A 142625-nucleotide genomic window follows, 5' to 3' on the forward strand; every position below is an offset into this window, starting at 1 on the left:
ATATATATATATATATATATATATATATATATATATATGAGAGCGAGAGAGAAACTTTTTGTTTTTGTTCTCATCTTTGCTCACCCACATACAGCTTTTACTGACCTCCCTTTGCATTTCACAGCCTCAGGAATGCTGGTGTAGTTATTGTAAACTGTGTGCATGTAGGCATGCAGGGAGAATGATCCGCCAATGGTAAAATCTCCATCCATTGAGAATGCAGGTAGACGAGTGCTACCCTGCAGCTTACATGTCACAGATGAAGCCTCAGTACGAGGACGAGCTCCAGTAAGCCTAGTCCTTTGATTCAGACAATCTAGACACACAGCCAAGTCAGCAGCTGATTTTAACTGAAAAAAATGCACTGCCAATATCAGACCAATTATAAGACCTGCTACCTTCATCCCTGCCTGATGTCAGGTGTTTACATATGAGTGGTTTTTACACTCATTTATATAGGTATTTTGACAAAGTTTTTTTTTTTTTTTTCAAAAGGACATACCCTTATGTAATAGCCTTCGAATAAGTCTTTAATATAATTTCTACTGCTTATGTCCTACCTTATGTCCCCAGATTTTTTTCTTTATTTAAAAGTAACTATGTTAAATAGTATGTATGGTATTTTGTATGGTACTTTATTTTTAATAACCAAAAGGCTGTTTGGTTATTACTTTTTGCATTTTGTAAAATGAAAAGTAAAGTCTAACAACACAAACTTAATGATATAGAAACACAAGTCTTAGTTTTTGTCTACTAATTTTCAGGATCATTAAATGAAAAGAAAACCCCCAAAACAAACAAAACAAACCTTAACTTTGGGGTTTCCAAGCAACCTGTAATATGAAAACAAAACAATTTACATCATCCTGCATAATATCCTCAATGAATTCCTTCACCTTCCAATTTAGAGTGGCAGTACAGTTTTTGCTTGATGGGTACATCTGCATTACTGAGCAAAAGTGTTTAAATGTGATTTCTGATTTTCTGATATTCCTCGGGGTTATGTCAGTCAAGATCATCAAGAAAATCCAGAGCCTTTAGGAAACATCCCAGGGGTCTAGCAACCAAGGAGTTAATAAACTCAGTGACCTCGCCCACAATGATGGGTAAGTCGTCCCCAGTGTTGGGCTAGTTAGTTTGGAAAAAGTAATTAATTACAGTTACTAGTTACTTCTTCAAAAAAGTAACTGAGTTAGTAACTGAGTTACAAGATTCTAAAAGTAATGAATTACTTGAAACATAATTATTGTGTTACTTTAAAAAAGAAAAGTTTAACGCTCTGGGGTCCAGGGTATAATTGGCCATTTTCAACTACTTTTGATTTTACCTCTACATTTCACCTTTAAAAACTGTTGATTTGCCTTGTTTGGTATCATGCTTTTCAGCACAATCTCACGTGTCTGAATTTACAGTTATGTTTTCATTTTGACATACTGTATTAACACAATTGATCTAAAATCAGACAAAAATAAAATAAAATCCAAGTAGAAAAAGTTATATTTTCTACTGTAACAACCACAAACATGTTTAATTAATCATATTTCATAACTTTAAATGCAAATATAAATTGTCAAGTTTAAAATCATATGCACAAGTTTTGCAAACAACAAAGTTATTTGCAGCTATTTACCTTTTAACCCTTTTTTTAAATAACCATTTCAAACTATTTACATAACAATCAGGTGTTCCGCATTCAATATGATACAACACAAATTATTTGTGCCACTCCAAATATTTCTGTCCACTATAAAGGAGAACATCACAAGCCTGATACCTGCAGGGCTGAAAGCAGTAGGTGTATCACTCCTGTTCTCTACCTGGAGACAGCAGTCACCTCATTTTTTCTGACACACAACACAAAACTATCCACAACATTACACACTAACTACACGAGACAACACATTAACTACACACTCCAAACACGTTAAACCTCACAAATCTTTCACATCTCAAAACTCGCTCTCTCTCGCTTTTTCTGCTGTCTTTCTTTCTCTCTCTCTCTCTCTCTCTCTCGCCGTCACTCCTAAAACGTCCCCCTCTTCCTAAACAACCAAATGTCATGTTGCCATATCATTTTAGATTGGTTGACATGGTGCATTTTTCCACCAACATGAAAGGACAGGGTTTTTTTTGTTTTTGGTCATAAGCAGAGAGTGCTTGCTAGCGCTGTCCTTAGACAGTAAATGTGACGAAACTATTGACGAAAAAACGCGTATATATTGTTTATCATGACTCTGGTTTTATGTGGCCTATCAACACAATTTAAAAACTGGTATATATCACATTGTTGCTTTGTCATCTTGAAGTGGTCATGTGATTGGCTTACCACGACTACTTTATTCTTCCAAAGTCAAACAGCAGCACTCATGCGATTGTTTTGCACCCTTAGCTCCAGGTGTTGTGCCAAAAAGTGGTCATCCGGCAGAAAGTGATTGCCGTACGCGGGAGCTGCTTAAAGCTGTAGCGCCCAGATTACTTACGTAGTCAGCTACTTCCATGCAACTGATATAAGATGCAGGAAGCGGAACACAGCTTCAACCGTCTGTTTGTTGAAAAATAGTAACACGACCGCACCGTATTTTCTTGTTAGTAATGGTAACAGTGTTGTAACAATAGAAATAGAAATTAGTTAGATTACTAGTTACTGAAAAAAGTACGCCGTTATTCCCATCACTGGTCGTCCTCCTCGTCCGCATACTCTGCTTTCTCAACAGAATGCATGCTAGTGGGACTCAGAAAGTTCTTTGAAGTATTCCTTTCGCCACCTGTCTATAACCTCAGTTGAATGTCAGCAACACCCCACATCGACTGTACATGTTCAGAGTGGAGCACCAGTTTCCCTGCTTGAGCCACCTGATGGTTTGCCAGAATTATTCAAGGCAGTCTGAAAGTCTTGTTCTATACCCTCACTGAACCCATCCAACACCCGAGTTGTTCCTTCAACGACTGCCCGAGCCACACTCCACAGCTACCCCTAAACTCCCACAGGCTAACCAAGCCCAATAGAACTCCTTCTTGCGCTGGCTGGCTCCCTTCCTCTCTGGTAACCACCATCTAACTCAGGGATTAGGGGTTAGCACCACAACAGGCACCAAGCACCTTGCAGCTCTTTGGAGCTGCCTCAGCAATGGAGGTGCAGAACATGGACCATTTGGGTCCCTAGCGTCCCTTGGACCTGCCAGGCTGTCCCAGTGCACCCAGATTATTTGTTTAGGTGCACCAGGCTTGTAGTGCATGCTCCCCCATCACCTGATCCAACTCAGACCAGAGTCCAGCCCTTCTTTAGGAGACTGATTCAGTGGTCCCAGTAGCCAGCTTCGATAGCCAGAAATGGGACAGCCAGGGCCTCTTCCCTGACTGCCGCTGGACACAGCCCCTACACCGCCTTCTGCTGTTTATGGCCCTACAGTAGAGTGAGTTATGCCGTTTCTTTGAGCTGCAGGACCACCTCTGTGACTTGCCAACTTATGATGCTGGATGTTACGGTACACATGGTCCAGTGTACCGTAACCGTAGTACCGTAGTGTTCCCTATTTCCCCCTTGAAGGATATTTAACAAGTTGGTGAAATTGGGGAGTACAGATTTCAAACATGTGTAGCCGAGTGGTAAATTAATAATAATATTTTTCACTTCAGTTAACCAAATATCCATTTAAGGTTCAAAAAGGGGTCTTAAAATGTTGTTTCTTTGTTTCCACGTATGGTAAGACAAGAATGTTATTGGGTAATTTAATGTTATTGCTTGCGCTATTTCTTTGGTTATCTGCATGTTGTGTGCACTTGAAGCTGTTAATTTTATAGGTTTGTGTAGTTGCATATTGTGGTCACCGTGGGGGGGGGGAGTGCTTAAGGGTTAACTGCAGTTTTCCAAAAAAACCAAGAAATGGATCTTGGGACTTCCTGTTTACTTTTCTTTTTGTTGTGGATGTGGAACGGGAATGTTGTGAAGGAGTTAAATTGTTGGTAAGGAATTGTTAAATATGCACATAACTCATTGAAACATATTGGTATAATTGTAGTGCAGTGGCAAAACGTCAGTATTTTAAGAAGATGATGTATTTCTTAAATGTATGATGCAAAGGACCTCTATGTGCAGCGTGGAGCGGCCATTTTCTCCATGCAAGGGATAAGTTGCGAGATCGTCTGTGTGCTCCAGTATTCCGAGTGAGCTGAGATTTCTGTGGAATGTAAGTGTTTATAAAAATGTGTGTAACACTTCCACATTTTTTAAAGGAGCCTTGTGTGATTTAGCTCTTTGTATTTTGTTCTGCACAGACAGAGGCCACTGCCGTATTTTTGTGTTTTGTATTTCATTTCATTTCTTTTATTCCTCGTATTGTATTGGCGCATCTTTGTTTAATCGGTTATTCTGTTACTTTGCCACGTTACCTCTCGTGCTGTCGATGTTCAGTACAAGTCCATATGGCCGCTGTTTGACAAAAGTAAAGGTCAAAGGACATTTTTTTTGGTTTATTCAGTCATCATTGACAATAAAACTGCACATTAAGAACCCCAGTAATTGTGTCCTGTGTGGCTACCCATTTCCCAGGCTACACATGTCTTATTAAAGTCCCCAGGAACAATATGGACATGTGCACTCTCTACTGTTTACTGATAATAAGTTAGATGTGGTTGAGTGCTGCGCTAACGTTAGCATTGAGGAGGAATGTAAACAATGGTAATTATGGCTATTGTTAGTTCGCGGGGTAGAGAAAAGGGGTGCGCTAAATGGACATCACCTCCAAGTCCAGTGAACAGGGACCGTCTTTTAGTCTACTGTTATGGCACCAGTCCTGAAGCACATAAGCATAGAGCCCACCAACCCTTCCCTTACTGGAGTCTTGGTTGTGGTCCTGATGGTGTAATGTCTGGCCCAGTACCTCTACTGAGGCATTAGGAATGTTTGGATGGAGCCAAGATTCAGTTACAATCAGTAGACAACACTCCTGGACAAAGCAGTTGTAGTAAATCTCTGACTGTAGCTCTTCCGTTTTGTTTGCTGGGGATCTGGCATTGCTGAGGAAGATGAATGGAAGTGGGCTGTTTGTGTTGTTGTTTTTGCAGCTGGAGATAATAGCCAGCTTTGCATGCCAGCTTTTGTTTATTCTCCCTGCACCATCTGTGCTGTTTGTTTTTTCCCAAAATAACCCATGGTGCACTCACAATCTTGGGTAAGATACTGTCAGATCTATCCAAATTAAAATCCCAGTTCAGGCTGAGGCTGATATCTATTAGTTCTTGTAACTATTAGTTCCTGTAACTAACAGACATCACCTGAAAGTTATCAGTGCATTGCAGGACAACATAACACAATGGCATAAATAACACAAAAAGGCTTACAGAGCAATTCAGTACATGGAGGATGCCATCATTATCACCCTTCACAGAGGGTTGAGTCATGCTCTTTGCTCTTTGTGAACTACAGCTCAGTGTTCAACACCATAATCCCATCCTTATCAACAAACTGGACCATCTTTACATCCCCCCTGCCACCCACTCCTCAATCAAAGATTTCCTCACCAACTGGACCGATCAGTCAGACTCATCCCCTACCTCTCCACCAAACTCACTCAGCAGTGGATCCCTGCAGGCCTGCATTCTTAGGCCTGTACTGTACACCCAGTATATTGCTGTACACCAGGGGTAAGCAACCTTTCTGATGACGAGTGCCATCTAAAATTTCCTCAGAAGTCAATGTGCCATATGATTGCATTAGCAATAAATTTAATAATGTTAATATTAACAGTTACACACTATATAGAACCACTTTATAGAATTATATTTGTTTGCAGATGTTGACAGCTATCAGCGAATAGTTATCAGCTATTTTGAAACCAAAAAAAGACACTTTTTATCCATAACAAGAACTCCATAACAGCAAATGAACTGTACAACAGAAAATTCAAATGCTATTTATGGTCTCCTCACAACAATGATAAGAAAAATAAACTGGGCCAATATAGCATGTTTGCTAATACAGAGATACACATGTTAATGTGATCTCTGGTCTCCCACTCAGATACAAAGGTCTCCGAGTGTCCAGCATTCAGACGGCTACCTGACGACACTCTTCGAAAACCTGCTCACACAGATATGTAGAGCCAAATACTGGCAATAAGGCCTCTGCAATGTTCGAAAGACAGTTAAACTTGTCAGGCAGTAATGTCCAGCAGGTGAAAATGCAAGCTCCATGAACACTCACAGCTGTGGATTCCAGCTGCTTCAATGTCGCATTAACTGGCTTTAACTCAGCCAGTTAAAGCAAGACAAATCTAGCTGCTCATTAAAGCTTTCTGGTTTGATCAGAAAATAAAACATCAAGGTTCATACACCTGAAAGTCCCAAAAATGCATTGTGAATTCTGTCTCGAGTCTACAGATTTATCCATGTATTTCCGTGGTGCTGATGCTGTGCTGAGCGGACAGCTCCTGAAGCTTTTGAAGTGTCGAAATGTGGAAAGTATTTCTTTGTGCCCCCCTCTCCCTGTTAATGCCCTACCTGGCCCCCTGGCAAAACTTCGCTAGAGCTGCCCCTGCACAGTTACCAACTGTCAGCTACTTAGAAAACCATCCTGGTGGTATTTGTCTCTCAGAAACAGTTCATAACTTCCCTTCAACTCATTCATGTCACCTAAAAGATAAACCTGTTTTTCCATCACCTGTTCAGCTCTGATGATTCAGTAAGGACATCTCCTGGTTTCATCTTCATGTTTCCCTCTCACCAAACCGACATCATGACCAGCAGCTTTTACAGCTGTGGCTCCAGCAAACATCAGCTAATACTAGAAATTAATATTAAATAAATTCTAACAACAGCTGAACAAGCTTAAACGTGCTGCTGTTGTTTAGCGCGACATCCGGCGGTTTCCTCTTTCTGGTGCAAAGTGGGCGATAAACAAACAAGAGAGAAAAGCCGATCAGCTTCATGATTGAATTAGCAACAGGAGAGAGGGGGGTAGAGAATGAGAGAAGAAGAGACAGCTGTGCAGCGTAACGACAGAATAACTCCAGCTTTGTGTCTTTTTCCATCCTAGCTGAAGTCCGGGACAAACTGTGTTCTTTTTCAGCTCAATACAAAACGCGTAATATTTTCTCTGAATGCGGGACGATTCCGTTTTTTACGGGACGGTTGGCAACTCTACTAATTAACCTTATAAAATAAAGTTCAACATCAGTAACATCATAGCACCCACCCAGCTGTATAGAAACTCCGTCATCCTAGCTAGTATGCAGTACGAGTTATTGTAACTGACTGTCAAAAGTCAGCAGAACGAAAATAAACTACACCTAAACTTGGTTTATATCTGACCCAGATAGACTGCAGGTCATAACTTCTTACCTGAAGTTCAGTTCACCTGACACTCGGACCGGTGGCTGCCTCGGGTCTCTCGTCTTGCCTCCACTTTCTCTCATCCACCTGCTGGCCTCCACCACTTGCTAATGTTACTGAATCTGTGGAAGCGCCGCCATAGCCACCACCAAACAACTGAGTTATTTTTTACACACCCGACAGCATCTGGCCAATCCACCACCTTTCATTGTTTAGACCGTTACAAAACAGAAAATACATTTTAAAAAAAAATCATTGGCCCACCGAGCAAATGCCCAGTATGCCTGATGGCCAGTCCAGCTATGGTCATGCCATCAGTTAACCCTTCGAGTGCCAGCTGCGGCACGCGTGCCTAGGGTTGCCGACCCCTGCTGTACACCAATCCACCCAACCAACCTCATTGTAACCACTGTGGTTGGGCTCACTTCTGATGGAGATGAGACAGTGTACAGAGTGGAAATAGAGAATTTGTCATGCTGGTGCTCCAAAGAAAACTTGAAGCTGAATGTTCATAAAACAAAAGAACTCATCATGGATTTCACGAGTCTCCTCTCATAAATAGGTGGAATCTGTCTCCACATTTAGGTTTCTGGGCACGCACATCTCGAATAATCTCGCCTTGACCAGCAACACTAATGAAGGCCCATCAGGCAAGTGTCCTGAAAAGGAATGACCTGAACCAGTGGCTGTCGTTGGCCTTTTTACCACTCCTCAGTTGACAGCATCAGATCCTCCCGTCCCTAAAATTGCCAATCTAGTCTTCAAATTTCTGTAAATTTAACAAAAAATGTATGTTGAGGGGGTAGGGACAAATAAGTAAATACTTCTACCTACTCCTTTTCAAACAAATAATGGAATAATATATTGTAATGATTGTGAAGGCTCATGTTTGAAATGTTTGAAATAAAAATGAACTGAACTGAACTGAACTGAATGTTTCAGTACACCATTCAATTTACTTTATTTATAATAGTTTTTCTTGTTTGTTTGTTTTATGTTCTTGCTGGTATTTTCACCACGTCTACTGACCATGCATGAAATTAATGAAAGTTTGAAATATTTTTACCAGATGCTGCAGATTAAATCCTAATATTTTGGATTTTGTTGCTGTTATTAAGTATTGAAAATATTGCTTTGGTAACTTGTCAGAACAAGAATTTTTGAACAGCAGTTGAAAACTGCTATAGAATGACTGCTATATAGCTGACAGAGCTCACTCAGCTCACATTAAATTTACATTTGCAGTCTTGGACTTGATGCTTGATACAAATGGAAATGTTAGATTAAAACCAATGAAAAATAATTCAGAGCTATATAGTGTTATTGTGAAATGTGATTTTAAATTTATTTATTTACTTAACACTGAGTTACATATTCATACATTAACATGTACAACAACAATAAAAAATGTACAATTATTTAAAAAAGTTTTCTCAGTAACAAAAGTAAACAACTCTGCTATGTGCCTGAAAGTGTGCAATTTACTTTTTGTATTTTTATTGTGAGCTAAATAAGACAAAAATGATCAGTAAGGACAGACAAACAAAAAAAAAGACAAGCAAATTCATCAAATATATTATTATAGTGTAGTCTCATAAGAGCATTATGTGGATTATTGAAATGGTAAATGAAATAATTTGATAGTCATGAAAATTTTTTCAACTATATAAAGAAATAAAAATGCTCTCAAATCACAGCCCAGAAGCCTACAGCAGAGCTCACTACCAACCAAATAGTACATATTAAAACTTGAATAAAGTTGTTCATTTACTTGTTCATTTACTTGTTATATTTCTTGTTATATTAAAAGCCCTAATCTTGTGTGATGCAAAAAAAAAGACATAGCAAAGACATAGTAATGTGGGATGAAATTTTCCAGTTATCTTTTCATGTGTTTTTTAATAATTAATATGTATTCCTTAAAAAAATTGTTTCCTGATGTGATGCAATAAAAAAAAAAAATAATGTCATTAATTGGCTCATAGTAGGAGAGATTGGGCACAGTGGATGGAGGTCCAGGCCAACCCAGAGGTCCCACCACAGCCCCAACCCATTTAGTGACATACCCTGGAACCTAGAGTGTTCCAGAGTAGGACAATCAGGAACACTCAACAACAACAACAACAATAATAATAATAATGATAATAATAATAATAATAACAAACAATAATGAAAATATTGCTGATGAATACCATGTACGAGTAACTGTTAGGAAAAAATACCAGAACTTTGTGTGTGTGTGTGTGTATGTGTGTCGATGTGTGCACATGCATATGCACAGTTAGGCAGTTATGTGTAGTTATGTGTTATGTGTAGTCAGTATCCAGAAACTGATTTAGAAAGACATATAAAATATCCAATTTCGACTTGGAATTGCAACAATAATCATTTCCAAAAAAGCTGATATACTATGATTAATTTTTGCACATTAAATATTTCTTGGTGTTCTTCTCAGGCTTAAACAATATGATAAAACATTTTGGAGCAAATATACACATTATTAGTCCAAAGCTGGAGGCCAGAATGGCAAAAATCTCCACAACCACAGTGAACTTCCCAGGAGAGCTGACATATGCTGGGATAAAGGTGATCCACACTGCACAAAATATTAGCATGCTGAAGGTGATAAGCTTGGCTTCATTGAAATTATCAGGTAATTTGCGAGCTAAAACAGCTAAAACAAAGCAAAAGGAAGCAAGTAGGCCTATGTAACCAAGCACAGCCCAGAAGCCTACAGCAGAGCCTAATGCACATTCCAGGATGATTTTCTCCTTGTATGCGGTTAAATTTTTTATTGGGACTGGAGGGCTCACTACCAACCAAATCGTACATATTAAAACTTGAATAAAGGTGAAAGACATAACAGTCATTCTTTGCTGTAGAGGACCAAACCATTTCATCACATTACTACCTGGAAGCCTGGCTTTAAAAGCCATTAAAACCACTATAGTTTTTCCAAGTACACAGGAGATACAGAGTACAAAGGTAATCCCAAATGCAGTGTGGCGCAGCATGCAGGACCACTCAGATGGTGCTCCAATGAAAGTTATTGAACATAAGAAACACAGAGTCAGTGAGATGAGCAGCAGGAAGCTCAGCTCAGAGTTGTTGGCTCGGACAATTGGAGATGTCCTGTGACGTAAGAATATAGCAGTCGTGATAATAGTCAGACAAGCACCAAGAACTGAGAATGTAGCCAGGATGATTCCTAGGATGTCTTGAAAAGAAAGAAACTCTATGGGTTTAGGGATACAAGTGTCTCTCTTTGCATTAGGCTGGAATTCCATGTGGCAGGGTAAACAATCAGCAGAATCTGAATGGGAGAAAAAAAGGAGTTAAGGTGCTTCTTGTAATTGTGGCTTTATAGATTACAAATTTATTTTTGTAATGTATTCAATGTTGAAGATTTGCATCATAAAGACATTTTACATGCACAGACAAGCATTTTACTTTACCTGTAGTATTACTAATCTCTCCCTCAGGACATGCGGTACAGTCATAGCAGCAAATGGGTTTTCCTTTTTGCAGCACTTTACGAGTTCCTGGAGGACAACTGCCACTGCACACTGACACTGGCACCTGTATAATATAAAAAGGCAGCGTAACATATGTAAATGTTTGCTATAAAACTGAAAAGATTACATTAATTTGTCCTTTGACTTTTTACTTCCGTGCTGCCCTCCATCCAGATGATGTTTCTGTTAATCTGGAACTCCTGGCCCTCTGGCAGTGACGCATCATACAGCCCTACAGTCACTATGTCAGTTATGCCAGCCATAGTTTTCTGCCAGTTAACCAGCTCATAAATAGCCACAGGATCCCCATTAGTATCGAATGACACATCATATCCATTTCGGGAAAAATTTACTTTCTTCAGCTCAGTTAGAATCTGTAAGGATGAATTGAGACATAGAGGGAGTGGAAAAAATAAAACAATATTCGAACAACTAAAGGTAATGTTTCACTTAAGGTTTCTTAGAGACAGTGAAACATGTTGGCAATGACTGATTCATTTTTACTGACCTTCTTGGACTGTAATTTGGTTAGTTTGTCACACTGAGCTGTGACATTTCTTCCCTGACATAATGCATTATGAATGGCATGTGCAATTGCATACACAGCCTTGTACACCATGTTACTAATTCTAAGCTGAGATGTATCAGTGTACGGGGTTTGGAGAGTCTTTATATCTTCAGTTCCATTACATACTTTCTTTCCTGCAGAATCACCTAAAAATAAAAAAAGGCACCAAAATGACAGACAACTGAATTCATGCATTTAACATCATATATTTGAACATATCACTCAACAAACAAAGAGTCACATTTGAGAAAAGGGGCCACGGTAATAGTGTCGGCTGACTGCCTAAACTTGACCTAAAGGTTAAACATATAGATTGTGATTTTTTTGCAGTAACGGACCTTTTTGATTATGTTGGATTTGAAATTGCTTAGATTATAAAAAAGAACATGTCTGGACTTTTTAAGACCAGACATTTTACAAGAAACTCTAACAACCAAGAAAAACAAAAAATGTTTCTCACTTTCTTTTTTTGTGCAGTTGAAGGAATCCTCCCAGAACTCAGTAAGCAATGGTGATACAGCCACTTGAGCAAAAGAGAGATTCAACAGGAAGTTTCTGAAACCTGGGATTACAGATTTCTGAATTCCAAATCCAATGGTCCCAGTAAGAAAACTGTACTTCCTTAATCCCGGGTTGGTCACCCATGACTCACTGCCTATCCACTGTCGAGGTGGGAAAGGCTCACGTGATAACTCCTCAAACAGGATCTTCATGTCTCCTGAAGATGCAAATGCCACAACAACTACAGCCTTTGACCTTTAGAGACAAAATAATTTTTTTGACTGTCTCATAACATCATGAAAGATTACATTAAATAAATGAAACTAAATTCCACATGTCATATAGAAACCTGCGGATAACATCTGCTACTTTCTGAATCCTGCTATGTGGGTGGGTCCGATAGAAAGACAAAGAGTATTCCACACAGATCCCCTCTCTCTGTGCTGCTTCTAGAAAAGATGCTATGCCGTTATTTCCATAATCTGAATCTGACCGAACAGCACCTATCCAAGTCCAGTCAAAGTGCTTTATCAACTTGGCTAGAGCAGCAGCTTGAAACTGGTCACTGGGGATTGTTCTGAAAAAACTTGGGTACTGCTGCTTGTTAGACAAGCATGTACATGTGGCAGAGGGGCTCACCTAAAACAAAAGAAGACAATGTAATCCTATAAGAACTGCATATGTGCATGCATATTTTAAACACCTAGTTTGACAAAAACTTTAAGTATTTACTTGAGGAATGTTAAATGGACTGATGATTCGTGACATGCTGATGGATGGCGTAGACCCAGACTCACCAACAACAGCCATCACCATACCTGACTGGGAGCAGTTTTTGCCAGTGTGAAACACAAGGTCCAAGCTATTCAAAAACTGAAATGCCAAATGCACTGTCATGGAAACTGATGCACATGAGTCATAGATCTGATACCCAAGCCTGATTCCGGGCAGCAGTTCTGTATTGTTGTTAATCTCTTCTATGGCAAAGACCATTGCATGTGACAACTGCAGCTCATCGGCATTTATGCTGCAGGCAGACAGTCAACTCACTGTTAAAATTGTAGGCTACATAGATTTTGTTAAGATGAAATTTCATACAGATAACACACAGTAAGAAAGATTACCATTACAATACATGAAAAATGTTCATTAATTTTTCCATACTGACCTCCCTTTGCATCTTACTGGCTCAGGCATGATGGTATAATCATGGCTCACTGTTTGCGTGTAGGAGTGAAGAGAGAAAGCACCCCCAATAATGAAGTCCCCATCCATTGAGAATGCAGGTAGATGAGTGCTACCCTGCAACTTACATTTCACAGATGAAGCTTCAGTACCAGCCCAAGCACCTGTAACGCTACTCCTTTGATTCAGACTATCCAGAGACACACCCAAGGCAAAAACTGAGTTCAGCTGAAACAAACACAGAGCAGATACCAGACCAATTAAAAGAACTGAGACTGCCATCTCTCCCTGATGTCAGGTATGTGTGTAAGTGGTATTTATATAGGGTTTTAGAGAAAGGGCTCTGCTCTACGCCTTCAAGAGGACATGATCTTACGCACTAAGAAATATTAAAAGAAGCTACAATTGTAAAGTCTCACTCTGCTACTACCACCTAGTGGACAACATGATTAAATAAAATATGAGCACTTCATCTTTTACTGTCAGCTGAAGACATTTGAACTATAGCCTAATCACAAAAACACATTTTAAAATACTAACAACTTAAAAAAAGGCTAATACTAATATATACACCAAAAATGAAAAACATAACCATGACTGTTTCTATTAGGGCTGGGTATCGTCACTGATTTCTAGAATCGATTAAATTCCGATTCCCAATGTCCCGAATCGATTCGATCCACGATTCGATTTAATTCGATTCAATTCGATTTGAATTTGGGAAATTTTGACAGTCAGAAATATTATAATTCAGATCAGTACATTTACATATTTTTGTATCTATAAAAAGGAAGCTGACACACGCAACACTTTAACAAAGGTGTAAGCATCACAGCAGATGCCTTTGTGTCAAAGTAGCTGAAGATAAAATACAGAAAAACATGAAGGCGATTTTCCTGGCCTGGGATTTTATAAAAATATTCTGCAGTACATCAAAAACAAAAGAAAACCATTATTCAACATATGAACATTACCTCTGAAGTTACAGCGGTTTTATTAGAGACACGGCTAAGCGTTTTGCATTTTGCATAATTTTAAAAAGTTTAAATTTGTTCAGTATTGAACGGCAGAAATTAGGTTTTCTTTTCGGAAGTATATAAAACGAAAAAAAAAAACCGTCGGCTGACAGCGCTGTAAACAAGGTAGACTTGTGCGTAACAAGCAAGCGAATGATGCAGAAAACAGTACAGAGAGAGAGGGGGAGAGAGAGAGGGAGAGAGAGAGCGAGCGCGAGAGAGCTGTGCATCGTCGAAGCAAAACAGTAAAAGTAAGAGTGAATACATGACGATGTTTATGTGACGCGTAGTTTGGATCTTCTTTTGCTGCTGGTTCGGTCAATATTGTTTGGAGAGACATCAAACTAACAGCTTTAGAATCAGCGCATAAAGGGCGTAAACACAAAGCGCGGACCCGCCGACAGATCAGAATCAGCGAGCTGTCGGCTTTCAGCCCCGACTGTGAGAAAGGCGACATCTAACTGATTCTGATCCGCGGGTTGCGCTGTGTGTTTACGTCTTTGTGCAGAATCCGTGTTCCTGCTCTCATTTACTGTCTTAGCTGTTTGGTGGTTGTTGAAATTTTGTGAGATTTCACCTGAGATTCTGGCATTTCGGGCAAAATAAATTTATATTAAAAAATCGATTCAGGATTTTAATGAATCGATTTTACGTTATCCAAGCCAGAATCGATTTTAATCGATAAATCGATTATAAAAACCCACCCCTAGTTTCTATTATATTCTCTGCTGTTTTCCTCTTCTGGTTAAAAATACCTTTTCTCTTCAGTGTCAGCCAGTACTTGCCGAGATAGAATTGCTCTTACTTTAACTGGAATCACAATGACAATTTAAGGTGCTCTGATCAGCGTTGTTGTTGCTATATAAAAAAAGTAAAGTAAAAACATGGAAGCAAACATCAGCAAGAATGGGTGACTGAACTGGAGATTTAGGTTCCACGGGCATGTATAAGGGCCAGTACTCCTTAGATTCCTCTGAGTGGTCACTGACTTCGGAGCCAGCTGTACAGAATAAGCTTAACATACAATCAACAAGATACATGTCTACGTTAGCCAATGTGCAAGCAGCAGGCCCGGCTAATGTATGCATCGCCTCAATGTAGGGATGCACCGATACCGATACCGGGTATCGGCCTCGATACCACATTTTCTAAAGTACTCGTACTCGTTAAAAGTCCCCCGATACCGGGGACCGATACCACGGTCTGAGACCTGTCTATGTTTGAGCGGCATGTAAGGCACAGGCGCCGAGTAGTGGTGGGATTTCCGGCTCTTTTTAGAGAACCGGCTCTTTCGGTTCGGCTCACTAAAAAGAGCCGGCTCTTTCGGCTCCAAACCAGCTCTTCAGGTTGTTTTGTTGCTTTAATTAATTTATTATTAACAATAATATAAAATTATGCACAATAGGAATTACTAATGTAAAAAATAAGTAGTTTTATTTATATATGTTTATATATAAATATATGCGGTGGCCCCTAGAGACAAAACACATACGAGCTCCAAAACACATTTCTAGCATGAACTGAACTTCCAAAACAGAGCTACCTAGATCACTTAAATTACACAATTGAAAGCATGAAAGCATATGTGTATTGTTTGTGTATTTATACACAAGCATTCATATATAGTCAAATAATTTAAAAAAAAAAAGTTTATTTACCTGTTACTACCACACACCAAATCCAGTCGTTGGTACTTGCTGGCTTGTGTAGCCACTAGGTAACAAAAGCTCAACACTGACACTAGCATCCTGGAGCACTTCTGTTGTCTTTTGTACGTGTTTTGAGTTTTTATGTGCTTCTGAGCTTTTACGTGTTTTGGAGTTTGTACGTGCTTCGGAGTTTTTACGTGTTTTGGAGTTTGTATGTGTTTTTACATGTTTTGGAGTTTGTACGTGCTTTGTCTGTAGGGGCCACCGTAAATATACTTTTATTTATTCACTTCACATAAAATGTAATAAATAAATTATATAATACAAAAATCAACTATTCACATTTCAACTTTTAACTATTTAAATTTTCAGCTTTTTCCTTTTACAAATTTAAAGTGAAACAACACAAAACACTGCAAACCACAACACAATTAAATATAAATTATAATATGAAAACAAAAAGAAGATGCACATTCTCTGTCATATGGGCCTGCATGAATAAGCTTTCTGAATCCTTTATCATCTGCAACTGAAAATAGTTGTGGATGATCACTATACCTTTCTAATGTGATGTTGTTGTCCCTGGCTCTCTTTCTCTGTCTCTCCCTCCTGCACTGTTCCTGTGCTACTGAGTGTAACTACTGCCCCTCCCCCCTCTGCCCAGCGCAAAGCACAAGGCTCGCATGCGGAGTGAAGCGGAAAAAAAGTGCGAGAGAGAGGGTGAGAGAAAGGTGGGGAAAAAAACCACGGCTCATGATAAGGAGCCGGCTCGCATCATTCACATCAGTAAACCGGCTCTAAGAGCCATTTCGTTCGCGACCAACCCATCACTAGCGCCGAGTGCCCGCCCCCAGGCCCCGGCTGCAGCTCAGAGCTGAGAGAAGGGAAGGCGAGACAAGTCAGCCGTGTGGAACTATTTCAAAGTGAACGAAGACGCGAAAACAAAGGCGGACTGCAAATTGTGCTCAGCGAAATTGTCCAGAGGAGGCTCAAAAGGTAGCGCATTAACACAAGCAATTTAATCGAGCACCAAAATCCCAACATGACAACGAGTACAAAGAGTTTACCCACGCTTATTTACCCATGCTTATTAGCACAGAGGAGCATAGCTGATGCTATAGCAGTGGGACGGGAAATAGTTGGGCATTTTAAACATTCCGCCTTAGCCTACTCCTTCCTCGAGGACATTCAGGGACAGCTCAACCAGCCAATAAAGAGACTGCAGCAGGACGTACAGACGCGCTGGAACAGCACGTATTACATGCTCCAGTCCCTCATTGAGCAAAAGCGAGTGCTGGGCGTGTATGTGTCCGAGCACAAACTCCCTGACTATCTCACCGCTCACCAATGGGCTCTTATGGAGACGACTGTTGCCATCCTCGCCCCCTTTGAGGAACTAACTAAAAAAGTGAGCAGCTACGACGCACTAGCCTCTGATGTCATCCCAGCTGTGACTGTGCTTGTGAGACTTCTAAACAGAGAAACAGACGAGTAAATACCTCTCAGCCCCATGTAGCAGTGTGGAAAGTGAAAGGCCTTTCAGCTCAGTGTCACACATTATAGATGAAAACAGAAACAGTGTGACTGCTGATAATGCAGAAAAGCTAATTTTCTTTAAAAAAAACCCTGCCACTCACTTTTTCTCTCCATTAAGTGAGTCGGCGAGTACTGAAATGCAAGTACTCGTACTCGTTTCCAAAAAAGTGGTATCGGTGCATCCCTACCTCAATGTGATATTTTAAGCTGAAGAAGAAAATTCTTTCTTCCACAATGTGCATAAGACTTTATGTCAGTCAACTGTTCAGTCTTGTTATTTTTTTAATACTCAAATTTCCCATCAAGAGGGCCAATGTGCATTTATCATCTTTCCAATTGAGTTGATTGGTTTAGCTGCTCATCACTACCAGACTGCCCATTTGCACATGTGCGAATGTAACTCTACTTGGACAAACTGCCCGAAATGTGTTGACAGAAATATTTCAGGGATTTTGAGTCATTCTGCACTCCAGATGCATTAATTGCATTATTTATTTATTTTTAATTATCACTGATTAATCTGTGTTAACGTGTTAATTTTGACAGCACTTTTATGGCCTTTATTGGGGGTTTTTTTTTTGTTTTGTTTTTTTACAAAAATAGCAACTATGTCTTCTCTACAAAAATGCCGCGGGGGCAGCAGCAGAAAAAAAATTTAAGTTAGTAATGCCGAATTTATTGATTCTACTACTTGCTTTACTTCTCTACTTTACTTGCACTAAATCTTGCATAGTCTGGAAGTTGTCCAGAAGTTGACATTGTCATTAGGGTATTCTTTATCTAATGAGCTAATATGTACCTAGAAAGTGGATGCCCTGTCATAAAATATGCATGTGGGTGGTGCTATACTACAATGAAAAAGAAACCAGAGGAGATATAAAATGAGGTAAGCATTCATTAAGATAAGAAAAGTGGTGTAAAGAGAAAGAGTCAATATGGGGCCATTTTTTGACACATTGAAGTTCTTGTATTTCTTTGTGATCATGATTTACTTCTCATCCCACTTTTTCATCTCAGAGTCTCTTTTCTCAACCTGCAAGTTAAGGAGACAGTTTTATCTTAATGGAATGCACAAACCTGGAGATGTGATTTTGGGGGGGCTGTTTGAAGTTCACTATACCTCTGTTTTCCCTGCGCTAACGTTTACCTCGGAGCCAAACATGTTGAGTTGCCAAGGGTAAGTACTATAGTCATACATTAAATGCACCGATTCATGAAAGCAAACATTGGAGCAGATTTTTATACTTTATGTTAATTTTCAATATTGAGTTTTTGGGGTTTTTTTGTTTTGTTTTTTACAAGGTTTGACCCTCCTGGATTCAGGCATGCCATGACAATGGCCTTTGCTATTGATGAAATCAACAAAAACTCAAATCTGCTACCTAATGTGACTCTTGGATACAGTCTTTATGACAACTGTGCCACACTTGTAATTGGATTCAGTGCTGCATTATCATTAGTCAGTGGTCAGGAAGAAAAGTTTCTGCTTCACGAGAACTGTTTGGGGACCCCTCCAGTTGTAGGGATCGTGGGTGATTCCTTCTCAACATTTTCTATTGCAACCTCTGATGTAATAGGTTTATTTAAAATGCCAATTGTAAGTTTCCTGTCCTGTATTTTACATGTGCTTTTGCCATGCTGTATAAACGTTAATGTTTCTCACTAGGGTGAGAAATGACAAAATGAAAAAAATAGGAAATATACATTTTATATTAGTTCCAGCTTCTCAGCAGCAATCTGTTTTGATTTCAATTGTGTTTTTTGATAGGTGAGCTATTTTGCAACATGCTCTTGTCTAAGTGACCGTCATAAGTTTCCGTCTTTCTTTAGAACCATTCCAAGTGATGCCTTTCAGGTAAAACTTTCTTCTACAAAGAGCAAATGTATTTTACAGCAAGTGCATTGATGTAAGTTACCCCGAACTAAACAACGCAGTTTTTTATTTATTCATTTATTTTTTCAATTTTTCATTTTTTTCTGGATTACATACTGTGCAAATTGATTAGAAAGAAAAACTGTGATTATGTAATTATATTGTTTGCACTGAAATATAATTCAAGCCTTAACTAAGAATTTCTCTGGTCTTTATGTAGGTTCATGCAATGATTCGAATTCTAAAACACTTTGGGTGGACGTGGGCTGGTCTGCTGGTAAGTGATGATGATTATGGAGTCCATGTAGCGAGATCATTTCGACAAGCGTTGGCTCAGTCTGGTGGAAGTTGTCTAGCCTACTCAGAGATTTTGCCCTGGGGTGAAAACTCAGCTGAACTAAGGAGGATTGTTGAGGTGATGAAGAAGTCCACAGCACGTGTGGTAATTGTCTTTGCACATCAAATCCACATGATTCAACTAATGGAGGAGGTATATCTAAATCAAATTGTATTCATCAGCCGCCTCTTGCTTATTAATTAGAGATGTAAATTATATTACAGACATTATATTCATGCAAATGGCATGCTGTGTGGTCAAATGTTTATGGATGTTGGAGGTATTTCCATTCTTTGTTGTGATCAGTGATGGGGTCATTAATCAAAAAAAGTAATTTATTACACATATTTTCCAGCTCACTTTTCTTAAAGTAATGTAGTATGCTACTTAATTACTCTCAGGAGAAAGTAATTCTTTTTACTACTTGCTACATTACTTTTGCGTTTCTCTGTTTTTTCTCTGTTTCATAATTAGCATTTTAGGCTACAGCCCCACACACCAGCACAACTCCTTATCCAAATTAGGACACACATATAATCTTTCTCTTTGTATTTAGGGTAGGAAAACAAAGCCCACAACACAAAGCAAAGATGAAAACAGCACAAAGAGACTTCAAAGTTATTGCCACAGAGACTCTACTTTAGAAACATGAACAGATAGAATAGGAGGCTACAGCCTGCTCGTGACTGGTTTTGTTACCTTTTGAAGTTCAAGGTCTGGTTGCTGGGCTGGGGTCATCATTCCCTCAGTTTTAACATCATGCTTGATTTTTGGCTAGTTTAGCATTAGCATGCTATCTTTACAGATGCTTGTAAAGATCTGAAGTTGTGTTAGCAGGATGAGGCAGTTGTTTTTGCTCAGGTTGAAGTTTGCACTTTACCGTCATGCTCATGTCCTTTTGGGCAAAAAAATAAAAGTAATGTCCATAGTGGATATGAAATTACTTTCATTAAACTGTGCCACTATCTTCCTCCTCCGTCACATGAACCGAAATCAGCTGGTTGTTGCACATGTGCAAAAAAGAACCAATAAGCATAATGCATAGCAAGTAAACCAACATTTCCCACCACTACTGGGATCTCAATTTCCATCCTTGTATGTAATGATTTCAAGATTTGTAATGATTCAATCCTAGACTATGTACAGATTCTTTTTGTTCCTTATATTTCTAAATAGGTGATAAAGCAGAATGTAACAGGGCTGCAGTGGATGGCTAGTGAAGCCTGGACAACAGCAGCTGTACTCCAAACAACCCGACACATGCCATATCTGAGTGGCACTCTGGGCATTGCCATCCGTCGAGGAGAAATACCAGGGCTCAGGGATTTTCTAATGAAAATGCATCCTGACATTTATGACAGCAATAACAATGGAAATAGCATGGTAAGATTGTAACTTTAAAATATACTTGTACTCACAAAATTTAAAAAAAATGAAAATATCTTTTTTAAGACTGTTTGAAATATTTTTCAGGTAAGACAGTTTTGGGAATACACCTTTCAGTGTAGATTTGCTCCACCTCCATCAGGTTGGTTACAAGGTGGGGGAGCACTCTGCACTGGACAAGAAGAACTAGCAAATGTGGAGACTGAGTTTTTGGATGTTTCTAACCTCAGGCCTGAGTATAATATTTACAAGGCTGTGTATGCTCTTGCATATGCCCTTGATGACATGCTACGCTGTGCACCTGGGAGGGGGCCTTTCAGTGGGCACAGCTGTGCTACTTTGCAAAAATTAGAGCCATGGCAGGTGTGGTATTGGTTAACACACTAACATTTATTTTTATTGTTGTAAAATTCAGCTCCTACACTCATGTGAAAAAGAATGTTTAAATGGGACGTTATACAGTACTGTGAAAAACTAAGTACACTCTTTCAATTCGATTGAGTTCAGTTGAGTTTCATCTATATAGCGCCAAATCACAACAACAGTTGCATCAAGGCCCTTTATATTATAAGGTAGACCCTACAATAATACATACAGAGAAAAACCCAACAATCATATGACCCCATATGAGCAAGCACTTTGGTGACAGTGGGAAGGAAAAACTCCCTTTTAATAGGAAGAAACCTCAGGCAGAACCAGGCTCAGCAAGGGGCGGCCATCTGCCGCAACCGGTTGGGTAGAGAGAAGGAAGACAGGACAAAAGACATGGTGTGGAAGACAGCCAGAGATTAATAACAAGTATGATTCAATGGAGAAAGGTCTACTAACACATAGTGAGTGAGAAATGTGACTGAAGAAGAAACACTCATTGCATTATGGTAATTCCCCACCAGCCTAGACCACTACAGGAGGATTCGGGTTCACCTGATCCATCCCTCTATATGCTTTAGCAAAAAGAACAGTTTTAAGCCTAATTTTAAAAGTAGCGATTGTGTCTGTCTATCTCCTGAATCCAATTCGGAAGCATGGTTCCACAGAAGATGGATCTGAAAGCTGAAGGCTCTGCCTCCCATCCCACTTTTAAATACGCTGGGAACCACAAGTAAGCCCTCTCTCTTTTGATTCAATAGCTTGGAGAACCACCTTTAGTAGCATTAACTTGGAGCAATCAATTTCGGTATGATTTATCAATGTCTCACATTTTTGCAGAAGACTGGCTCTTTTTTTTAACAACATTGCTTTAGTTATTTTGATTTTGTGGGTATGTTTATGTACAGCACTTCATCCATTGCAACACTTTAGTTTTCTTCAAATTGTACTGTCACAAACTTACACATTTAACATGATAATTTAATCTTGTAGAATCTGTAATGTAGATCTTGGGTTTTTGGAAATTCTGTAAGCAGTGCATAGTCCGACTTTCAGGCAACCTTGCTGGGACGCACTCTCCTGGGAAGAATTTGGCATTGTGTTAACACACGTAAATGCTCTAGTACACCAAACTTCTGAATCTCCTATTTTTATAGAGGTGGTCACACTTGCTGATGATCAGTTAATAAAGTACATGTGAGTAGCAATACCTTTCTGCTACTTGCCCTTTTAATTCCTATGGAAATAGTAAGAGTGTTCCTGTGAACTTCTTTTTCACATGAGTAATTGGTGTTAAAGACAGATTTTGGAAACACAAGATTTTATTAACATTGTCGTTAGAACATAGTTATTTTACATGTGTGAGATGAGCAAATTTATTTGCAAAATAAAAATGAATAACTGCACATTTGACTAGACATTGTGGTGACTAAAGATTGTTTTTTATTTCAATTGACTGAAATTAAAAATGTTGCAAATTCTGTTATTCCACAAGTTGCAATGCCAAACTAAACTATCCTTAGTTGCTGTAATAAAATCAGTTGAGAATTAAGAATGATCAGTTGAGTCTATAATCAAGTCTCCTTTTCACATCCCTTTCAATGATAATCTCTTGATCTTATTTTTTTTAGTTGATGCATTATTTGGAAAAAGTTCACTTCACTACTCCATTTGGAGATGAAGTGTCATTTGATGAAAATGGTGATGCCTTGCCAATATATGATATCATGAATTGGCAATGGCTACCTGATGGAAGTACGAAGATTCAGAATGTGGGCGTGGTTAAGAAGACAGCCTTGAAAGGTGAAGAACTCAGACTTGATGAAGACAAAATCTTCTGGAACTCTGACTCTAAACAGGTTACTTCTGTTTAATGTTGTTTTTAAATAGTTCTGTGCGACACAGTACAATACAATAATGTTGTGTACAATATATGTGGTATAACTAACCTTGCAGCCAGTGCAGTCAGTGTGCAGTGTAAGCTGTCCCCCAGGTACTCGCATGGCTAGAAAAAATGGGCAACCTGCGTGCTGTTTCGACTGTGTGCGTTGTTCTGAAAGAAAGTTCAGCAATGACACAGGTTAGTATCATAAAATTTTTCTGATATAAGCAGTTGGTTCACTAGGGTGAACGCTGAAAATACAAAAAAATGTATCTTCCACTTTATACTAGATTCTTTGGAGTGCACCAGTTGTCCCGAAGACTTCTGGTCAAGCCCTCAACGTGATCACTGTGTTCCTAAGAACACAGAGTTCCTCTCCTACCATGAACCTCTGGGTATTTGCTTGACAACTGCTTCATTGTTGGGTACATTTATCTGTGCTGTGGTCTTGGGGATCTTCACTCATTATCGCAGCACACCTATCGTCCGTGCCAACAACTCAGAATTGAGCTTCCTGCTTTTAGTATCACTGAAACTATGCTTCCTGTGTTCACTGTTATTCATCGGACGACCAAGGCTATGGACATGTCAACTGAGACATGCAGCATTTGGGATCAGCTTTGTGCTTTGTGTCTCATGCATCCTGGTGAAAACAATGGTTGTTGTGGCAGTGTTTAAAGCCTCAAAGCCAGGAGGGGGAACCAATCTTAAGTGGTTTGGTGCTGTACAGCAGAGAGGGACAGTATTAGTTCTTACTTCAATCCAAGCAGCTATATGTACTGCTTGGCTGATATCCTCCTCACCAGTTCCTTATAAAAACACTCAGTACTACAATGACAAAATAGTTTTTGAGTGTGTAGTTGGGTCTACAATTGGCTTTGCAGTGCTACTGGGTTACATTGGTGTACTGGCTATCCTTAGCTTTCTGCTAGCATTTCTAGCCAGGAATCTTCCAGACAACTTCAACGAGGCCAAACTCATCACTTTCAGCATGCTGATCTTCTGTGCCGTGTGGGTGGCCTTTGTTCCTGCTTATGTCAATTCTCCAGGTAAATATGCAGATGCAGTAGAGGTATTTGCCATTTTGGCCTCAAGTTTTGGCCTATTGGTGGCACTGTTTGGACCAAAATGTTACATAATCCTGCTGAAACCAGAGAGAAACACAAAAAAGGAAATAATCGGTCGTGGCACGGCAAAGTCATAAGGTATCAGTTTTCAGCAGTCTTAACTAAAATGAATGCACTCTTTTTAAGTGCATAGGTATTAGCATTACTGTTGCTTTGTATTTGCATTCTTGCTTTTTTTTAACCATAGTATATACTGGATTGCTTCCTCCCTGAAGAAGAACCAGTATATTGAAATGTTGGCTTTGTAGAAGGGTTTCAAGAATTAAATTATTACATTAATGATTAAATGACTGTTGTAATTGTTGTTGTACTTGTGATTCTTTGTATTACTATTATTTATTGTTATTTGCCTGACTGCATTTGCGAGGGTTTGAAATATATGAAAAAAAATCATTTGTCTATGCTGATTTTCTTTCTAAGGAAAAAAAAATGTATGAATGTACTATTGCTGTGTGATTTATTACTATTACTGAAGGCTACTCACAATACCAATACCAACTAGACTTTTAAATCTTAATATAAAATGAGTAACAGTAGGGTGGACATTACGTAAGGCTGCACTTACAGCGATCTCGTATAGAAAACTATTCCATACATATAAAACAGGTCCGCGGCTCCAAACCGTAGTAAAGGGACCTCTGGCTAATACGTCGGGTTCTGTGTCGGACTCGTAGCTGGGAACTAGCTTTACTTTGTTGTCTGGGTCAACTTTGCTAGCGAGAGACAGAGAGAGGCATTGAAAGGCTGCTCCAACAGAACTTATTGTTTCGGAGGAAAACACAAACACAGTGTACAGTCCAGTCTTGGCAGCTTGCTTACAACTGAGCTCATCAGGCACTCTTTTTGGCTGCTGTGGTTATTATTATATTTACATGCTTCCAGCTCCCGTTTCTGATCGGTGACAACTCATACTTTTTGACTCTCCTTTTTCTCCCTCCCTCGCGCTCACAGACACATAACGTGTATAGCAGTATATTCTCCCTGCGGAACGGAATACACTGCCCATGAGGCTACATTCTTTAGGGCTTTAGGGCTATTAAAGGGCTATTAAATACATTTTTGAGTAATAATTAAAAAAAATATTTCTTCACTTCATTATGCGGACGCAAGTAGAGGTGACATAGGCCACGAGATTGAGACACAGGAATTAGGGCTTCTTAATGCATATTTTGTTTGGGTTTCCACCGGTGTGGAATTACCAAAAATAGAGAGGGCATAGCCTAACATATGAAACAGGAAAAGGGGGCCATGTAATCCATGGAATTGTTTTTTTTTTTCTATTTCAGTTGTGTTCTGTTCAACTTTCATTGGGATTTGTGTGGTTTTGCAACCTGTCTGGATTGACTACGAGAAGGCCTATGACTCAATGCACCACAACTGGATCCTGGAATGCCTAGAACTGTACAAGATCAAAAGGACCATGAGAGCCTTCATCAGGAACTCAATTGGGACGTGGCGTCTAAAACTAGAGGCCAATTTCACCATCAAGTGCGGGATCTATGCAGAACAGCTCTGTCCCCACTGCTGTTCTGCATAGGCCTAAACCCACCTCCGTGAGATCACTAACAAGACTGGATACTGATACCAATTATGGAGTGGAACAATTATCAGCCACAGGACGGCTACAAGTATCTGCCCACAGGCAAATGGAAACCACTCAGAACTGCTAGAAAAATTGCAACCACTAAGTACCTGTAGAGGGTCAGGCCTTCCCCGAGGAGTCAGTTGAACGGTAAGAACAACATCCGGGCTATCAACACCTACACCCTGCCCATGATCAGGTACCCTGCTGGGATAGTAAGCTGGCCAAAGGAGGAGATAGAAGCCACTGACCCCAAATCCCCAAATACCCCAAATCCAGCACTCTGAGGCTGTATGCTAAGTGGAAGGAAGGAGGCCGGGGACTCGTGTAACAGGCAGGGAAAATAATCACAGACCCCTCACAAGCAGACTTTTTGATCTGCTGCCCTCTGGCAGACGGTATAGAAGCCTGCAGACCAGGACCACCCGACACAGGAACAGTTTCTTTCCCCTCGACATCTCCCTCCTAAACAGTTGAACTGTCACACTGCTTCACACTGCTGGTGTGCAACTGCACTGTATGCACACTCCGTGTTATTCATTTCTATTTGATTGATTTCCGTACGGCCGCCACTGAGGCAGGTGAATTTAACCTGCAGGGAAATTTCCTGCAGTCTTTAAACGGTGCTTTGAAGGATCAGCTTGCTTCCCAGGATGGGACCGCTTCCTTTTAGGTGCTTACCTCTCTCTCTCTCTCTATCGACAATCATTTGTGTGTGTAAGAGAGAGAGAGACCCTAGCGCATGTTCCTTCGTGGGCGCAAAAAGGGAAACACAGTCGCCCAACAATAGTCTCGGGGATACCGGTGGGCGGTTCACAGATGGAAACAGAATCCTGGCTTCAACTCACAGTCACCTTAGAAATAAATCAGACCACACTTGTTTAGCAAGCCTTAATAGATTCTGGTTCAGAGCAGAACCTCATAGATCTGAGTTTTGCAAATTGGGTTGGTATTCCGCTGGTGCATTTACAGACCTGCATTCCAGCTTGCGCATTAAATTATCAGGTATTCACTCTAATTTCCCACATTACCAAAACTATCACATTAACCCTGTCGAGGCAGGCATTGCCGATTTGCAACAGTTAAAAACTAACAACCTGATTACCCCACATACATATTTTATGAGTTTTTTTTACTCAGAAGTACCACTGCAGGACTTGGTTGTGTATTAGCAACAAAAAGTTTAATTTGAGCCTGAGAGGGTTAATGACTTCAGGCAATCACTAGGAGAGCAGCTCTTTTTATGCACTTCCTTCCCCAGATTACCCTTACCCTCGATTTTCTGTGGTTGAAACTACATAGTCCTCACCTTGATTGGGACGGGTAGAAAGTGGAGTCTATTTTGTCACTCCAACTGCTTAAAGTCAGCCTGTGCACCTGGTCCTGATGAGGTTGCCCCGTGAGCGAGAATTCACCCAATATCGCTGGCGTCCCCTCTCTGTATCAAGATCAAGGTATTTAATAAAAGTAAGCTGCAGCCCTTGCCGCCCCAAAGGCCATACTACATGCATGATTAACTTACTTCCCGGGTGCACCACTAGCAGGTTGTATAATCCATCCAAACCTGAACGTTTAGCTATGGAGAAATACATCCGGAAGTCTCTAGCGTCGGGCATCATACGGCCATCCTCTTCCCCAGTGGGAGAAGGTTTCTTTTTTGTTGTGAAGACAGTTGGAAGACTGCTCTTAATTGATTGTTCTGTTTTTGTGTCTTTATTCTTATTTCTACACACACCGTTGCTTTTCTGGGATATATGTTGTCTGGGTGACAGGTGAAGACTGACACCATAAAAGTCAAAGCTGTCACAGAATGGCCAGTGCCTAGTGTTAGGTTTTGTATTGTTGATTGTCATTTATGCTTAGAAATATTTAACCATATATGCTTAGAGGTGTATAATTAATTGTGTAGTGATAGGATGTGTGATCTTTAGCAGGCTGCAAAGGCTTGGTGCGCATTCCACACCTACATCCTGGGAGCATGGGAAGAGGTCGTACCTTGTTTTATTGTTTTATGGTAGGATAAACGTAGCTATATCAGTTTTAGTCTGAGTGCCTTTTGTTTAGATGAACTGCTGGACTTTCCAGACCAGTAGGTTTAGGGAAGTCTTTATGGGGTCACACTCTGACCCCACACACACACACACACACACACACACACACACACACAAAGTATTCTTTGTTCAGATGTTTACCTATGTAAGATGTTATATGTTAATGACCCTATGCATATTCATGTAACCACAATAAAAGGAGTGCTATGGGGAACCTGGCTGAGAGTCTGACGGGGGTCAAGTGGTGGAACGACACTTGGCTCCAGGCAGGTCTCCCTCATGCATGAGTAACATGAAGAACTTTGCCTACTTTGGGTCTTGCTTTGCTGTGTAATTATATTGTCTTCAACGTTCCAGCGAATAGGTTTAAGCTACAAACCTATCATTAATTGGTCCTTCGAGAGCCGGAGCCCTGGAGTCGACATTCACCAAGGGGAGAAGAGACACGCTGAAAGACTGACGTCAGCCAGGAAGTTCCTGTAGTAAAGTCCCGAGACGTGAGAATTCGTCATCGGGCAGGTGGATTAGCTGTCTGTTTTCTCTCCTTGATGAATGACGATCGGCGGGATTCGAGGCTGATATTACACGCTAAGCAACACCAAGTAAGTTTAAGTCTTTGCCACTGTGTGAGGCAAAGCACGCAGCCACTGTGTGAGGCTGAGTTTTAAAGTCTTTATCACTGTGTGCGATAAAGTGTGTAGTCACTGTGTGCGACTATTCTTTGCCACTGTGTGAGGCAAAGCACGCATCCACTGTGTGAGGTTGCGTTGGAGGTCTTTGCCACTGTGTGCGGCAAAGCACGCATCCACTGTGTGAGGTTGCGTTGGAGGTCTTTGCCACTGTGTGCGGCAAAGCACGCATCCACTGTGTGAGGTTGCGTTGGAAGTCTTTATCACTGTGTGCGATAAAGCGCGTGATCACTGCTATGTAAGTCTTTGCCACTGTGTGAGGCAAAGCGCGCAGCCACTGTGTGAGACTGCGTTGAGACGATAGGCCTAATTTTTGTTGTTTGTGTGTGAGGATATTTGTTGTTGTTGTTGTGTTCGTGGTGTTTGTGTGAGTGAGTGTGGAGTAGAACACGTGGTCTGTGACGCCAGCTGTTGTTGTTATCGTGGGTTCCCAAAGCAACCAAGAGTGCGTCAGAGGGTGAAGAGAAGTGTATGATGGACTAAGCTCTTGGCAGCGTAAAGTATTTTGAATATTGGCACAAAAAATGATTTTGAGTGTAAACTGCTTGCTGGAAAATGTTAGAAGTTTTCAGAAAACACACCAGCCTTGAAGAGCGTGTGGAGAAGGCCAGCCCACATCAGCAGCACTTAAGATATGCTCTGGTGAATGGCTTTCCCCCACCCCTTTGCTGACACAAAATGTTTATTCTTTAGCTTGCCCTGATCGACAACAGCCTGTGCTCCAGACCATAGATTTAATTGAAGTGGATAATTGTTAATCTGCATTAAGCTTAGGGTTGCTCAAATTCAGTACAATGACATATGAGATGAAGTAAAATAGGCAAATATTTAAACTGATGACGTGCATAGAGGCACTTGACCTGTGTGAAAGACTGTTGTCTTATTATGAGCCATTGTTGAGATATAGAGCACACCTATGAAAACAACTAATATGCTGAACCCTGTATGAAACATCTAAAGGTACATGATGGAGAAGCTGAATTGAATATGAAAGTGCAAGTCTTTGCCACTGTGGGGCAAAGCACACAACCACTGTGTGAGGTTGCGTTGTGGTCTCTTCTGAGCTGATGATCAAGCTACACATTATCAGATCAGGAGCTGGCTGAGAACTCTTCAAAGAGAGGGAAACAGAACTATGATAACTATGATAACTGGAGTGTGCAGAGTTTCCGTGAGCAGTTTTCCTACATCTTGACTCATGTGTGTAGAGTGTTCATAGCATCAGCATCATGTTTTTGTTTATTTGTTTTGTCGGGTTGAAAATAATTAAATAAACTTGTGATCATACTTATGGATCACCATGGCACATGCCATTGGCCAAATGATTTATTTACGCAGATGAAAAAAGTGAGTGTGAATGTGTCTGACGTCACAGTGTTTTTGTGCACTGTGTAAAAGTAATTGCCTCTGATTGTGAGAGCGGTGATTCTGCAGGTCACCAGCTATTGTAAAGAAGAAAAAAAAAAGAGTGAAAAAGAGACAAAATTTACATTGTAGATGAAAAATAATCATAGAAAAAAGGTTTTGTGTTGCTCAGCCAAGAGCAACTACAATCTCATTTTCTGCTTTTAAGAAAGGACTGTTCACAAAAACAGAGAGAGAGAGAGAGAGATGTGTGTTGATTAAGCAGTGATAATAATAATGAAAATGTCTTAGTTTGTCACTTTCAGATGAAAAGCAGACCTGAATCAATTTTCCACGTGCAGCGGTCGGAAGAAAGTTATAGTTTAACATCATTGGAAACGTTCAGGCCAAGTTTTTGGCTAACTTATTTACAGCTCCATGTGTCCCTCAATCTCACAAGCGAGCTCTCACTCCTCCCTGAAGACAAGGAATGCAGCTCCAAAGAGCAATAACATGGCAGATAAAGAGACAGCAGCAAAGTCCTGGGCAAAGAGTCCCAGCAAGCAGCAGCAGTGTGGACAAACAGCATCAGAGAAGAAGAGCAAACCCATCATCCTGAATGATTGGATGAATGGCACTGTGTTTCCAACAAGCTGCAACTTCACTGTGCATGTGACAAGAACATTTGAGGAGAACTGAGGAGACTGTTGGAGTTTGACATTTGCCACCTTTGGAGAAAATGGCAAGAAGAGACACTGAAACACAGGACAAAGCTGAAGGAGGACTGCCTGCTATTGGACTGTTGAAGTGGGAGAGGACAACAGAGTGAGAGGAGTGGTGAGAACACATAGGAATTTTGTTGTTTAATCTGGGAAATCAAAATTTGGGTTAGCAAACCTGGGGAAAAGAAAACTGACTGCTTAAGTGGGAAATTGTGAAGGAGTCTAAAACACTACAAAAAGAAACATACAAAAATCACACACACAAGCAGAACATGCATTAACCCTACTAACACAAACACAAGAGAGCTCATGAAGATTAGACAACATCTTAAGCATGTGAGTCTGTTTATCATCTTGTCCAAGTCACTTAGTGTGATGTAAAGATCAATGGACTCATAGCACATTAGTTAAGAAATGATTAAATAATAGCAGAGAAGTGTGTAGGAAAGGCAGCTTTAAGAACACGCTCTGCTGGATATGCAGCTCCACAGACATGCATTAAACCTGCCTAATAACACAAACACCCATGCAATGAAGATCAGCTTGTTATCTCTCATCAGTGTTAAAATAGTGTGAATTTAACAGACACTTGTTATCAAATGCTGAATTTATCCAATGTTGACAACTAACTCTCTAGGTTGCAGGACAACAGTTTAACTTTTGTGGAAAAAAAAGATTCTGGTTTGACCAGCCAGTGATCAGACAATAAATTTAGTTGTTAATATAGTAAATTGGGAGATGCTTTCTGCTTGATTGATGCAGCACAAATAATTTACTGTATGAGGGAAATTCTATTTTTGTGATTACATTTTGAACATGGATTTCTGTTGTCCTGTCATCTTAGTGAGTTAATAGCTGATATGCAAATTAGTTGATCGTTCTTAGATTAATGAAAAGTGACTGAATCTTAGCACGAGTGAATGAGATGTGTTGGAGTTTGTTAGAGTGGAGACTCTAAAACACTGAGTTTCCTGTTTTGATGTGCGAGTGAATCCTGTACCTAGATACACAACTCTGAATACGTCAGAACAAACTTCTTTTGTGAAATAGCTGATGACATGTCTCACGTTTTATGATGACGGGAAAAAAGAAATACTGGATAATATGGATCTGTGGCCCAAATGAGTGAAAGGCACAGACTTGGGGATTAAACTCATATCTAATAACATATTAGGGTTATGTTGTGTGTTGTGCAGCTGATGGTTGGTTCGGAGTGAATCTAGCTGATGATTTTTCTTTTGTTGTGAAGTTGAGCCTGCCAATTAGTATGATGGTATGATAAATCATGCTAATGGTATGATTTACCCTCCTGAGATGAGGAGCTTGTGTCATGACTTAACAAGGCCTTTTTATTTTGTTACTTTCACAGTGCACTGAAAGTTTTGTTCGATAATCTTTGTTTGAGCAGATCTGCACGATTAGAACAGAAAGCGCTGTACGACACGTCGTCGAGAAAATTGTTACAAGTGAGTTTCTCCACATTAAAATGGGCTCCGGAGAAAGCCACTTATCTTGGACAATTAGAAAATGAGAGTCCCTGCCTAAAAAGGATTCAGCGAGGTAATCCGAGCTAAAGTTCTTCTTTTTCTTTTTAAAATGACGTCATTTTGCTGAGGGTGGAAATCTAAATGCGACGATCGATTCCACTATTAGCAAAGAAAGAAAGAATGAATGTATGAATGAATGAGTGAAAGAGAAAAAAAACTGATTGGTAAAAGCTGACAAAAGCTGACAAGGCTTGACCACTACTCAAGGTTAACCTCCACCTAGACAGGACAAAGGGGTGGATGAATCTATGTGTGTTTCCTTTTTGAAGGAGCAGAAAGATGCCAGCAACATTCGAGGTTGCGTGACGATTTAACCTTTTAAATGCCACTTTCTGTGTCTGTGCATCTACCAGGGGTGTTGTTCACTACCTTGTGTTGCTCACAGAGAAAACTGTGAGAAAGAGTGTATACATCTGCGCAGCGCTAACATTTGCATTTTCTTTTCTACAGCATTACAGTTCTTCATGTGAATTGATCATGTGATTTATACCAGGACAGCTGGTTGATGTTTTTTCCTACTACAGGATTTCTGGGTTTATGTGTGAAGAAAACTGTGTTTACAGGTTATGAGTGGTGATGCTGTTACACTGTGTTTTTGGGAAAATGTGAAGGTTACTTTGACAATGTGAATAACATGTGAGAAATTTCCTGTGTTGAAAAATAGTGTCACTTCTTTCCACAGCTATGGATGGTTAACTTTATGGTCTTTTTATAGCACCCCTGGAACCTGTCGACCTGCGTCTGACCACCGGGATGGTCAATGTGTATTGCTAATGTTTGTTTTTCTAAGAGTACATGTAGAGGATTCGGCAGAAACGGACAAGTGACATAAGAAAAACAAATAAGTTTTTTGAGCTCCTAGTGATACATGAGTGGAGTGACTTTGCTTAAGGGAAGTCACCGATTACATTAATGTTAACTGAGTACATGGGATGATCCATGTCTGAGGCAAATTATGGTAATAATTGTAGTTTACTGATTTGAGAAAACCTGCACATGACACTTGTCTTGCTGATGTTGAATGCTTTATTACTCTTCTGATACAATTGTTTATAGGTGTGAAGTTTGATTTCACTTCCAGATCTTGTTTTCCAGGCCATGATGGTGTGTAAGCAGGCTCCTGGCGGAGCCAGGTGTTAAGCAAACTTAATATGCAAAACACGCTAACATCTTTTATTGCAGGGTTACGGAGCTACTCTGGAGGAGACACCCTGATGTTGCCTGGGACATGATCTAGCTAACCTTTTTCTTTAAGACAGGAATCTAGGTTTGATGAGTTGACTCATGGGAGTGTCCATGCGTCAAGAGGAGGGGTCCAGGATTAACATGAAACAATGTTTTCTGTTATTGTTGCAGTGATTTGTGTGATTAACAGTTCATTTATGGGTATTTTAACCTATGAAAGTGGAACATCCATGTTCAGATGAGGCTTTGATGGCCTATAAGTGAAGTTCACTGAACTAAAGAATGTGGTTTGATGATTGTTGACATGCTCTCCAAATAGAAGTTTTTCCTCCTAGCAAGGAAATACAGGTGTAGCAGTCAGAGTATTGCTGGAAGGGATCTCCTGAGAAATCTCCAGAGGCCCAGTGAGAAACAAGAACCATTCCAGGCATAGCTGACAGCCCAGGCAGTGGTTGAGGTCAAAGGTCGAGCTGTTTGGGCCCATCATGAGATCAGACTTTGGAGCCACAGCAAGGAACTGAAGCTGCGTTGGAATGAGCGCTGTGCCAAGGGGGCTTTCCAGAGGCCAACAGAGGAGATTGTGGACAACAGACGGGCACCTGAAGGATGAGGGGAGCGTGCCAAGCTCCATCGACAGCGCAGAGGGAGTCTAAGGATGGCATCATGATTCTGTGAAAAGCACAGGAACCAGAAGCTATGGTGGTGATGGCAGCAGTTTCCTATGAACATCACCTAATGCTGTGCCACTGTACTGTGCATATGATGACACTCTGAAGACTGCTGGGATCATAACAGCAGTAAGATAACTGGACCCAGCACCCTTTCCACAGATGGGTTTTTCTGCAGAGCATGGACAATGGAGGAGTCATAAGTATCCCCCTCGCAGGACGAAGGCCTGAAGTGAGGTGATGGGGGTTGGTAGAGGCCATAAAACTAGAGTGCTGAAGAGGTCTGCAGCTTTGGAGATAACTGAGACCCATGTTGACAAACAACAAAGCCAACTGGTATGTTTGAATGTTTATTCTACATACTTTTGGACTCTGGTCCTATGGACAGTGATGGAAACAACTGGAAGAGACATTCATGTCGCCCTGCCGAACTAAAACCACTCTGCACAGATGATGGGTGATCACCGCAGAGCTGGGATGTTTTTGAAAAGGTTAATTTCTCTTTTGGCTATTAACAATTCATTTGTTTGCTCGTAGGATGCGGTTTGCCATTGGATGAGATCGATGAGGAATGGGATAACCGCTAATACATTTGTTAAACTGTGTACTTTTACAGTAATTTAGGGTGACTGACATATGCTGTGTATAAGAATGTTTGCATTTACACTGTCAGACATGAGGTGATCATAACTGGGAACTTTTCTAGCATAAAGGTCAAAAAGGGGGGAATGTTAGGTTTTGTATTGTTGATTGTCATTTATGCTTAGAAATATTTAACCATATATGCTTAGAGGTGTATAATTAATTGTGTAGTGATAGGATGTGTGATCTTTAGCAGGCTGCAAAGGCTTGGTGCGCATTCCACACCTACATCCTGGGAGCATGGGAAGAGGTCGTACCTTGTTTTATTGTTTTATGGTAGGATAAACGTAGCTATATCAGTTTTAGTCTGAGTGCCTTTTGTTTAGATGAACTGCTGGACTTTCCAGACCAGTAGGTTTAGGGAAGTCTTTATGGGGTCACACTCTGACCCCACACACACACACACACACTGTGTGTGTGTGTGTGTGTGTGTGTGTGTGTGTGTGTGCGCAAAGGTGGTTTATGAGGACATTTCACAAGAATACACGCCACACTGTCCGGACATTTGGAATTATGAGGACAGGGCCGATGTCCTCACAATTCATGGAATGAAAACTCGATGTGAGGGTGCTTAAATAGGTGTCAAAAGCCTAAATTCAAAATTTCAGCGAAATCGAAAAAAAGTCCTTACTATTCACAATTACCCAACTTTTGTGTATAATCTGTGTATCAACACAGCTCCCCTGTAGACCGGTTTGGGTACTGCACCTGGTCATGAATATTCACACAACGTGTATTTTTTAAGGCTTCTGATTGGCTAACAGCCGGAAGGTCCCTATAATTACGGTTTTTGTCAGATAGTGTGTGTTACATAAAACAATTCTGTGTTCTGATTGGCTGGCAGGCAGAAGGTCCTTATAATTACGTTTTTTTTTTTTAAAAGATTGTGTGTTACATAACAAAGTTCTGTATTCTGACTGGCTGACAGTTGGAAGGTACCCATTGTTGTAGTTTTTATTAAAAATAGTGTTTCAAAACATGACCATAGATAAATCCTTAAAACTCTGTTAAATTTAAAACTCCACTTTCAGTGATACTGAGATGACTAAACTACTTAATCTAGCACTTAATATATACTGTAGTTATGCTTTATTAACTCTTGACTGTGTGATGGTTAATTTTTTAAGCATTTCTTTTTTCATATTTTGCTCTAGGAATCCTTTATATTATATATATTATATGTATTATTATATATTATAATAGAGGAGAGGAGAAAAGTGCGACCGCCTTCGTCAAGAGCAGTTTTCCTATTTTATTGTGAAGGTCCTGTGTTTCCATGTTCATTCTGTTCAGTTTTGCTCCCCCTGTCTCGTTATGGTTATTCGTGTTACTGTGTTCCTTGTGTGTTCTCACTTCCTTCTTATCCTTCTGTGTATTTAGGTCAGTGTCTCCCTCAGTCCTGTGTTGCTTCCTCCCTCCTTACTATGTGCGTGTCCCTGTGTCCTTCCTCATGTATTTAGGGCTCCCATTATAGTTCATGTTATTTTTCCCAGTTTCGGTTTTGTATGACTTTTTTGTGCTCAGTAATAAAGCTGTATTTTAAGTTCACATTTCACCCTAGTGAGTTTGCGTTTGGGTCCTATCCTGCATGAAATCAGCTGCTTTATGACACCATCTGTCATGGCTGGGCAACACTCGTTGCCTTGTTGTTGTTCGTGTGTAATTTACGTTGAGTACGCTAACCACGTTATTAAATTAATGCACGTAAGGTGAACTAGCAAACACCGTCATATTTACATGCGGCTGTCTTCTTGTTTGATGGCAGATACTCCCTTCACCCTGGCCAAAGGCTAAAATGACCAAAGAAAAAGAGGGAAACAGCTAAACATGAGAGGTTTTTGGATAAAGTTTGTGTTTTTTTCCATTGTTTAAGCACTGCTTCCAGCCAAGAGTAATGCCATAAATCCCCTATAGCTGCAGAAACGGCTAACATTCTTATCTTTTTACAAAAAAACAGCTAAACATGAGAGGTTTTTGGACAAAGTGTGTGTTCTCCATTCTTTAAGCACCGGTTCAAGCACCGTTTAAGCACCGGCACCGTTTCAAAAGTACCGGTTTGGTACTGGTATCGGATAAAACCTAAATGATACCCATCCCTAATCATCAGTGCATCAGGAAGATAAACACAAGTGATTAGGTGCTTAGTAAATAGTTCAAGCAGCTGAAACCTCAGGAGGAGGAGGTGGAGCAGGAAGCATCATGGAAGGACAAACCCTTGTAGGATGAAGCACTAATCAGGGCTCCAAGTGCAAGACCAGTAGAGGCTGGTGTTTACCACACCAGGCAGGAACCTAGATCCAGTCTGTGCAAAGATGCCTGCCATATATGATCTCTCACCTTCTCAACAAAATCCAAAGGGTTCTGGATGTGGTGTTTGGAGCTGCATATAAATGGGTTGTGGACAGAAGACAGAAATGTTGAGATGTTATAGGTGACCAAATTGATCATCCAAACAATTGTTCTTAAACATACACCCTGGCCTCATCAGTTCTCATGGCCACTGATCAATGGTCATGACAAATTGGATACTAATGATCATGGAACTGACCTCACAGCCCATTGTTGATGCTAGTTTCTGTCATTATGTAAATGTACTGTTTATAAGGTTGGGGAAACCTGCAGTAGGCTGAGACTGAAGAATTCACCAGTTGGGGATGAAACATTTCTAAAAATCACTAAAAATAGTATGTCCAGATGAACAGATTCAGCATTCTGGTACTCTTTAAAGAATGTAAAAGTAAGGTTTGAGATTAGCCTATAATTAGATAAGTCAGCTGGGTAAAGTGATGACTTTTCTCTTGTTTATAGTCCCCTCATGCTTCAAGAGGACCACCGTCCTGAAGAAACCTAATGTGAGCTGACTCAGTGACTGTCACCCAAGAGCACTTACGCCCATTGTTATGAAGTGCTTTGAGCATATAGTCAAAGTTCACATCACATCTTCAATGCCATCTCGACCAGTTTCAGTTTACCTACAGGCCAGAAAGATCCACAGATGATGCAATAGCATTAGCTCAGCATATTGCCCTCTCCCACCTGGATCATAAAACACATGCAGTGGTGTGAAAAAGTATTTGCCCCCTTCCTAATTTCTTAGTTTTTTTTATTTTATTTTTTTGCATATTTATCACACTCACATGTTTCAGATCATCAAACACGTTTTCATATTACACAAAGATAATATGAGTAAATACAAAATTTACTAAGGGAAATAAGCTATCCATACCTACCCGGTCCAGTGTGAAATAGTAACTGCCCCCTCTTGTTAAATCATCAATTAACAGTTTTTGTAAAGCTGAGTTCAGTTTCACTGGCCACACCCATACCTGATTATTACAGACCTGCTGAATGAAGAAATCACTTAAAGAGAACCTGTCTGACAAAGTGAAGAAGGCTAAAAGATCTCAAAAAGCCAAAGAGCTTCACAATCTACAAAAACAATATGAGAAACAAAGTCATTGACATCTATCCATCTGGGAAGGGTTACAAAGACATTTCCATCGCTTTGGCACTGCAGAGAGTCATTATCCACAAATGGAGAAGACTTAAAACAGTGCTGAACCTTCCCAGGAGCAGCCTGCCTACCAAAATTACTCTAAGAGCGCACTGCCGACTCATCAAGGAGGTCACAAGAGAACAGCCAGAACAGCATCTAAAGAACTGCAGACCTCACTTGTCTCAGTTAAGATCAGAGTTCATTATTCAACAATAAGAAAAGGTCTGGGCAAAAATGGCATCCATGGGAGAGGTCCAAGGAAAAAACTACCATTGACCAAAAAGAACACAAGGGCTCCTCTCATATGTGCCAAAAAACATCTTAATGATCCTGAAGACTTTTGGGAAAATATTCTGTTGACTGACAAGACAAAAGATGAACATTTTGGAAGCTTTGAATCCCGTTACATCTTTTATCAAACTAACACAACATTTCATAAAAAGAACATATAGCAACAGTCACACATGGTGGTGTTATGTGATGGTCTGGAACTGCTTTGCTTCATGACACCTTGCTGTAATTGATGGAACCATGACTTCTGCTCTCTACCAGAAAATCCTGAAGGAGAATGGCCGGCAATCAGTTCATGTCCTGAAGTGGACATGAACTGAACATGAACTCATGAAGTTGGGTACTTGGGTTATACAAAAGGACAATGATCTGAAACACATCAGTAAGTCCACCTTTGACTGGTTAAAAACCCTCAAAAGGAAACCAAAATAAAGGTTTTGGATGGGCAGGTGACACTACCATCATTCGTTGCATTTCTGATGGAGACGAGTCTGCTTACAGAGCAGAGGTGAGAGCCCTGACATGGTGTCAGGAAAACAACCTACTGCTACCTACCCTGTCACTTGGTGTTCGCTCGCTCTGTAGTAGAGTATCACTTCCTGTTCCTGCTCAAACACAGTGGTGTTTCTGAGTAGCTTATTTGCTTAGCAGTTTAATTAACAACTTTTAAATACATTCTTTTTTCAGAGTATAATCTTCACGTGCTTCATCCGAAGCACACTTTCTGTGTACTCACTACCTAATTTATAGCCAAAGTTTTCACTCACTGTCTCTGTACTGTTTTGCTAGCTTAGCTTAGCTCGTAGCCGACTCGTTAGCACCATGGCTACTTCACCTGTCCCTCCTGCACTTTCTTGCTCATTGTGTCAGATGTTTAGTTACTCCTCGGCCTCCTTTAGCAGTAATGATATCTGTAACAAATGTAGCATATTTGCAGCTCTGGAGGCCAGGATTACTGAATTGGAGACTCGGCTTTGCACCCTTCATTCACCCTTAGCTAGCCAGGCCCCTGTAGCTGGTGCAGCCGAAGATAGCGTAGGCCCCGCTAGCTGTTCCCCGGCAGATCCCAAGCAGCTGGGGAAAGAGGGCGGCTGGGTGACGGTGAGGAGGAAGCATAGTCCTAAACAGAAGCCCCAGGTACACCACCAACCCGTTCATGTGTCTAACCGTTTTTCCCCACTCTGCGACACACCCGCTGGGGGTCAAACTCTGGTAATTGGTGATTCTGTTCTCAGACATGTGAAGCTAGAGACACCGGCAACCATAGTCAATTGTCTTCCAGGGGCCAGAGCAGGCGACATTGAAGGAAATTTAAAACTGCTGGCTAAGGGTAAACGTAAATTCAGTAAAATCATAATTCACGTCGGCAGTAATGACACCCGGTTACGCCAATCGGAGGTCACTAAAATCAATATTGAATCGGTGTGCAACTTTGCCAAAACAATGTCGGACTCTGTAGTTTTCTCTGGTCCCCTCCCCAATCAGACCAGGAGTGACATATTTAGCCGCATGTTCTCCTTAAATTGCTGGCTGTCTGAGTGGTGTCCCAGAAACGATGTGGGCTTCATAGATAATTGGCAAACCTTCTGGAGGAAACCTGGTCTTGTTAGGAGAGACGGCATCCATCCCACTTTGGATGGAGCAGCTCTCATTTCTAGAAATATGGACAAATTTATTAAACCCCTCAAAATATGACTATCCAGAGTTGGGACCAGGAAGCAGAGTTGCAGTCTTACACGCCTCTCTGCAGCTTCTCTCCTCCTGCTACCCCCCCAAAAACCCATCTTCATAAAGACTGTGTCTGCTTCCAAAAAGAAAAAAAACAAACTAAAAACCAGCAACAAACAACTTAAACATAAACAATTACAAAGAAAGAACAATACAGTATCCACATCTGAACCAAAGAGTAAAACAGTGAAATGTGGATTATTAAATATTAGGTCTCTCTCCTCCAAGTCTCTGTTAGTACATGACTTAATAATTGATCAACAAATTGATTTACTCTGCCTTACAGAAACCTGATTGCAGCAGGATGATTATGTTAATTTAAATGAATCAACACCCCCCGAGTCATTCTAACTACCAGAAATCTCGAAGCACAGGTTGAGGGGGCGGTGTGGCAGCAATTTTTCACACCAGTCTATTAATTAATGAAAGACCAAGACAGACTTTTAATTCATTTGAAAGCCTGATGCTTAACATTGTCCACCCCAGCTGTGAAACTCAGAAACCAGTCTTACTTGTTATCATCTATTGTCCACCCGGCCTTACACAGCAGGGTGAACATGGTTGAAACGCAGACAGACCAGCGACCAGCACACGAGAAGACACGACTTAAATATACACAGAAGAACATCGGGAGATTACACACAGGTGGGGAACATAGCTAGAAGTAATTGACGAGACGAGACAAGGGACAGAAACAAAAAAAAAAAAAAAAAAAAAAAAAAAAGACAAGGAGCATAAGTCCAGAAACACATGAAAACGATTCAAAACAAAGCTAAACCAGATCAAACATGAGTCCACAAAAAAGTTCAGGGGGGTCGACAGCACATGAGCCAAATCCAGAACAGTTCAGGGGGGCGGCCGTGTGGACAGCAGCGGCGGCGGCAACGCAGGCGAAACAAGTCAGGAGGAAGGCAGTGGCGGCAACAGAGCAGGTCCGGAGGCCAACGGCAGTGTAGCAACCGCAGCACCAGACGAGGAGGGACCAGACGAGGAGGGACCAGACGAGGAGGGACCAGACGAGGAGGGACCAGACGAGGAGGGACCAGACGAGGAGGGACCAGACGGCAGCGTGGCAGCCACGGAACCAGACGGCAGCGTGGCAGCTGCAGGTGGTGACGCTGCAGGCGATGGTGTGTAAGTTGCAGGTGGTGGCTGAACGGACTCCCTAGAGCCGTCAGCGGACACGAGGATATGCTGGCTGGGTCCTCCGGGACCCCCAGCTAACGAGACGTGATGCCGGACGGGCTCCTCGGACCGTGCAGCTGACGAGGCGTGACGCTGACTAGGCTCTCCTGAACCCCCAGCTGACGAGACGTGACACTGGCGGGGCTCTCCAGAACCCCCAGCCGTGCTACTGGCTGAGCTAGCGGCAACACAGGAGACTGAATGGCAGACTGAACTCAGGGCAGCTGGGCAGCAGACTGAACTGAGGGCGACTGAAGTAATGGTTGAGATGATAATGGTGGTGGAGTTGGCAACTGAGCTAAAGGCAGCAGGGCTGCAGACCGAGCTGCAGGCAGCGGGGCTGCAGACTTGAGCTGCAGGCGGGGCTGCAGACTGAGTGGGGGAGGGTGAAGATGAAGTTTGTGGAGAATGAAATCCTGAATGAGCGGGTGCAGTTAGTCCAATAGCCAGGGGTGGCCGGAAATGAGCTGCTGTAGCCTGGCTTCCACAGCGCAGAGCAGCTCACTCTCCCTCATGCTCTAGCCATAGGTTGACCAACCTGGAAGCAGAGTCGATTATGACCTCCTGAAGTTCCTTGGGTGGGGCAAATGCCGATGGATCCATAATGTGGCTGGTCAGTAATGTCACAGCGAACGGGATGAGACATGTGGAGGAATTAAATGAGGATCCAAGCGCAGGTACTCGTAGATGCGAAGGAGATTTATTGAAAAAATAAAGCACAAGGTGGAAATGGCAAAACGGAAACAAAACTAATCTATACTGGGACAAACTAAACTACTGAACAGCAAACATGAACACGAACATGAAGGAAGGTGAGCAGTTGAACCTGAAGTTGGACAGCAGGGTGAACACGGTTGAAACACAGACAGACCAGCGACCAGCACACGAGAAGACACGACTTAAATACACACAGGTGGGGAACACAACTGGAAGTAATTGACGAGACGAGACAAGGGAAGCTAAACTGAATACACTCACATAAGACACGGACCTTCACAATAAAACAGGAAACAAGAAACAACTACACAAAGATGCAGACTAGACACTAAACTAAACCTACAGGAGGGCACCAGAACAAATCTACACTAAACATGAGACACAAAACCTAAGAACTAATCCCTTAACAAGAATAAACAAAAACATAGAATTCTACTAATAATCAACAAAGCACAAGAATCAGAATACAATCCAAAATTAAACCAAAACACAAGAACTCAAAATGCTGGGTCAAAATGACCCAGAACCGTGACACCTTACTTTTTTTCATGTTTGTCAAATAAAGGATGGTTAAAATTCTTTGAGCCTTTAAAAAACACACCTGATTTGTCTGCTAGATGTGGATGTGATTGTTAGCTTCAAGCCACGGCACATCTTGGAGCCACTTTTCTGAAAAAAGTCTTTTCTCTGGCTCTGGTTGGTGTTTCTTAGCTAGTGGTGGCACACCAAAGAAGCTGCTTAATGTCTGTTGTTTTTTTGGACATTTAGCTGGTGACAAGCAACACATGTAAGATTAAATGAGACAGTCAAGTACGCAAAGTGTCACTACGCATTCCTAATTTTTGTCACGCATTCGTACCTGCGTACCAGTTATGTGCACCCCTGTCTATAACACACAGCCAAACAACTACTCACTCAATAACTACTATCAAATTATCATATCTATTCAACCTAACATACATGTTTTGCATTTAATCTGTCAAGTTTGTTGTTATAACTAATAACTAATGCAGGAAAATGGCATGTTTCTTTAAGGTTTTGTTCTGCTTGTTCTATATTGTAAACAGAGCCAATTTTACACTGTATAATTTCCATAGGATTTATTAGTTTCAGATTTTTTTAGTCATATCATATGATCTCATTTATTCTGTACTGCTAAACAAAACAATGTTTGGTTTCTCAAACTGTCCATAATTGCTAGTGATAAATTCATTGGTTTCAGGATGCACCTTCTGTATCTTCAAACAAAAGATCAGAACAAAAATATAATAATTAAATACATTTTTCCGAAGAAAGCCACATCTTGATACATGCTGGTTTAACATAAGGATCTAAAATATGTCACACTATGTTGTTGGTTGAATCTCAGATTTGTTTAACATATGCAGATGCAAGTGTAAAACCATTGCTTCAGTGGTGGACCTCGGCTGGTGGTGTGTGAGGAAACATGTATTCCCTTGTAGTGTACCTTTGCCTCAAATAAATAACTAAATACTTTTTAAAAGAGGAATTTCCTATAAACAAACAAATGCAATAAAACTCAGTCCTTCGTCACTGTAAATGTTTCACTGAAATTCCATAAAAAAGTCAGAACTCTCATCACCTGACCACTTTTTAGCCAATGAGCTGTTTTTCACCCCTCCCCCTCACTTCGTGACTTCGAGTTGAGGAGTACCGACACCGACGCTGGTGTGGAGAAGCCAACAGGTAACTTTAAACTTTAAACTTTCGAATTTTGCCAGCTTTGTAGCCCAGCAACTGGTCAGATTTAGTTTTGTTGAGATTTTTCTTTGGTGTATATTCCTTGATTGAGTTTTGTATTTCAATGTAATTCTCATGCTAAAGCTAGCTTTTTTGATGACACGCGGTTGTGTATTTAATTAGTCAAGGTTAAATACCTAGTCTAACACACACCTTTTTAGTTAAACTGTAACATTTGAAATTACTGAGATGTTAATATTTATTCATCAATCCCACTGTCTCCAGATTTTAAGCAACGCTGAAATATAGGTGACACGCTATTAATGAGACATTTCAGATAACCGAGGTAGCTAACATTTAACTCTCTGGAGTGCAGATTATATGACCAATTTACGGTGTATCAGCAACATGCGTATATAACAGTTTTTAAAAATGTGTTGATAGGCCAAGTAAAACCAGAGTTATGATACACAATTTACGCTTTTTCCTGAAAACTGTTGTCAAGTTTAGTGCAGGAAAATATAAAAACGGTATTTTCTTAAAAAACAAAACATAGATACATTATTGCCTCTCAATTCAATTTTATTTATATAGCGCCAAATCACAACAAAAGTCGCCTCAAGGCGCTTCATAGATACAGAGAAAAACCCAACAATCTCATTTCCTATTGTGGTGGATAAATGAACATGAGCCGATAAAACAATTAAATCAAAAGTAGTCAAAAACAGCCGATTATACCATTGACTCCAGAGGGTTAAAGACACCTCCTGTGAAAGATCAGTTTTCATTATCAACTATTTTCCTGAAATATTAAATAAATTGTACTATTTTTTTTTTTTCTTTTTCTGAGACAGTGTATTGCAATGAGGCCCCCGAGAGCAAAAATTAAACCAAAAGATGAAGCAGTAAAATTTTCATCTTTGGGGCAGGACAAAGATGGATTTGAAGTGAAATTCATAAATTCAGTAAAAGGTGAGGTACTAGGATACTTGTTGAGGATTTTTGGCGCAGTCATAAGTTTAACCATTGTAGTAGACCCATGTTGACATTTTCTATTTTCTTTGTAAGGTCGAGGAGTGTTTAGTAGGTGCAACTATAACAAAGGAGACTTCCTTCTGGAATATCGCGGAGACGTTGTAACCAAGAAGGAATATGAAAACAGAACAAGATTGTACCATGACACCTTAAAGGTTTTTCTTTTTGAATTCAGGTACAATGGACAACAATTGTGGTATGTAAATTAAAATAATTCATTTTTCAGCCTACTTGTTGCAAAAGTTGTGACGACCACATTAAGACAAACTGCTAGCTTGTTACAAATCCATATAATTAAAAATGTAATCAAATTGTTCAGCCTTTTTATAAACCTTGTGTAATTTTGTGTCTTACATGTTTTGTTATCTCAGCATTGATGCAGCCAGAGAGGATGGCTCATTGGGCAGACTGGTGAATGACGATCACGTGAGCCCAAACAGCAAAATGAGGACAATCACAGTAAATGGAAAGCCTCATCTCTGTTTATTTGCCATAAAAGACATCAAGCCGGGGGAAGAAATAACATACAACTACGGTGACTCTGACTGGCCATGGAGAGTAAAGGTACATATTATATTTACATTTACCGTAGTGTAGTGTAGTATTGTATAGTCTCAACTTATCTGTGTTGAATGGATGTTAATGTACTTTTGTGTTTGCTTGCACAAGGTTTCAGAGCACCCTGACCGTTCTCAAGCTGATGTGCCCATGGCATCGTCCTCCTTTGAAGTTGATGAGCAGCTGACTAATTTTCTGGTGTTGTTATTATTGCAACAAGAACACAGCCGAGTTGTTTGGATGTTGATAGTGAGGGTGTTAGACACAAGTCCTATAGTGTTGGTTAATGTAAGATACCTACATTATGAGGACTGTGTGTGTTTTGGATGCGTAAGTCTATTGAAAGATGGGCTCTCAAGTCTGTGTGTAACAGAGACCCTGCAGTGTATGAAGCTTTCAGGTACATTATTATGAGGACTGTGTGTGGATACTGCCGAGAGTCATGTTGGTTCACACTGGAGAATTAATTTTCACTCAATATTACTTCATTACATTTACCTCATTTATGTCAATAACCAGTGTACCTTCATAACTGTATTGTATAGTCTCAACGTATCTGTGTTGAATGGATGTTAATGTACTTTTGTGTTTGCTTGCACAAGGTTTCAGAGCACCCTGACCGTCCTCAAGCTGCTGTGCCCATGGCATCGTCCTCCTTTGAAGTTGATGAGCAGGTGACTAATTTTCTGGTGTTGTTATTATTGTAACAAGAACACAGCCGAGTTGTTTGGATGTTGATAGTGAGGGTGTTAGACACAAGTCCTATAGTGTTGGTTAATGTAAGATGCCTACATTATGAGGACTGTGTGTGGATACTGCCGAGTGTCATGTTGGTTCACACTGGAGAATTAATTTTCACTCAATATTACTTCATTACATTTACCTCATTTATGTCAATAACCAGTGTACCTTCATAACTGTATTGTATAGTCTCAACGTATCTGTGTTGAATGGATGTTAATGTACTTTTGTGTTTGCTTGCACAAGGTTTCAGAGCACCCTGACCGTCCTCAAGCTGCTGTGCCCATGGCATCGTCCTCCTTTGAAGTTGATGAGCAGGTGACTAATTTTCTGGTGTTGTTATTATTGTAACAAGAACACAGCCGAGTTGTGTGGATGTTGATAGTGAGGGTGTTAGACACAAGTCCTATAGTGTTGGTTAATGTAAGATACCTAGATTATGAGGACTGTGTGTGTTTTGGATGCGTAAGTCTATTGAAAGATGGGCTCTGAAGTCTTTGTGTAACAGAGACCCTGCAGTGTATGAAGCTTTCAGGTACATTATTATGAGGACTGTGTGTGGATACTGCCGAGAGTCATGTTGGTTCACACTGGAGAATTAATTTTCACTCAATATTACTTCATTACATTTACCTCATTTATGTCAATAACCAGTGTACCTTCATAACTGTATTGTATAGTCTCAACGTATCTGTGTTGAATGGATGTTAATGTACTTTTGTGTTTGCTTGCACAAGGTTTCAGAGCACCCTGACCGTCCTCAAGCTGCTGTGCCCATGGCATCGTCCTCCTTTGAAGTTGATGAGCAGGTGACTAATTTTCTGGTGTTGTTATTATTGCAACAAGAACACAGCCGAGTTGTTTGGATGTTGATAGTGAGGGTGTTAGACACAAGTCCTATAGTGTTGGTTAATGTAAGATACCTACATTATGAGGACTGTGTGTGTTTTGGATGCGTAAGTCTATTGAAAGATGGGCTCTCAAGTCTGTGTGTAACAGAGACCCTGCAGTGTATGAAGCTTTCAGGTACATTATTATAATGACTGTGTGTGGATACTGCCGAGAGTCATGTTGGTTCACACTGGAGAATTAATTTTCACTCAATATTACTTCATTACATTTACCTCATTTATGTCAATAACCAGTGTACCTTCATAACTGTATTGTATAGTCTCAACGTATCTGTGTTGAATGGATGTTAATGTACTTTTGTGTTTGCTTGCACAAGGTTTCAGAGCACCCTGGCCGTCCTCAAGCTGCTGTGCCCATGGCATCGTCCTCCTTTGAAGTTGATGAGCAGGTGACTAATTTTCTGGTGTTGTTATTATTGTAACAAGAACACAGCCGAGTTGTGTGGATGTTGATAGTGAGGGTGTTAGACACAAGTCCTATAGTGTTGGTTAATGTAAGATACCTACATTATGAGGACTGTGTGTGTTTTGGATGCGTAAGTCTATTGAAAGATGGGCTCTGAAGTCTGTGTGTAACAGAGACCCTGCAGTGTATGAAGCTTTCAGGTACATTATTATGAGGACTGTGTGTGGATACTGCCGAGAGTCATGTTGGTTCACACTGGAGAATTAATTTTCACTCAATATTACTTCATTACATTTACCTCATTTATGTCAATAACCAGTGTACCTTCATAACTGTATTGTATAGTCTCAACGTATCTGTGTTGAATGGATGTTAATGTACTTTTGTGTTTGCTTGCACAAGGTTTCAGAGCACCCTGACCGTTCTCAAGGTGATGTGCCCATGGCATCGTCCTCCTTTGAAGTTGATGAGCAGGTGACTAATTTTCTGGTGTTGTTATTATTGCAACAAGAACACAGCCGAGTTGTTTGGATGTTGATAGTGAGGGTGTTAGACACAAGTCCTATAGTGTTGGTTAATGTAAGATACCTACATTATGAGGACTGTGTGTGGATACTGCCGAGTGTCATGTTGGTTCACACTGGAGAATTAATTTTCACTCAATATTACTTCATTACATTTACCTCATTTATGTCAATAACCAGTGTACCTTCATAACTGTATTGTATAGTCTCAACGTATCTGTGTTGAATGGATGTTAATGTACTTTTGTGTTTGCTTGCACAAGGTTTCAGAGCACCCTGACCGTCCTCAAGCTGCTGTGCCCATGGCATCGTCCTCCTTTGAAGTTGATGAGCAGGTGACTAATTTTCTGGTGTTGTTATTATTGTAACAAGAACACAGCCGAGTTGTTTGGATGTTGATAGTGAGGGTGTTAGACACAAGTCCTATAGTGTTGGTTAATGTAAGATACCTACATTATGAGGACTGTGTGTGGATACTGCCGAGTGTCATGTTGGTTCACACTGGAGAATTAATTTTCACTCAATATTACTTCATTACATTTACCTCATTTATGTCAATAACCAGTGTACCTTCATAACTGTATTGTATAGTCTCAACGTATCTGTGTTGAATGGATGTTAATGTACTTTTGTGTTTGCTTGCACAAGGTTTCAGAGCACCCTGGCCGTCCTCAAGGTGATGTGCCCATGGCATCGTCCTCCTTTGAAGTTGATGAGCAGGTGACTAATTTTCTGGTGTTGTTATTATTGCAACAAGAACACAGCCGAGTTGTTTGGATGTTGATAGTGAGGGTGTTAGACACAAGTCCTATAGTGTTGGTTAATGTAAGATACCTACATTATGAGGACTGTGTGTGTTTTGGATGCGTAAGTCTATTGAAAGATGGGCTCTCAAGTCTGTGTGTAACAGAGACCCTGCAGTGTATGAAGCTTTCAGGTACATTATTATGAGGACTGTGTGTGGATACTGCCGAGAGTCATGTTGGTTCACACTGGAGAATTAATTTTCACTCAATATTACTTCATTACATTTACCTCATTTATGTCAATAACCAGTGTACCTTCATAACTGTATTGTATAGTCTCAACGTATCTGTGTTGAATGGATGTTAATGTACTTTTGTGTTTGCTTGCACAAGGTTTCAGAGCACCCTGACCGTCCTCAAGCTGCTGTGCCCATGGCATCGTCCTCCTTTGAAGTTGATGAGCAGGTGACTAATTTTCTGGTGTTGTTATTATTGTAACAAGAACACAGCCGAGTTGTTTGGATGTTGATAGTGAGGGTGTTAGACACAAGTCCTATAGTGTTGGTTAATGTAAGATGCCTACATTATGAGGACTGTGTGTGGATACTGCAGAGTGTCATGTTGGTTCACACTGGAGAATTAATTTTCACTCAATATTACTTCATTACATTTACCTCATTTATGTCAATAACCAGTGTACCTTCATAACTGTATTGTATAGTCTCAACGTATCTGTGTTGAATGGATGTTAATGTACTTTTGTGTTTGCTTGCACAAGGTTTCAGAGCACCCTGACCGTCCTCAAGCTGCTGTGCCCATGGCATCGTCCTCCTTTGAAGTTGATGAGCAGGTGACTAATTTTCTGGTGTTGTTATTATTGTAACAAGAACACAGCCGAGTTGTTTGGATGTTGATAGTGAGGGTGTTAGACACAAGTCCTATAGTGTTGGTTAATGTAAGATGCCTACATTATGAGTAGGGGTGGGTTTTTATAATCGATTTATCGATTAAAATCGATTCTGGCTTGGATAACGTAAAATCGATTCATTAAAATCCTGAATCGATTTTTTAATATAAATTTATTTTGCCCGAAATGCCAGAATCTCTGGTGAAATCTCACAAAATTTCAACAACCACCAAACAGCTAAGACAGTAAATGAGAGCAGGAACACGGATTCTGCACAAAGACTTAAACACACAGCGCAACCCGCGGATCAGAATCAGTGAGATGTCGCCTTTCTCACCTGACCGCACGGACACGGTCGGGGCTGAAAGCCGACAGCTCGCTGATTCTGATCTGTCGGCGGGTCCGCGCTTTGTGTTCATGCCCTTTATGCGCTGATTCTAAAGCTGTTAGTTTTATCTCCCTCCAAACAATATTGACCGAACCAGCAGCAAAAGAAGATCCAAACTACACTTCACATAAACATCGTCATGTATTCACTCTTACTTTTACTGTTTTGCTTCAACCAGATGCACAGCTCTCTCTCTCGCTCTCCCCCTCTCTCTCTCTGTACTGTTTTCTGCATTATTTGCTTGCTTGTTACGCACAAGTCTACCGTTGTTTACAGCACTGTCGGTCGATGGGGGTTTTTTTTCGTTTTATATACTTCCAAAAAGAAAACCTAATTTCTGCCGTTCAATACTGGACAAATTTAAACTTTTTAGAATTATGCAAAATGCAAAACACTTAGCCGTGTCTCTAATAAAACCGCTGTAACTTCAGAGGTAATGTTCATATGTTGATTGATGGTTTTCTTTCGTTTTTTATGTACTGCAGAATATTTTTATAAAATCCCAGGCCAGGAAAATCTCCTTCATGTTTTTCTGTGCTTTATCCTCAGCTACTTTGACACAGAGGCATCTGCTGTGATGCTCACACCATTGATAAAGTCTTGCGTCTGTCAGCTTCCTTTTTATAGATACAAAAATATGTAACTGTACTGATCTGAATTATAATATGACTGACTGTCAAAATTTCCCAGATTCAAATCGAATCGAATCGAATTAAATCGAATCGTGGATCGAATCGATTCGGGACCTTGTGAATCGGAATTGAATCGATTCTAGAAATCAGTGACGATACCCAGCCCTAATTATGAGGACTGTGTGTGGATACTGCCGAGTGTCATGTTGGTTCACACTGGAGAATTAATTTTCACTCAATATTACTTCATTACATTTACCTCATTTATGTCAATAACCAGTGTACCTTCATAACTGTATTGTATAGTCTCAACGTATCTGTGTTCAATGGATGTTAATGTACTTTTGTGTTTGCTTGCACAAGGTTTCAGAGCACCCTGACCGTCCTCAAGCTGCTGTGCCCATGGCATCGTCCTCCTTTGAAGTTGATGAGCAGGTGACTAATTTTCTGGTGTTGTTATTATTGTAACAAGAACACAGCCGAGTTGTGTGGATGTTGATAGTGAGGGTGTTAGACACAAGTCCTATAGTGTTGGTTAATGTAAGATACCTACATTATGAGGACTGTGTGTGGATACTGCCGAGTGTCATGTTGGTTCACACTGGAGAATTTATTTTCACTCAATATTACTTCATTACATTTACCTCATTTATGTCAATAACCAGTGTACCTTCATAACTGTATTGTATAGTCTCAACGTATCTGTGTTGAATGGATGTTAATGTACTTTTGTGTTTGCTTGCACAAGGTTTCAGAGCACCCTGGCCGTCCTCAAGGTGATGTGCCCATGGCATCGTCCTCCTTTGAAGTTGATGAGCAGGTGACTAATTTTCTGGTGTTGTTATTATTGCAACAAGAACACAGCCGAGTTGTTTGGATGTTGATAGTGAGGGTGTTAGACACAAGTCCTATAGTGTTGGTTAATGTAAGATGCCTACATTATGAGGACTGTGTGTGTTTTGGATGCGTAAGTCTATTGAAAGATGGGCTCTCAAGTCTGTGTGTAACAGAGACCCTGCAGTGTATGAAGCTTTCAGGTACATTATTATAATGACTGTGTGTGGATACTGCCGAGAGTCATGTTGGTTCACACTGGAGAATTAATTTTCACTCAATATTACTTCATTACATTTACCTCATTTATGTCAATAACCAGTGTACCTTCATAACTGTATTGTATAGTCTCAACGTATCTGTGTTGAATGGATGTTAATGTACTTTTGTGTTTGCTTGCACAAGGTTTCAGAGCACCCTGACCGTCCTCAAGCTGCTGTGCCCATGGCATCGTCCTCCTTTGAAGTTGATGAGCAGGTGACTAATTTTCTGGTGTTGTTATTATTGTAACAAGAACACAGCCGAGTTGTTTGGATGTTGATAGTGAGGGTGTTAGACACAAGTCCTATAGTGTTGGTTAATGTAAGATACCTACATTATGAGGACTGTGTGTGGATACTGCCGAGTGTCATGTTGGTTCACACTGGAGAATTAATTTTCACTCAATATTACTTCATTACATTTACCTCATTTATGTCAATAACCAGTGTACCTTCATAACTGTATTGTATAGTCTCAACGTATCTGTGTTGAATGGATGTTAATGTACTTTTGTGTTTGCTTGCACAAGGTTTCAGAGCACCCTGGCCGTCCTCAAGCTGCTGTGCCCATGGCATCGTCCTCCTTTGAAGTTGATGAGCAGGTGACTAATTTTCTGGTGTTGTTATTATTGTAACAAGAACACAGCCGAGTTGTGTGGATGTTGATAGTGAGGGTGTTAGACACAAGTCCTATAGTGTTGGTTAATGTAAGATACCTACATTATGAGGACTGTGTGTGTTTTGCATGCGTAAGTCTATTGAAAGATGGGCTCTCAAGTCTTTGTGTAACAGAGACCCTGCAGTGTATGAAGCTTTCAGGTACATTATTATGAGGACTGTGTGTGGATACTGCTGAGTGTAATGTTGGTTCACACTGGAGAATTAATTTTCACTCAATATTACTTCATTACATTTACCTCATTTATGTCAATAACCAGTGTACCTTCATAACTGTATTGTATAGTCTCAACGTATCTGTGTTCAATGGATGTTAATGTACTTTTGTGTTTGCTTGCACAAGGTTTCAGAGCACCCTGACCGTCCTCAAGCTGCTGTGCCCATGGCATCGTCCTCCTTTGAAGTTGATGAGCAGGTGACTAATTTTCTGGTGTTGTTATTATTGCAACAAGAACACAGCCGAGTTGTTTGGATGTTGATAGTGAGGGTGTTAGACACAAGTCCTATAGTGTTGGTTAATGTAAGATACCTACATTATGAGGACTGTGTGTGTTTTGGATGCGTAAGTCTATTGAAAGATGGGCTCTCAAGTCTGTGTGTAACAGAGACCCTGCAGTGTATGAAGCTTTCAGGTACATTATTATAATGACTGTGTGTGGATACTGCCGAGAGTCATGTTGGTTCACACTGGAGAATTAATTTTCACTCAATATTACTTCATTACATTTACCTCATTTATGTCAATAACCAGTGTACCTTCATAACTGTATTGTATAGTCTCAACGTATCTGTGTTGAATGGATGTTAATGTACTTTTGTGTTTGCTTGCACAAGGTTTCAGAGCACCCTGACCGTTCTCAAGGTGATGTGCCCATGGCATCGTCCTCCTTTGAAGTTGATGAGCAGGTGACTAATTTTCTGGTGTTGTTATTATTGCAACAAGAACACAGCCGAGTTGTTTGGATGTTGATAGTGAGGGTGTTAGACACAAGTCCTATAGTGTTGGTTAATGTAAGATACCTACATTATGAGGACTGTGTGTGTTTTGGATGCGTAAGTCTATTGAAAGATGGGCTCTTCCACAAAATTTCTTCCTGATGTTTGCCAATGTTTTAAATTAACAGCTAAGCCACTTGATTTGCATTTAACCGAGACTTCAACTTAAAGTCAATGAGCAGTGGTTACACAGATGCTCTTTTACTTAAAAATTATAGTCAGTCTATCAGAAAATATGCTTTAATCATGATGGGGAAACCCTGAAATGTTGGATCTTACTGTATGTATTCATGTCACATTGTCGCAGCAAATGAGGGAAGTTTTTTCATGACATGAAAGAATTGAAAATGAACGGTATAAACTCAACGAACTTTGGTTTTCAACAGAACTGCAAACATGATGTGGTGTATTCGTCAGAGACGATGTTGAAAAAATGTGCCTTTTGTAATGCACATTCTCCTGCTTTCAAGTTTCTTTGCGTGAAATGTAAAGGTGAGTGTTCTTGTCCTTTTATTTTAGATGATTGTCAAGATATTAACAGAATGTAAACACATTCATGAGCAAAACATTGTCATGCTGGCGGCTTTCTAATTCTTATTGAAATATTCCGTTTATTTCAATTTTAATATCCGATTCTTGTGTCAAATATTAATGACACAAGTTATTCAGTAACTAGTGGAGACATACAAACAGGTTTTAGAAGTAAACTTTTAAGTTCTGCTTTCCTAACTACATCAAGCAGCATTCTGTCTTTAGTATTACCAGCTATTACAGGCCTTTTACGGGAGTAATACCAGTTTGTCAAACTACGCAAAATAAAACTCCATCTAACCTTCAGTCATTGACTAAAAAAATGCAACATGGTCATTATTAGTGGACCATTAAAATCAGTTTATGTAAAATAAATGTTGTGACACCATTTGTTCCACTGCTTTGATACTTTAGTACCAACTCGTCTCAAACATGTACAAGTTAATTAGGACAAGTTAATTACCAATTCTCAAAACCCATCCCTAAACAAATGTCTTTTGCATGATATGTAATTTTTGCTTTTGTTCTGGGAACCTAAAATCATTAAGCTGCATGGAAGTACTTGAATATCTTTTGTAATGTAAATGCATAAACACATTCTGTTTTTCATCTGTCTAGGGTGCTCTTGTATCTGGCACAAGTCCTGTTACATCAAAAGCACAAGGCTTGGACTTGAACTAGTAGGTTATTGTAATAATTTATATTGTTAAATTTTAGTAGTTAAGATACATTATGTAGACTTATTTTTCTTTTTTTTTTTTTTTTCCAAGGTTAGTGAAGAAACTAGTTCAAGTGAAGAGATGTCAGGGGAAGAATATATTCCGGATTGTAGCAGTTACTCAGACAGTTCAGCTGAAATTATCCCCCTACGTTCAAAACCTTTAAATATGCTCATAGTGGAGGATTGCAGTGAACTTTCGCCAGAAATTTCAAAAATCAGAGAAAGCACAGAAATTTTCTTGGTTGAAGGGCCAGTGTCTAAAGGTGCAGATACTACAGAGAAGCAGGTGAAAACTTGTGTGGAGAGTAAACAAGAAAAAGTATCAGAAGTTCAGAGTGAAGTTGCATCTGTGGAGCCTGGCACAGGAACTGGGGAAGTTGAGAGCACACAGTCTTCACACATATCCTCTTCAGCAAATCCCAAAAATTATTGCTTCATCTGTGACAAACCACAGTCAAAATTGGCCCGACACTTGAAGACCCACGAGAAGACGAATGCTGAAGTTGCTCAAATTCTAGCACTCTCAAAAAACTCAAAATATCGTAAAAAGATGCTTGAGAAAATGAGGAATAAGGGTAACTTTAAACACAACACAGATGTTTTAACAAGTGGTAGTGGACTGTTAAAACTAAAACGCAAATCCAAGAAAAACTATGATGTGAAACAGTATGTGCACTGCATGTATTGTCAAGGAATGTACCTTCGGAGAGACCTCTGGCGACATGCTCGTAAATGTCTCTCAAAACCGATGGAGGCTGATGAAAAGGCAGGAAGAAAAAGAGTCTTGTCCTTGTCCATGATGGTGGACTCAACACTGTGTCAACAAATATCCCAAGGTGTATGGAAGCTTTTAACTGTGATGAAAGATGATGAAGTTTCTGCTGCTGTGCGAAGTGACTTTTACATTCTTCAGCTTGCGCAGTCATTTTTCAACAAACATGGTCAAGATCCGACCAAACATGAATATATTCGGCAGAAGATCCGTGAAGTTGGAAGACTTCTACTGATCCTACGCAAGGAATATTCAATATACAACCTTGAGGATGCGATCAGACCTGCAAATTTTCATAAGCTTATCCAAGCTGTCAAGAAGGTGGCTGGGTTTGACGAAGACAGGCTCTCCTATAAAACTCCAAGTCTTGCTCTAAAGTTGGGTCACTCATTGCACAAGATATGTGACATCATACAGTGTAGGGCTCTGATAGCAGAAGACAATGACCTGGAAAAGTCAACACAGACTTTCAAAAAACTGTATGCATCAAAATGGTCTGAGCTTATTTCTCACAGAGCCTTAACAACACTGAGTGACAAGCACTTTAACAAGCCATCCACACTCCCTTTCACTGAGGATGTGCAGCGTCTTCACCAATATCTTGAAAAGATGGCAAATTCAGCATCGGAGAAATTGAAAAATAATCCATCACCACAAGCCTATGGGGAACTTTGCAGAATAACTTTGTCAAAAATTATTTTATTCAATCGAAGAAGAGGAGGTGAGGTTTCAAAGATGCAGCTGGAAGCCTTTCTTCAGAGGGACACAGCTACCCTTCATAAGGATGTTGCAGTTGGTCTCTCTAAGTTTGAGCAAAAACTGTGTGCCCATTTCAGTCGTGTTGAAATTAAGGGTAAAAGAGGCCGAAAGGTTGCTGTACTGTTATCACCAGACATGGTTGAAGCCCTAACGCAGCTCATAAGCAGAAGACTAGAGTGTGGAGTCCCGGAAGAAAACCCCTTCCTCTTTGCAAGACCCAACTGTTTGACTCCTTACAGAGGACAGGACTGTCTCAGGATTTATGCAAATGACTGTGGTGCACAAAGTCCTGAACTCCTTAGGTCAACACAGCTACGCAAGCATGTTGCAACTTTGTCACAGGTCTTGAACCTAAAAAATCACGAGCTTGATCAAGTTGCTGACTTTCTAGGCCATGATATCCGTGTCCACAGAGAATTTTACAGACTTCCAGAGGCTACAACCCAGCTGGCAAAAATATCAAAACTACTACTTGCCATGGAGAAAGGGACCCTTGGAAATCTCCAAGGCAAAACATTGGAAGAGATTGAAATTGAAGGTATTTCTAAGTAGATAGTATTTTAAGGTGTCTAGTTTTTAAGCTTTTGAGTGTTCTTAACACAATATATTTAATAACCTTACTTTTACATTAAATTTGTTAAGAGAAACAAGCAATGTTTGTACCTGCTGTTTAACATCTCCAAAAAGTTGATTCTGTTCATCTGGACATAGCTGAAGTTGATTCTGTTCATCTGGACATAGCTGAAGTTGATTCTGTTCATCTGGACATAGTGTTTTGTGGGAGAAATGTTTTGTCACTCATCCAAGTGACTTCTTCAGTCTCAGCTGACTGCAGGTTTCAATCTTATAAACAGTACATTTGCATAATGACTGAAACCAGCCCACTGAAGGAACAATGGGCTTGGAGGTCAGTCCTTAATCTTAATTATGCAAATTCTCACGACCATTGATCAGCAACCACTGACCAAAACCCACTGATCAAAGACCACTGATCAATGGCCATGAATACCATTCACAGAGAGCTCTTCTGTGTTGTGCCATGCGTTTCGCCAGAGGTTGTTTGTTTTCCCCGATGTATAAATCCTGGCAATCCTCCTGGCACTTAACAGCGTACACTATTTTACTCTGTTTGTGTCGGGGGACCCGATCCTTGGGGTGGACTAGTTTTTGGCACAGTGTTTTGGGGTTTGAAAGCCACAGAGACCCAGTGTTTAGATAAAATGTGTCTCAACTGCTCCAATACTCCTGACACATATGGGATCACTACAGGTTTTCGTTTGGGCAGCAGTTGTCCTTCTCTCCTGGATTGGCTGGAGCTTTCTTTAGGAGCCGTCCCAGCTTTGACAAAAGTCCAGCTGGGATAACCACATTTACTCAGGGCCTTCTTGATATGCCGTTCTTCTGCCTCCTTGGCCGCTGTGTCAGTGGGGATGGTGTTCGCTCCTAATGACACCCAGTTTGTGCTCCAGTGGATGATGAGAGTCAAACCTTAAATACTGATCCGTATGTGTAGGTTTACGGTACACGTCAGCTTTTAGATGTTCCCCATTACTGATGGAAATCTCAGTCTAAGAAAGCTAACCTGCCACTTTTCATAGCCTCCCTGGTGAATTTCATGTGTCGGTCCACAGAGTTAATGTGATCCGTGAATTGTGGTACGTCCTGAGATTTGATTTTCACCCAGGTGTCATCCACATACCTGAACCAATGGATTGGTGGTGTTCCAGGGTAGGATAGCAAAGCCCTCTTTTCCTCTTCTTCCATGTACAAATTGGCCACGATGGGTGAAACTGGGGAGCCCATGGCACACCCATGTTTCTGCCTGTAGAACTGACCCTTGTATGTGAAGTAGGTGGAATGAAGACACAGTTCCAAAAGCAAACACACTTGGTCGATGCTGAGAGTGGTCCTGTTGCTGAGGTTGGTGTCATAATCTCTTACGGACTACCTTCAATGCTTCCGTGACTGGGATGCAAGTGAAGAGAGATGTAACGTCGTACAAGACCATGGTTTCATCTGCCTCCGTAATGACATCTCTCACCCGTCCATCCATCCATCTTCATCCGCTTTATCCGAGGCCGGGTCGCAGGGGCAGCAGCCTAAGCAGAGGCCCAGACCTCCCTCTCCCCAGCCACCTCCTCCAGCTTATCCGGGGGAACACCAAGGCGTCCCCAGGCCAGCCGAGAGATATAATCTCTCCAGCGTGTCCTGGCCTGCCCCGGGGCCTCCTCCCGGTGGGACATGCCCGGAACACCTCGCCCAGGAGGCGCCCAGGAGGCATCCTTGTCAGATGCCCGACCCACCTCAGCTGGCTCCTTTCAATGTGGAGCAGCAGCGGCTCTACTCTGAGCCCCTCCCGGATGGCCGAATTTCTCACCCTATATCTGAGGGAGAGGCCAGCCACCCTTCGGAGGAAGCTCATTTCTGCCGCTTGTATCCGCAATCTCGTTCTTTCGGTCACTACCCACAGCTCGTGGCCATAGGTGAGGGTAGGGACGTAGATCCACCGGTAAATTGAGAGCTTCGCTTTTACACTCAGCTCCCTCTTCACCACGACGGACCGGTGAAGCGTCCGCATCACTGCAGCCACAGCCCCAATCCGTCTGTCGATCTCCGGCTCCCTTCTCCCATCACTCGTGAACAAGACCCCGAGATACTTGAACTCCTCCACTTGGGGCAGGAACTCATCCCCGACCCGGAGTGGGCACTCCACCCTTTTCCGGCTGAGAACCATGGCCTCAGATTTGGAGGTGCTGATCCTCATTCCCGCTGCTTCACACTCGGCTGCGAACCGTTCCATTGCGAGCTGGAGGCCCTCACCCGATGAAGCCAACAGAACCACATCATCCGCAAAAAGCAGAGATGAGATTCTGAGGCCACCAAAGTGAAAGCCCTCCGCTTCTTGGCTGCGCCTAGAAATCCTGTCCATAAGAATTATGAACAAAACCGGTGACAAAGGGCAGCCCTGGCGGAGCCCATCACCCACCGGGAACGAGTCCGACTTACTGCCGGCAACGCGAACCAAGCTCTGGCAACGGTTGTATAGGGATCGAATGGCCCGTAATAATCGGCCTGATACACCATACTCCCGCAACACCTCCCACAGGACACCCCGAGGGACACGGTCGAATGCCTTCTCCAAGTCCACAAAACACATGTAGACTGGTTGGGCAAACTCCCATGCACCCTCAAGTATCCTTGAGAGGATAAAGAGCTGGTCCAGTGTTCTGCGACCAGGACGAAAACCGCATTGTTCCTCCTGTGTCCGAGGTTCGACTAGCAGACGAACTCTCCTTTCCAGCACCCTGGCATAGACTTTCCTAGGGAGGCTGAGGAGTGTGATCCCCCTGTAGTTGGAACACACCCTCCGGTCTCCCTTCTTAAAGATGGGGACCACCACCCTGGTCTGCCAGTCCAGGGGTACTGCCCCTGATCTCCACGCAACATTGTAGAGGCGTGTCAACCAGGACAGCCCTACAACGTCCAGAGCCTTCAGGAACTCGGGGTGGACCACATCAACACCAGGGGCTCTGCCACCAAGGAGTTGTTTAACTGCCTCAGTGACCTCACCCCCGGAAATTGGCAGGTCATTCCCCTCATCCCCAGACTCTGCTTCCTCCTCGGAAGACGTGTCAGTGGGATTAAGGATGTCCTCGAAGTATTCCTTCCACCGCCTGACAATTTTCTCAGTCGACGTCAGCAGCGCTCTGCCAGCACTATACACAGCGCAGGTAGAGCACCGCATTCCCCTCCTGAGACGCCTGACGATTTGCCAGAATCTCTTCGAGGCAGTCCGAAAGTCTTTTTCCATGGCCTCCCCGAACTCCTCCCACACCCGAGTTTTTGCTTCAGCCACTGCCCGAGCCGCATTCCGCTTGGCCTGTCGATACCTGTCGACTGCCTCCGGAGTCCCACAGGCTAACCAAGCCTGATAGGACTCCTTCTTCAGCCTGGTGGCTCCTTTCACCTCTGGTGTGCACCATTTGGTTAGGTGATTACCACCACGGCAGGCACCAACCACCTTGCGGCCGCAGCTCAATGCAGCAGCTTCGGCAATGGAGACGCTGATCATGGTCCATTCGGACTCAATGTCCCCAGTCTCCCTCGGAATGCTGTTGAAGCTCTGCCGGAGGTGTGCGTTGAAGATCTTGCGGACTGGGGCCTCTGCTAGACGTTCCCAGCACACCCTCACTACGCGTTTAGTAGGGGTGCAACGATACACAAAATTCACGGTTCGGTTCGGTTCGATACTTTGGTGTCACGGTTCGATATTTTTTCGATACAAAAAAAATGTTCATGCCTTTTTATTAATTTGTCATTTATTAAATTTTCACGGCACATTCTGCACCACATCTCTGTGCGTTCATCATTTGTTTGAAGCCAGCTCACCTCCTGCAACCACTTTTCCGAGAATACGCGCTTCTTTTGTGGTTCAGACTCCATTTCTTTGGAGGTGAAGGAACACCAAAGTAATTGCTTAAAGGATTTTGCTTCTTCAACATCTTTAAGAGTTCTAAACAAATGTCTGTCCTCCTCCAGAAAATCCTATGTACGCAAACACGCGTTGCAACTTCTTATCTTGTGCGCGTTTTTTATTTTGACAGCGAATGCGCACCTGCGGACCACTTATGTGCAGCCCTGGTTATTTAGGTCGTCATATTGCAGCCACAGAAATTCTTTTGTCCATGAAACCATAAAGCTGCACTTTCTTTTTGCCTTATAGTCTGATTTGTCATAACTTTTCCGTTTTGTGGTAAGCTTTTCTTTGGCTGTCACTTCTTCACGCTGACCTGTCTTATTTGGCTCAGCAGAACTAAAATATATATCCTGCTGCTTTTACACACGCACTCACATAACGCTCAGCGATTCTCTGCGCGATCAACCTCTCACATGTTTAAGCTTGCTGCGGGAGATTTCACTTGTCATGTTTGCATAGTAAGCTAACGATTGATAAGATGTCAGAGGAATTGGTGCGCAAATTATCATCACTCACCAATCAGTACTGTCGCTCTCTATACGCAGTTCGCACGATTGCAAAGTGAAAGCAAAAAACAAGCGCAAATTCAAACGCGATTTCAATATGTCACATATTGACAGTGGCTCACCGATGCCAATGGCATAATTACCCAGCTACATTTCCGAAAGAATGCAAAAGCATTGACATATATTTTGCGAGCCTTGTATCTGATTAAGGAATCACTCATCTTTGGAAAAGAGAGTTTATTACAGAGAAATGGCTCTTTCCAAAATAAAAGCTATACTATACGCTTCTTCTGGGCTATATTCTCAGCACCATATTAAATATATCAGGTCCCCATAAGGAGAATCATGTGCTAACGGCTGTCTAAATGACTCGGCTAAAGTTTGTAGCATGCATGCTTGTTGTTTTTGTCTGCTTCCACTTGTCTTTGCACTAGGATGATGTCGGAGTAAATGTGCAGTCATATTCGTTGTGTTCCCACTAGTGCTGTCAGCGTTAATCTGAAATGAGGTTAACGACACAACACCTCCGTTAACGAGCTACTGCGGATTGCCTTGTGCGTGGGGCTGGACGGCCAACACAACGAGCTAACTGCGCTAACACACTAGTTCCCACCCATGTAATTGAGCATTGCTGGCACATCCAACATACTGTTTTACTTTAGTCCATGACGCGCTTACCTTCAGGGTCATACTTCACATGAAAACCAAAATAGTTCCAAACGCCAGATCTGAATGAGGGTGGGGGAGGTTCAATTTGCCATGTTGCAACTAGCTTAGCTTCTGTCTTGCTAGCTTGCCCTGCGCTCAGTGAATCTGCGTTCGACTACTCCGCCTAGGCTGCACTGTCGAGCGCAGATCCACTGAGTGCTCAACACAGACAGCATCGTCAGAAGGGAAGTTGATAAAATAAATTAAAAATGTTGTATTGTTCGATACATATGCGTACCGAACCGAAAGCACTGTATCGAACGGTTCAATATCGATACGAGTATCGTTGCACCCCTAGAGTTTAGGTGCACCGGTTCTGTCCAGCGTCCTCTCCTGCCACCTGATCCAACTCACCACCAGGTGGTGATCAGTTGACAGCTCAGCCCCTCTCTTTACCCGAGTGTCCAGAACATATGTTCGCAGGTCTGGTGATACGATTACAAAATCAATCATCGACCTGCGGCCTAGAGCGTCCTGGTGCCACGTGCACTTATGGACACTCTTATGTTCGAACAAGGTGTTTGTTATGGCCAAACTGTGATTTGCACAGAAGTCCAATAACAAAACACCGCTCGGGTTCAGATCAGGGAGGCCGTTCCTCCCAATCACGCCCCTCCAAGTCTTGCTGTCGTTACCCACGTGAGTATTGAAGTCTCCCAGCAGGACAACAGAGTCTCCAGGTGGAGCACCTTCCTCTCCATGGTGATTTTGGATGCTGGGGGCTTTGCATTGCTGAGACAGGCCAAAACTTTCGTCCGTAGTTGCTATGCTTCCATTTCTGCAATATTGTTGTTACGAATTGCTGTTTCTGTGGCTGTGATCAGCTCCACTAGCGGGATTTGTCCCGGTGTGACAGCAAATTTCAGCCCTTGAGCAAGGATGTTTTTCTCTGTTTCGGTGAGCTGTCTGTCAGACAAATTCTTCACCCACTTGTCCACATCCTCGGTGTCGCATCCTTGTCTCTTCTGGTCACTGAGGACACTCTCCGTATTTTGCCGTGGTTTCCGACGTACAACAAGTAAGTCAAACTTCCTTTGTTGCCTGGTCTTAGACTTCTTGTGCTGTGCTAGACGAGCCTTCTCAGTAAAGTCAAACACCTTTTTAAGAGTATTCTCATCTAGAAGCATTGTCAGTCTCTGTTGGATCCGCTCCTCTTGAGATTTTAGCATGTCCATGGTAAAATTTGTTTGCCTCACCCGTTCATTAAGCAACTGATGCTGTGCCTTCTGGAGGATTTTTGTTGCCCGGAAGCCTTTAACGAAGAGCTCATTTGCAGACTTTTAGGAGTAATCCGGTTTTGTCTGCATCTGAGGCTGAATCTCAGGTGGTTCCTGTAATCCACCATCTTACGTGCTGTTTGCTCATACTGACGTACAAGCTTCAGGCCGTCCTTGCCAAAGTGGGTTAAAACGTCTTGATGCATTCAGAATGCCTCGATTCATAATCAAGGAGGGGGCCTAAGGCCATCTTACAGTGCTGTGATTGCAGCCATTCCCCAACTCTCTGTGTATGGTACTCATGGCTATTGATCAGTGGTCTTTGATCAGTGGGTTTTGGTCAGTGGTTGTTGATCAATGGTCATGAGAATTTGCATAATTAAGATTAAGGAACTGACCTCCCAGCCCATTGTTCCTTCAGTGGGCTGGTTTCAGTCATTATGCAAATGTACTGTTTATAAGATTGGGGAAACCTGCAGTCAGCTGAGACTGAAGAAGTCACTTGGATGAGTGACGAAACGTTTTTCCCACAAAACGCTATGTCCAGATGAACAGAATCAACTCTTGGAGATTTACTTACCTGGATGATTGAGAATGCATCAAGATGCTGCTTAACATATTTTTTTGTCAGATAACCTAGACTTGACAGACTCTGGTGAGAGTGAAGACGGCGAGGCTGACAAAGAATACCCACCAGCACAAACAAAAATGGGTAAATGCACCAACAAACAACTCATATTTATGTAGTATTCAGTTGAATGCAATATTGTGAGATGTTTCAGGTAAACACAGTTATTTAAAAGGTAGTAGTAAGGATTATATGTGCACTGTAAGTCTTAAGTATTGAAAATGTCTTAATTTGTTTTGGGCTGAGGTTAATACACTGCTTAAGCTATTCTTGACATAGTCATAAAGATTGATGTCTGTCAAATAATGTCACTAAAGAAAGGTCTAACCAGATCAGTACAAAAAATGTAATAGTACTTACAGTGATAGTTTTGTGTTGTGATGCTACAGATATCTAGCCAGAGATGTGTGTAAATGAATCAACCACAACGCAACAGAGCATTAATATTGAGCTACACTATTCAACTACAGAAAAGGGAACTAGGCAGTTTGTTGAGGTACCTCCAGGGACCTCTGACAGTATTACCCACTTCCTACAGTGTGCCCACTGATGATGATTGTCTTATAACTGGACTGTTGGAGTATTGTGTTTACATTTTTACAAGGTATGCCGAGAACATCTCTTCCGCTTATCCTAACCCCAGCAAATGCACTTATTGGACTTGGCTGCCCAGTCGATAAGGCGGGACGTTAGCATAGTGGTTAGCACTGTTGCCTCACAGCAAGACGGTCCTGAGTTCATCGGTCCAGGGTCCGCAAACATGGAGTTGTTTTCTCCATGTTTGCGTGGGTTCTCTCGGCATACTTCAGCTTCCTCGCACAGTCCAAAGAAACTGGGGTTAGGTTAATTGGTCACTCTAAATTGCCCATTGATGTGAATGTGATTGCATATAGTTGTTTTTCTCTGTGTTAGTCCTGTGGGAGACCGGCGACCTCAGTCATTTTAGGACTGAGCTATGGACCTGAGGATTACTTGTATTTATGGATGCCTCTCTCCTTGTTAGTGAAAATCATTGTCTTGTTAAAGGAAAGTCTAAACAGGAACAGAAAATGTGACTGCTATATTGAGCTAAAATACTCCTTGTACTATAGGGAGGAGTACTATGCCACCTGTAGAGGAACCTCCAAACACCTCAAACGGTATAACTATCCATCACCCTACATATTGATGGCTCTTCCATGATTACCAAGCCACTCATATTGTTTGTGATATTTTTGTTTTACTTTTCTATTTACAGATGTGGACTCGGCTGGAGAAGGCACATCACGAGGTACCGCAAGAATAAAATATTTTAAAATATCAAGACATCTTTGAACAGATTCTTTGAACAACAGACTAGCAAATGGTTATCTCTGTAACAGTGTTTGACAAGATTTTTGATGTCTTTCATCTGTGTGGATGGCTTTTATGTTTTATTTCTAGTAAAATAGGTGTGTCCAAAGTTTTAACTGGTACTGCAGATATATCATGACAATTCACTGATATGCCAGCTGAACAAATGGTCAATGTAACTTTAAACTTCTTCAGTCATTTTAGGACTGAGCTATGGACTTGAGGATTACTTGTATTTATGGGTGCCTCTCTCCTTGTTAGTGAAAATCATTGTCGTGTTAAAGGAAAGTCTAAACAGGAACAGAAAATGTGACTGCTATATTAAGCTAAAATACTCCTTGTACTACAGGGAGGAGTACTATGCCACCTGTAGAGGAACCTCCAAACACCTCAAATGGTATAACTATCCACCACCCTGCATATTGATGGCTCTTCCATGATTACCAAGCCACTCGTGTTGTTTGTGATATTTTTGTTTTACTTTTCTATTTACAGATGTGGACTCGGCTGGAGAAGGCACATCACGAGGTACCACAAGAATAAAATATTTTAAAATATCAAGACACCCTTGAACAGATTCTTTGAACAACAGACTAGCAAATGGTTATCTCTGTAACAGTGTTTGACAAGCTTTTTGATGTCTTTCATCTGTGTGGATGGCTTTTATGTTTTATTTCTAGTAAAATAGGTGTGTCCAAAGTTTTAACTGGCACTGCAGATATATCATGACAATTCGCTGATATGCCAGCTGAACAAATGGTCAATGTAACTTTAAACTTCTTCAGTCATTTTAGGACTGAGCTATGGACTTGAGGATTACTTGTATTTATGGGTGCCTCTCTCCTTGTTAGTGAAAATCATTGTCGTGTTAAAGGAAAGTCTAAACAGGAACAGAAAATGTGACTGCTATATTGAGCTAAAATACTCCTTGTACTATAGGGAGGAGTACTATGCCACCTGTAGAGGAACCTCCAAACACCTCAAACGGTATAACTATCCATCACCCTACATTTTGATGGCTCTTCCATAATTACCAAGCCACTCGTGTTGTTTGTGATATTTTTGTTTTACTTATCTATTTATAGATGTGGACTCGGCTGGAGAAGGCACATCACAAGGTACCACAAGAATAAAATATTTTAAAATATCAAGACATCTTTGAACAACAGACTAGCAAATGGTTATCTCTTTAACAGTGTTTGACGGGATTTTTGATGTCTTTCATCTTTGTAGATGGCTTTTATGTTTTATTTCTAGTAAAATGCTTTCTAGTTTTGGGAAATGCAGTTAAGATTACTTTGAAAAGACACAATGCTTATTCAAATTCAGAATGAATAAACAGGTGTGTCCAAAGTTTTAACTGGTACTGCAGATATATCATGACAATTCACTGATATGCCAGCTGAAGAAATGGTCAATGTAACTTTAAACTTCTTCAGTCATTTTAGGACTGAGCTATGGACCCGAGGATTACTTGTATTTATGGGTGCCTCTCTCCTTGTTAGTGAAAATTATTTTCGTGTTAAAGGAAAGTCTAAACAGGAACAGAAAATGTGACTGCTATATTGAGCTAAAATACTCCTTGTACTATAGGGAGGAGTACTATGCCACCTGTAGAGGAACCTCCAAACACCTCAAACGGTATAACTATCCACCACCCTGCATATTGATGGCTCTTCCATGATTACCAAGCCACTCATGTTGTTTGTGATATTTTTGTTTTACTTTTCTATTTACAGATGTGGACTCGGCTGGAGAAGGCACATCACAAGGTACCACAAGAATAAAATATTTTAAAATATCAAGACACCTTTGAACAGATTCTTTGAACAACAGACTAGCAAATGGTTATCTCTTTAACAGTGTTTGACAAGATCTGATATGAAAGTTTGGTCAATATGACATGCCAGAATTTTACAAACATTGCATAGTTCATGACTAATATCCAGTATGACCTTAAAGTTGGCATGAGGAATTTTCTTCTCAGGTTCAACATTAGAATACTTTTCTTATTTTGGTTCTTATTTCAGTTTTGGGATTTGAAAGCCACAGAGACGTTATCTTTTAAGAAAATCCGTATCAGCTGTTCTTGTCCTTCTTCGCTCCTGGATTGGCTGGAGCGTTCTTTAGTTGCCTTCCCAGGTTTGACAAAATTCCAGCTGGGATAACCTCATTTACTCGGGGCCTTCTTGATGTCATGTTCTTGTGCTTCCCTGGCCGCTGTGTCTTTGCTCTATTTTGTAATATTTTGATGACGCCCAAGTTGTGCTCCAGTGGATGGTGAGAGTAAAGCCTTGAATACTGATCTGTCTGCATAGGTTTACAGTACACATCGACTTGAAAGTTGGCTCACTTAAAGCTCCAGTAAACTCAGCTTAAATACTAATATTGCATATTAATACTTACCATTAATCATCTTCAAAAGCCTGAGTAACAGTTCAAATGTTCATAACTATTCGAAAACAAAGATGGGAAACTGCTTATCTTGCTTTTTAAACCATATATGAAAACTACATTGGCATGTTAGATCACCTTTTGATTGAAATCTTTTTATTTTTATTTTAAGAGACAATATGAGAGTTTATTGTCAGTGTTGGTGATTCTGTAAATGTGTACATCTTTAAACTAATATTTTTTGCACGAGTTATTTCTGACTCAAATGTTTTTTAATCTCCCATGTTTCACGGTTTTTATCAAATGAGAAAGAGGTTTCATGTGAGTCATCTTGTTTTGCTGAGTATGACATCAGAGTAGACTGTCCTACATTGTCTTCGGAACAGATTGTTTTGACTTTCAGAGGAATGGAAACAAATGTGTGCCTTACATCACTGGATCTTGAATGAGTCCTCAAAGTATCCTTGATATCTTTAGAGTTTTCATTAATGCTGGTTGTATCTGATCACCCAGAACTTGTCATAATGCCAGGTCTGAACTGGGCTACTGTTACAGTACAAAATCACATGAGAATAAGAGTGGTGGAAATGAGGAATAATTTGCTTGACAAACTAAGTGAAAAGATCAGAGGACAAAGCTGAAGTAATGGGTTGAACCTGGATTCTGCATGATTGGAAGTAGAGGACAATAAAGGAGGACATGATGAAACTGGATGGGAACTAATGTCACTTTGTAATTGGGTGTCCCGTGGCATTCACATAGAAGTTCTATCTTTAATAGTTTTCTTTGAGTTAATGTTTTTGCGGGAAAGAACGAGCTAGATCTTCTAATCAGAATATAGCTTTTAAGACACTGTATTTATCTAACATGGCAAAAAGCCAAACCCCCGTGTAAATCTAAAGCCCCACAGCTATTTAAACCAAGTTAAAAAATGCTGTGGTTAATGCCTGGACTTCTTTTTGATATGTGTACCATGAAATGGATTTGATGTTTACATCCATATTGTTCTTGAAGAGTAACTTTATAATAACTTAATAATTAACAAATCAAAAGTAAGCTGATCTTATTTTCTCTCCCCCTTGTAGCATTCCCTGGAAATGGCGCAGAAGGGGAAAATCCTCGAAGGAGACAAAAATGTCCATGGTCTCCCAAAGAGATTGCAGCAGTCATGAGACATTTCCGTGGGCACATTGCAAATGGGAAACTAGCCACTGTGACAGAAATCAAACAGTGTAAAAATGCTGAACGTCCTGTGTTAGACAGTCGCTCTGTTCAAAATGTGAGAGACTTCGTCAGGAACCGCGGCATAACTCTAAAAAAAAGGAACAGCCGCTAAACGATTAATCAAGTTACAAAAATATATACACAGATGTTTGACATATATGTCATGTTTGCAAAAAGCACGTGTTCTTGTTGAAATAAACTTGAGTATTCACCATCAGATTGGCTATTATTTATATATATATATATATATATATATATATATATATATAATTTTTTTTTGTCTCTAAAGACCGTACTTAAAGGGAACATGATATGTGAAAAGCACCTTTTCTGTGCTTGAGCATGTATCTTATTACCAATTCAAGAACTCTGAAGATACACAACCCTGGAACCTTTTCTTTTGGAACTGAATATTTGTCTTTCAGTGAGGCTTTCTTATACTGAGGGGAAAAGTTCCTAAAAGCAAATTCTCATCAGCAGTTGTATAACTCAAATTAAGGAAGATATGTGCTTAATGTAAATGCATAATATACCAACTAGGAAATCTAACCTTTAATTGCTAGCCTTTAACAGAGAAGACCTGTAAATTCATGGTTGAAAAGTTACCTTTGGAACTCTTATCCCTGTATTGCTTTGACTTGAGCATTAGACATTTCATAAAGACTATAGGGAATTCACATTATAAATATGTGATGGCTCCAATACAAATCTAAGAATAAGGTTTGTCTTTGCAAATTGCATTGAGCTAGTTCTCAAATTCAGGTCTTTGTGTTTTGTGATGTTCGATTTTTGTCATAAGACCACGTTTTGTTAACTATTAATTTTAATATGCAGTAGTAGTGTTTGAGTTTAGCCATGTCCCACTTATTCATTTTTGGCCCTATAATATACTTTGGTGACAGGTATGTGTGTTGTATAGCCAGTGTCCTTACAAATCCTGTTGGGTGTTAAAATGTCTAATATTTTCATAGGCGGGGCTTCTCACCTAATTATCTATGTCCTGATAAGGTTGCAAAAAAACAGGTTCTTATATCTCTAGTTGTGTTGCGTGTATAGGAACTTTGAAGTGAGATCTGTGCTCTGTGGCTCAAAACAGATTTTTTGACGTATTCAGCATCTCTCAGGGGCAAGCGGAAAGTGGTGTCCCCATAGTCCACCACCTGGGCTGGTTTGGAAAAAGTGTCCTTGCAATACATAGAAACCCGTATATGTGTGTGTGTGTGTGTGTGTGTGTGTATTCTTTGTTCAGATGTTTACCTATGTAAGATGTTATATGTTAATGACCCTATGCATATTCATGTAACCACAATAAAAGGAGTGCTATGGGGAACCTGGCTGAGAGTCCGACGGGGGTCAAGTGGTGGAACGACACTTGGCTCCAGGCAGGTCTCCCTCATGCATGAGTAACATGAAGAACTTTGCCTACTTTGGGTCTTGCTTTGCTGTGTAATTATATTGTCTTCAACGTTCCAGCGAATAGGTTTAAGCTACAAACCTATCACCTAGCACATGTAAACTATTACAAAGGTTTCTAGGATTTGCCAATTTCTACAGGCGTTTCATTAGGAATTACAGCCACTTGCCTCACTTCCACCAAAAGCCTGTTCACCTGAAGCAGAAACAGCTTTTAAAAAACTTAAGGAATTTATTTGCCACAGCCCCAATTTTAATTCAGGCAGATCAGAACAAACAGTTTGTTGCTGAGGTGGATGCCTCCAACATTGATGTGGGAACAATGCTGTCGTAGCGGTCTGGGACCTCTGCCAGACTACAACCCTGTACTTTCTTTACGCGCTGCTTGACTACAGCCAAGAGAAATTGCGCCGTGGGAGACCGGGAGGGTTCGGAACAACCCTTAACAGTATGGACAAATCATAAAAACTTAGCATATTTACATAGTGTTAAAAGACTAAATGCTTGGCAAGCAAGGTGGTCACTGTTTTTCGCTCATTTTAATTTTTTCATATCGCCCAGGTTCTATAGAAATATTAAAACAGACACTCTTTCTCAGCAGTTTGAGTCAGGTGAAGAAACCATGGAGGTGGCACCCATTCTCCCTGCTAACTGTGAATTGGGAGTAGTAACGTAGGAGGTGCAGGACACCATCACATGGACTTAGATAGAACCAGATCCTGGCATGGGTCCAGCTAACCGGCAGTATGTATGTATGTGGGAAGACTGCCACCCTACTCAAGAGGTATTTTTGGTGGGAGACATTAGAGAGATATGCAAGAGACTATGTGGCAGTTTGCACCGTCTGATCTAGAAATAATGATAAGAAAATCAACCCCAGGCTGGACTGTTACAACCACTATCCATCCCACATCGCCCGTGATCGCACATCGCCTTAGATTTTGTCACAGGACTCACAGCTTTTTCAGGAAAGATATAGTCATACTCATAATCATAGTCCATTTCTTCAAAGCCGCCGATTTCAATGCCTTGGAAAAATTGCCCACAGCGTCCGAGATTGTCATCTTTTAGTTGAACATGTTTTTAAATTACATGGCATTCTGGCTGAGATTGTTTCTGACTGGGGCCCCCAGTTTACCTCCCACTTGCGGCAAATGTTCTGTATTGCCTTAGGAGCCAAAGCCTGTTTAAGCTCCGGTTACCACCCCCAAACTAACGGGCAGACAGAACGCCAAGAACTCGAGACTACCTTTCGTTGTGTCACTGGCTAGAGACATTCCACTCAGCGCTATCTCCCACTAACTGGCTCCCCGCTTCACGGGGAAAGTCAAAAAGCCCCCAAACAAACCAAAACACCCCCCCAAAAAAACAAAAAACAAAATGGTGGTGGCTAACCAACCGGACATAGTAGTGGTAGACAAGCAGAAGAAGACCGCTGTAAAGACAGACATAGTGATCCAAAATGAAAGCAACATAGAAGAAAGAACAAGAAGCTGAAGAAGTGTCAAACTCGAGAAGACATGGAGGGTCAGAGTAACAGTGGTCCCAGTGATAATCGGAGCACTAGGTGCAGTGACTCCCAAGCTCGGTGAGTGGCTGCAGCAGATCCCAGGAAAAACATCTGAGATTGCTGGGTAAAAGAGTTTCGTTTTAGAAACAGCTAAGACACTGCACAATACCCTCAAGCTCCTAGGCCTCTGGTAGAGGTCCTAAGCTTGAAGGATATTGCGCCTCCAGGAGCGAGAGGTGAATTGTTATAGTTTGATTAGATTATTTTGCATAGGGGAATTGCAGTAAATGTAGTAGTAAATAAAGTAATTTTTTTAATTTACTGAAAATAAGTATGTCATCATTTTCAAAATTCAATGTAGTGTGCATTTCCTTGGCAATGCAAGAAATATTTTCTAAAGATCTCTTTCCACCTAAGTGCCACCTAAGGTGAGAGCCTTATATTTTCTTATGAACTGTAAATTATAGGTTTTATATAACCAGTGACTGGCATGTATTTCCAAAGAAATGCAGGTAGATTAAGAATAGTCTTCCGATTTTCAAAGCAACAGTTTTTAAAAATTAACCTTATTTATAAAATGTGTAATATTGCTAAGAGCTTCACAATACCTGCTGATGTAGCACAGTTATTAGAAAATTTCTATTATGCCCATCCCACATTGCTGTCCATGCCCTGATGAGTGGTGTGCATAATGAAAAAGTGACGTAAGTGGTTGACATAGGCTTCTATATAAAATGAAGGAGCCATGAATACAAATAAGAAAAAATGAGGCAGTTATGGGGGGCTTTCTTGTCAGATATTTGCTTATGTTTATCTGTCTGTTAATGATTTTGTTGTCTTCCTTTCTGGAGTCTTCCTTTCCACCTTCATCCTGTAAATTGCAAAAGAAATTTATTCTCAATGGCATACACAGGCCTGGAGATGTAATTCTGGGAGGGTTATTTGAAGTCCATTACAGTTCTGTATTCCCTGAGCGGACGTTCACCTCAGAGCCAGATCAGCCTAACTGCCATGGGTAAGTCTCATTCGTGTAGCTGACAAAACTATTCTCACATAAATATTATTATTATTTTGTAATATTAATAATTATAATAATAATTATTATTATTATTATTATAATAATAATAATAATTATTATTATTATTATGACGATGACAACGATGACGACGATGATAATAATAATAATAATAATAATAATAATAATAATAATAATTATTATTATTATAGTTTAGTTGCTCTTTTTCATTATTTGTGCTTTTTAGCATTGACACCCCCGGATTCAGACATGCCATGACCATGGCCTTTGCTATTGATGAGATTAACAAGAATTCAAAGCTACTTTCTAATGTGACTCTGGGATACAGCCTTTATGACAATTGTGCTACACTTGAGATTGGATTCAGTGCAGCATTGTCATTAGCCAGCGGTCAAGAGGAGCAATTTTGGCTTCTGGAGAACTGTTCAGGGACCCCTTCAGTTGTGGGGATTGTGGGTGATCCTCTCTCCACATTTTCTATTGCTGCCTCAAGTGTTCTTGGTTTATTCAAGCTTCCTATTGTGAGTTTCCCAATTCTACTTATTTGTGTGCTTCTGATATACTGCATTTTAATTGATCTACATTGTTAAATAAAATTATCTGAATGTCCCTTGCAATTTGCACAATTGGATTTTATAATATATGCTTCTTGACAGGTGAGTTATTTTGCCACTTGCTCCTGTCTGAGTGATCGACAGAGGTTTCCATCCTTCTTTAGAACAATCCCAAGTGATGCTTTCCAGGTAGAAAATTTCACAATAAGAATTAAGTTTTTATCTGAGGTTAATTACTGACAGAAAACTTAGACATGAGCCAAACCAGTCAAAGAAATACTTTTTGCAAAATTTTGCATATTTGCTTTGAACATTTTTAATTAAAATACAATGTATTTAGGTGAAAAGAGTTATCATGAGAAGTTAACTTTTATTTAATGTTATTTTTTAAACTTTCATTAAATTAACTTTTTGATATTAGACATGAACAAGCAAATTTTCACTAAAAGAATATTTACACATGTACACTAACAACTTCAATCTCTTTTCATGTAGGTCCGTGCTATGATTCAGATTCTAAAACACTTTGGCTGGACATGGGTAGGTCTGCTAGTCAGTGATGATGATTATGGACTCCATGTTTCCAGATCCTTCAAGTCTGACTTTCTTCAATTAAGTGGAGGTTGTTTGGCCTACTCAGAGATTTTACCTTGGGAAGATCATCGAAATGAATATAAGAAAATTGTGGATCTGATGGCCAGATCCACAGCTCGTGTTGTCATTGTGTTTGCACTTAAAATACACCTGATTCATCTCATGACAGAGGTTAGGGAAAATATCATAAAACACACTGCAGGTAATGTATTACAAGAGAGTAAAAACATAACTGCAATGCAATCCACAGGTGGTGAAACAAAATGTGACAGGCTTGCAGTGGATTGCCAGTGAAGCTTGGACAGTAGTTGGTGGACTCCATACCCCTGAATTTATGCCATTCCTTGGTGGAACACTAGGCATTGCCATCCGACGAGGAGAAATACCAGGCTTTAGAGACTACTTGTTAAAAATTAATCCTGCAGAACAGAACAGTGCAAACAATATGGTGAGTGGGTAACTTAATAAACTTCAAGTCAAATTTTGTGTTGGTTATTTTTGTTGACCTGTTTTTGTTTCTCTGGTTGTTGTGCATTTTAGGTGAAGCAGTTTTGGGAAGATACATTTCACTGTAGATTTTCAGCAGACTGGTTGGAAGATGGTGGGACACTTTGCACTGGAGAAGAAGAGCTTAGGAATGCTGAGACTGAACTTTTGGATGTGACTGAACTCAGGCCCGAGTATAATATTTATAAAGCTGTGTATGCTCTTGCACATGCCCTTGATGACATGCTGCACTGTGTTCCAGGGAGAGGACCTTTTATTGGGCACAGCTGTGCCACTTTGCAAAAATTAGAGCCATGGCAGGTTTGATGTCATTTTATACTCCAGTCGTTCATATTTTACAAAAACACAAACAAACAAAAAATATTTTGTGAGATAACATTATTGTGGAAGAAAGATAATTGTGTAGCAACTAATAATGTAGTTTCATGTCTCACCGCTTTAAAGACACAATAGCAAGAAGTTTTGCTATTAATTACTGTATGATTGTACATTGATGAACTAAGTAATAGACTTAATTCCAGGTTGCTCCAATAATTGGTGTATAAAAGAAGAAAAAAGTTCATAAGCCTTTATCTATCACTTTTATAGCTGATGTATTACTTGGAAAAAGTCAACTTCACAACTCCATTTGGTGATCAAGTATTTTTTGACGAGAATGGTGATGCCTTACCTATCTATGATATCATGAACTGGCTGTGGCTCCCTGATGGAAGCACTAAAGTTCAGAATGTGGGTGAGGTTAAGATGTCAGTTTTCAAAGGTGAAGAAGTCACACTTGATGAAAACAAAATCTTCTGGAACTTTAAATCAAAAGAGGTAATTTCTCCTATTCGTCCAATTTGCTTTCAAATAAAAGGATTGTAGAGTACACAATACATGTATGACTGGTGTTGAATAACTTTTTTAAAAAAAAATTTTTTCCCCTTAAGCCACCTACATCAGTTTGCAGTAAAAGCTGCCCTCCAGGAACACATATAGCAAGGAAGCGGGGAAAGCCTGTGTGTTGCTATGACTGCATCCCTTGCTCTGAGGGAAAGATCAGCAATAACACTGGTTTGTATCAATTGACATTATAATGCATGAGATGTGCGATGTTTCTTTGTGTTTAGCAGTGTACGGTCCTATGGTGGCTTTTATTAACACCGAGCCAAAATTATTGTGAGAGTGGTTTCCAGTTACACATCAATGAAAATATTACTAGATGAAAATACTGACTGTCCATTTTATTGTACAAGACACTCATAATAGGACAAAACAGTGTGAAACCAAATGAAGAAATCAATGTCAATTCTTCCCATGTTTTTTAGACTCCTTAGAGTGCACCAGTTGTCCAGAGGACTTCTGGTCAAGCCCCCAGAGAGATCACTGTGTTCTTAAGAGAACAGAGTTCCTCTCCTACCATGAACCCCTGGGAATCTGCTTGACAACCACCTCACTGCTGGGCACATTTATCTGTACTGTTGTTCTAGGAATTTTCACATATCATCGCAGCACACCTGTGGTGCGTGCAAACAATTCAGAATTGAGCTTTCTGCTTTTAGTGTCACTTAAGCTGTGTTTCCTGTGTTCACTGTTATTCATTGGAAGACCCAGACTTTGGACATGCCAACTGAGACATGCAGCATTTGGGATCAGTTTTGTGCTTTGTGTCTCATGTATCCTGGTGAAAACTATGGTTGTTTTGGCTGTGTTCAAAGCCTCCAAGCCAGGAGGCGGAACCAATCTTAAGTGGTTTGGTGCTATGCAGCAGAGAGGGACAGTTCTGGTTCTTACTTCCATTCAAGCTGCAATCTGCACTGCCTGGCTTGTCTCTTCCTCTCCAACTCCACATAAAAACACCCAGTACTACAATGACAAAGTGGTGTATGAGTGTGCTGTTGGGTCTACAATTGGCTTTGGAGTATTACTGGGTTACATTGGTGTGTTGGCTATCCTTAGCTTTCTGCTAGCATTTCTAGCCAGGAATCTTCCAGACAACTTCAATGAGGCCAAATTCATCACATTCAGCATGCTGATCTTCTGTGCCGTGTGGGTGGCCTTTGTTCCTGCTTATGTAAATTCTCCTGGAAAATATGCAGATGCAGTAGAAGTATTTGCAATCTTGGCCTCAAGTTTTGGGCTATTGGTGGCACTGTTTGGACCCAAATGTTACATAATTCTGCTTAAACCAGAGAGAAACACAAAGAAGGCAATCATGGGTCGAGAGACTACCAAGCCATAAAATATATATACAAATGGCCATGTTCCAATCACTTCCATGGTCACAGGTCATGGCGTTTGTGAAAGAATGTGTCTCTGTCAAGAGCTCACTGGTAGTGTGACTGGTTGCACAGGTTGCCACTTGTGAAACCTCTCCAGTCATTAAGTTTTCTGGTTACTAGATATTCCACAGTCAACTGTTAGTGCTATTATGACAACATGGACGTGACTGGAAATAATAACAAGTCAACTACAAAGTGGTAGGCCACATAAAATCAGAGAGGTTGACGAGGGTACCAGCTTTCTACAGAGTCAATGTCTATGCGTAAACGATGAGTTTCTCAATAGTTTTTTTGCCTTTCCCTAGCCATGTAGTTCCCATCTTTAAATATAGCCAAATAATAGTGAAAATGATCTTATACAAAGACTGAACGACAAAAAAACTTACGGGGTCCAAGATGAGACAGACATTGTGTTGATCCCATTTAAATGTAAATACTCTATGACAGTTCATGAAGGCTTTGTTTCAGACAGTAAAAAAAAAAAAAAACAAAGAAGATTCTTAAACTAGAGGATTTGTGATTTAAATAAACAGTTTTCTTGTTTACTTCATTACTTTTTATTACTGGTGTTTTTCTTTGGTAGTCCAGAGAGTTTAAACACAATGCAAATTAAGAAAATGTCAGCAAATAGAAAAATGCTGCAAAAGCACGCAAACCATAATTAAAGTAGAAAAAAAACACAATTGAAATAAAAAACACAATGCAAGTTTTTTTTCTGAGATATTTTTATTAGATTGACGCAACAAAGAAAAAGAGATACATACAGAATTATTATACGACAAGCACGTAGCTTTCACAATGATTGTTTGAGTCCCTACCCATACCACACAGTAGTCCTATCTGTCAAGCCAGGTTAAAAAAAACAAGAAAAAAACCCCAACAACAACAAAAAACTGTCACGTCCGGTGTGGCAGACGTGTGGAGTTTGTAGAAAGGACCCAAAATGCGGCAGCTCTGGTGCAGGTGAGTATTTATTGGACAGGAGTAGATACAAACAGAAGTGGCAGGTGAACATGAAACTGGAAAACCTAAACTGGGCAAAACTAACAAAACAAACCAGGACGGGGAGACGCAGGGAAACCGAGGGGAACAACACAGACGAACCAGCAACTAACAGAGGCAGACACGAGGTTTAAATACACAGAAGGATAACGAGGGAATGAGACACAAAAGGAGGGCACAGCTGGGAGTAATCCGACCTGACGAGATAGAGGAAAAGTAAACTGAACACACTGAGATCAGACACGGACCTTCAAAGAAAAACAGGAAGCACATACACGTAATGACATAACACACCAACTTAACACAGACTGAGGATCACAGAACATAGGAACATGAACCATGAAACAGAAGAGTACAAACACCCAAGGTAACCAAAACCACAGAATAATAATAAACTAAAACATAAACACGGAGTCACAGACTCCGGACCATGACAAAAACAAACACCACCACAAATACAACAGGGCAAAACAGAACAAAATAAAACAAACACACAAATACATTTTTTTAAAAAGAAAAGAGGAAAAGGGGGGGTATACTGAGTATTGCTTGGAGGTCAGGTTTGCAACCTGAAGGCTGCCAAAGTATTTCAGGAGCTCATTGTGAAACCTAGCCCCACCTTATCATGTGATTTCCTGAGGTCAGATGACCCAGGATGTGAGTGGGCGTTAAGGCTTCTGGGAAGGGATCTCAAAACTGGATTATAGATGGCAGACACTTTGTGTCGTAAGCCACCGCCTCTGTTCAAAGGTGGTCGCTCACAGTGGACATTAATAATAATAAATAATAATAATAATACATTTTATTTAAAAATAGCGCCTTTCAAAGCACCCAAGGACACTGTACAACAGATAAAAACACAAAAACTGAAAATATACACAATAATAAAAATAACAGATAAAAGTTAAGAGCATACAGAGGTTTAAACATAAGCAATTTTAAACAGATGAGTTTTGAGGGTGGACTTAAACAGAGGGAATGAAGTAATGTTTCTGAGGTCAGGGGGTAAGGAATTCCAAAGTCGAGGGGCAGAGCAACTAAAAGCCCTGCCCCCCATTGTAATCAGACGAGCGGAAGGAACAGAGAGAGAAAGAGAAGATGAAGATCTGAGGCACCGGGATGGGAAGTACATCTGTACTAAATCGGAGAGGTATGGTGGAGAGAGAGAATGAATAGCCTTAAATGTATAAAGTATTATTTTAAAATGGATGCGAAATTTAACCGGGAGCCAGTGAAGCTGCTTCAGGATTGGGGAGATGTGGTGGGTAGAGGAAGTCCTAGTAATAATACGGGCAGCAGAATTCTGGACACGTTGGAGCTTGTTGATGGATTTTTGTGTAAGGCCAAATAATAGTGAGTTACAGTAATCAATTCGAGAGATAACAAGATTATGGACGAGAATGGCAGTGGCATGAGGAGTGAGGAAAGGGCGGTTGTTGAAAATATGCTGCACGTGTGACATTATTGATATGTGAATTAAAAGATAATGTGCTATCAAGAATGACACCCAAGCTTTTCACAGAGGGAGAGATAGGGACCAGCGAATTATTGATGGTGAGAGAGAAATTGTTAATTCTGCATAGCAATCATTTAGTGCTGACCAGGAGAAGTTCTGATTTATTGCTGTTGAGTTTAAGAAAGTTGGAGGGGAACCAGGAATTGAGTTCAGCTAAGCAGAGGGTAAGGGAGGGTGGAGGAAGAGTAGAATCGGGTTTGGTAGAGAGGTAAAGCTGGGTGTCATCGGCATAGCAGTGGAACTGAATATTATATTTACAAAAAATATGTCCGAGAGAAAGAAGGTAAATGATGAAAAGAAGGGGCCCGAGGACAGATCCCTGGGGCACCCCAGTAGATAGAGGAGAAGGCTGAGAAGTGAAGGATTTTAATTGAATGAACTGAGTGCGGTCAGACAGGTATGATTTGAACCAAGCTAATGGAGTATGAGAAAGACCAATAGAAGCTAATCTGCTAAGAAGAATGGGATGAGAGATGGTGTCAAAGGCTGCACTCAGATCAAGGAGAATAAGGATGGAGAGGAGACCAGAATCAGCTGCCATAAGAAGATCATTTGTTATTTTTATGAGAGCAGTTTCGGTGCTATGCAGAGGATGGAAACCAGACTGGAACTGGTCGTAAAGGTTATTATCAGTTAGGTGTAGATGGACTTGAGAAGCAACTATTTTTTCAAGAATTTTTGAGAGGAATGGTAGATTGGAGATAGGACGGAAATTATTAAAGTTGTTGGGATCTAGACCTGTTTTTTTCAGGATTGGGGTAATGGCGGCAACTTTGAAAGAAGCAGGAACAGTTCCAGTGGTGAGTGAAGAGTGATTAATAGCAGATATGAGGGGAAGGAGAGGGGGTAAACAGGCTTTGACAAGGACAGTGGGGATAGGATCAAGCTGGCAGGTAGAAGGCTTTGATTTGTGGATGAGATCAGCAATATCAGTTAAAGACGGAAGTTGAAAAACAGAGAGGAAGTGTGAAGGGGGTGGAATTAAGACAGGGGAGCTACATTGAGCATTAGGGACCAAGTCAAGGTGTATTTCATGCATTTTTTCAGTGAAGAATAGCATTAGAGCGTCGCAGAAGTTAGATGAATAGAGATGAGCGGGCAGAGAATAAGGTGGCCTGTTAAAGGAGTTGAATAATGAGAATAGGGTCTTGGTGGAGTTCTCACTTGAACAGACAATGGTAGAATAATAGGCAGATTTAGTTTGACTGATACATTCCTGATAAAACAGAACATGATTATTAAACATATCCTTATGAATAGTAAGGCCAGTTTTCTTATAAAGACGTTCAAGCCGTCGGCCCTTAGCTTTCAATAGTCTGAGTTCAGGTGTGTACCAGGGTCAAGAGCGAGAAAAGAGTACAGTTCTGGTTTTTTGTGGAGCAAGAGAATTCAAAATACTACTGAGGCTATGATTATAATAAAATACTATATCCTCTTGAATAGCCAAATTGCTAAGAGACAAACAGCTAGAGAGAGCAGAAGAAAGGATATCAACATTTATATTCTTGATATTCCGGAAAGAAATAATACGAGGATTGTTAATTATAGAGAAAGTAATGTGAACATTAAAGGAGAGAAGTAGATGATCCGAAATTAGCAGCTCGTCAGCTGTGCAGTTGGAGGGGGTAAGTCCAGAACAACAGACTAGGTCCAAAGTATGGCCCTTAGTGTGGGTAGGGAAGTTTATGTATTGTTTAAGGCTGAAGCTATCAAAGCAGGATAAAAGGTCCTTGGTAAGAGGATGATCGCAGTTATCCACGTGGATGTTGAAGTCACCCAGCAATATTATATTAGGGGAAACAGTAGCTAGGTTGGTCAGCAGATCAGCAAAGTCACTGATAAAAACAGAATTAAATTTTGGGGGGCGGTAGATGACAGCTATGACAGTTGGAGTAGGTCCTGAGAGTTGATAAACAACAGATTCAAAGGAGCTGTACGTAGGGACAGACAGCGGCGAGACTTTCCAGTTCACGTGATAGATTACCGCGAGGCCACCACCACGGCTCAGGAGGTTGGCAGGTGTAAACAAACCCCGGGGGGGTGGAGTCGTTGAGTTGCGAAAAGTCATTGGGCTGTTGCCATGTCTCAGTCAAGCAGAAAAAGTCAAACTTACAGTCTGTTAGGAGATCCTGGATGAGATGACCTTTGTTCGTAAGCGAACGGATATTAAGCAGGCTGAAGTTGACGGAAGTACTGTCAGACTGGATGAGAGTGTTGGCCGACCTAGGCAGGTTAGCCAAAACATTGTGGTCAACAGACCTGCCGGGGTTCCGTTGAGAGCGACCAGAGGTGGACCAGAAGGACTGAATTGGCTTGGAATTATCCTGATGGAAATACTGACGGGAGCCCCGATGTACGTACTTTCGACGAGGGAGGAAGGCAATGTCCGTTTGGAGATGAAGAGCAGGCAGCGGCGGAGCAGCCAGGGAGAAGCGGAGCCAGAGGAGCTCATCTGCTGTATACTGATTGAGCCCAGTACCTAGTGGGTAGATCGATGACATAAAGATCCAGACCCACACAGACAGTGCATAGATCCTGAAAGGCCACATCATGGACAGGAACAACCGGACAGAGACACCGGTGGGCCGTAGAGACAGGAACAGGACAGGAATCCGTAGCGACAGCGATAGCGGCAGCAAGTCGCGCCAGCGTTCACTCAACCGGAAGCTCATAAAACTCATGAATGGCCTCTTTTACTCCTCTTTCAAACCATCTGTCTTCTCTGTCCAAAATGTGAACATTGGCATCCTTCAAAGAGTGACCTTTGCCCTTTAGATGCAGATGAACTGCTGAGTCTTGTCCTGTGGAGGTGGCTCTTCTATGTTGTGCCATGCGTTTGTGAAGTGGCTGTTTGGTCTCTCCAATCTAGAGGTCTGGGCATTCCTCGTTGCACTGTACAACATACACTATATTGTTAAGTTTGTGTTTAGGAGTTTTGTCTTTCGGATGAACCAGTTTTTGTCTGAGTGTGTTGCTTGGTGTGAAGTACACTGGGATGTCGCGCTTGGAGAAAACTCTCCTGAGTTTCTCTGATACACCTAGGGAGCTTTTCTTTCCAAGCTCCTTAGATTACGATGACCTGGATTACTGAGAACCTTCACAGAAATAGTTAATGTAGAATTAACTAACTTGAGTATTAAGTCCCACGTATCACAGACAATGACTGATTTAAATCTTGTTCCCAGGCCGTTTTAATCCGATCGATTGAAGAACCTTTCATGCTCACCAGCCTGTTGTATATAAGAGAGATAAACCCTTTATGTGTTGGAACTGGAGGAAGGAGCATATCCCCTGGGCTTGCAGCTGGTGCTACTAGAAAGTTTGGTGTCTGAGATTGGAGAAAATGTCTAATCTGCAGATATCTGAAAAAATGTGTATGTGGGCGATTAAACTTTTCAGGTGTGCAAAACATGCAAAGTTATTGTCAAGAAACTAATAATTGAAACATATAATGCCCCTATCATGCCAATCTCGAAGTGTAGGATCAGATAATGATGGCTGGAAAAAAAAGGATTAGAAAAAACTGGACTCAGAAGGGAGAAACCTGTTAAGCCAAAATGCTTCCACATCTGAGCCCACACCCTCACCGTGTGCCAGACAACTGGATTATCAATTATCTTGTTTGAGGACAGGGGGAGTGACGATCCAATCAGGGCCAGGACAGATAAGCCTGTGGCTGAGTTCAACTCCATGAACACCCAGGAAGAATAATTATCTTTGTTTTGGAAATAGAACCTAGATATAATGTAGCATATATTTGCTGCCCAATAGTAATATCAAAAGTTAGGCGGTACCAGGACTCCTGGATTTTTGGAGCTCGACCTTGTTCAATTGGGGGCGTTTATCTCTCCATATATAAGATGAAATAATTGAATCCAAGAAATCAAAGGATTTGGGGATAAATACTGGTAACAACTGAAAGAGATACAAAAATTTAGGGAGTATATTCATTTTGATTGAGTTGATTGATTGTGCCAAGGCGCGGTTTTGTATTATTTAAAAGAGAAAGGAGGTTTGCTTTGAAGAGACAATTAAGCTTCCTTGTAACTGTTACACCTAGATATGTAAATTGATTCCCTGCTATCTTAAAGGGGAGGGTATATAGTCATACACTGGTGCTCCTCCATCCACAAGAAACAACTCACTTTTATATAGGTTGAGCTTGTCCCCTGAAAATTGACCAAAGTGGCTGTATGGATAGCATTATGGGTATAGATATTTTGGGGTTTGAAATAAAGATTGAAAGGTCATCTGCATGCAGGAATACTTTGTTCAACTCCCCCAGATCCCATTGATCTCCCCACAGCTGCGGAGTGCAATGGTAAGTGGCTCTATAGCCAGATTGAAAAGAAGAGGTCTTAAAGGGCATCCCTGACGGATTGCTCGTTGAAGGTTAAGTGTTTTTGGGGGAACAGTAACATGACAAAACAACTGCAGAAGTGACAGAATCCAAAACATTTGAAGGATTATACTGAGACATGCTTTAAAAAAGTAGATAATTCTTCGGTTTGAGAGGAAGAAAGAGTCACTGCAACATTCATTTCAATTTCATGATTCACACAATACCGCAAAGACATTTTTGCTATTAGGCATTTACTATTAGCTTCTCACTTCAGCAGCTGGTCTGTCACGTTATTGTCTTCCCAAAGTTCCGTTGTGTTTTGGCACTTTCTTATTATTGTATATTTTTTTAGCTTTTGCTACCATATTTTCTGCACTATAAAGCACAGCTAAAATCCTTTAATTTTCTCAAAAATCAACAGTTCACCTTATAATCTGGTTTGCCTTATGTATGAATTCTGGTTGTACTTATCTGACCTTGAACTGATTTTATGTGGTACACAATGCTCAAAAATCAGTCAAAAAATGTTTTACTACGAGTTCGGTAAGCTACTAAGCTGCACCACTTGATGGATTGTTGGAGCATTATGGTTAACATAGTCAGGAGCCTCGTGGACTCTGAGTAATCTGGGTCCAAAACCTGTCCGCTTCAGGTCCCAAAGTCAAACAAACACCGTGGCTTCTGTTAAGGTTCAAATATTGAGGAGAAATACAGGAGGTAATCAACTTTCATAATAACAACACTGATCCGGCCAGGTGAAGTCAAACGATGATTTTAATGCACGCGTGGGGGGACCAGCGCCGTACGCAGACAGAGCATAAGCGGATGCTTTATCCCATCAGGGCTTAAACAAATGCTTCCTGTCAACCTTCTGACTTTCACTTCTTGTCTGGAACACAGACCCACATCCTGCAAGAAACTGTTCCTCTTTTTGCAGAGACAGTTTTGCAGTTGCAAGCAAACATGACTAACCTCTCACCTATAAATGAGTCTATCTACTGTGTGTGTGTGTGTGGGTGTCAGCATGAAATGCACTCAGCTTCACCTCTCACCTCACCGGCTGAGCCTTGTAACCTTTTCCACCAGACAAAAGGCCAGCACGTACACCACTGAAACTATATGTGTAATATATTGAATAACTTTTTAATCAAATGAATGCCCCTACTTCAAAGCTTAATAAAAAGGATATAAATGACTAAAAGATAACAATGAATAACCTGGTTATTCAAATAGCATCCTCCCCACAGCTCCTCAAAGTAACTTTCACAAGCACGCTCTGCAAAAGCCTGCACTTCCTGTCTACTTTGGCACAGAGTGTACTACACTCAAACTACACTTTCTTTTACGACCCAACAGAATCAGCACATACACATTTAAGATTATAACAAGCATTCAAAGGCATTCAAGATTATTGATTAAACTCAACAGTTTAACGTGGTTATAACTGCATCTGTAATAAAGGCTAATTGGGTGCCAATATGTTTAAACATCTGAATACAATATCAATACTGTAAACTGTATGATTAATGCAATGGTAATGAGGATGATTATTAACAATAGCAGTAAAATAATTTCCCTGATCTCCAGACTTCACAGAGAGTTAAAAACTGTCTAAATTACACCTGGTAAAGCGTTGCTGCTTTACCAGGTGTAACAATTAAGTTTAACATCCAGGCATCCATGAAATTTAATGGAGATCAGTGAGCCACCAACACCTGCACCTGAGGACATCACGCCACCAAACGTGCTTTGTCTGACCCTACACGGTCTCCATGTCCAACACGGCCTACACGTCATGGATTGTTTGCCATGCTACGTCGTTCCCCACCAGAGCTACTACAGCACTGACCACCTGAACTGGTTTTCTCTCACCGGAACCGCGGCAGGTCGCCTGAGCTGCAACGCCGTTGCCACGGACCCAGGTCAAGCCACCTGAACTGTGGCCAGGCTGGCCACCAGATCTGTCTCGCTACTGCTGCCGAAACCACAGCAGGCTGCATGAGGGATCTTGCCAGCATTGTCACCCTGCTATGTGGCCATTGCAGGAGTCACAGTTGGGCCTATGAACGTCTGGTCCACCTGTTAAAGGGGGACAGAGGACCCAGAGGGGGAAAATAAGCGTGACAACTAAGATAACTGACACCTAGTGGGTATAAAGATAGCAATCTTTGGCTAGATTGACTAATTTAAAATACAAAAGAGCAAAAGGTGTTAGACTGTGTGGCGTGCACAGCCGCCCACCCAAAGTGGAGCAGGAAACTGCTCTACTTTGGCCAGTCAATTTCCACAAATTGACAATAAATCAGGTCCAGAACTTTTCACTCCGAGAAAAGCAAACTATACTTGTTTTAATTTTACAGTAAGCAATCAGGGAACCAACAAGCATGACGCGGGAGATGTTGACTCTGACTGGTGCGCTGTGACGTATCTGGCCAGAGGAAAGGTAAATCGAGAAAACGGCACCTACATAGGCCCGTGGGCGTGTGCAGATTTATACTACTATTACGGTGAATACAGACTATACGTCAGAATCCCTAGCGGGACTTCTGGCCTGTGTGCCATGGTATGTGTCGGGGCACCTTTAGTTTTTGCAGGGGGAAAGGGGGGTGCGACTGGGTAAACCCTGCACTGCCCAATTAACAGTGTAACGTGAGGGTTCACTAGATGGTTTGGAATCTCTCTGAATAATTAGAAACAGCAAGATGGAGACGGATAACTTTTTAGCAGCCTCTTTACTCTCAGCACACGGCAACAACCCACACTTCCTGTGTGCCGCCCTCATGAATACTTCACTGGCCTCTCAGAAACCAGGAAATCTTATACTCAGATCAAAACAGGAAAACAACCAGGTAGATATAACACATACTTATTACTGGTTTGAACATGCATGTCTAAACATTCAAACGCGTAAACATGTAAATATCAAAACTTAAAACTTATTTAAATTTACTTCTACACTTTACAACAGTAAGGTGCAGACGCCATGTTTTGAGGAAGCGCTCGACATGCTCATTTGACCTTTCTGTGGGTTCACCAATGTATATAGATGCTATTGGGTGCCTAGAGGGGTTCCAAACGAATATAAATTGGCTGACCAAATTGTGGCTGGGTTTGAAAATTTACCAGTAGTTGTGGGGATTATTTCAATTATTCCAATTACTCCAAATTAGAATGTGGACCATATTAATTACATCCACTACAATGTGCTTAGGTGGGCAAACTTAACTTGTAATGCAGTAGAAGGATTAGCAGAGCAATTAGGACCCACTTCTATTCTCAACAATACTCCCGGGATAAAATAGTAACCAGAGAACTGGAAGGCCTGAATACCTTGTCTAACATCCTGAATGAGCACTTGGGAGTCGACAATCCACTGGAGGACGGGATGACCTCTGTCTCTGGGCAATGAGAGTGTTTTAATGTGTCCTATTGGGTTTCCTTATCCATTTTTATAGCTATTTTGGTAACTTGCGGTTGTTGTGTGCCTTCTATCCGAGGATTATTGGTAAGGTTGGTTAACAGGGCTGTTGGGGATCTGATACCAAGGCAAACAACATGATGATGCTTGATGACTTTCAATTAGTGTTGATCTGCCATGGGGGCAGATCAAAGGGGGATTATTGAGATGAGATTATTTGAAGTGTCTCAATAATGCTATGTTTTTTATTAATAAGTGTTATAAAGTTATATAGTGTAGTATTAAGTGGACACGGCCCTGAATAATAAAGGCCCTTATAGCGTGTCACTTTCTGAGAAGTAAATTTGCAGGAAACTCTCTCCCACGCTTGGCTGCAAAAAGTAACGGTTAAAGGAGAAGTAGGGCAATGTTGCAGCCTCGCCAGAGATGAGAAAGGTGCGTTGCAGCTAATAGACAATAAACTCTGAGCACGCTATGCAACGTGACTACTGAATGCCTGTGAAACACTGTTGTTTTTAGACTAGAGTGGGACAGTTTCTAATAAAATTGTTTGGCATACACTTTTTGTATGCCTTTTTTGAGATTCACAGCAACATGTCATGCATGATGCATCTCCCTTCTAGAAGTATTGTGTAAGAGAATAAAGTGTGAAATGGTCTACTGAGCAGTGTTTTATCCTCCATCAGATGCCTATGAGGAATCAAAAGAACCCGGTGAAGTTTTGATAATTAACAGTTACTGGAATCCACAGCAACAGTTTTTAAGCATTATATTTCTTGGTTGGATTTTTCACAATATATGCTGATGTAACACAGTTGTTATGAAACATCTATTATGCCCATCCCACATTACTGTCCATGCCCTGGTGGGTGTGGATCAAAAAGTGATGAAAGGGGTTGACATAGGCTTTTATATAAAATGAAGGAGCCATGAATACAAATAAGAAAAAATGAGGCAGTTATGGGGGGCTTTCTTGTCAGATATTTGCTTATGTTTATCTGTCTGTTAATGATTTTGTTGTCTTCCTTTCTGGAGTCTTCCTTTCCACCTTCATCCTGTAAATTGCAAAAGAAATTTAATCTCAATGGCATACACAGGCCTGGGGATGTAATTCTGGGAGGGTTATTTGAAGTCCATTACAGTTCTGTATTCCCTGAGCGGACGTTCACCTCAGAGCCAGATCAGCCTAACTGCCATGGGTAAGTCTCACCCATGTAGCTGACAAAATTCTCTCATTGCTATTATTGCTTAGAATTTAGTTGCTCTTTTTCATTTTTTGTGTATTTTAGATTTGACACCCCTGGATTCAGACATGCCATGACCATGGCCTTTGCTATTGATGAGATTAACAAGAATTCAAAGCTACTTTCTAATGTGACTCTGGGATACAGCCTTTATGACAATTGTGCTACACTTGAGATTGGATTCAGTGCAGCATTGTCATTAGCCAGCGGTCAAGAGGAGCAATTTTGGCTTCTGGAGAACTGTTCAGGGACCCCTTCAGTTGTGGGGATTGTGGGTGATCCTTTCTCCACATTTTCTATTGCTGCCTCAAGTGTTCTTGGTTTATTCAAGCTTCCTATTGTGAGTTTCCCAATTCTACTTATTTGTGTGCTTCTTATATACTGCATTTTAATTGATCTACATTGTTAAATAAAATTATCTGAATGTCCCTTGCAATTTGCACAATTGGATTTTATAATATATGCTTCTTGACAGGTGAGTTATTTTGCCACTTGCTCCTGTCTGAGTGATCGACAGAGGTTTCCATCCTTCTTTAGAACAATCCCAAGTGATGCTTTCCAGGTAGAAAGTTGCACAATAAGAATTAAGTTTTTATCTGAGGTTAATTACTGACAGAAAACTTAGACATGAGCCAAACCAGTCAAAGAAATACTTTTTGCAAAATTTTGCATATTTGCTTTGAACATTTTTAATTAAAATACAATGTATTTAGGTAAAAGGTGTTATCATGAGAAGTTAACTTTTATTTAATGTTATTTTTTAAACTTTCATTAAATTAACTTTTTGATATTAGACATGAACAAGCAAATTTTCACTAAAAGAATATTTACACATGTACACTAACAACTTCAATCTCTTTTCATGTAGGTCCGTGCTATGATTCAGATTCTAAAACAATTTGGCTGGACATGGGTAGGTCTGCTAGTCAGTGATGATGATTATGGACTCCACGTTTCCAGATCCTTCAAGTCTGACTTTCTTCAATTAAGTGGAGGTTGTTTGGCCTACTCAGAGATTTTACCTTGGGAAGATCATCGAAATGAATATAAGAAAATTGTGGATCTGATGGCCAGATCCACAGCTCGTGTTGTCATTGTGTTTGCACATCAAATACACCTGATTCATCTCATGACAGAGGTTAGGGAAAATATCATAAAACACACTGCAGGTAATGTATTACAAGAGAGTAAAAACATAACTGCAATGCAATCCACAGGTGGTGAAACAAAATGTTACAGGCTTGCAGTGGATTGCCAGTGAAGCTTGGACAGTAGTTGGTGGACTCCATACCCCTGAATTTATGCCATTCCTTGGTGGAACACTAGGCATTGCCATCCGACGAGGAGAAATACCAGGCTTTAGAGACTACTTGTTAAAAATTAATCCTGAAGAACAGAACAGTGCAAACAACATGGTGAGAGAGTAACTTTAAAAACTTCAAGTCAAAATTTTGTTGGTTATTATTGTTGACCTGTTTTTGTTTCTCTGGTTGTTGTGCATTTTAGGTGAAGCAGTTTTGGGAAGATACATTTCACTGTAGATTTTCAGCAGACTGGTTGGAAGATGGTGGGACACTTTGCACTGGAGAAGAAGAGCTTAGGAAGGCTGAGACTGAACTTTTGGATGTGACTGAACTCAGGCCCGAGTATAATATTTATAAAGCTGTGTATGCTCTTGCACATGCCCTTGATGACATGCTGCACTGTGTTCCAGGGAGAGGACCTTTTACTGGGCACAGCTGTGCCACTTTGCAAAAATTAGAGCCATGGCAGGTTTGATGTCATTTTATACTCCAGTCATTCATATTTTACAAAAACTTTATGGAAGAAAGATAATTGTGTAGCAACTAATAATATAGATTCATGTCTCACCGCTTTAAAGACACAATAGCAAGAAGTTTTGCTATTAATTACTGTATGATTGTACATTGATGAACTAAGTAATAGACTTAATTCCAGGTTGCTCCAATAATTGGTGTATAAAAGAAGAAAAAAGTTCATAAGCCTTTATCTATCACTTTTATAGCTGATGTATTACTTGGAAAAAGTCAACTTCACAACTCCATTTGGTGATCAAGTATTTTTTGACGAGAATGGTGATGCCTTACCTATCTATGATATCATGAACTGGCTGTGGCTCCCTGATGGAAGCACTAAAGTTCAGAATGTGGGTGAGGTTAAGATGTCAGTTTTCAAAGGTGAAGAAGTCACACTTGATGAAAGCAAAATCTTCTGGAACTTTAAATCAAAAGAGGTAATTTCTCCTATTCATAGAATTTGCTTTCAAATTAAAGGATAGTACAGTACACAATACATGTATAACTGGTGTTGAATAACTTTAAAAAAAATTTTTCCCTTTAAGCCACCTACATCAGTTTGCAGTAAAAGCTGCCCTCCAGGAACACATATAGCAAGGAAGCGGGGAAAGCCTGTGTGTTGCTATGACTGCATCCCTTGCTCTGAGGGAAAGATCAGCAATAACACTGGTTTGTATCAATTGACATTATAATGCATGAGATGTGCGATGTTTCTTTGTGTTTAGCAGTGTACGGTCCTATGGTGGCTTTTATTAACACCGAGCCAAAATTATTGTGAGAGTGGTTTCCAGTTACACATCAATGAAAATATTACTAGATGAAAATACTGACTGTCCATTTTATTGTACAAGACACTCATAATAGGACAAAACAGTGTGAAACCAAATGAAGAAATCAATGTCAATTCTTCCCATGTTTTTTAGACTCCTTAGAGTGCACCAGTTGTCCAGAGGACTTCTGGTCAAGCCCCCAGAGAGATCACTGTGTTCTTAAGAGAACAGAGTTCCTCTCCTACCATGAACCCCTGGGAATCTGCTTGACAACCACCTCACTGCTGGGCACATTTATCTGTACTGTTGTTCTAGGAATTTTCACATATCATCGCAGCACACCTGTGGTGCGTGCAAACAATTCAGAATTGAGCTTTCTGCTTTTAGTGTCACTTAAGCTGTGTTTCCTGTGTTCACTGTTATTCATTGGAAGACCCAGACTTTGGACATGCCAACTGAGACATGCAGCATTTGGGATCAGTTTTGTGCTTTGTGTCTCATGTATCCTGGTGAAAACTATGGTTGTTTTGGCTGTGTTCAAAGCCTCCAAGCCAGGAGGCGGAACCAATCTTAAGTGGTTTGGTGCTATGCAGCAGAGAGGGACAGTTCTGGTTCTTACTTCCATTCAAGCTGCAATCTGCACTGCCTGGCTTGTCTCTTCCTCTCCAACTCCACATAAAAACACCCAATACTACAATGACAAAGTGGTGTATGAGTGTGCTGTTGGGTCTACAATTGGCTTTGCAGTGTTACTGGGTTACATTGGTGTGCTGGCTTTCCTTAGCTTTCTGCTAGCATTTCTAGCCAGGAATCTTCCAGATAATTTCAATGAGGCCAAATTCATCACATTTAGCATGCTGATCTTCTGTGCCGTGTGGGCGGCCTTTATCCCTGCTTATGTAAATTCTCCTGGCAAATATGCAGATGCAGTGGAGGTATTTGCAATCTTGGCCTCAAGTTTTGGGCTATTGGTGGCACTGTTTGGACCCAAATGTTACATAATTCTGCTTAAACCAGAGAGAAACACAAAGAAGGCAATCATGGGTCGAGAGGCCACCAAGCCATAAAACCAACATCTGTAGGATAATGACCAAAAATATATTCATATTAATGCAGCCATAATTTGTCCTTTAAATGTTTTTATACAGTTTTACACATTAGTGTTGTTTTCATCAGATTTGCTTTTACTGCACACAATACATTTAGAAGAACATATAATAATTAATTCCTTATTTGTTTGTTATTCTCTTTGGGTGTCATCACAGTCTCAAAGTCCTTACAGAAGCTCTTCCATAGTCCAACATGTTGCCAGGAAAAATTAAAACTAAAATTTCCCTTTATTTGTACTATAACAAGTACCCTTGCATATCTCCCATATCATTGAAAACATCTCTGAATATCTCTCAGTGCACAACATTATTGGCGCTGTGTGTCAGTTTTGGCTGCTCCTTAGCTTGTTATGTAAACATCTACCATCTTCATGGTCAGAATTCTTCTAATGAATTCCACCCATGATTCTTTAAGTGCAGTGACCTCTTGTTTAATGTCTCTACTGGTATTATAATAGTTAACTGGTTGAATACTTCACAGCTTTTATCAAGCCCACTTATTATGGTCTACATCAATATATATCGATATAGATGACAGATATATATCTGTCAGTATAGGCTTTTCAAAGAAGAGAACCTATTGTCACAGAATTCACATATGCTTTGATTTTAGAAAAAGATGACTATATCAAAACGTGACTCATTTTCACCATTTTAAATGTAAAATTTCAGCAATGAAAAATGTTAATATTAAATGAAGACATCTCAACTTGAATGATTCCATTGCCACAAGAATGGCATTTACTTAGAATAACCCCTTTCTTTCTTAAGATATGGTTAGTCAGAGCACTCAGAGAGCACAACTCTCCGTGAAGGCCAAGGTCTATACTTGTTTTATGTTCTTTTTATTTTGCTGGTGTCTGACCTTTGACCTATGATTTGACTCATTACATATTAAATAGTTTAATTTCTTTACCACAGAACTGGTTTGTTGGTATATTTGGCTTGTATATTGATATTTTAAGATATATTCATGCAGTGGGTAATTTTGCAAAACATTGTGGCATCATTGTGATGCATTGGGTGTTGTATTTAAAAAAGTGTGTTGTAAAGTTTTTTTTTATCTGTGAAAAAATTTTCAAGAAACTCATTATTGTTTTCTTGAAAGTTTTTTCAAAGTCAATTCTATCCTCGGGCTCTAACAATGAAGAGTGAAGTCATGTCCCCCAATGCCTAGTATATCATTGTTAAGTTTGAAAATGTCCCTAAAAACTGACTGACAGACAAGCAAATGGAACCAGTTACATATCCCTTCCTGATAATTAAACCAAATATCGATCTAATGATAAAGGAAAATTGGCTGGTTCTTATAGTTCTAATAGTGCTTTCCTACTCTGAGCACTCAAAGCTCAGAGTGGTACAGAGACACAACATGCCTCTTCCATCTAAAGTTCACATTCATGCTCATTCATACTCCGGTGGATGCATCGGGGAGGAACTTGGGGTTAGTATCTTGCCCAAGGATATTTTGCAAGCACACTAAAACAGACAGGGATCAAATCAACCTTCCGATAAGTAGGTGATCTGTTCTACCTCCTGAGTGACATGCTCTACTAAAACAAATACCCGATAGTCAAATAGTCAAGTATAGTGATAGCACAAGTACATATATGTAGGTTTATTCATACAAATAGGATATACTCAAACAAAAGACCCTGCTAGGCTATTTGTCATTAAACACATCAAAAATGTATTTGAATATTAAGCAAGATTTACATTCATTTTCCAATTCCAAAAGTAGAAAATCTTTAAAGTACATTTTACAAAATATATGGTGCAGTGCTTTTATACATTTATTAATACAGCACAGCATTCAGATTATGTTTATATATTCATATTTATTTCGGTGTGGTGACATGTCTGCAGCCATACCCTTGAGAGTGCTGAAAAAAATTAAACAATGACGCAAAGCATGCTAAAGGGATAACACACCCCTCATATAAAGTAGAGAGACCTTATAAAAGAAACAATGATACTGAAGGTGGAGATCAGTTATGGGGGGCTTCCAGGTCACATATATTTTCACAGGTGTCTCTTTTGTCTTACTTTTTTTTCCTTTTTTCTTTTTATGCTTTGTGTCTTCTTCACTTTCTTTATCGTGTAAGTTAGAAAGAAAGTTTAATCTCAATGAAATGCACAAGCCTGGCGATGTGGTACTGGGTGGGTTGTTTGAGGTCCATTACACTTCTGTCTACCCAGAGAGAACATTTACCTCAGAGCCTCAACAGCCTCACTGCACTGGGTAAGTGTCACACAAATACGACATCAGCAGAGACATGTACAAATAATAACTATTGAAAATATTCATGACAGATCTAAATTATATACAAGATAACTTATCTATCTTAGCCTACATATGTCAAAATATTAATTACACTTCTTATTTTATATTAACATACACTCATTTTAGGGTTCATTTTGCATATCTCTGCTTGTTTTCATGTTTGCAGATCTCTTTTAGTGAACAATACTGACGTAACGTTTGCTTGTTTGTTAGCTTTGATATTGTAGGGTTCAGGAATGCAATGACTATGGCATTTGCTATTGAAGAGATCAACAAGAATTTAAATTTGCTACCTAATGTGACTCTTGGATACAGTCTTTATGACAACTGTGGTGCCCTTGTTGTTGCACTCAGCGGTGCCTTATCACTAGCCAGTGGCCAGGAGGAACAGTTTCTGCTTCAGGAGAACTGTTCAGGGATCCCTCCAGTCCTTGGGCTTGTTGGTGATCACTACTCAACATTTTCCATTGCTATTTCCAGTGTGCTAAGTTTATACAATATACCTATTGTAAGTTTTAAGTTTCATATTTTTATGCTTGCACTGTGCGTTTCATTTAAGTGTAGTATTGATCCCCTGCGGTACATTTTGGCGGTACTTATAATAGCATTTGGACTGGCTTTTACTTGTATGATGTGTTAATATGTCTCTTGTATATTTGTAATAGGTGAGTTATTTTGCCACATGCTCCTGCCTCAGTGATCGTCAGCGTTTTCCAACTTTTTTCAGAACCATCCCAAGTGATGCTTTCCAGGTAAAACATAATTACCAAGTTAAATGAAATATACCACAGTTTTGGGAAAGGACTTTGAAATTATTTCTAATGACTTTGATGTATTTGATGAATAAGATAAATTATAGAGGTTGCATTAATTGGTTTCAGATGTGTATTTATAATTTTTTAAAAATAATACACTCATCTCATATCCACTTAGGTGCGTGCTATGATTCAGATTCTAAAACACTTTGGCTGGACTTGGATAGGTCTTCTAGTCAGTGATGATGATTACGGACTCCATGTTGCCCAATCCTTCCAATCTGACCTGGCTAAATCTGGTGACGGTTGTCTGGCCTACTTAGAGATTTTGCCCTGGGACAGTGACCCAAGTGAACTGAAGAGGATTGTACATTTGATAAAGACATCGACAGCTCGTGTGGTCATAGTGTTTGCACATGAGATACACTTAATTCAATTAATGGAAGAGGTTGGAAATAAAAAATGTTCACATAGATAATTTTTATTGCAGCATTGTAACTTATTTGTCTAGACAAAAATTACTGCCATTGAAGGTAAAATAGGTAATCTAATAATTAGATTAAACTGCTAACATTAAAAAGCAGAAACATCACAATGAAACTTAATCACTTTTATGTTATCAAAATGCCCCAAATGTGCAAGAAAAATAAACATTGTTTATTTAACTAACTTCATATCAATAACTTGATAACTTAATAGCTATAGTGAGAACCTACATAAATTTTGTATTCTACATTTATTATCATAGGTAGCGAAGCAGAATGTGATAGGTCGCCAATGGATTGCAAGTGAAACATGGACAACAGCGTCAGTGCTCCAAACAGCCCACCTCACTCCGTACCTGCGTGGCACATTGGGCATTGCCATCCGCAGAGGCGAATTACCAGGGCTGAGGGAATTCCTGTTAAAAATACACCCAGACCAAAGTGACAATGGAAGATACAACAATAATTTGGTAATAATTCTGAAATAAATATAATTTGAAAGTATATCTAAAATGAATGAGAATGAGACATGAAATAAATAAACATTTTCTATTATCTCTAAATACTTTTATTCCATTACAGGTAAATCAGTTTTGGGAATTCACATTTCAGTGCAGATTTGCACCAGCTCCTGCGGGCTGGCTGGAAGCTGGAGGAGTGCTATGCACTGGGCAGGAGCATATTGAAAATGTGGACACTGAGTTTTTTGATCTTTCTAATCTCAGGCCTGACTACAATGTGTACAAGGCCGTGTATTCTCTCGCATATGCTCTTAATGACATGTTGCATTGCAAGCCAGGAACAGGACCCTTTAGAGGGCACAGCTGTGCTACTTTGCAAACAATGGAGCCATGGCAGGTATGGTATCAATTTATAAATTTTTGTTTGAAAAGCTACTGTGTCACTGAAGTTTTTGTTATTTAAAAAGGTCCATTATTCTATAAGGGTACTGATATGTTTGCAATGAATTTCCATTATTTTCTTTCCAAATTAAAAGAAATGGTAGAAGTAGTATTTTTTAAATAATTAAGAAAAATTAGATGAAACAACATTCTGAATTACAGTCTACCTTGATGCTGTTCCTTCTTTTTTTCCCATTAACCTTCATTAGCTCATACATTATTTACAAAATGTCAACTTCACCACTCCATTTGGTGATCAAGTATCCTTTGATGAAAACGGTGATGCATTGCCAATATATGATGTCATGAACTGGTTACACCTACCTGATGGGCAAATTAAAGTTCAGAATGTTGGTGAGGTTAAAAGGTCAGGCTTTAAAAGTGAAGAACTCACCATTGATGAAGATAAAATGTTCTGGAATTTTGAATCAGGAAAGGTTATTTCTACTTTTCTAAATAACTTCTTTTAGAAAAATACTGAGTGAAGTAGTGTATATTGAACCTTACATGTAATCAGTTTGTCTTTCTCTAGCCACCCCAATCAGTGTGTAGTGAGAGCTGTCTTCCAGGCACCCGGATGGCTAGAAACAAAGGACAACCAGAGTGCTGTTTTACTTGCATTCCATGTTCAAAGGGAAAAATCAGCAAAAACAACAGTGGGTATTTGTAATTCAAGGATATTTTAATTTTAATTTTGAGAAATTATACATAGTTATAAACAATTGATATCGTTGATTATATGCCTTCCCATTGTTGTCAGATTCCTTGGAGTGCATCAGTTGTCCAGAAGATTTTTGGTCAAACCCTCAGAATGACCACTGTGTTCCAAAGAAGACAGAGTTCCTGTCCTACCATGAGCCTCTGGGTATTTGTTTGACAACTGCCTCTTTGTTGGGCACATTTATCTGTGCAGTTGTTTTAGGGATCTTTTTCTATCATCGACGTACACCCATGGTACGTGCAAACAATTCAGAGCTGAGCTTCTTGCTCTTAGTATCACTAAAACTATGCTTCCTGTGTTCACTGTTATTCATCGGAAGACCCAGGGTATGGACATGCCAGCTGAGGCATGCAGCATTTGGCATCAGTTTTGTGCTTTGCGTCTCATGTATCCTGGTGAAAACCATGGTTGTTCTGGCTGTGTTCAAAGCCTCCAAGCCAGGAGGGGGAACCATTCTTAAGTGGTTTGGGTCGATGCAACAGAGAGGGACAGTTCTGGCTCTTACTTGTATTCAGGCAGGAATCTGTACTGCCTGGCTTGTCTCTTCCTCTCCAACTCCACATAAAAACATGCAATACCACAATGACAAGATAGTGTATGAGTGTGCAGTTGGGTCTACAATTGGCTTTGCAGTGTTACTGGGTTACATTGGTGTGCTGGCTATCCTTAGCTTTTTGCTAGCATTTCTAGCCAGGAATCTTCCAGATAATTTCAATGAGGCCCGACTCATTACATTCAGCATGCTAAGTTTCTGTGCCGTGTGGGTGGCCTTTGTCCCAGCTTATGTCAACTCTCCAGGTAAATATGCAGATGCAGTGGAAGTATTTGCCATTTTGGCTTCAAGTTTTGGGCTATTGGTGGCACTGTTTGGACCCAAATGTTACATAATTCTGCTGAAACCAGAGAGAAACACAAAGAAGGCAATCATGGGTCGGCTCACTATAAATGAATAGAATTAATACAATTTGGGTTATTTAAATTAATCACTTAATCAGTTGAATTCATTTCACATTTTGTCTCCAACAGTAATAATTTAAGGTCGCTAAAATCGTAAATCTTTTATCAAACAATAGTATGGCTAATAGATTTTTTTATGAGCATTATCATGGCAAAATGTTATCTTAGAGAAATCTTAACTTGCTGGATTGTTCGCCTCACCAGATCTTTTCCCCCTTCAAGTTGAAAGTTTTGGATCTCAACCAAAAGAATGCACAAGAAATGAATTTACAAATTCTAATATTCAAAAGAGTTGCAGCTGTAAGCTAAAGATATTCCATTCAGAGCAGATGATTTTTTGTGAATTTATCCTTAAAGGCTACCTGAGAAAACAAACAAACAAAACAAAAAAAAAAAAAAAAAAAAAGAATGCTGCCATTGTAAAAAACTGACCTAATTTGAGCTCCTACCTGCTCATGAAAGCAGACCAGGCCAGACACACACAGACACAGAAACAGAGACAGACGCAAACAGAAAACAGAAACTGACCATTTGCCTTAAATGTGTTGTAACATTTTGGTTGTCCTCAGTATTTTAATCTTAATATGGGTGTATTGTTTCTCACAATAAATCGATGTGATAAAATCTGTTTCTGCCTAGAGAACATGAATGTAAAGGGTGATATTCATATTAAGGTAGATAATTAATTAAAGCTCCTGTGCTTGTGTGTGTCTGTGCCTGTTGACAAATTCAGGTAGAGGTACTATTAAAAAAGCAATAATACATATGCTTTTTTCTTTATTGGGCAAAATTAGTAGGGGTTTCAGGGAGTGTAGAACACTGTCTAAACACCTAGGTAAACCAGGTCCAATAACGATGCAGAGTCACAGTAGACTAAACATCTACTGAATCTTAATCTATTGTTCACAGATATTCTGATGAAAACGTCAAATAAACAATGTAAAAAAACAATACAAAAATAGTTAGCATCTACACTCCTAACTCAAATTAACAATAAGTGGTACCATTGCGTCATGAATTAACCTGTCAATAAAATATTTCAGGTTTAATATCTAACATATTATGTAAAATAAACTAACTTTAGCCAATACTTCCATGATGCTTCAATGCAGATGAAAGCGAATTGTGTTCAGCACATACTTGACATGGCTGCTATGCTAATTCTCAAAACAGGAAGTGATGTCATCATATTATCATATTATAGTTAAATGATCCACCCCCACCCCTTATTTTACACAGAGTATAGCCTTTAAAGAATACAATTATCAAATTTGTTTAAAGTATCTTGGGTCTTATTCACAGCTAACTTAAAAGTATATGAATATATGAAACCAAAGGAATTGTACTTAAGGCTACGTTCACACTGCAGGTCTTAATGCTCAGTTCCGATTTTTTGATCAGATCCGAATTTTTTGTCTGCTTGTTCACACTACAAATAAAATGCGACAGCAAACACGCTCTAGTGTGAACGCTCAAAGCGGCCCGCATGCGCAAAAGAACACGTCACACACAACGCGCTCTGTTTAGACCCAGAGCAAACAGTATTGTTTGACTGATGGCCCTTAATATAAAGACTTCAGACTTTACGTTTCCCAATTTTTGCTTTAAGTTATTTTGTTATTTACATAATAATGTAGATAACCTAATAATTATCCATATTGCTGTTTTAGAGGAGCAGTGCTTCAAAGGATAGTTGCAGATTTCTGTCAGAATCTGCAGATTATACAGTACAAATAAAATGTTCACATTTCTCCAACGTTGTCTTCCCAACAGTTTCACTGACATCTACACTGGATGGCCAGCAAGGGCATAGATTTGGTTTTGGCATTGGTAGGGACCAAACCCTGCCCTGTTTCTTATTTTTGTCCTTTTTGTCTTTGCTTCTTGATAAAAAAAAAAAAAAAAAAGGATAAATATACTTGCCTACATATGCTATTCTACATGCTTTTAAACCATTTAAAATTACAATTCATAGTTTTATATGTGAATTATATAATGTTAAATTACTATTAAACAAATGACTGACTAAGAATTTTAGACTTTAGTTTACTTCAGCCATATTCCATATAAATCAGGTATCATACAAAAATAAAAATAGCTTCAAATAGAGTCATGACAATAAAAGAATATGACTTTAAGGACTTAACAGCATTACTTCAGTTATAGTACACCAACATCTCTGACACATTAGCACTAAGGGAACACTGAATGACCTGGTGGGTTTTGTCCATAAAACTACTCATCTAAGATTAACACAAAGTAAAAGATCTCTCAGAAAAATTATGCAACAGTTTAGGCACTATTGCTCCTATCAAATCAGTGGGCTGAGATTTTTTATTCCAAACTTGAACTACTGTTACAGCAACAGACATGGACTACTGGTGTCCCACACAACAACTCAATGTGGACTACGTGAAGCAGCCAAACACAGGCCTGCTCCTCTTGTTAACTGAGATAAACTGCTGGCATGTTTGTTTTACATCTATACTGTCCAGTCTCTCCTGGTGGACCTTAGCCATCTTTTTAGTCTTCTGAGAGCACTGAAGCTTCTTTCAGCCTCAGTACATGCATTTTATCCTCAGATTAAAATTATTATTATGTGCTTGATGTGCCTCACCTTTGGTCCTGGCTCTTCCCCTCTGACTGCACTAGGACATATTGCCACCTGATAAAATAACACATTGATTCATGCCATATAAAAAGTGAGACATGTCAATTCAGATTGTTTGTCAAATATACACTAATGAAACAATTTACATCAGCAGCCTAACAATTGTCATGATAATAAATACTAGTTAATCTATAGCACCAAAATCATCAGTCAGTCACCTGTGACTCGCCTCTTCACCTCTGTCTGAGCTACAACATGGGTCGCATAGGGTCAAAAAAAATCAGATTTGATGCGCTTTTGCCTGCAGTGTGAACGTAGCCTAAATCTTATGCATTCAGCTTGTCCTACGTCACGGTTTTCTTCCAAATATGTCTTTGCAAAAATTGCTAAAAAGCATTTGCAGCAACAAAAAGACAATATTCCAGAAACACGCTTTGCCAACTGATCAGCTGTTCATAACACTTCCTATGTTGGAATAAACGTCAGCACAATCTATCTGATGTTTGCCATTATCTGCCCGTAAACGGAAGGGATGTCATTTTCGCGGAAAACAAAGATATGCTGGTGGTTTTAAAATTAATGTTTGAGTTTATGCCTTTCTGTATAGTCTCTGGGAAACTTAGAACTCAAATTATATTGTTGGAAATTGTTTATTTTGATGCACATGCTGTTTTTTTTGTTTTTTTGTTTTTTTGCATATTCGCATTATAATATTTATTTTCGTTTTCCCTCCAGTATATAAAAATTGGTGTATCTCAAAAATAAAACTATAAAGACATTCAAAATGAATTTCCTGTGGTTGGAAACTATTTTGTGCAACTTCTTTGCATTTACAGTTTTGAGGGATAAACCTCTGAAATTTCTCTAACTAGAAATATATGTTAAAAAAACAAAATCAATTTTCAATTTTTTTGTAGTTTATTGCACATTTTTGCAATTTATGTAGCTAGTATGGACTTAATGCATACATATTATTAAAATTTGGGATATAATGTTTGAATTGATGTATATCAACTTGCGGACTTGGTTCTATGGTAGGTCTTAAAGGGTTAATATAGAAGGTTCTTGTACATTTATTCAGATTATGGTCTTAAATTTATTTATTTATTCATTTGCTCACTGTATGTCTCAATGATTTAACTGCAAGAATATTTCTCCCCCCTTTTACTGCACTTGTTAAAAAAAAAAACACAATTTTTTTTAAACTTTCTAACTCTCTAACCTGCATAGTCGCAAGTGAGTGTATGTTCAGTCATAGCATCTGCATCAATAAAAACTGATCTCAAATGAAATGTATTATAGGCCCTGCCCATCTGCTGTCTGCTCTGATAGGTTATTTACAAAACTGCATGTCAATAAGAAGGAATTGCAACGCCATGAAACCTAATGACTGGGCTGAGAAAAGGGGAAAAGCAGATAATAGTCATGTTGTCACTTGTACACGCCAATTTGCTCTTGTTCATTTTGTTATATTGTTACTTTTCTTTTACTGCAGCCTCTTTGTCTTCCTCCTCCTGCCAGTCACGTGGACAGTTTCATCTAAATAGCATTCAAAAAAGTGGAGATCTGATCCTAGGAGGACTGTTTGAAGTTCACTTCTTTTCAATCTTCCCTGACCTGTCATTTACCTCAGAGCCACAACAGCCTACTTGCTATGGGTAAGTATGGCAGTGAAACAGCAGAAAAGACTTTGGGAAATCACTGCCAACAGTGGCATTAAGAACAAATACACACATCTTGCAATATGAACTTTCTTTATTTTTGTCATTTAGCATGTTACTTTAATTGTTTCTGTTCTTTTCATTTGAGTAGTTGCAAAACGTGTATGGTTGCAAAATCTTTTGCAGGTATCCAGCTATATGTTTCAATAGCAGACTGTGTTTTTTTGTTAGTTTTGATGTTCTAGGATTTAGGCAGGCAAAAACCATGGCCTTTGCTATTGATGAAATCAACAGAAACTCCAACCTACTGCCAAATGTGACTCTGGGATTCACTCTTTATGATAACTGCGTTGAACTTGGAATTGGATTCCGTGCAGCATTGTCATTAGCCAGTGGTCAAGATGATCAAATTATATTACATAATACATGTGTTGGAAATCCTCCAGTCATAGGGATTGTGGGTGATTCATCCTCTACGCGTTCAATTGCCATCTCCACTGTCTTAGGTTTGTACAGCATACCTATGGTAAGTTTCCAGTTTAACCATGAAATATTATTTTTGGTTATATTTAATATAAATATATAGACCTAATTGTAAATTTAATGACCAGATTGAAGCTTAAAAAATGTAAGGAGGCAGTCAAGGCTTTGAATATTTCTACAATATACAGTCTGTATCTTTCACAGGTGAGTTATTTTGCCACATGTTCCTGTCTGAGTGACCGTAAAAAGTATCCATCCTTCTTTAGGACGATCCCAAGTGATGCTTTCCAGGTGAAAACCGATCAGCACAATTATAAACAGTCATCAGTAACTAATGAATAACTAAGTTTTGTCTTGTCTATGCATTCACGTTTTAATCTGTATTCACTTAGGTTCATGCTTTGATTCAGATTCTAAAACATTTCAAGTGGACTTGGGCAGGTCTGCTTGTCAGTGATGATGACTATGGACTCCATGCAGCAAGATCCTTCCAGTCTGAGTTAAGTCAGTCTGGTGAAGGTTGCCTGGCTTACACTGAAATTTTGTCCTTGCACAAAGAAACAGATGAACTCAGGAGGATTGTAAATGTGATGAAAAAATCCACAGCTCAAGTTGTCATTGTATTTGCACATGAGAGTCACATGATAAACCTTATGGAAGAGGTTTGGATTTAAAAGTGTTAAATCTTTACTAGCTATACAGATTTGCATCACTACACTGTGTAACAGATGCATTGTGTCTTTATATATTGATTGAGTAGAGAAAACTAGTAATGAAGAATTCATAATGTCACTAAATTAGTTGCTACTTACAATATGAGTTTATACATTTTGTCAAACATAATGCACAGGTGGTGAGGCAAAATGTAACAGGCCTACAGTGGATGGCCAGTGAAGCCTGGACAACTGCTGTTGTGCTCCAAACACCTCACCTCATGCCATACCTGGGTGGTACACTGGGCATCGCTATTCATCGAGGAGAAATAACAGGGCTCAGGGAATTCCTGTTACAAATACGTCCTGACTTGCATCACAACAATAGCTATGGAAATAGCATGGTGAGGGTTAAACCCTTTACTGTGGTATTTGCAGGAATTGCATATTTTATTATGTATAACATCTAAAATAGTTTTCATAATATTTCAGGTGAATGAATTTTGGGAATTCACATTTAAGTGCAGATTTGAACCAGCTCCAGCAGGCTGGGTAGAAGGGGGTGGTACATTATGCACTGGACAGGAAGATTTGGAAAATGTGAACAATGAGTTCTTGGACATTTCCGACCTCCGGCCTGAGTATAATGTGTACAAAGCTGTTTATGCTCTGGCATATTCCCTTGATGAGATGCTGCAATGCAAGCCTGGAAGAGGACCTTTCAGTGGGAACAGCTGTGCCACATTACAAACACTGGAGCCATGGCAGGTGTGATATCAGGTTACACTTTTTGTCTAAATTGATTGCTCTGTAATTACATTTAGAAAAGAATTTACCCTGTAAGGCAAAATGCAGTGCTATAAAATTAACTATGAAAAAGCTGGATTGAGGATTATATTTTCCCCTGAGCAAAAGTAGTGGTTACTGTAATTAGATCAGAGAACCCATTAATGGAATAAGTATGTCGCATTACTATAGGCCTTGTTTAAAAGCAATGAATTCCTATATTCAAATTTAATAGCTCTAATATCTGACTACTGAACAGCAGGGCCACAGTTTACATTGTTAAAAGTAATTTAATTCTTATACATCTGTTTTTAACAGCTTCTTTATTACTTGGAAAGGGTAAACTTCACCACTCCATTTGGTGATCAAGTGTCATTTGATGAGAATGGTGATGTGGTGCCAATTTACGATGTGATGAACTGGTTGTGGCTCCCTGATGGAAGCACTGAAGTTCAGAATGTTGGTGAGGTTAAGAGGTCAGCTTTCAAAGGTGGAGAACTCATACTTGATGAAGACAAAATCTTCTGGAACTTTAAATCCAGAAAGGTTTTTGTATGCTTTTATCTTTTCCAATATGTATATTTTTCATTTTTCTCATTTGGACAATATATGTAATTCTAGCAGGTAATATTAATTTTGTCTAACAGCCAGGTCGATCAGTATGCAGTGAGAACTGTCCTCCTGGTACCCACATGGTGAGACGGAAGGGAGAACCCAAATGCTGTTTTGACTGCATCCCTTGCTCCGAGGGAAAAATAAACAATAAGAGCAGTAAGTGCTTGTCTTTGCATATTTTATTTAATTTATATTAAATGTAAAATGCATTTCACCATCTTAGCTTCTATTGTCAGATTCTTTGGAGTGTACCAGTTGTCCAGAGAATTTTTGGTCAAACCCCCAGCGTGACCACTGTGTTCCCAAGAAGACAGAGTTTCTTTCCTACCATGAGCCTCTGGGATTTTGTTTAACAGCAACCTCTTTGCTGGGAACAATTATATGTGCTGTTGTTATAGGGATCTTTTTCTTCAATCGCAGAACACCTATAGTGCGTGCCAATAATTCAGAACTTAGTTTCCAGCTATTGCTGTCACTTAAGTTATGTTTCCTGTGTTCACTGCTGTTCATCGGACGACCCAGGCTTTGGACATGCCAACTCAGGCATGCAGCATTTGGGATCAGCTTTGTGCTGTGTGTCTCATGCATCCTAGTAAAAACCATGGTTGTTCTGGCTGTTTTCAAAGCCTCCAAGCCAGGAGGGGGAACCAGTCTGAAGTGGTTTGGTGCTATGCAGCAGAGAGGAACAATTCTGTTTCTTACATCTATTCAAGTAGTCATCTGCACTGCCTGGCTTGTTTCTGCTTCTCCTACTCCAAATAAAAACACCCAATACCACAATGATAAGATCATTTATGAGTGTTCAATTGGGTCTAGTGTTGGTTTTGGAGTGTTATTGGGTTATATTGGCATGCTGGCTTTCCTCAGTTTTTTAATTGCTTTCCTGGCAAGGAATCTCCCTGATAGTTTTAATGAGGCCAAGCTCATCACATTCAGCATGCTGATCTTCTGTGCTGTGTGGGTGACCTTTGTTCCTGCTTATATCAGCTCACCTGGAAACCATGCAGATGCAGTGGAGGTATTTGCGATCTTAGCCTCAAGCTTCGGCCTGTTAGTCGCACTGTTTGGGCCCAAATGTTACATCATCCTGTTGAGACCAGAGATGAACACAAAAAAAGTTATAATGGGCCGTGGCACTCAATCATAAAAAAACATTTTCCACATGCAATATAAAAATACACATGGTGAATATACATTTATATAAATATATTAAATAAAATATAAAAGTGAGAACATATAAAGAAAGTTTGGATTTCTCCTTTACTGTGTATGCTAGAATGTGCAAGCATTGACTCTATGACACTACATTGTTAAATTTAACTTTAGACATAATTTAGCTATATCTGTCAGGGTTCCTGGGTCATTGACCCAGTGTTTTAAGTTTGTTCAGGTTCTGTTTATTTTCCACATGTTCATGTTTTCTGTTTTACTGTGCCAGCTTTGTCTATGTGCATCATGTCTAGTTCTACTTCCTATGTGTTATTAATCAGATTATGTTTAGCTGTTTACTCATTGGTCTCTAATCATCATCAGTGTATTTAAGCCCTCAGTTTCTTCCTGTCCACTGTCTTGTCATTTTTGATTCCGTGAGTGTGTTCTCTGTTCAGCCAGCCAACCATTCAGCCAGTCAGGTAGTCCGTTTCATATTCTGTTCTCTCTATCCTTAAAATAAACATCATCTTCATTCCACACTAACCCGTGAGTCCTGCATTTGGGTTCTCTCTTCCTTCTCTCCACACCGCGATGCCTGACAGAATGACAAGACCCGTGGGGCGCGAAGACACGCAATGGACCCAGTGGACTCTGATTTAAAATACATAAAACAATATAATCAGAAAATAAGCATTAAGAATATATATTTATTATTATTATCTATTTTATTGAGACAGCTGTTGAACATAACAGTAGTATGCCTTTTTACACTTTCTTTGCTGTCACATTTTTAACTTATAAAAGAATATTCTTATACAAGAATATATATTTAAATCCTAACAACACTCTGAGATTTTGCAAGTTGTCCTTCTTAGAAATCATGGAGGGGTCTGAAATTCTAATTGTAGGTGCATTCCCACTGTGAGAGAGAGCATTTAAAATACAATTCAGGAAATCACATTGTATGATTTTTAAAGAATGTATTTGTATAGCACTGCTGCACATAGGTATTTAAACACCTGAGAAAATCAGTGTTAATATTTGATACAAAAGCCTTTGTTTGCAGTTACAGAGGTCAAACTTTTCTCGTACTTGACCAGTTTTGCACACACTGCAACAGGAATTATGGTCCAGTCCTCCACACAGATGTCCTCTAAATCTGTCACGTTGCTGAGCAACATGGAGTTTCAGCTCCCTCCAAAGATTTTCTATTGGATTTAGGTCTGGAAACTGGCTAGGCCACTCCAGAACCTTGATATGCTTCTTATAGAGCCACTCCTTGGTTATCCTGGCTGTGTGCTTCGGGTCATTGTCATGTTGGAAGACCCAGCCAGGACCCATCTTCAATGCTCTGACTGAGGGAAGGAGGTTGTTGCTCAAAATCTCACAATACATGACCCATTCATCCTCTCCTTAATACAGTGCTGTCGCCCAAAGCATGATGTTTCCACCCCCATGCTTCAAAGTAGGAATGGTGTTCTTGGAATGCAACTCATCTGTTTTCCTTCAAACATGGCGAGTGAAGATTATTCCAAAAAGTTCTATTTTGGTCTCATCTGACCACATGACTTTCTCCCATGCCTCTTCTAGATCATCCAGATGGTCACTGGCAAACTTCAGATGGGCCTGGATGATGTCTTGAGCAGGGGAACCTTCCCTGCAATGCATGATTTGAGACCATGATGGCGTAGTGTTCTACCGACAGTTACCTTTTAAACTGTGGTCCCAGCTCTCTTCATGTGGTCATCATTGGTCAGCTCCTCCTGTGTAGTTCTGGGCTGATTCCTCACCTTTCTTGTCATCAGTGATACTCCTTGAGGTGAAATCTTGCATGGAGCCCCAGCCTGACAGTCGTCTTTAGCCTCTTCCATTTTCTGACAATTGCTCTACTTTTTAAAGGCATAGAAACAGGTCTTTGAGAGCCAGAATTCTTGCTGATTGCCAGGTGTTCAAATACTTATTTGCAGCAGTGCTATATAAATAAATTCGTTAAAAATCACACAATGAGATTTCCTGAATTGTTTTTTTAAATGCGGTCTCTCACAGTGGCAATGCACCTACAATGTGAATTTCAGACCCCTCCATGATTTCTAAGTGGGAGAACTGACCTACTGACGCACACTCTGGTTTAACTGCTGTACTATGGAGGACAAGAGGAAACTGCAGCAGGTGGTGAGGATGGCAGAGTGGACTTCACTAATGTATCATATTTTTTGTCATGTCAAGTGTACAGCACTTTGTTTTCAACTGGGAGTTGTCTGAAAGTGCTATGTAACTTAACTGCTTGCTTGTTTACCACCCACCTGTCATGCCTGGTTAGCCTCTAACTCAGGGATGTCAAAATCATTTTACATTTTATAATGTGTAAAATTACAGAAAAGGTTCTGGTAGCTTAACGCCCAAAGTGTCCTGTATTTTTGACACATAACAGTTTTCTTTATTGATGTCTTTTTAAATCAAAATTTCTATATCAGAGAGATACAAACAGGAACCTATATAGAAACCTATCTATTACTTAATTACTTTGGTATAGTATGAATGGCTTCCGGGGAGGTTTTAATCAGTAGGAAAAGCTGTAAAACCAATAAAAAAATACTTTTAAAAGTCCATAAATGTATACATTTATGGACGACATATTTTCCAACCTTGACCAGTGGGCTGATTGGAATCTTTGCCAGGTTGATTATGGCCACCAAGTCTTACACTTGACACCCCTGGTTTAACTCATCCATCAGATGGGCTCAGGAAACAGAAACAAATACTTTTGCACAGTGAAATTTACTTAGTGTGTCATTCAAAAAAATAAATAAATAAAAACTAAAACCCTCTGCAAATCACCGGCTTGCTGCAATGGAGGGATTTGTATGATCCCGTGAACTCAGGGGCTATGCTATTTTATTGCCCACTGGTAGGGTTTCCCAAGGCAACCTAGTCCTGGGTGAGATGCCAGATGAAGACTGATTCAGTTGACCCCTATGATAGGAATCAAGGGATCAGTCTACCCTGCCTGGGCCCCACTCTGGAGCCAGGCCTGGGGAAGGCGCTTGAATGAGAATATCTGGTGTCTTAGTCTTGAGCCTTAGCACAAAGCACAAAAAAACTGTTTCTTTTGTTTTGTGTGTGCTACAAAACATTCCACACACACAACATGCTCATGTTACCTAAGCCTACCTGGATACAACAACAGTATATGACCAAATGTATTTGAGATCCACCCCTTTCTTCATCTTTTTCCCTGATGGGCGTTATAAAAGAATAGTCAACACAGCATGCTATTAAAAGGGAATGGGAAAGGAATAAAATGCCACAACTAGGCTCAGAAAACCAGAAAGCTGTCATGTGTTCATTTTTACAAACCAATTTGGTCCTGGTCATTTTATTGTATTCCTACTTCACTTATACTGTATCCTCTTCTCTGTTTCCCTCCTCGTGTCAGCTGCAGGGACAATTTCATCTAAATGGAATGAACAAGGTTGGAGATATCATTCTGGGTGGACTGTTTCCAGTCCACTTTTTCTCAAGTGTTCCTTATCCATCTTTTACCTCAGAGCCACAACAACCTACTTGCCATGGGTAAGTATGACAGGAAAATGGCACAAAAAATCCCCAGAACAACTTAATGCCAATATGTGGGTTAATGCATAAAATGCATAAATTCTATGCATTAGTGCATACATCAATAAGGCCTGTATATTGAATGGAGAATCTTCTTGATTTTTCAAATAAAATATCTCATAAATTATTATTCAGTTTTCTTAATTTTTTCATCAGTCATTTTGCAACATTTTTCCTGATATATTTTTTAATTTAAATTTATTTTGTTAGTTTCTATGTACAAGGATTTAGGCAGGCACAAACCATGGCATTTGCTATTGATGAAATCAACAGAAATGCCAACCTGTTACCTAATGTGACTCTGGGATACACTCTTTATGACAACTGTGTTGAACTTGGAATTGGATTCCGTGGAGCATTGTCATTAGCCGGTGGTCAAGAGGAGCAGATTATATCAAATGATACATGTACTGGAAATCCTCCTGTTCTAGGGATTGTGGGTGATTCTTCCTCTACACCTTCTATTGCCATCTCCAGTGTCTTAGGTTTATACAGAGTACCGATAGTAAGTTTTCAGTTTAACTATACCATATTATTGTTGTATGACTTTATATATTTTTTCAGTGTTTGTATATACTGACTTAAATGTAAATTTAATGACAATAACAATGTACAATATACAGTCTTTGTTTTTCACACGTAAGTTATTTTGCCACATTTTCCTGTTTGAGTGACAGTTATTGATTTTATTGTAAATTTAATGACAAGACCAATGTACGCAATACCCAGTTTAAAGGAGGCAGTAAAGACTTTGAATATTTCTAAAATATATTGTCTGTATCTTTCACAGGTGAGTTATTTTGCCACATGTTCTTGTTTGAGTGACCATCGAAAATATCCATCCTTCTTTAGGACAATCCCAAGTGATGCTTTCCAGGTAAAATTCAATCAGCAGAATTATTACAATTGCCAGTAGATGATGAGCGGCTAATCCACTAAAATTTTTCTTATTATCTATGCTCTCATGTTTTCTCATGTTTCTCATGTTGCTTTCACTTAGGTACGTGCTATAATTAAAATTCTAAAACATTTCGACTGGACTTGGGCAGGTCTGCTTATCAGTGATGATGATTATGGACGCCACGCTGCCAGATCCTTACAATTCGAGCTAAGTTTGTCTGGTGAAGGGTGCCTAGACTACATTGAAGTTTTACCCTGGGACAAAGACACGGATGAACTCAGGAGGATTGTGAATGTGATGAAAAAATCAACAGCTCGTGTGGTCATTGCCTTTGTACATGAGAGTCACATGATAAACCTTATGGAAGAGGTGAAGTTTAAAAGAAAACTTGATTATTTCTTGTTATAAAGATCTGTATCTATACACTGTGTAAAAGATGTATTATGTCTTTAATTGAATGACTACAGAAACGTAAAGAAACAATTTATAACATATAACAATTTATAGCAAATACCTAAGTTGGATGTTAATGTCACAAAAGTAGGGGATAGTTACATCACTTTTTGCATTCGGTAAAATATAATGCACAGGTAGTGAAGGAGAATGTAACAAGTCTACAGTGGATGGCCAGTGAAGGCTGGACAGCAACAGCTGGTGTGCTCCAAACACCTCAGTTCATGCCATACCTGGGTGGTACACTGGGCATTGCTATTCGTCGAGGAGAAATACCAGGGCTCAGAGAATTCCTATTACAAATACGTCCTGACCTACATCACAACAATAACAATGGAAATAGCATGGTGGGAGTTGAAATGTTACCGTGATGTTGACAAGAATTTCATTATGCCATGTTTTTTTAAATGGAAAAGAAAAAAGAAAAAACAGTTGTCAACAATATATTTCAGGTGAATCAGTTTTGGGAATTTACATTTCAGTGCAGATTTGCACCAGCTCCAGCAGGCTGGGTGGAAGGTGGAGGTGCATTATGCACTGGACAGGAAGATCTAGAAAATGTTAACACTGAGATCTTGGACATTTCCAACCTCCGGCCTGAGTACAATGTGTATAAAGCTGTTTATGCACTGGCATATTCCCTTGATGACATGCTGCAGTGCAACCCAGGAAGAGGGCCTTTCAGTGGGCAAAGCTGTGCCACTTTGCAATCACTGCAGCCATGGCAGGTGTGATATGAATTTACACACTATGTCAATTAGATATCAATCTATGAGTAAATTCTTTGCTCTGTAATTACTTTCAGAACAAAATTTACCTTGTATGACTAAAAGCAGGGTGATTAAATTAATTATGAAAAGGCTGAAGTGAGCTAAATGAGTTTTCAATATTTCTGAGTAAAAGAAGTGTTTAAAATATTTAGATCAGAGCACTTTAACAAGTATGCATGTAATGTATCATTATAGTTCTTGAAATTGTTAAAGATATTACATATTAAGGAGCCCTCTTTAATATAGAATTTGATTTTATTACGTTTATATGTATTCCATTTTGCTATCAAATACAGGGTGCCACTGTTTGGATTGTTAAAAATAATTTATTTCTTATGAATCCCTTTTTAACAGCTTCTTTATTACTTGGAAAGGGTAAATTTCACCACTCCATTTGGGGATCAAGTGTCATTTGATGAAAATGGTGATGTGGTGCCAATTTATGATGTGATGAACTGGTTGTGGCTCCCTGATGGAAGCACGAAAGTTCAGAATGTGGGTGAGGTTAAGAGTTCAGCTTTAAACGGTGAAGAACTCATACTTGATGAAGACAAGATTTTCTGGAACTTTATTACAAAAAAGGTTATGTGTTTTTCTGATTTTTATATTTTGTCAGTTGTACAGTATATTTATATGTAATATTTAATTTCATCCAATAGCCACCTCGATCAGTATGCAGTGAGAGCTGTCTTTCTGGTACCCACATGGTGAGAAAGAAGGGGGAACCCAAATGCTGTTTTGACTGCATCCCTTGTTCTGAGGGAAAAGTCACTAATGAGACCAGTAAGGTGTTTTGTTTTTTTTCAGCACAATATATTTATTTTCATTCATATTAAATATAGTATGCATTTCATCATCTTCTGCTTTCTTGATATTTCTCCTTTTGCCAGACTCCTTGGAGTGCACCAGTTGTCCAGAGGATTTTTGGTCAAACCCCCAGCATGACCACTGTATTCGTAAGAAGACAGAGTTTCTGTCCTACCATGAGCCTCTGGGTATTTGTCTGACAGCAACCTCACTGCTGGGCACATGTATATGTGCTGTTGTTCTAGGGATCTTTATCTACCATCACAGAACACCTATAGTACGTGCCAACAATTCAGAACTTAGTTTCCAGGTACTGCTGTCACTCAAATTGTGCTTTCTTTGTTCACTGCTGTTCATTGGACGACCCAGGCTGTGGACATGCCAACTCAGACATGCAGCATTTGGAATCAGCTTTGTGTTGTGTGTCTCATGCATCCTAGTAAAAACCATGGTTGTTCTGGCTGTGTTCAAAGCCTCCAAGCCAGGAGGGGGAGCCAGTCTGAAGTGGTTTGGTGTTATGCAGCAGAGAGGAACAGTTCTGTGCCTTACATCTATTCAGGCAGCCATCTGCACTACCTGGCTTGTTTCTTCCTCTCCAACTCCACATAAAAACACCCAATACCAAAATGATAAGATTGTTTATGAGTGTGCATTTGGGTCCACTGTGGGTTTTGCAGTGTTATTGGGTTATATTGGTGTGCTGGCTGTCCTCAGTTTTTTAATTGCATTCCTGGTGAGAAATCTCCCTGACAGTTTTAATGAGGCCAAGCTCATCACATTCAGCATGCTGATCTTCTGTGCTGTATGGGTGGCCTTTGTTCCTGTCTATATCAGCTCACCGGGAAATTATGCAGATGCAGTGGAGGTATTTGCTATCCTGGCCTCAAGTTTTGGACTCTTGATCACACTGTTTGGACCCAAATGTTACATAATCCTGTTGAGACCAGAACTGAACACGAAAAAAGCTATAATGGGTCGTGGCACTCAGTCATAAACATTTTTCCTCACAGATTAGAAAAGTAGCTTTACAGTATATTAGAAATGGGAAAGGCTTCAGAAGTTTCTGCCAACAAATAGAGATTTGGAAGAGGTGTAATTTAGTGGGGTTCAGTGAGTATGTCTGTGAAGGTTCTCAGTCATCCAGGTCATCGTAGTCTAAGGAGCTTGGAAAGGAAAGTGTCTGGACTTCTTTAAGTTGCTTGAAGACAGTTCACCTCTCATCCAAGAAGCCGCTTTTCTTTCCAAGCTCCTTAGGTTCAGTGAGTATTTTTCTATTGTACACACTGAGCATTTTCACTTAAAATCTTCTTAAATCATCTTAAAAGTCTTCATGTTTATCTTGAATACAAATAAACTACTCAGAAAATTAAGAGAACCCTTGAATGAACAAATGAATGTCGATGAATGAAATATTACTAAAGTTGACAGTCTTTACTTATATACATTGTGTAATTTATTAAGAACAAAATGAAGCTTTCAGTAAAAACCATAATCATCAATCCTTTAAAAGCTGGATTCAAAATCACACCAAAACACATGATCCCTCTGTCCATCCATCTGTCTATCCATCTATTCATCCATTTTCTTCCACTTATCTGGATCAGGTTGCAGGGGCAGTCATATCAGGAAATATGCCCAGACCTTCCTCCCTAAAGCCACCTCCTCTAGCTTATGCTGGGGAACACTTTATAGGCTAGAAGTATAATCTCTCCAGTGTGCTATCGGTCTCCCCAAGTGGCCTTCTTCTATGAGATGAGATGAGATGAGATGAGATAGTCTTTATTTGTCAGTTGCAGGTCTTTTGCCCACAACCGAGATAACAGACCTTGCTGACTGTACATACAATACAAACATCACATTGGGGAGACAGGTCAGGCCAGGTAGCGAGGAAAAAAACATCGAAATGTGCAACACAAAAGGATAATACAGGAATGCACAGGTATCAACACACCATAACACAATAAACACAGACAAGCAACATGGGAAAGTGTTCCAGTGTGTACATCTGATCTGGGACCGCTGCAATCTTCGACTGCGCCTCCAGCTGACACGATGTCCACATCATGGGGGAGGTAAGTGTTGGAGGTGGCGTTGGATAGGGAGGGTGATGCATCAGTGAGTGCTTATCAGTATCAGTATATGATACTGATAAGTGTGCGTGTCCATAGTTCAGCTGAGACAGTGTCCTTCGCCCCGCCAGGCTAAGTAAACAGTCTTCCAGCCAACCCAGGTGGCCTTGTAGGGAATGGGAAGGAACAGACTCAACACAGTCGTTATCAGGGAGTTTTTGTTCAGCTCCAGCCTTGAGCCCACAGCTGGCGCCGAAGGGGTAGCCACATTATGATGGTGATTTTTCTTTTGCAAACAACTCATGAGAATTTCAAGCTTTTTTTAACACTCCGGCAGTGTGATATGCCCAAAATACTTCATCTAGGAGGTGCCCAGGAGGCATCATTGCCAGATCCCCGAACCACCTCAACTGGCAGCTTTCAGTGTGGAGGAGTAATCACTCTATTCTGAATCCCTTTTGAATGGCTGAACTCCTCACCCTATCTCTAACGGAGAGGCCAGCCACCCTTTAGAGACAGCTCATTTCCATTGCTCCTTCCTCCTTACTCATGAACAAGACCCTGAGATACTCTCTCTTTTGGGACAGTAACTTGGACAGTAAAAGGATAAAGAGTTTGTCCAGCTCTTTATTGAGTAGGACAAAACCCCATTGTTCTTCCTAACCGTGTACCTGACGCTTGACTAAGAATAAAATTTCCTCTCCAGAACTTTGACATAGACCTTCCCAGGTAGGCTGAGGGTTAGGATAGGCTTATCCTCTGTAGTTTTAGCACACCCTCTGGTGCTCAGAAGGTCAAGATGAACCTCAAGGCAACACTCAGGGGCCCAGCCATCATTTATGTGTTTAAATACCTTAATGACCTTGCTCCTAGTGATTGGGAAGTTGTCCTCCTTGTCCCCAGATGCTGCTTTCTCTACACAAAAAAGTGTTTGTGGGTTTAAGAGGCCCAACATCCCACCCCCACTATGCACAGTGTGACTAGAACACCGCTTTCCCTTCTGAGTAATTTGACAGTTTTCTAGTTTGTGTCAAACAGAAAGTCTATGGTGCACCTAACTTATAATCTGTCCTTCTCCGTTAATACGACAACAGTTATCAAAAAAGCACATGAGCACCTCCACTCCCTCAGGAGACTCAGAAATGCAGGACTCTCCATACTTCATCTCACAACTTTTTACAGAGGCACCACTGAAAACATGCTGACAAAATACGCAGAGCTATCTCCATCATCACAGACTCCCACCACCCCTCTCATAGCCTGTTGTCCCTCCTGCTGTCTGGCAAGAGGTACAGGAGCATCAGCTGCAGAACAACCAGGATGCTGGATGGGTTCTTTGCACAAGTGTGAGAGTGATAAATGGATTGTGCCTCCTCCCCATACATTCAGCTATTTACACAGCTGTACTGTAAGATCTACAAGCGGACTTTGATGCCCCCTATTTGCACACAGATGGACACATACACATACACACACATGCAATATACTCCTCAGATAGACCCACTAGTTGATTTAATTTTCCCCTTCTGTGAAAGGACTGCTGCTACCTGAATGAGTGTGACTATTTAGACTTGAGTTTGTTTTAGAATTTAGATTTTATGTTATTTATACCTATTTATTGTTACAATTTATTACTGCCTTTTTACTGCTCTCTTTTAAAACTTTATTTTTTTTAATTGACTATTGCACTAAAGAGGCTGGTGAGAAACAGCATTTTGTTTCAGCTTCTGTAACACCATACGAAATGACAATTCACTAGCTGGGCCCACGTCTTCATTTTAGGCTTGACAGCATTTTAGTAGGCAAAGGTGAATGCTTGGACATGAATTGAGCTGCAGTTTGGGGAAGGCCTTGAAGGGGACTGGCAATGGCTCCCGGGTCTGGCAGATCCCCATGTACTAAATAGAAGTGAAGAAGTTGAAGAATTGAAAAAGGGAGGCAGGGTGGGGCATGTAAACAAGATTGAACATCTTGGAGAACTGTAGAAACCTATATAGATGAGAACCGGAAGGAACATGTTTGGAGGCGTGGTCCCGCTCCTAAAATTCTGATACATAATTTCCAATAAACTTCTTGAAACCTCAAAACTGGACTGGACTCAAAATTCAGATGTCCTCTACAGGAAAGGGCAGAGCAGGCTGTACCTCCTGTGCAGACTCAGGTCTTTTGGAGTGAAGAGCCCACTCCTGAAGACCTTCTATGACTCAGTTATGGCCTCAGCCATCTTCTACGGTGTGGTCTGCTGGAGAGGCAGCATCTCTGCTGGGGACCGGAAAAGACTGAACAGACTTATCCGGAGGGCCAGACCTGTTCTAGAATGCCCTCTGGACCCGGTGGAGGTGGTGAGTGACAGGAGAATGGTGGCTAAACCAAAGACCAAAAGATTTCCCTCATGGGGAACTAATAAAGGTTTATCTTACCTTATATTAGCTATAGATAATTTTCTCAATGTTATTGTGGTCGTTACCTTATTATATAAAGTGCATTGAAGCCAGTGTTTTGATTTGGTGCTGTATAAATAAAACCAAATTGAATTTCACATTGTTTTGATAACATTCGTTGTAAACTTCTTTACCAATTAAAATATAAAAACTTAAAGTTATGTTTTGAAGATGTAAAATAAATGGATCAAACTTTATAGTCAGTTTAACCATTCAGACATTTTACACTGCAAATCACCAAACGTATTCCCAGTAAACAGTTCTTCCTCCAGTAAACAGTTCTTCCTTCATACATTTCAATCTAATCTACAAATATATACAATTTAAAAGAAGGTAAATGCTGAAAATCACTTTTTTTAAGTGCTCTCTGGGATTTATTAAGTTGTTTTTAAAGTTGTTCTTTGGAGATTGGCTGCTTTTTAAATTATTTTCAGTGTCATTCTCATACCTTAGAGAGTAATGTAAATTCTGTTTTAACCTTGCAATCATTAAAATTAAAGTGTATTTGACCATTGTTATCTTGATGGATTTCCATGGGTCTGTAACTTATCAGCTGTTTGGGAGTTTTATGGGGGCCGGCAGGGATAGCTCAGTAGGCAGAGTGGTGGCCCAATGATTGGAAAGTCGGGGGTTTGAATCTACTGAACCTACCCCGAGGTATCCCAAAGTAGGTACCAACCCTACACACTGCTCCCTGGGTGCCGAGTAGCTGCCCACTGCTTCACTGAGTGAATGGGTTAAATGCAGAGAGCAATTTCCCAATGGGGATCAGTAAAGTATACATTATTATTAAGTTGTCTGTTGGGAACAGGACTGAGCAAACTGAAGCAACCCCCATGGTGCCTTCCCGAAAACAGAATATTAGAAGCCTACCAAAAAACATGAACTCTATATTACTATGTGAATTCCATAAATGTAAGGTTTTTCTACTTGAAATTCAGTTTTTGTTGCTTTTGTTAAGATATTAAATTTGTTTGAAGGAGGAGAGCACATGCTCTCGCAATAACACAAAGATTAATAAAAAAGAAAAAACACTGATGTTCTCACGTCAGAGTTTTCATGTACACAGCTCTGCACTTGAAAATCTGTCTTCAGATATTTCTTAGTCCAGTCTTGACATTTCAGCTTGTGTTTTTTGTTCAGTGGTGGTTGGGTTTCAGCCTTGCTTATGTTATGCAAAATCTTGAATGAAACTGCAAACGCCAGGTGAGTGTGTCTTTTGACAGTGAGGTTTATTAAAAAGAGAAAAGAAAAGGAAACACTGCAGTGGAGAAAATGTTCAGATCAAACACCAAACAATTTTCTGAGGAACGACACCACCCTGAACCATTTTGTACCTTCCCAGAACACTTTCAAAACAAAGAACATTCCACAGCACATCATATATCTCTATACCTTCAATCCAGCTCATCCTTGCCCCTCTCCCACTCTAAGAAATGTTACGACCACCTGTCACGTCCCGAGAAAGAGGATGTCTGGAGATCTTCAAGTCTACAATGCACCCTCTGTGAGGTGTAATAAAACCTGAGGCCCACTTGTGATAACATTCCACATGCATGTATACAATTGGTGTCAGGAGTGATCTTGCTATAATAAAATGAGAAAATGATGTTACTATTACCAATGTGATATGATTAAAATATGTGATTAATACATAGAATAAAGAAATTTCCAGTACAATTCCCCCCTTTGTGATAACAACCCCATTAAATCACATCAAAAAAACATGGAGATTTCTTTCCCAACTCCCATACCTAACATCAACACCATTGCAAACTCAAAAGAGATTTCCCAACGTGCATCATTCTACAGTGTCAGAAAAAGAAAAAACAAACAAACACACAGAACAATTCCAAACCTTAATTTTCATCCTCGCTCTCACTATCCTCATTACTGTCCCTATTTTCAGCCTGCAATAGGGGTAACTGAAATTTAGGAGACTCATCTTCTCTTGTCAGTGCAGTTATGATCAACCTATTCACTAGGGTGCAAAGGCATGGTATTCAATTCAATTCAATTAAATGTTATTTATATAGCACCAAATCACAAGAAAAGTCGCCTAGGTAAAGAGAAAAACCCAACAACCATATGATCCCCTGTGAGCAAGCACTTTGGCGACAGTGGGAAGGAAAAACTCCCTTTTAACAGGAAGAAACCTCCGGCAAAACCAGGCTCAGGGAGGGGCGGTCATCTGCTACGACCGGTTGGGGTGAGAGAAGGAAAACAGGATGAAAGACATGCTGTGGAAGAGAGACAGAGGTTAATAACAGATATGATTCAATGCAGAGAGGTCTATTAACACATACTGAGTGAGAAAGGTGACTGTAGTGATGGCCCGCTTGAAGCTGATGCTCCGGTGCGTGTGTCAAAAAAATCAACACACTGCTTCAGAAGCACTCTGTCAAAGCTTGATTCGTTTAGCCAGAGTCACGTGATCAGTGACGTTCGAAGCTTCATTTAGAACCTAACTGCTTTGGTATCTGACTCAATGGTTTATAAGGAAGCGAATCATTTGCGGGATTTGTGGAGTGTTTTGATGGTGACAGATAGCAAACCACTGATATTTTTAATGAGAGATTTGGAGCCAGCAAGGAATAGAGAAGTTTCTGTTGTGTGGGAGTATTTTGAGTTGATTTTGGTCAATCGGGTGGGTTTTCCAGCTTTGTGTTCTTGTTGCTTTTGTTTTGTGCGTGTTTATTTTATCTGACAACGGGAAAACTTAAAATGTCAAAAATCTGCTTTTCATAATATAAATATCATTAAATAACTTTAGAAAGACTTCTATTTGACTCTTTACATTTAATGTTATAAAAAGATACATTTTATGTTTTAAATAATCTTAAACTGTTAGTCTGCAAAATGTGCAACAATTTAATTTATTTATTCTCTTTAGCTGATAGTTTGAGGGGCCCAATTAGACTGTATAACTGCATCTCTACCAGTTTCTGTGCACTCCAGCCTCTTCTGTTCCATGTGAAGGGATTTTCCTTAAGGCAGGAGAAATTATCTAAATATAAAAGGAACAGGTTCGGCCATGGCACAGTGGAACAAATTTTCTTCTTAAATTCAAATGGAAAAGGGTTACCTTAAATGCATCATGTTTTTAATTTGCAAGTTCATAAGCATTTTCCCTTTCCAGTTCACAATCAGTTCTACCCCCAGGTCAAAAATATGTATAGGAAAATTTCCCTAATGTAATATTATTTATAAAAATACCCGTCTAGCGATTAACTGCATAAGTACATGGAGGCGGGACCTCACAGCAGAAGCATACTCCATAATGTGTTGTACATTATTATATGTATATTATATGTAACATGGTATTTTTCAATTATTGTATTTACCAACATCAAGCCGTCACAAGCAAAGAAAGACCACACAATGGTGCATGTTTAAACAAGGAAAGTTTACTGGTCAAAATTATTTATTAAAGAAATAAACAACATTTTTGTCACCCCAAAAAATACACGTTTAAAGCAACACAACGGTGGCCCAATATCAGACAGAATTCCACTCTGTAGAGTGGGCAATCATTACGAAGCACTTGGTTTTGTTTTGTGCATTCAAGCTGCTCTTCATATTTTTGGCCACCAGATGTCACCAGAGAAGACTGTGTTGAAAAGCTTCAAGTAATGAACCGTTTTTCAATACAAGCTTCAATGCTTCAGAAAGCTTCATTTGGCCATCACTAGGTGACTGGAAAGGAAAAGCTCAGTGCATCATGGGAAAAGCTGGCAGCCTATGTCTATTGCAGCATAACTAAGGGAGGATTCAGGGTCACCTGGTCCAGCCCTAACTATATGCTTTAGCAAAAAGGAAAGTTTTAAGCCTAATCTTGAAAGTAGAGATAGTGTCTGTCTCCCAAATTCAAACTGGAAGCTGGTTCCACAGAAGAGGGGCCTGAAAACTGAGGGCTCTCCCTCCCATTCTACTTTTAAATACTCTAGGAACAACAAGTGGGCCTGCAGAGCGAGAGCGAAGTGCTCTAACAGGGTGATATGGTACTACAAGGTCATTAAAATAAGAAGGGGCCTGATTATTTAAGACCTTGTATGCGAGGAGCAGGATTTTGAATTCAATTCTGGATTTAACAGGAGGCTAATGAAGGGAAGCCAAAACAGGAGAAATATGCTCTCTCTTTCTAGTCCTTGTCAGGACTCTTGCTGCAGCATTTTGGATTAGCTGAAAGCTTTTCAGACATCCTGATAATAATGAATTACAGTAGTCCAGCCTGGAAGTAATAAATGCATGAACTAGTTTTTCAGCCACTCTGAGACAGGATATTTCTAATTTTAGAGATGTTGCGCAAATGGAAGAAAGCAGTCTTACATATTTGTTTAATATGTGCTTTGAAGGACATATCCTGGTCAAAAATGACTCCAAGGTTCCTCACAGCATTACTGGAGGCCAAGGTAATGCCATCCAGAGTAAGAATCTGGTTAGATACCATATTTCTAAGATTTTCAGGGCCAAGTACAATAACCTCAGTTTAATCTGAATTAAGAAGCAGAAAGTTAGCGTCCATCCAAGTCTTTATGTCTTTAAGACATTCCTGCAATTTAACTAATTGGTGTGTGTTATCTGGCTTCATGGATAGATAGAGCTGCGTGTCATCTGCATAGCAGTGAAAATTTATGCTATGTCTTCTAATGATGCTGCCTAGGGGAAGTATGTATAATGTAAACAGAATTGGTCCTAGCACTGAACCCTGTGGAACTCCATAATTAACCTCAGTGTGTGAAGAGGACTCTCCATTTACATGTACAAATTGGAGTCTATTAGATAGATATGATACAAACCACTGCAGTGCAATACCTGTAATACCTACAGCATGTTCTAATCGCTCTAACAGGATATTATGGTCAACAGTATCGAATGCTGCACTAAGGTCTAGCAGGACAAGCACAGAGATGAGTCCACTGTCAGAGGCCATAAGAAGATCATTTGTAACCTTCACTAAAGCTGTTTCTGTGCTGTGATGAGCTCTGAAACCTGACTGAAACTCTTCAAATAAGCCATTCCTCTGCAGATGATCTGTTAGCTGTTTGACAACTACTCTTTCAAGGATTTTTGATATGAAAGGAAGGTTGGAGATTGGCCTATAATTAGCTAAGACTGCTGGGTATAGAGATGGCTTCATGAGTAAAGGTTTAACTACTGCCACCTTGAAAGACTGTGGTACATAGTCGATTATTAGAGATAGGTTGATTATATTTAAGATCGAAGAATTAATTAATGGCAGGACTTCTTTGAGCAGTTTTGTAGGAATGGGGTCTAAAAGACACGTTGATGGTTTGGAGGAAGTAATTATTGAAGTTAACTCAGAAAGATCAATTGGAGAAAAAGAGTCTAACTTAAGGTTTACCTGTCACCTGTCACGGTCATGGGACCACCCGAGTCTAACTCTTACTGCTCAATGTGTAGATCTCAAGTCACAGATCTACACATTGTGCACTTCTTGTGAGAAACCAATCTCTAATCAAAATGTATTTCAGGACCTGCCCTTTCACCTTCTTTTTCCCAGATGGGTGGTATCCAAAATTCATCAGCACAGCATGTCAATAAAAGGGAATGGCAAAGCAATAAAATGAAATGACTAGGGTCAGAAAATATGAAAGCTGTCATGAGCTCATTTTTACAAAGCAATTTGTTCTTGTTCGTTTTGTTGTATTCTTATTTTTCTCATACTATACCCTCTTCTCTGTTTCCCTCCTCGTGCCAACTACAGGAGCAATTTAATCTAAACAGAATGCAGAAGAGTGGAGATGTCATCCTGGGAGGACTGTTTCCAGTCCACTTTTTCTCAAGCATTTCTTACCTCTCTTTTACCTCTAAGCCACAGCAACCTACTTGCCATAGGTGAATATGACAGGAAAACAACAGAAAAAAATAGAGAAACAGGACAAACCTAATGCTAATATAAACATAATTGTAATATCTAAAGTAATTATATTGTGTTGATTAATAAAGCTCAGCTGTTTTCTAAGTATCCTGATGTATTTTTCAAATCAAAATGTTTTTTGTTAGTTTCTATGTACAAGGATTTAGGCAAGCACAAACCATGGCTTTTGCTATTGATGAGATCAACAAAAACTCCAACTTGCTACCTAATGTGACTCTGGGATACACCCTTTATGATAATTGCGTTGAACTTGGAATTGGATTCCGTGGAGCATTGTCATTAATCAGTGGTCAAGAGGAACAGATTATATTACACAATACATGTGTTGGAAATCCTCCAGTTGTAGGGATTGTGGGTGATTCTTCCTCTACTCCTTCTATTGCTATCTCCAGCATCTTAGGTTTGTACAGAGTACCTATGGTAAGTTTTCAGTTTAATATTATTTTTGTTTATATTAACTTAATTGTAAATTAAATGTTTAAAACAATGTACAATATAGAGTCTGTATTTTTCACAGGTGAGTTATTTTGCCACATGTTCCTGTTTGAGTGACCGTCAAAAGTATCCATCCTTCTTTAGGACGATCCCAAGTGATGATTTCCAGGTTAAAAATCAATCAGGAAAAATATAAAAAGTCAACAGCAGCTGATGAGCAGCACTCATGTTTTAATCTGTATTCACTTAGGTACGTGCTATGATTCAGATTCTAAAATATTTTGGCTGGACTTGGGCAGGTCTGCTCATCACTGATGATGATTATGGACTTCATGCAGCCAGATCCTTACAAACTGAGCTGAGTGTGTCTGGAGAAGGTTGCCTTGCCTATGTTGAGGTTTTACCCACTGACAAAGACACAGATGAACTCAGAAGGATTGTGGATGTGATGAAGAAATCCACAGCTCATGTGGTCATTGCCTTTGTGTTTGAGACTCACATGATAAACCTTATGGAAGAGGTGCAGTTTTAAAAGAATTTGTTTCTCTAAACTGGTTAATACATGTATTATGTCTTTATTTGAATGAGTACAGAAAAGTAATGGTATAGAATTCGTAGAAGTCAAGCAAGTACTTCAATGTCATGATGATGTCAGTCGTTGCTATTTACAATACTGCTTTGTACAATGCACAGATAGAAAGGCAGAATGTAACAAGCCTACAGTGGTTGGCCAGTGAAGGCTGGACAGCAACAGCTGCTGTGCTTCAAACACCTCAGCTCATGCCATACCTGGGTGGTACACTGGGCATCGCTATTCGTCGAGGAGAAATACCAGGGCTCAGGGAATTCCTATTACAAATACGCCCTGATCTGCTTGACAGTAATAGCTATGGAAAGAGCATGGTGAGAGTTCAAAACTTTACTGTGTTAGCTGCAAAAATTTAATTATGTCCTTTAAAAAACAAAAAACAAACAGCAGATGCACACAAACACAGCTATTAATAATATATTTCAATCATATATTTCAGGTGAATCAGTTTTGGGAATTCACATTTCAGTGTAGATTTGCGCCAGCTCCACCAGGCTGGCTGGAAGGTGGAGGAGCATTATGCACTGGACAGGAAGATCTAGAAAATGTGAATACTGAGTTCTTGGACATTTCCAACCTCCGGCCTGAGTACAATGTGTACAAAGCTGTTTATGCTCTGGCATATTCCCTTGATGACATTCTGCAATGCAAGCCAGGAAGGGGGCCTTTCAGTGGGCACCGCTGTGGCACTTTGCAATCACTGGAGCCATGGCAGGTGTGATATTAATTTATACTTCATTTATGAGTAAGTCATTTGTTCTATAATTACTTTCAGTACAACAAAATGTACCCTGTCGGATAAAAAAAAACCCCAATTCAATAAGATGAAATGAGCTGAAGAGAGCTAAATGGGTTTTTCATATTGAGCAAAAGTAGTGTTTAGTATATTTATATTAGAGCACATTAAATAGTATGCATATGTATTGCACAATTAGAGATACCCATGCTTAATTTAGAATTAGATTTTAATGCATTTAAATATAAATGTATAATAAGTGTTAGATTAAATTTGGTTATTGGATATAGAATGCCACTGTCTGCACTGTGAAATTTATTTCTTGTATACTTATACCTTTAACAGCTTGTTTATTACTTGGAAAGGGTAAACTTCTCCACTCCATTTGGTGATCAAGTGTCATTTGATGAAAATGGTGATGTTGTGCCAATTTATGATGTGATGAACTGGTTGTTGCTCCCTGATGGAAGCATTAAAGTTCAGAGTGTGGGTGAGGTTAAGGGGTCATCTTTAAAATGTGAAGAACTCATACTTGATGAAAACAAAATCTTCTGGAACTCTATATCAAACAAGGTTAAGTATGCTTTTATTTGATTGTTACCTTTTATGACATTTAAATTATATAGAATTGCAGCAGGCAATATTTATTTATTTTTTGTCCAACAGCCAGTTCGATCAATATGTAGTGAGAGCTGTCCACTTGGTACCCACATGATAAGAAAGAAGGGGGAACCCAAATGCTGTTTTGACTGCATCCCTTGTTCTGACGGAAAAGTCAGTAATATGAGCAGTAAGTGTATTTTCAGGTTTTTTTTTTAATCTGTCAGCATGACATGTTGAATTTTATTTTCTTTAAATATAGTATGCATTTAATTATCTTCCCCTTTCATCATCTTTCTCCCTTTTGCCAGACTCCTTGGAGTGCACCAGTTGTCCAGAGGATTTTTGGTCAAACCCCCAACGTGACCACTGTATTCGTAAGAAGACAGAGTTCCTCTCTTACCATGAGCCTCTGGGTATTTGTTTGACAGCAACTTCACTGCTCGGCACATTTATATGTGCTGTTGTTCTAGGGATTTTTATCTACCATCACAGAACACCTATAGTACGTGCCAACAATTCAGAACTTAGTTTCCAGGTATTGCTGTCACTCAAGTTATGTTTCCTTTGTTCACTGCTGTTCATTGGACAACCCAGGCTTTGGACATGCCAACTCAGACATGCAGCATTTGGGATCAGCTTTGTGCTGTGTGTCTCATGCATCCTAGTAAAAACCATGGTGGTTCTGGCTGTGTTCAAAGCCTCCAAGCCAGGAGGGGGAACCAGTCTGAAGTGGTTTGGTGCTATGCAGCAGAGAGGAACAGTTCTGTTTCTTACATCTATTCAAGCAGTCATCTGCACTGCTTGGCTTGTTTCTGCTTCCCCAACTCCACATAAAAACACCCAATACCAAAATGATAAAATTGTTTATGAATGTGTAGTTGGGTCTAGTGTTGGTTTTGCAGTGTTATTGGGCTATATTGGTGTGCTAGCTTTCCTCAGTTTTCTAATTGCATTCCTGGTAAGGAATCTTCCTGACAGTTTTAATGAGGCCAAGCTCATCACATTCAGCATGCTAATCTTCTGTGCTGTATGGGTGGCCTTTGTTCCTGTCTATATCAGCTCACCGGGAAATTATGCAGATGCAGTGGAGGTATTTGCCATCTTGGCCTCAAGCTTTGGCCTCTTGATCACATTGTTTGGACCCAAATGTTACATAATCCTGCTGAAACCAGAATTGAACACAAAAAAGGCGGTAATGGGTCGTGGCGCTGAATTGTAAAAATGTTTTCACATAAATTAAAATACATGCATGAAAATAAATACAATTAACTGATTAGATCATGAATATAAAAATAATTTGATTCATACAAGACTGATATTGTTTATACTTGCATATTTTGCCATTCTATGTATTCAGAAATATATTGACCAGGATTTATAATGCTCTTATATGACTAGGGATGGGTATTGATAAGATTTTCACGATTCCGATTCCATTTTCGATTCTGTTTAACGATTCGATTCTTTATCGATTCTCTTATCGATTATTTTTTTTAAAAAAAAGGAGAACACTAAGGTCAATTAGCTTAGATCTTTGTTTTATATCTTCTCTTTGAACAAGATAGAAATTTAGGAGTAACATGGCCTTACAAACCCAACAGTGAGATCTTAACAGATCCAACCTACGGCTCTTCAATGGGGTGTCACAGGGTCCCCAGGAAAAAAAATTGTGAATGTAAAATAATAAAATAAATATTCTTCTGTAGCAATTACACAAGAATATCCAATAATGTCCCTGCCTACAATTAAACACATTCACTTACCGAAAATCGGGGACATCTGCTGTGGCAAATGGGTGCAAGCCTTTGACCACAAACTGAGTCACTGCTCGGTGACATTCGTCTATCCTGGCCTGAAAGGAGACGCTACCGGTAGACTGCAGCGAGAACTGCCAGCATCTGAGCCAGCCAGACTCTGTCTGTCTCTCTCATCATGGTCACCTAAATGCACAGTAATGGCAGGTTTTGTAATAAGGCAGATCGCGCTAACATAATACGCACTGTTAGTTGATTATTTACCTGCCGTATTAACGGGAGAGGACGTGCAAACGTTACCGCTGCTGCTGGGTTGAGATTCACGAGTCCGGAGCGACATATATTTAAGGTCATCGCGTGTTTTGTGAGCAAATGCTTTTGCATATTCGTAGTGTTTCCTCCCTTAAATTAAATATCTACTTTGCAAGTATTGCAAGTTGCCCTGTTGTCATCCGTTCTCGTAAAGTATAACCAAACTTTTTAGCGTTTGAGCCGCCATGTTTCCTGCCAGGTAAATGACGCTCCGCAACGTGGTGACGTCATTCGGGGCGACTGGAATCGATAAGGGAATCGTTTGCAAAAATGGCAAACGATTCCAAGGAATTGAAACAGTGGGAACCGGTTCTCAACAGGAACCGGTTTTCGATACCCACCCCTATATATGACTTTGAATTTTCTTGAATTTTATTCAAGATTTTTAAAATTTTAAACTGTATAACCGATACAAAAACTGCAGGTCACCTTCAGAAGGAACAAGGATGTTTTATTTTTGAGCAATAATTTTGGATTAAAAGCAATCAAGACATTATGCTTCCACTATTACGCATTCATACATTTCATAGAATCTATTTTCTTTCTTGCTTGACCTGTTTTAATCTTGCCTGATTTGTGTTGCGTATTCTGATTGATGGTACTGTGAACATAGTGGAGGATTTTCTTTTTCACCAGGTGACAGGATGTTTAGAGGTTTCTCCCAACAGTTATTTAAAAGGGCCTCAGTGGAGAATTTAGTGGGGTTTGAAGCTAAAGCATTGCATAACGTGCACAGGGAACCAAAACTCAAGGCACACTTTAGGTCGCGGGCCAAACAATGTAAACATTTTTTGAACAAACTAAAACAATGTTTTTTAAACATAAATATAAATAAATATAGACAGGAGTATTATTCCAGAATAAATAAACTTTAAAAAAAAATAAACTTTAACTTTAAATATTTTGCTCTTAACAAAAATATATCCTGTCAAAATTATGCAAGTTAGAAATATGAACATGCTGCCAAAAACCCCACAAAAAATAAATGAAAGCATATACAAGGCAAGGCAAGGCAAGGCAAGTTTATTTGTATAGCACAATTCAACAACAAGGTGATTCAAAGTGCTTTACAGATATATTAGAAACAAAAACAATGATTTAAAATTGATTAAAACAAGCAAACAAACAAACAAACAAACAAACAAACAAACAAACAAACAAACAAAACAGTATATAAAATTAAAAATCAATACAGATAAAATCAGAACAGTAGATAAAATCAGTAGTTAAAATGTAAGTTTTGAAATTTAAGCTTAAGTGCGGATTTGGTGCTTTATTTAAATGCAGCTGAGAATAAGTGAGTCTTCAACCTGGATTGAAATAAACTGAGTGTTTCAGCTGATCTGAGGCTTTCTGGGAGTTTGTTCCAGATATAAGGAGCATAAAAGCTGAATGCAGCTTCTCCGTGTCTGGTTCTGACTCTGGGTACTGATAAAAGACCAGATCCAGATGACCTGAGGGATCTGGAAGGTTCATACTGGGTCAGGAGGTCACTGATGTATTTTGGTCCTAAACCATTCAGAGCTTTATAGACCAGCATCAGAACTTTAAAGTCTATCCTCTGACGGACAGGCAGCCAGTGTAAAGACCTCAGAGCTGGACTAATGTGGTCCACTTTTTTGGTCTTAGTGAGGACTCGAACAGCAGAGTTCTGAATGAGCTGTAGTTGTCTGACTGATTTTTTAGGTAGGCCTGTAAAGATGCTGTTACAGTAATCAAGCCTACTAAAGATGAATGCATGGACTAGTTTTTCCAGGTCCTGTTGAGACATCAGATCTTTTATCCTTGATATATTCTTGAGTTGATAGTAAGCTGATTTTGTTATTGTCTTAATGTGTTTTTCTAAGTTTAGGTCTGCATCCATCACTACAGTGTGACGCAGATACACGGAACGGAGCGAGCGAGACAACAAACTAAATGGGGCCTAAGAGAACGCTGACCGCTGAGGAAATTGAGGACATCAAAAAGTCACTGGACTTTTTAACTGAAGAAACATCAGCTATCAAGCTACAGCAGAAATATATCCTGGACATTGTCGAGGAGACAAAGTCGCATCGCAATCAGAATGCAGAGAAGGAGAAACGGATTGTCTATCTGGAGAGCAGGGTCGCGGACCTGGAGCAATACACCAGAATGAACGATGTGATCATCACAGGGCTACACATAAAACCCCGGTCATATGCTCGGGCTGTGACTGCTGACAGCAAAGAGGACCATGGAGAACTGGATGTTAGCTCTGCAGAGCAACAGGTAGCTGGTTTCTTGCAGTCAAAAGGGATCGACCTGGACTGTAATAACATCGAGGCATGCCACCCTTTGCCCAGGAGAAACGCTAGTGATAAACCAGCTGTCATCATAAGATTTGTAAACAGGAAACACAAGAATGCACTGCTGAAGCAGGGGAGAAAACTAAAGGGATCAAACGTCTACATGAATGACCATCTAACTAAATACAACGCTGACATGGCTAAGAAAGCACGACACCTAAAGAAACTGGGTAAAATTCAAAATACATGGACTGCAAACTGTAAAATATTTATTAAACTCAACGGCACACCGGAGGAAGCCAAAGTGCTGGTCATCAAACGCATCCAGGATCTGGAAAAATATTAACATGACTACAAATGCAAGGAGCTGAACAAACAATCAACATTCATCAAAGCAGGTAACAGAAGATAACAACGGAAGCTAAAGCACAACATATTAAATCATGGAACAATCAACTAATTTAACATCTGGGAATTATACACTGCTATCACAGAGGATTGCTAATCATGAGAATCTGGAGTTAAATTCACCACAAAACACGGAATACAATACACACTTCACAGAGCAGGACATTGATCCAGAATTGAACTTTTTTAACATCAGAAAGACCTGCTGCTACACACTCAGAAATTAAAGTACAGAAATGTACCTATAGGGGTACAATGGCTTGTCACTGGGGTGGTACCCTCTAAGGTACCGTTCTGTACCCTAAACTGTGGGTACTGATTTGTACCCTTGTAATTTGTACCTTTTACACGTCAAACCTGTACTTTAAAGGGCAAAGTTGTACCCTTAGTATAAAGTACAAAAAAGAACCCTTAAAAGGAGTACAAAAATGTCTTTCTAAAGGTTCAGTATCTACACACAAATTTCCTATATTTTTCCTCTCAAGATTTGAAAAATTGAAGATACAAAGTCAAAAATACTTGTCACATTTATTGCCTTCTTAAATACATTGCTTAACTGTTACATACAAACTGTTATCAACAGAGTATGTGTCATAAGCTGCAACATCAATTTCCTGTCCAGGTTTTAGCAACGTCCATTCACTATCAACTCTAACACTGTATGAATGAAAATGGTTGTCATATAACAGAGGAATGAGAATTTTTCCACAAAAGACCCACATTGTGTCAATATTAAATATGTACTTAATTTGCCAGAACAGAGGAATCTTCTCTGAATGCAGTACATCAATGACAAACACATCTCTTACACAGTATTTGACACTGTTCACAATTACTTCTGACACACGTTGGAAAGCTTTCTTAGCACTATCAACTTCAGAAAAACCACAATAGACTGTCAGTGCTTGTTGCAGTTCCAGTGGTAATGACAAAAATGGTGTAGTCACACTTTTTCCAAAAACATTTTCAAATTCACCAAGTAAACTTTTGTTAGAAAACTCCCAGCACTGTCTGAACTGATGTCTGTTGCTCAAAGTTGTAGCAATGTTCATAAAATTTCTACAATTGCGGGACAACGTTTTGAAATACTGGTGCTTACTTTCAAATCTCATACACCATAACAAACGTAGAGGGCCGAACATTTCAATCAGTCTTGCATAGTGGATTAAATAATGACACTTTGGTGTAATTACATCCCCAAATACACTTTTCAGTTTTGTGAGAAACTCATGGACAAGCAACTTCAACAATAAAATATTCTCTTTTCGCACTTTTTTAGCCATTACAATCTCTGTTATTTCACGACATAGAAGAAAAACATGCCAATATTTACAATTAGGTGGCACACGGTCTGCCATCAGAAATGGCAGCAATCTGAACAGGCACCACTTTTGAGATGCTGATCCAACAATACCAACACTCTGAAGTCTCTCTGATAACTGTACTGGTTTGTTTGTTTTGTCATTCTGACCAATGGGCATTTTTTGCAATTCTTCATTGATCTCTCTAATTGTAATATGCTTCTCAGTGTGGGCTTTACAAATCACTAGTTTCATAACTAGAGGAACTACACCTTCCAACAGATCATGCATTACATCAGGTGGTAAAGCTTGCGTAACACTGAAATAACTCAGTCTGTCAAAAGGACATGAACTATTTACACCATATATTGTTTTATCATCCGGAAATTCTTGGATTCGTGCAAGATGATACTGGTGAACCTCTGATGTTCTTAAAACAAAGCTTTCTTCCTCAAAGGATTGTTTCATATCTTCATAAGAAGCCATGCAATACCGACAAATTCTACCAGTGTTAAATGACATAGAAAAACCACCAATCATGTGAGCTGATAAATTATCACAAGATAAAGTTGCAAGAGCAGCATGAATAGTGTGTTCAGTTTTATCAATGGTAAAAGTAAAGCCATCAGTAGAAAGTTTTTCCAAATCATCAAGCAAAGGTTTAAGGATAACATGCCAACCACACCGCTTAACGAAAGAATAGCGTACCAATAACGCTAGATGAATGTGTCTCTGCTGAGAAGTGTACCTTTTGTCCAAATTGCCTACAGTGTAATAAAATGCACTAAGTTTGTGTTTGGATCGTTTAGATCCTAGGGGATTAAGTACTTCAAATTCATCCTCATAAAAATGGAGTCGCAGTGCATTTGGGTTATCCTTGAAGAATTGATGATGTCTGAAGATTTCTCCATCAGAGTAATCTGTTAGAAATTCATCAGTTTCCGAATTGCCACTTGAAAAAATGTGATCTTGTATGTCTTCATGAGAAAGATAATTTTTTAGCACCTTATCAACAGGCACATATGAATACGAGCCAACTGTATGACCCACAGAGTCTCTTAATTTGCAATGAACAGGCTCTGTCATGTTGAGCTTTGATTTGCAATGTTCTTTGACCAAATAAGGAGATCGAATAGCTGTTGAAGCCTTCTCAAAAAATTCATTTGAATGCAGGACATTTTTAAGCTCTGGACACAAAGACACGTCAAGACCCATTTTCTCTAAATGATATGCTATAAAAGCATCGTAGTTCTCCTTGAAAAAACACATCAGAAAATTTACGTCTTCCACAATTTCTTCCTGAACAGAGACTGGTAAAGAATTTTTCTCTCTGCACTTAAGAATGAACTTGAAAAGATTGTCTCTGAAATTTATCAAAAATTCATCCCAGGATGGAGGGGTTTCAGTATTTTCAGTTATGTCATTTGCAAATTCATTTGGGTGTGGACTGACTACCTCCTGCTCATTTTCATCTAAGTCTTTATGGGGACACAACACCTGTTCTCTGTGTTTCCTATACACATGTCGTCTGAAAGATTCATATTTTTTGAAGGAAGAACAGCAGTCACTGAGTCCACAAGTTATATCAAAATTGGCATCATGGGAATGAATAAGTCCTATGTGCTGAATAAGCTTTGTCAAACTAAAGGTTCTTCTGCCACATTTGGAGCACTGATATGGCTGAGGCATGGTGGTCAATACAGAAGATTTATTTGTCTGGTGACTGTGATTGGCAGAGGCCGGTCCTCACCCTCATCTATTTTCACAATGTACTTTTGGAGAAAAATCAGGGTGTTCTTCAGATGTTTTGGATAAGCAAGGTTGAAGACAAAATACAAGCAGAAAGAAGAGATGATTCCTTCAAAAATACACGAGCTTCTGCACACTTCACTGCCATCCAACTTCACAATGTTTGGAGCGCTTCTGGAGAACACTGGTTTCCAGTCTTCATGAAGTAGCTGAACAGTTGGATAGGGGGTTTTAGGATGAACCTTTGAAGTCAAAAGAGAAGGTAGAGGAAAGCAATATCTTAGTCTCTTAACAAAAGATACATTTGTTTTCCTTTTATATAGACTAAATATTTTAATACACACACCTCTCCAAGTATGACAAAGAGATCCAGTTTCTCCTTGAAGATGTATGGCAGGAATAAAAGCGCAGCCCTTGTGTCAAGATCTGCCAAAAAAAAAAAAAAAAAAAAAAAAAAAAAAAAAAAAAACCCACAAGATCACCCATGTATTTTATTTGGCATTTCCAGTTACCTATAAAAATTATATAAAATGGAAGCTTTGAAGTTAAAAAAAAAAAAGCAAATACCTGGTAGGTCATCAGTGAGAGCCTCCTCTCTTGCATCAAGGTAGAGCTGGTAGAGTGGGGTTTTCCCTCGTGTAAGGTCAATCACCTTTGCTGCAACACATGAGAGCCCTTCACGAAATCGCTGGCTTACATTACCCGTTGTTGGTTGGATCCACCCGAGTTCGTTGCACAGCTACAAGTAAAAAATTCATTTTCAGTACAAAATAACAGTGTATGAAAATGAAATTATCTAAAGTTGATATTAATTATGTATGGTGCTGCATAATTATTTTTTTATAGAATTTAACAACAATACTGTAAGAAGTTACATGAACATACAAAAAAAGGAAAGAGGGACAGATGAAGAAAGCAAGGTCAAGGGCAAATAAAATTTACTACTATAAACATGTTAAATGTGACAGCTATTTCCAAGTTCAATTCAGCTTTCTGACTTACACCAGTAGGCATCCCTAAGAAGGGGTACTTCTTCAACACATCCTCCACAGGCATACCATCTGCAATTTCTTTTTGCCGCCAAGCAAACGTTTGCTGCATACGGTTATGAACCACCATGGTATCTGGTTGCATCTTCTGATATTGGCACTGTAAGACCTTTAAGTGGGCGTCTATGGATAATAAATCCTCTCCTTGGACGCATGGTCCCTTGAAAGAAAGCAAGAGTGAGAAGAGAAAGTCAAAACAGATTAGAAACCCAACATAAGACTAAATATACAATTAGAGCTGACACGATCTGTGCATCACAAAGAACTCGTATCGGTTAAAGTTAACCAATACCATGAACCAATATTTAAAATATGGAAACTCTGAAATAATTTCACATAAAATCTTAATTGTTAACTTGAAATTTTAGTTTTGGAGTCATATTTAAAATGTTGTTTTTTTAAAAAATCTAGTTCACCCTCTTTTAGCGCCTTCCAATTAATAATTTTTTGTGAGGTAGAAGTATTAGCACTGGTACTTTGTATTAGCAAGTGCTCTAATCCAAGTATTGGTATTGTTTCGGTTTGAAAAAAGGGGTACAGTTGCATCCCTAATCCTTAGTTTTAGATGTAATAACAGATGCAAGAACATTTTATAGCTCAAGATGTCCCTCACACCAACCTGACAAACATTTCTCTGACTTGTTCGTTGACATTTATTAGGCTGCCCTCTCCTCGTAGAACCAAACTTCTCCTTACAACGCCTCACTGCCTCACTGTCGACAAGTGGTGCCCGCTCTGATTTGAATTTACGTCTCAAAGACATATGCCATGTGTGCTTGTTGAACAGAAACATAAGTTACTGTAAAAACAATCTACACAAAGTACACCCAACAAAGAATCAGTAAACATACTTCATACAAACCTACTGAGAGGCTACAGATTGTCTTACTAACAAGATCGAAAAAAGCTTCACTTTTACTTTGTAATCTTGAAGGAACCTTATGCAAATTTTAAATTTAACTTACATAACCATTTCCCTCACGATCCTTGAGGAAAGGATACTTCATTACCAGCGTCTTCACAGCTTGCACATATTCAGAATTTGTGGGATACCTGTAATATCAGAAGAAACATAAGTGTTAGAGCAACTGCTGACAAACAAACTTTATCAAGTGTCAGTTATTGTTTCTTAGTAATGTAGCGTTTATTTTCAATATGACAGATTCAGCTTTTTCTAAAGCAACAAGCTAACATTACCCTGATTAACTTACATAGTATACTGTGCCACAGCTTCATATAGAACTCTGATTATTGTGTGTCTGTCCCTTGGATTTTTATGGCACGGTTCTTTGTTGTCCAGTTTTAGTTGCAGATTTTTGGGAAATCTTGGAATTTCAAAAGAGGCTGGCAGTCTCAAAGTATTTTCATTGCTGTGAAAACAGTTAAGTGTTTGTTTTTATTGCATGAATTGAAGTATAAAACACTACAGTAACAATACATATGGTAGAAACAATGATCATATTAACTAAATCCTAAAAGTGCATAACGGCCAACATGTATGCTTCAGACATACTAACTTCATTATAAATAAGAAAATACCTTATTGAAGTTGACGAAGTAGATGGTTGCCAGTCTTCTGGAGAGACAGTCTGTAGAGTCAGCGTCACTGAAGATTCCTTCATCCTTGACACAAATTGGTTGAATTTAACCTGCTTTTTGAAGGATCCTTGGAAAAGGTATGCAACCATAGTCTCAGTAAGACCGCAGTCAACTGTGTCACCATCAACCTCATTGTCTGCAAGATAAATGGTAGTACAAACTCTAAATTCCATGTAAGGATATTTATCACCACATTTTTACATGGGTAAAAACCGTATATCACACACATTAAAACTTTTTGTACAACTTCTTTCAGTTCAAAGAAATATTCATTAAAAAAAACCAGTAAATTAAATAAAATAAACCAAATTTTTAGAGTGAATCCTCTCGATATGCAAAGTTTTCATTTTTAAATTTAGATGTTTGTTTGGGACTACTGGACACAGGAGAGCAGAGTCTGAGCATGCTTTTGTGCCCTTTCAAGTTTGGAAGAAAAAAAAGACTAGAATGCTGTAATTTGTTAATATTCACTACTAAGGTGACTCCTTTCTCCAGATTTCCGACAGTTTCTGCCGTCTGTTCTTTCAGACCGATTACTTATAGCGATAACACCCGCAGGACCGTATTACAAGCTCAGATTACATGCTGAAAAAGTTCCCACATTGCTTAAAACGCCACTATCAAACCAGCTGCGACACCCTTGTTATATTTTAAACAAGTGCGGCGTCAAGATATTTCCTTTGAACGTTATATTCAGCCACCCATGTGTGTTGATGGCCTTGGAATGGATGTAAAAACGTGATTTTATTAAACCATTAATACACTAACGGTAAACTGCATTCAGCTACCAGGGATTCAAATTTCGCGCCGTTCTGCTGCGCAGGGGTTACCCAACCCACAGACTGTGGCCGAACCACATATATAAGTTCAAACTTATACAAATACTATGTGTACACATTTTTCATTTTTCAGAACTGTGACCTCAACTTTACACATGAAACGTTTGTAAAAACGTTTGTAAAAAGACATAATTTGAGCTAAGAGAGTGCCGAAACTAGCTAAATTGCTAATATACGTTAAGCTAGGCTAAACCAATAATTAGTAATTACGCTACATTTTTCTTTAAATAAAACTTACCTCTGAAACGCTGAGCTTCAGCTTCGGTGACATCTAAGCCCCACTCTTGTATTTTTGTTAAGAGTTCCTCGGTTGAAAGTGAACAGAGCACACCAGGACTTGCAAGTTCGTAATCCATCTCCGTCAGTTGATAAAACAAAATGGCACCTGCTGCATTTACAGAAAGTTCTAGAATCCACCAGCTATTCGTTGAGTTTCTTCTTCTACTTTTAGTTTGATGTTGTGAGGATGGGCTCAACTCGCACTCCGAGTTCAATAAGGGTGCTTTTTTGCAATTCATCCAAATAGTTATACTTAAAAAAAAACACTCTCTTAAAAAAATGTTTAAATGCATTTTTACTTTTTTTTCTTTCAAATAAATTCATTGTTCTTAAAGCAGCTTAAAAATAAGGGGGGTTCAGGGAATACAAAAACAACAACTGCAATGAAAATAATAAAAAATAAAATAAAAACACTAAAATATATGCTTAAATCAATACAGTTGCAAATAAATTACTGTCAAAAAGAATTAAAAAAAAAAACCTCTAATCAAAAAGAGCTTAATCAACTTGTACTTTATCTTTTGAAAGAATGGGTACAAATAAGTACTTTTCACAATTAAGGAACATGTATGTACCTTTCAGAGGCTAAAAAAGGTACAGATAGTTACCCCGAGGTCCAATATTTGTCCTTAGACTGTATTAATGTCATTTTTGTACCTTGGGGCACAGTAATGTACCCCTTCCGTACCCCTATTTCTGACTGTGTATTATACTGAAGAACAATTCAATAAAACTGTCAAGGCTGACTGCAAAATGTCCATAATCCACTTTAACAGTAGAAGTTTATATGCCAATTTTCACAAAATAAGAGAATATTTAAGCAAATTTGCACATCCATTCAGTGTGATTACAGTATCTGAGACGTGGATTAATATGGAGAAAGGAGTGGCCTTTGAAATAGACGGATATGAATTAAATGTTATGAACAGAAAGAATAAGAATGGTGGGGGTGTGGCTTTGTTTGTGGACAAAAATTTAAAATACAGGGTGGTGGAAAAAATGACGGTGGTGGTGGATAACATATTAGAGTGTGTAACAATAGAAATTAGTATGGAAAAAAAGAAAAATGTCATTGTAAGTTGTATATATAGAACACCAGGTTCTAATATTGAAATATTTAAGGAGTGGGTAGATAAAACATTTATTAGGACAAATCAAAAAGTTATGTTCATTTGTGGGGATTTCAACATAGACCTATTAAATCCAAACAAACATAGTATGACAGATGAGTTTATTAATACAATGTATAGCATGGGACTCTGTCCAGTGATTACTAAACCCAGTAGGATTACAGCACAGTCGGCAACCTTAATAGACAATATATTTACTAATGAAATAGAAAACAGATCTATAAGTGGTCTCCTAATTAATGACATCAGTGATCATCTACCTGTTTTTGTAGTGTATAACAGCAATTACAGGAAGGTCAAACAGGAAAATATAACAAAATACAAACGAGTGAGAACAGAGGAGTCCATAAATGCATTTAAAAGTAATTTACTTAAGCAAGAAAGGGAGATGCTGTATAAGGAAAAAAATATTGATAAAGCTTATGAGATTTTTTTAGGAAAATTTAAACTGTTATATGATAGCTGTTGCCCAGTAAAGAAATATAGTAAAAAACAAAAATATGCAGCGTGCCCATGGATCACAAAAGGATTACAAAATGCATGTAAAAAGAAAAATACCTTATATAGAGAATTTATAACAAACAGAAGTACAGAAGCTGAAAATAAATACAAGAAATATAAAAATAAATTAACTAGTATTTTGAGGTCATGTAAAAAGGAATATTATGAGAAATTATTAAATATGAATAAAAATAATATTAAAGGGATTTGGAAAACATTAAATACCATAATTAAAAATGGTTCTAGGCAGTCAAATTATCCTTCGTATTTCGTTAATAATGATAGAAATATTAGTAACATGAGTGATGTGGTTAATGAGTTCAATAAATTATTTGTAAGTGTTGGGCCAGATTTGGCTGATACAATTCCTGATATAACAGATTCTGCAGAGAAAGAAATTAAACTCATTGACTGTAATCTTCATTCAATGTTTTTAATGGTGGTAGAAGAAAAGGAAATCATTGATATTGTTGGGAAATCACAAACAAAAAATTCTACAGACTCTGGTGACATTGACATGGAAATCGTTAAGAAAGTGATCAATGGCATCTCCAAACCCTTAACACACATTTGCAATTTGTCTCTACAAACTGGTGCATTCCCAACACAAATGAAAACAGCTAAAGTAATACCACTGTTTAAAAATGGAGATAGACACCAATTCACAAATTACAGGCCTGTTTCTCTACTTTCACAATTTTCAAAAATACTGGAAAAAGTTTTCATTAATAGACTTGACAAATTTATAGATAAACACAAAATAATAACGGACAGTCAGTATGGTTTTAGACCAAATAGATCAACATCTATGGCATTAATGGAACTAATTGAAAATATCACCAACAATATAGATCAAAGACAATGCACAGTTAGTGTTTTCATTGACCTAAAAAAAGCTTTTGACACAATTAATCATGAAAAATTACCTGATAAACTGGAGTACTATGGTATTAGAGGAGTGGTGCTAGAGTGGGTCAGGAGTTATTTGAGAGACAGGCAACAATTTGTGAAGATTGGTGAATATCAATCAGAGTGCCTGAACATTGTTTGCGGAGTTCCACAGGGGTCAGTATTGGGGCCAAAGCTGTTTATCCTCTACATCAATGATATATGTAAAACATCTGATATATTACAGTTTATTTTATTTGCAGATGATACAAATATTTTCTGTGCTGGAGAGAATTCACAGCAGCTTTTGGAAATTGTCACACAAGAAATGATTAAACTGAAAACATGGTTTGACAGAAACAAGTTATCACTAAATTTGAAAAAAAAAACTACATTTATGTTATTTGGAAATTGTAAAAAAGATGCCGGAGCAAAATTGTTAATAAACAATGTTGAAGTAGAGCAAGTTTCTGATACAAAATTTCTGGGTGTGATAATAGATAACAAAATCTGCTGGAAACCTCACATAAAGCATATACAAGCTAAACTGTCAAGAAGCATCTCTGTACTGAGTAAAGTTAAACATTTTTTGCCTTCCAAATCACTCCGGGTACTTTACTGTTCACTTATATTGCCATATTTAGAATACTGTGTGGAACTCTGGGGAAATACATACAAAACTTCACTTCAACCACTATGTAAAACTCAGAAAAAAGCAATCAGGATGATTACTAAAGCAGGATTTAGAGACCATACTAACATCATGTTCTTGAAATTAAAAATTCTGAAGTTTATGGATCTTATAAAATATAAAACTGCAAAAATTATGTACAAAGCCAGATACAATATGTTACCAGGAAATGTACAGAGGATGTTTTTTGACAGAGAAGGGGACTATGAATTGAGGGGAAAATTAAATCTGAAGACTCTTAAAGCACGGACAAAGGTGAAAACCTTTTGTGTTACTATTTATGGGGTAAAACTAAACTTTTTGTTTAGCTGGAGAAAATTGTGGCACAACCAGTCATTAATTTCCTCAATGCATTTACCAAGAGCCTGTACAGGGCCTCGGTCTCCTGGTGACATTGTGATATATATTTGTATGTCATCTGCATAGCTATGATAGTTTATTTTGTTGTTCTTTATAATCTGTGCCAGTGGGAGCAAGTAAATGTTAAACAGAAGGGGTCCCAAGATGGAACCTTGGGGAACTCCACATGATACTTGTCTGCTCAGATGTGAAGTTACCTATTGACACAAAGTATTTCCTGTTTTCTAAGTATGTTTTGAACCAGTTTAGTACAGTTCCTGAAAGACATGCTCAGTTCTCCAGTCGTTTGAGTAATATGTTGTGGTCAATTGTATCAAATGCTGCACTGAGATCCAGTAAAACTAAGACTGACATTGTTCCACTGTCTGTGTTCAGACATATGTCATTAAACACTTTGGTCAGAGCGGTTTCAGTGCTGTGGTTCTGTCTAAAACCTGACTAGAAGGCATCATAGCAGTTATTCTGTTTTAAGAAGTAATTGAGCTGTTGAGAAACTGCTTTTTCAATGATCTTACTTAAAAATGGGAGATTTGAGATCAGCCTGTAGTTGTTCATTTGTGTCTTGTCAAGATTGTCCTTTTTCAGTATAGGTTTTATTACAGCAGTTTTTAGTGATTCTGGAAACACACCTGATATTAAAGAAAAGTTGACGATCTGTAACAGGTCTGACTCTAAAGTCTTTGAGACCTTTTTGAAAAAACTTGTTGGCAGGACATCTAAACAGCAAGAGGAGGAGTTCAGTTGACCTAAGATGTCCTCCAGGTCTTTGCTGTTAATAGGGTGAAACTGTTTCATGGTGTTTAAACAGTTTTTCGGTGGACACAGTACATATTCTGGATCTGCTGTTGATGTACCAATTGCTTGTCTAATCTTTTGGATTTTTTCTGTGAAAAAATTGGCAAAGTCATTGCAGGCCATGGTTGAATGAAGTTCAGCTGCCACTGACAAAGGAGGGTTTGTTAGCCTGTCAACTGTAGAAAATAAGACCCGAGCGTTATGACTGTTTTTAGTGATTATGTCAGAGAAGTAGGACCTCCTTGCACTCCTCAGTTGTAAATTATAATTGTGAAGTTTCTCTTTATAGATGTCATAATGAACCTGGAGGTTTGTTTTTCTCCATCTGCGCTCAGCTTTCCTACACTCTCTTTTTTCATTTTTCACCAGTGTGGAGTTTCTCCATGGAGACTTTTTCCTTCCAAAGATAGCCTTCACCTTAATGGGAGCAATTGTATCCATTACATTTAACATTTTAGCATTGAAGCTATTGACGAGCTCATTGACTGAACCTCTGGACAGGTCAGGTGTTAATGGGAAGACCTGGTTAAAGATCTCACTACTGTGTTCAGTTATACACAGTTTTGTGATCACTGCTGTTGATATATTTCTGTGGGCTGAGATTTTACTTTTAAAGAAAACACAGTAATGATCAGACAGGCCCACATCAGACACAGTAATGTTTGAAATGCTCAGCCCTTGGAGATCAGTAGGTCAAGAGTGTGTCCTCTATTATGTGTGGCCTCTGTTACATGCTTAGTCAGCCCAAAGTTGCCCAGAGTGTTACTCAGGTCTTTAGTCCCTTTTTCCTGAGGGTTGTCCACATGGATGTTAAAATCCCCAACAATAATTACACAGTCGAAATCAACACAGATCACAGACAGCAGTTCACTGAGGTTATTAAAAAAGTCTGTGCAGTATTTGGGAGGCCTGTAAACATTAAGAAACACAACTTTGGATGGGGTCTTCAGCTGTAAAGCCACATATTCAAAAGACTGAAAACTTCCAGGACATAGCTGCTTACATTGAAATGATTCATTAAATAAGACAGCAACCCCTCCTCCTCTCCTGCTCACCCTGGCCTCACTGATAAAACTGTAGTTAGGCGGGGTCGTCTCGTTGAGAACAGCTCCACTGTTACTTTGGTCCAACCAAGTTTCAGTTAAAAACATAAAATCAAGGCTGTGCTCAATGATTAAATCATTAATTAAAAATGTTTTCCCAGCTAAAGATCTAACATTTAATAAAGCCAACTTAAGTGTTTTAGAGGTATTACTTGTCCCCTCGTGGTTGGGAGCAGTCTGTGGCACACAAGGTATGTTTACTATATTTAAAGATCTTTTAGAGTGCAGCTCTCTGTGTTTTGCCCAGGCCACATGTCTCCTTCTGTCACCTAAAAGTACCGAAATTTTAAAACCTTCTAGTAAACAGGGTCCCAGCTTCTCCTGGGAAAAGTCACCACTGCCATAATCCTCGCAGCCCGGACCCTTCACACATCACACATCAGACTGCGGAGACAGGTGTGGGGAGGAGGGAGAA

General features: G+C 39.6%; 11 protein-coding genes and 2 pseudogenes across 14 annotated transcripts in view; 9 read left to right on the plus strand and 4 right to left on the minus strand.

The window, feature by feature from the left end:
* Positions 1-245, minus strand: part of LOC148098915 (extracellular calcium-sensing receptor-like) — a 3648-nt gene extending 3403 nt beyond the window's left edge. Inside the window, exon 1 of the mRNA XM_087851572.1 lies at positions 106-245. Within this exon, the coding sequence (XP_087707698.1) occupies positions 106-212 (107 nt within the window). The 5' untranslated portion in view covers positions 213-245. The remainder of the gene's footprint in view (positions 1-105) is intronic.
* A 9498-nt stretch (positions 246-9743) lies between these two features.
* LOC102784135 (extracellular calcium-sensing receptor-like) lies at positions 9744-13221 on the minus strand. Of its 2 annotated transcripts, XM_087851574.1 has the most exons (8): positions 13082-13221; positions 12646-12940; positions 12263-12552; positions 11873-12168; positions 11353-11546; positions 10997-11218; positions 10785-10908; positions 9744-10642 (listed from the first exon to the last, which is right to left on the minus strand). In XM_087851574.1, exons 1-8 carry the CDS (start codon positions 13186-13188, stop codon positions 9744-9746), a joined length of 2427 nt encoding a protein of 808 aa, XP_087707700.1. In that variant the 5' UTR covers positions 13189-13221. The 2 variants fall into 2 exon arrangements, with proteins under 2 accessions (XP_087707700.1, XP_087707699.1); XM_087851573.1 differs by lacking the exon at positions 13082-13221 and having other exon boundaries at positions 11353-11558; positions 12646-12906.
* A 5115-nt stretch (positions 13222-18336) lies between these two features.
* Positions 18337-24350, plus strand: LOC102783856 (extracellular calcium-sensing receptor-like). The gene is made up of 9 exons (XM_035915698.2): positions 18337-18476; positions 18602-18896; positions 19068-19154; positions 19393-19662; positions 20686-20892; positions 20983-21258; positions 22896-23123; positions 23221-23344; positions 23437-24350. The coding sequence occupies exons 1-9, from the start codon at positions 18367-18369 to the stop codon at positions 24348-24350; spliced, it is 2511 nt and encodes an 836-aa protein (XP_035771591.2). The 5' UTR covers positions 18337-18366.
* Positions 24351-40938: 16588 nt separating this feature from the next.
* LOC148098916 (uncharacterized) lies at positions 40939-68818 on the plus strand. The gene is made up of 14 exons (XM_087851659.1): positions 40939-43827; positions 44676-44793; positions 44890-45052; positions 45228-45420; positions 52342-52365; positions 52785-52856; positions 53276-53347; positions 53824-53929; positions 54587-54648; positions 54739-56758; positions 63760-63840; positions 64848-64895; positions 65584-65616; positions 68568-68818. Exons 2-14 carry the CDS (start codon positions 44685-44687, stop codon positions 68816-68818), a joined length of 3234 nt encoding a protein of 1077 aa, XP_087707785.1. The 5' UTR covers positions 40939-43827; positions 44676-44684.
* A 3635-nt stretch (positions 68819-72453) lies between these two features.
* Positions 72454-76541, plus strand: LOC102783568 (extracellular calcium-sensing receptor-like). The gene is made up of 9 exons (XM_087851660.1): positions 72454-72644; positions 72892-73186; positions 73322-73408; positions 73715-73984; positions 74064-74261; positions 74354-74620; positions 74909-75136; positions 75250-75373; positions 75628-76541. The coding sequence occupies exons 1-9, from the start codon at positions 72454-72456 to the stop codon at positions 76539-76541; spliced, it is 2574 nt and encodes an 857-aa protein (XP_087707786.1).
* Positions 76542-78505: 1964 nt separating this feature from the next.
* On the minus strand, positions 78506-81780 carry LOC148098917 (uncharacterized; annotated as a pseudogene).
* Positions 81781-85131: 3351 nt separating this feature from the next.
* On the plus strand, positions 85132-91757 carry LOC148098918 (extracellular calcium-sensing receptor-like). Its single transcript, XM_087851661.1, has 11 exons — positions 85132-85363; positions 85802-86004; positions 87895-88058; positions 88149-88443; positions 88579-88665; positions 88972-89241; positions 89321-89518; positions 89610-89876; positions 90130-90357; positions 90466-90589; positions 90844-91757. The coding sequence occupies exons 1-11, from the start codon at positions 85132-85134 to the stop codon at positions 91755-91757; spliced, it is 2982 nt and encodes a 993-aa protein (XP_087707787.1).
* A 2174-nt stretch (positions 91758-93931) lies between these two features.
* Positions 93932-97899, plus strand: LOC102782996 (extracellular calcium-sensing receptor-like). The gene is made up of 9 exons (XM_006808510.3): positions 93932-94041; positions 94297-94591; positions 94749-94835; positions 95017-95286; positions 95587-95793; positions 95906-96181; positions 96435-96662; positions 96758-96881; positions 96986-97899. Exons 1-9 carry the CDS (start codon positions 93932-93934, stop codon positions 97897-97899), a joined length of 2511 nt encoding a protein of 836 aa, XP_006808573.3.
* A 7017-nt stretch (positions 97900-104916) lies between these two features.
* On the plus strand, positions 104917-105859 carry LOC148098919 (vomeronasal type-2 receptor 26-like; annotated as a pseudogene).
* Positions 105860-109294: 3435 nt separating this feature from the next.
* LOC102782414 (extracellular calcium-sensing receptor-like) lies at positions 109295-113404 on the plus strand. Its single transcript, XM_035915692.2, has 9 exons — positions 109295-109437; positions 109690-109984; positions 110270-110356; positions 110480-110749; positions 110971-111180; positions 111286-111561; positions 111958-112185; positions 112263-112386; positions 112494-113404. The coding sequence occupies exons 1-9, from the start codon at positions 109328-109330 to the stop codon at positions 113402-113404; spliced, it is 2511 nt and encodes an 836-aa protein (XP_035771585.2). The 5' UTR covers positions 109295-109327.
* Positions 113405-122669: 9265 nt separating this feature from the next.
* On the plus strand, positions 122670-126404 carry LOC148098920 (extracellular calcium-sensing receptor-like). Its single transcript, XM_087851662.1, has 9 exons — positions 122670-122779; positions 122948-123242; positions 123340-123426; positions 123508-123777; positions 123951-124160; positions 124286-124561; positions 124928-125155; positions 125249-125372; positions 125494-126404. Exons 1-9 carry the CDS (start codon positions 122670-122672, stop codon positions 126402-126404), a joined length of 2511 nt encoding a protein of 836 aa, XP_087707788.1.
* A 2764-nt stretch (positions 126405-129168) lies between these two features.
* Positions 129169-129864, plus strand: LOC148098921 (uncharacterized). Its single transcript, XM_087851575.1, has one exon. It carries the CDS (start codon positions 129169-129171, stop codon positions 129862-129864), a length of 696 nt encoding a protein of 231 aa, XP_087707701.1.
* Positions 129865-130821: 957 nt separating this feature from the next.
* Positions 130822-136981, minus strand: LOC148098922 (sterile alpha motif domain-containing protein 3-like). 3 transcript variants are annotated; one of them, XM_087851023.1, is made up of 9 exons: positions 136702-136981; positions 135565-135760; positions 135237-135395; positions 134991-135078; positions 134645-134800; positions 133979-134185; positions 133544-133715; positions 133323-133402; positions 130822-133218 (listed from the first exon to the last, which is right to left on the minus strand). In XM_087851023.1, exons 1-9 carry the CDS (start codon positions 136979-136981, stop codon positions 132922-132924), a joined length of 1635 nt encoding a protein of 544 aa, XP_087707149.1. In that variant the 3' UTR covers positions 130822-132921. The 3 variants fall into 3 exon arrangements, with proteins under 3 accessions (XP_087707149.1, XP_087707150.1, XP_087707151.1); XM_087851024.1 differs by lacking the exon at positions 134645-134800; XM_087851025.1 differs by lacking the exon at positions 135237-135395 and having other exon boundaries at positions 136702-136837.
* Positions 136982-142625: the final 5644 nt, after the last annotated feature.

Source organism: Neolamprologus brichardi, chromosome 14 (genome assembly GCF_056152115.1).
Source record: "Neolamprologus brichardi isolate AB-2024 chromosome 14, ASM5615211v1, whole genome shotgun sequence".
NCBI lineage: Eukaryota > Metazoa > Chordata > Actinopteri > Cichliformes > Cichlidae > Neolamprologus > Neolamprologus brichardi.

Excerpts from the sequence above, each read along its gene's own strand:
- LOC102784135 (XM_087851574.1), bottom strand. The coding sequence starts at position 13,188 with ATGGATGGGGACTTCATTATTGGGGGTGCTTTCTCTCTTCACTCCTAC. Across the intron at positions 12,553-12,645 it reads GTCCATTTAACATTCCTCAA|GTGAGCCCCTCTGCCACATG; the intron begins GTAAATACTTAA and ends CTTTTGTTTTAG. Across the intron at positions 11,547-11,872 it reads CAACTGCACAAAAAAAGAAA|GAAAGAAAGTATGTAATGGA; the intron begins GTGAGAAACATT and ends GTGATTCTGCAG.
- LOC148098918 (XM_087851661.1), top strand. The coding sequence starts at position 85,132 with ATGGAGATCAGTGAGCCACCAACACCTGCACCTGAGGACATCACGCCA. Across the intron at positions 86,005-87,894 it reads CTTCTGGCCTGTGTGCCATG|TCTTCCTTTCCACCTTCATC; the intron begins GTATGTGTCGGG and ends TCCTTTCTGGAG. Across the intron at positions 88,444-88,578 it reads GTTTATTCAAGCTTCCTATT|GTGAGTTATTTTGCCACTTG; the intron begins GTGAGTTTCCCA and ends GCTTCTTGACAG.
- LOC148098916 (XM_087851659.1), top strand. The coding sequence starts at position 44,685 with ATGAGGCCCCCGAGAGCAAAAATTAAACCAAAAGATGAAGCAGTAAAA. Across the intron at positions 44,794-44,889 it reads ATTCATAAATTCAGTAAAAG|GTCGAGGAGTGTTTAGTAGG; the intron begins GTGAGGTACTAG and ends TTTCTTTGTAAG. Across the intron at positions 56,759-63,759 it reads GGAAGAGATTGAAATTGAAG|ATAACCTAGACTTGACAGAC; the intron begins GTATTTCTAAGT and ends TTTTTTTGTCAG.
- LOC102782414 (XM_035915692.2), top strand. The coding sequence starts at position 109,328 with ATGAACAAGGTTGGAGATATCATTCTGGGTGGACTGTTTCCAGTCCAC. Across the intron at positions 109,438-109,689 it reads CAACAACCTACTTGCCATGG|TTTCTATGTACAAGGATTTA; the intron begins GTAAGTATGACA and ends TTATTTTGTTAG. Across the intron at positions 110,357-110,479 it reads TCCCAAGTGATGCTTTCCAG|GTACGTGCTATAATTAAAAT; the intron begins GTAAAATTCAAT and ends GCTTTCACTTAG.
- LOC102783856 (XM_035915698.2), top strand. The coding sequence starts at position 18,367 with ATGCACAAACCTGGAGATGTGATTTTGGGGGGGCTGTTTGAAGTTCAC. Across the intron at positions 18,477-18,601 it reads AACATGTTGAGTTGCCAAGG|GTTTGACCCTCCTGGATTCA; the intron begins GTAAGTACTATA and ends GTTTTTTACAAG. Across the intron at positions 19,155-19,392 it reads TTCCAAGTGATGCCTTTCAG|GTTCATGCAATGATTCGAAT; the intron begins GTAAAACTTTCT and ends GTCTTTATGTAG.
- LOC148098920 (XM_087851662.1), top strand. The coding sequence starts at position 122,670 with ATGCAGAAGAGTGGAGATGTCATCCTGGGAGGACTGTTTCCAGTCCAC. Across the intron at positions 122,780-122,947 it reads CAGCAACCTACTTGCCATAG|TTTCTATGTACAAGGATTTA; the intron begins GTGAATATGACA and ends GTTTTTTGTTAG. Across the intron at positions 124,562-124,927 it reads AATCACTGGAGCCATGGCAG|CTTGTTTATTACTTGGAAAG; the intron begins GTGTGATATTAA and ends TACCTTTAACAG.
- LOC148098921 (XM_087851575.1), top strand. The coding sequence starts at position 129,169 with ATGGGGCCTAAGAGAACGCTGACCGCTGAGGAAATTGAGGACATCAAA.
- LOC102783568 (XM_087851660.1), top strand. The coding sequence starts at position 72,454 with ATGATTTTGTTGTCTTCCTTTCTGGAGTCTTCCTTTCCACCTTCATCC. Across the intron at positions 73,187-73,321 it reads GTTTATTCAAGCTTCCTATT|GTGAGTTATTTTGCCACTTG; the intron begins GTGAGTTTCCCA and ends GCTTCTTGACAG. Across the intron at positions 73,409-73,714 it reads TCCCAAGTGATGCTTTCCAG|GTCCGTGCTATGATTCAGAT; the intron begins GTAGAAAATTTC and ends CTTTTCATGTAG.
- LOC148098922 (XM_087851023.1), bottom strand. The coding sequence starts at position 136,981 with ATGAATTGCAAAAAAGCACCCTTATTGAACTCGGAGTGCGAGTTGAGC. Across the intron at positions 135,761-136,701 it reads TGAAGCTCAGCGTTTCAGAG|ACAATGAGGTTGATGGTGAC; the intron begins GTAAGTTTTATT and ends TTTATCTTGCAG. Across the intron at positions 133,219-133,322 it reads TCTTTGTCATACTTGGAGAG|GTTCATCCTAAAACCCCCTA; the intron begins GTGTGTGTATTA and ends TTGACTTCAAAG.
- LOC102782996 (XM_006808510.3), top strand. The coding sequence starts at position 93,932 with ATGCACAAGCCTGGCGATGTGGTACTGGGTGGGTTGTTTGAGGTCCAT. Across the intron at positions 94,042-94,296 it reads CAACAGCCTCACTGCACTGG|CTTTGATATTGTAGGGTTCA; the intron begins GTAAGTGTCACA and ends CTTGTTTGTTAG. Across the intron at positions 95,287-95,586 it reads TAATTCAATTAATGGAAGAG|GTAGCGAAGCAGAATGTGAT; the intron begins GTTGGAAATAAA and ends TTATTATCATAG.